Raw genomic sequence first — 113,088 nt, forward strand, 5'->3', positions numbered from 1 at the left:
TAAACAGCAGTAAGAATTAAGGAGGAAAGTACCAAATGTTACAGAAGTCTGACTTTATCCTGTTAAAAACAGTGTAAGAAATATTTCTTACTATTTAATTTTGCTATTTATCATAATGTCTAATCTTTTTAGATACAAAGAAAAATTAATCTGTATTTTGTGTAAATCACTGAATGAATGAGGCTAAAATACTAACCACTAGCTTAAGACAACATTCTTCATTTCAGAAAAACCTTAAAAACATCAAATGTTAGTACTGCAAAGCAAAAAATTAAAATATAATCACATGTAGTACAGAAACATAAATACCTGAGAATAGACATCATATTACTCTAAAATAGTGGCTGACCTATTCTGCATTTTATTTTACTGACATTTGTCACCATAATTTAATTCAACAGAGATTTATTGAGCATCTACCATGGGTTTTCCCTGTGGTCATGTATGGATGTGAGAGTTGGACTCTGAAGAAAGCTGAGCGCAGAACTGATGCTTTTGAACTGTGGTGCTGGAGAAGACTCTTGAGAGTCCCTTGGACTGCAAGGGGATCCAACCAGTCCATTCTAAAGATCAGTCCTGGGTGTTCATTGGAAGGACTGATGCTGAAGCTGAAACTCCAATACTTTGGCCACCTCATGCAGAGTTGACTCATTGGAAAAGACCCTGAGGCTGGGAGGGATTGGGGGCAGGAGGAGAAGGGGATGACCGAGGATGAGATGGCTGGATGGCATCACAGACTCGATGGTCGCGAGTTTGAGTGAACTCTGGGAGTTGGTGATGGACAGGGAGGCCTGGCATGCTGCAGTTCATGGGGTCACAAAGAGTCGGACATGACTGAGCAACTGAACTGAACTGAACTGAACCATGGGCTGGGCATCGTGACAGATGCTGGGCTAAAGAGATGAATTAACAAAGTAAATGGTGCTTCTAAAATCCTCTAGCTTCAGTGTTCTTTCAGTGTTCTTCCACACTCTCCTCTTCCTGTTTAATTCCACCTGAATTTTAACTCAATGAAAATCAATATCATAAAAAGTATTTGATGCAAACAGTAGTAGATAGTACTACTATTAGTACTACCAGTAGTAGATGTGCACTGCGCGTGCTAGGTCGCTTCAGTCATGTCCAATTCTTTGTGACACCATGGGTCATAGCTCACCAGACCCCTCTGTCCATGGGATTCACCAGGCCAGAATACTGGAGTGGGTAGCCATTTCCTTCTCCAGGAGATCGTCCAGTCTGAGGACTCAAACCCCAGGTCTCTTATGTTTCCTGCATTGGCAGCTGGTTCTTTACCACTAGCGCCACCTGGGAAGCAGCAGTAGGTGCAAACAACTCCATATAGCATGAACAGACAACAATATCCCACTGTATAGTACAAGGAACTATATTCAATGACTTGGGATACTATAATGGAGAGATTCCAACACAAAAGATCTAGATTGCTTTATCACCTGTATATTTAACTCTCATGACAACCTCATAAGAACCTGACAAATCAGGAAATAATCCGTAAATGACAGAACAAAATGAAAACCCAAGGTTAGGAGACCGCTTTAGCACTTTGCCTCTCAGATAGAAGTCTGACCAATAAAGCAAGGACCTGATGGAGGTGTACTTCATCATGAGCAGGAAGGAAGCAGTAAAAGAACAACAAAAATATTAGCCATGGCCTCGAGGGTTGCTATGTCAATAGTAATAACACTAACTTATGGTTGAATATGTATATAAAATGCTTGCACAGTACTTCTGCATGTATTTTTGATGGTGAGAAAAATCCTATATATCATCATTCCTACTAGAGAAGTTTAATGGTGTACTAGTACCAGCAGGCCACATTGCTGGTAAATTCTGGAGCCAGAATGCCAGCATTTATTTTTGACATACATTTTAGTGTTCTTTCCTTTTTCCTTTTGGTATTTTTTCTATTAAAATGTGCTGCCTTTCCATACTGGTATATAGAATAAGGGCTATTAAAATTTTTAAATCAATTCAAAATTTTGACACAAGGAATTAAATGGCCCTCATTAGTTAGATCACAAAATTTATAGAATAAAATTCATGATAGAGATACAATAATTATTTTTAAAATCTAATAGAAAAGAAATAGCTCTAAAGTCAGTCAGGCAAAAATATAAAACCCATGTTGGATGTGGACTCATTTCTGCTGATTCACTGTGAAAAAGCAACATAGTCAGGAGGCAGTGGAATTCAGCTTGAGCAACCTTGAAACTCTCCTTAGGAAATCGAGGGTTTAGGGGCACAGGTGGTGCTGCTCCTTCGGCTTCTATTGAAGATCATGATTTAGAAATGAAAACTGAACAGCAGCTACCCAGATGTCATACAAAAGTAAGGTCTGTTAATTCTTATGCCTTACTGTGCCAGTCTAGTTGAGGGCATTTAGATAAGGGAGAAAAAGAGATAATGATGTCATTACAGATTCTCACGTGGAAGAAAGGAGTGACACTCCCTAACAGAGGTGTCAAATCCAGCACAAGGGCAAGAGACAGTGGTGAGGGGGTGTTTCAACAACATGGACATCTGCTAAAGTCAACGCCTTCTTTTAAAAAATACGTCAGAAATTCTCTCTCTTTCTCTCTCTCACACACATTTCTTGCCTTTCCGATAATATCTTCATGCACAAAACTGGAAAAATACGCTTTCAGACTAGTTTGTGATATAGCTATGATAAAAATTTAGGTAGGAAATTCGCTGTTTATTTTGGGATAAAGAATAACAGAAGAAAGAAATCCTGGACATACTAGACATAGCCAAACAGTGAAACTGCAGATTTTAAAATCTATTGAGAAATAAAAGGAGAGAATAATATGATCTCAAAGTTTTAAAACATAAGCATTACAGAAGTGACATAAATTCTTTAAACAGCTCCAGAAAGGCTTAAGCCAAAAACGACCTGAATTTTGGAAAACATGAAAACAACTGAGATCCCTTTACTTAATTCCAGGGAAGCAATAAATAAGGACTGTCTTTTTCCCTGCTGGAGTTGGATAACAGAATGTTAATGGATAACAAAGAAAAGGCCAAAAGATCCATTAAGTGATTTCATTTTTATCCTCTCCAAGAAGTACAATCTTTACAAATGTTACCCCAACTTGCCTGAGATGTTCAGATACCAACCTCAAATTCTAAACAAATTCTGGAGAGCTGAGGAGGCAGCACTAAGTAGTCCTTTCCAATGGAGAGAAAATAACAGACATTTCATTTTACTCATAAATATTTTAGTTTATGTATCTATAAGAAAAATATTGTTTTTATTAAAAATAATCATTATAACTCTTTAAAATTAATCCAGGTACCCTCTCCCCCAAAATTAACAACAATATTTTTAATATTATCAAATGAGTCAATGTTCAAATGTCTCCAACTGCTTCACTGTGTCTTATTTAGAGTTGATTTAACTCAATCAAGAATCAACCCAGGTCCAATGTTGCATCTGTTTGACATTTCTTTAGTCTCTTTAAATCGCATGTTCCTTCTTTTATTCCTGCAATTTTTTTTTTTAAGAAACAAGACTTTCATTCCTACCGAGCTTTCCACATTCTAGATTTTGCTGATTATATCCCCACAGTGTCAGTTAGCATATTATTCTGTCTCCTGGTGTTGCTGTTCAGTCGCTCAGTTGTGTCCAACTCTTTGCGACCCCATGGACTGCAGCAGGCCAGTATTCCCTGTCCTTCACCATCTCCCTGGAGCTTGTTCAGACTCATGTCCATTAAGTCATGATGCATTCCAATCATCTTGTCCTCTGTCATCGCCTTCTCCTCCTGGCTTCAATATTTACCAGCATCAGGGTCTTTTCTAATTAGTTGGCTCTTTGCATCAGGGAGCCAATGAGTTGGAGCTTCAGCTTCAGCATCAGTCCTTCCGATGAACACCCAGGACTGATCTGCTTTAGGAAGGACTGGCTGGATCTCCTTGCAGTCCAAGGGACTGTTAAGAGTCTTCTTCAACACCACAATTCTAAAGCACCGATTCTTTGGCATTCAGCCTTCTTTATGGTCCAACTCTCACACCCGTACAATACTAGTGGAAAAATCATAGCTTTGACTATGCGTAGTTGGATATACAAGTCTGTTCAGATTCAGCTCAATATATTGTCAAGTTGGTGCTGTGTACGTCTACTAAGAAGTATATAATATCTGGTTCTACCTCTCTTGTGAACTTTAGTGCTGCTGGCCTGATTTTTTCATTAAAATATTTTTAGCAGCTTGGGTACTCTAAGGTAACATCTCAGGATTTTTGCAGTGGCAAGGCTAGAAACACTTTAAGAGAAATACAGCATAAGTCCATCTTAATATCTCCATCTAAATTTAGGATAAGATGTTTTTAATACTTTCATATCTCTTCTCTTTTTGCTAAAGATATTGGTTCTTAGGACTTCCCTGGTGGTCCTGCGGTTAAGACACAGTACTTCCAATGCAGGGGCTCAGATTCAATCCCTGATTAGGAAAAGAAGATCCCATAGTGCATTGCAGCCAAAAGAAAATTGGTTCCAGAAGGGGATGACAGAGGATGAAATGGTTGGATGGCATCACCAACTGGATGGACATGAGTTTGAGCAAACTCCGGGAGTTGGTGATGGACAGGGAAGCCTAGTGTGCTGTTGTTCATGGGGTCACAAAGAGTCAGACATGACTGAGCAAATGAACTGAACAACATTAACATAATTACTCATTAATTATTGAAAAATAAAATCAATATTATTGCTAACACTGATTACTAAAAAAATTAACATTTCTTTGCAGTTCATTTTCTCTTTACAGTACATTCACAAGAGTTGTACAGTCAAATTATTATGTTTTGAAGTCACTTTGGATATCTATCCTGTGTGATTAACCTACTAACTCAATTTGTTTCATTTTTCTCCCAATTTTCAGGTATGGCTTTTATTTTGGATTAATTGACTATATAGTTACATAAAACATTTACATGGTTCCAAAGTCAAATCTGAAAACAAAAAAGATATATTCTAAGAAACCCAGCTTCCATTTCTACTTTTCTCCTCCACAGTCAGAGAAGTTCTCAAAAGAGAAAACAGTGTCCCTTAGGGAACATTTGTCAATGTCTGCTTGTCACAACCAACTAGGAGCTGCTGGCCTTAGTAGGAACAGGCCAGGGACGTTGCTAACCATCCTATGATGCACCAGGAAGCCTTAAAACAAAGAATTATTCAGTTCAAAGTTTCAATAGTGTTACTGTTGAGAAATCCTACTCTATATAACACTTTTCCTTTTAGTTTTGGGTTGCTCTTTCACTTTTTTAAAATGAACTTTTTAAAGTACTTCCTTAGGTAAACAATAAGCATAATATAAACAGTTTTCTCCTTTATTTTTTTACTTATTTACCTGGAGCTCATTTCAAACTGGTATATAAATATATTCTTTATTCTACAGGACCATAGTATATTATTATGTGGATGCATAATAGTTTGACTATTTCTCATTCATGGATACTTGACTTGCTTAAATCTTTTTATCCTGAAAATAGTTCTACAAAGAATAGCTCCATGGATCTGTTCTTTTCTACTTTTGAAATATCCATATATTTGAGATGAGTTTCTAGAAGTGGAGCTACTGGGTCAAAGGAAAAATGCAAATACAACTTGGCTATGAATTGCCAATTTCCCTCCATAGAGTTTGTATCTTTCTGCTTTTCTACCAGCCAATAGAGTATATTATTTTTTTATAAAATAAAAAAATTTTTAATTTTTTTATTGAAGGATAATTGCTTTACATAATTTTGTTGTTTTCTGTCAAACCTCAACGTGAATCAGCCATAGGTATACACATATTCCCTCCCTTTTGAAACTCTCTCCTATTTCCCGCCCCATCCCACCCCTCTAGATTGATACAGAGCCCCTGTTTGAGTTTCCTGAGCCATACAGCAAATTCCCGTTGGTTATCTATTTTACATTTGGTCATGTAAGTTTCCATGTTACTCTTTCCATACATCTCACCCTCTCCTCCCCTCTCCCCATGTCCATAAGTCTATTCTCTATGTATGTTTCTCCATTGTTGCCCTGTAAATAAATTCTTCAGTACCATTTTTCTAGATTCCATATATACGCATTAGAATACAATATTTATCTTTCTCTTTCTGACTCACTTCGCTCTGTATAAGTTCCAGGTTCATCCAGCTCATCAGAACTGACTCAAATGCATTCCTTTTTATGGCTGAGTAATATTCCATTGTGTATATATACCACAACTTCTTTATCCATTCATCTGTCGATGGACGTCTAGGTTGCTTCCATGTTCTAGCTATTGTAAATAGTGCTGCAATGAACAATGGGATACATGTGTCTTTTTCAATTTTGGTTTCCTCAGGGTATATGCCTAGAAGTGGGATTGCTGGGTCATATGGTGGTTTTATTCCTAGTTTTTTTTAAGGAATCTCCATACCATCTTCCATAGTGGCTGTATCAATTTACATTCCCAACAACAGTGCAAGAGCGTTCCCTTTTCTCCACACCCACCCCAGCATTTACTGTTTGTAGACTTCTTTGATGATGGCCATTCTGATCAGTGCGAGGTGCTTTCTCATTGTAGTTTTGATTTGCATTTCTCTAACAATGAGTGATGTTGAGCAACTTTTCATGTGTTTATTATAGCTTTTCTGATGGTTGAAAAATTGTGTCAGTGTAATTTTAATGGCTCCCAGGTGGTGCTAGAAAGAGAGTGAAAGTGAAGTTGCTCAGCTGTGTCCTACTCTTTGCAACCCCATGGACCATAGCCTACCAGGCTTCTCCATCCATGGGATTTTCCAAGCCTGAGTACCAAAGTGAGTTGCCATTTCCTTCCCCAGGGATCAAACCTGGGTCTCCTGCATTGCAAGCAGACACTACCCTCTGAGCCACCAGGGAAGCCCACCTGCAAATGCAGGAGATGCAAGACATTTCCCATAACAGGTGATGTTGAATATCTTTTCATTTTATTTAGGACCATTAACATTTTTTTTTTTCTTAGCTAACTTCTGCCAATTTTTCTTAGGGTTACTGGTCTTCTTCTACTGTATGTTTTGAAGCTTTTTTGTATTGGAGAGAGCATCTATTTATCTATAATATAATTCATAAATACTTTTCACAGTTTGTTTTGTATTTCAATTTTATTACAGCTTTTTTCATGCAAAAGTTCTTTTCTATTTTGATGCAGTCAAACTCATCTGTCATTATCATATATCTTCTACCACATTTTTAAAATCTTGGCCAAGAAAGTCTTTCCATTTACAAAATAAAATTATGCCCCCATACTTTCTCTAGTAGTAGCATGGTATCACTGACACACTGGAATTCATCCCAGTGTATGGTTTAAGGGAGGATCAAATTCTGTCATTTTCCATATAGCTATTATGCTAATATCACTTATTAAAATATCCATCTTTTCAGCACTGCTTTAGATATCTTTATCCTATATCAATTTCTGTATGTATTTGGAACTATTTCTGGATTCTTCTATTCTATTAGTCTGTCTAGTTACATTAGTTTCTCTATTACATTAATCTCTCTAATTCACATAGCAATAATATCTGTTCAGTTCAGTTTTGTTGCTCAGTCATGTCAGGCTCTTTGCAACCCCATGGACTGCAGCATGCCAGGCTTCCTGGTCCATCACCAACTTCTGGAGCTTGCTCAAACTCATGTCCATCAAATGGGTGATGCCATCCAATCATCTCATCCTCTGTTGTCCCCTTCTCCTCTTGCCTTCAATCTTTCCCAGCATCAGGGTCTTTTCCAAGGAGACAGTTCTTCACATCAAGTGGCCAAAGTATTGGAGTTTCAGCTTCAGCATCAGTCCTTCCGATGAATATTCAGGACTGATTTCCTTTAGGATGGACTGGTTGGATCACTTTGCAGTCCAAGGGACTCTCAAGAGTCTTTTCCAACACCACAGTTCAAAAGCATCAGTTCTTCAGCACTCAGCTTTTTTTATAGTCCTATTCTCACATCCATACATGACTACTGGAAAAACCATAGCTTTGACTAGACAGACTTTTGATGGGGGCAAAGTAATGTCTCTGCTTTTTAATATGCCGTCTAGGTTGGTCATAGCTTCTCTTCCAAAAAGCAAGCATCTTTTAATTTCATGGCTACAATCACCATCTGCAGTGATTTGGGAGCCTAAAAAAATAGTCTCTCACTGTTTCCACTGTTTCCCCATCTATCTGGTCCCCATGAAGTGATGGGACCAGATGCCATGATCTTAGTTTTCTGAATGTTGAGTTTTAAGCCAACTTTTTCACTCTCCTCTTTCATTTTCATCAAAAGGCCCTTCAGTTCTTCTTCGCTTTCTGCCATAAGGGTGGTGTCATCTGCATATCTGAGGTTATTGATATTTCTCCTGGCAATCTTCATTTCCACTTGTGCTTCCTCCAGCCCAGCATTTCTCATGATGTACATTTCTCTGCATATAAGTTAAATAAGCAGGGTGACAATATACAGCCTTCACATACTCCTTTCCCAATTTGGAACCAGTCTGTTGTTTGACACCCAGTTCTAACTGTTGCTTCTTGACCTGTATACAGATTTCTCAGGTCAGGTGGTCTGCTATTCCCATCTCTTTAAGAATTTTCCACAGTTTGTTGTGATCCACACAGTCAAAGGCTTTGGCATAGTCAATAAAGCAGAAATACATGTATTTCTGGAACTCTCTTGCTTTCTTGATGATCCAACAGGTGTTGGCAATTTGATCTCTGTTTGCTCTGCCTTTTCTAAATCCAGGTTGAACATCTGGAAGTTCACAGTTGAATTCTGGCTTGGAGAATTTTGAGCATTATTTTGCTAGCATGTGAGATGAGTGCAATTCTGTGGTAGTTTGAACATTCTTTGGCATTCTACATTCTGTCATTCTTTGAACATTTTAATAATATCTGTTAGGACTAGCATTCCAGTCATTTCTCTTTCTTAAGGTTTTCCTGGCTATCTTTGCTTGGCAATCATCCAAATAGAAACTTTAATCAACTACTATAGCTCCAGTTTTCATTTGGATAACACTAAATTTAGGTGGTCTGCTATTTCCATATCTTTAAGAATTTTCCACAGTTTGTTGTGATCCACAAAGTCAAAGGCTTTGGCATAGTCAATAAATTAAATTTCTAAATTTAGAAAAAGTTGTCATATATATGATATTTAAGACAAGAATATGGTGTGTCTTTCCATTTGTTCAAATATAATTTTGTGCATTTTGGAGTTGTCTTATAGTTTTCTCACACAAGCTTGAATATTTCTTGCTAAGTTCATGCCTAGATACTCTATTTCAATTCATTCAATTTTTCATCATTAATAGGATTCTCCTTGCCCATTATGTCCTCTAATAGGTTATTATATGTAAATATGAGTAGTATTAATTTTGCCTATTGATTATATAACTTACTAGTTTGCAAAATATCAGATGAATTTGGGTTGGTGTAGCTTTCTCTTGCCTGGAAAATCCCATGGATGAAGGAGCCTGGTAGGCTGCAGTCCATGGGGTTGCTAAGAGTCAGACATGACTGAGCGACTTCACTTTCACTTTTCACTTTCATGCATTGGAGAAGGAAATGGCAACCTACTCCAGTATTCTTGCCTAGAGAATCTCAGGGATGGGGAAGCCTGGTGGGATGCCGTCTATGGGGTCGCACAGAGTCAGACACGACTGAAGTGACTTAGCAGCAGCAGCAGCAGCAGCAGCTTTCTCTTATGATGGTTGGAAGAAGGCCAAAAGAAGACTTGTTTATTATGTTTGAGAATTCCTATTTTCATCTTAAGACTGGGGAAACAGAGTATCATGAATCAAAAGAGTAAAACAAATACCATCAAGAAAGAATTGAAGCCCTATCAGAAGAGGAGATAGTAAATGCATACTTTTTTATTGTTGTTTAGTCACTAAGTCGTGTTTGACTCTTTGCAACCCCATGGACTATAGCCCACCAGGCTCCTCTGTCCATGAGATTTCCTAGGCAGAACAGGAGTGGTTTGCCATTTCTTTTTCCAATAGATCTTCCTGACTAGGCAGACTCTACCAGTGTGCCATTAGGGAAGTTCTCAAAAAGCATACCTAGGGAGCCACTTTTCTGGAGTGATGGGAATGCTTTGCCTTTGTGTTTATGCAAGTGACATGATTCAAGATATTGTCAAGAGTCACAGAATTCTATACTTAGTATGTCTGCATGTCACTGCATATAAATTTTACCTCATAATCTATTAAAAAAGAGAGTCTAGGTTCTTTTCTAATTTTTTATTGTAAATAAACAAACATCCATTGGAAAACATCAAACCAACAAAAACAGACACAAAATTTTTACCTCCTTCATGAGCCTCTTCAAAGGAAATCAGTGATAACATTTTGCTTATTGAGAATAATAGCTAGTTTGCTGATTAATAAGTGTCAACCTGGAGTGTGTTCTCTAGTGATTTGCTATAGAACTCTATTACTGACTCTACCCTGTTCATCATTTTTATTGACAATATGAATAAAGACATAAAAATTATGTGTCTCAAAATTGCATTTGATATGACTGTAAGAGTGACTGTTAATGTAATAGGTGACATAATATGGATTCAAACTAGTCCTCATACATTTAAGTAAGCTAAAAATCAACATGAAAAAATATGAAGGGGAAATATAAAGTTTGAAACATAAGAATAAAACCTTAAGAACTTAGGTACAAGATGAAAATGAGTAATAGTAATTTCCATAAAAATAACCAAAGAAGTTTTAAATGACCAAAAGTATAATATTAATAATAACTCATGATATTTAAAATACATTTTTTTCATTTGTATTGACTGAAGTAACCTCCAGATCAAAGAGGGTCACAGTACTTGATACTCACCGTAACTTGACAATATTGACTGGTTTAATTCCAGGCACCAAACCTCAGGAAGGATACTGACAAATAACAGTGTGTCAAGAGGAAAACAAGGATAATGAGGGGTATGGAAACTACCTTACATAGTTTATGTGAACTAAATAACTAAAAATGATTTATACATGGAAACCATATTAGATATTTCACATGTCTGAAGGACTGACATGTGAAAGAGGACAAATACAGTATGTATCATCACAAAGGAAGAGTAGGATCAATGTATTGAAATTAGTGAAAAGCTGTGTTTATTAGAAATAGCCATATACAACCTTCTACCATACCAACCTTGTTATATATAAAAAAGAATATTTCAAAATATACTTTAATTTTAGGGACAGCGTGTCTTTTATTTAATGTGTCTTCCATGCTTTGTTCATCAAGGTTAAAGATATATTTCATATCTTTACCTTATTGCCAAGTTGTCTATTGTTGCAAATTCTGGTGTATAAACATCTATCCAACAGACTGGCAAAGGTCCACTGTGAGTAAAATTGATAACATAGAAAAACTGTATCTTTCAAATCAGGGCCAGGAGTGGTGGCCAGCCATATAGCATAACTTCCTTTCATACTTTTATCAAAATGAATAAAAAATTTCATAAGAATGATAATTTACCAGGCCTTCAAATTACTAATTCTTCTGTTATGTAAATCTTATTATGAATGAGATGCTGTCAGTAGTGATACCCATCATTGGTTGGCTGTGTCTTCCATTTCCTTTTTCTTCTAGTACATCCAGAGCTAAAATGGCTTGATTGCCCCAAGGCACTAATCAAACTCTTTTTCAATAACAGATGGTTCAACAACTGTTGACATTTGATAAACCCTTTGTTCTTATCCCAGAACATTTTGTTTATTCACATTAAATGCAAAGGGAAGAAATGAAATAAAACACAAGAGAGACCATGAATAAAACTGCTCTTCAGAAAACTTTCTAGCTTAACCTATGAGCCATGAAATTAATGACTGTGCTAAATAAGCTGGAAATTTTACAATTTAAAGAGTCACACAAAGTAGCAATCCCATATATATAAGAAAACACATAAATTATGGATACAAATTGCAATTCATATCAATACCACAAATAGACCTCCTAAAACAGGAGCAAACAGGCCCGCAGGCTAAATCCAGCCTACCATCCATTTTTGTAAGGCCCAGGAAATAAGAATGGTTTTTACATTTTTGAATGGTTAAATTCAAAAAAACAAAAGAAGAATATTTTACAATATGTAAAAATTAAATGAATTTGTTTCATTGTCTCTAAATAAAATTTTATTAGAATACCACCATACCTATTCATTTACAAATTATCTATAGCTGCTTTCAGACTGTAATGGCAGAACTGAGTAATTGTAACAGAGACCACAAGGTCCACAAAGCCTAAGATAATGGCCATGGTCTTTTGGAGAAAAATAAAAGGTAAAGAGTGTTAGAAAAAAATTAATCATTTACATGGATGCTTAATAAACCCTTTTTGAAAGCAGTACTAGTGGTACATAAGTACTGGATCTGCATTCCACTTCTGATTCAAAGGCAAATAATTCAGTCTTAATTTTAGCTGCTCAACTATGAAACAGAAATGAGAATATTGAACTCACCTTTTCCACATTAATAAATTGAAAGAAAAAACTATATGATTATCCCAATAGATGCAGAGAAAGCCTTTGACAAAATTCAATACCCATTTATGATTTAAAAAAAAAAAACTCTCCAGAAAGCACTCATAGAAGGAACATACCTCAACGTAATAAAAGCCATCTATGATAAACCCACAGTAAACATTATCCTCAATGGCAAAAAAACTGAAAGCATTTCCCCTAAAGTCAGTAACAAGACAAGGTTGCCCACTCTCACCATCACTATTCAACATGGTTTTGCAAGTTTTAACCACAGCAATAAGAGAAGAAAAATAAATAAAAGGAATTCAGATTGGAAAAGAAGAAGTAAAACTCTCACTGTTCACAGATTACATGATCTTCTACATAGAAAACCCTAAAGACACCACCAGAAAATTACTAGAGCTAATCAATGAATATAGTAAAGTTGCAGGATATAAAATTAATACACAGAAATCCCTTGCATTCCTATACGCTAACAATGAGAAAACAGAAAGAGAAATTAAGAAAACAATCCCATTCACCAATGCAATGAAAATAATAAAATACTTAAGAATAAGTTTACCTAAAGAAACAAAAGACCTATATATATAGAAAACCATAAAACACTGATGAAAGAAATCAAAGAGGATGCAAATAGATGGAGAAATAGACCATGTTCATGGATCAGAAAAATCAATATAGTAAAAATGAGGGTACTACCCAAAGTAATCTATAGATTCAATACAATCCTTATCAAGCTACCAATGGTATTTTTCACAGAACTAGAACAAATAATTTCACAATTTGTATGGAAATACAGAAAACCCTGAATAGCCAAAGCAATCTTGAGAAAGAAGAATGGAGCAGGAGGAATCAACATGCCTGACTTCAGATTATACTACAAAGCTACAGTCATCAAGACAGTATGGTACTGGCACAAAGACAGAAATATAGATCAATGGAACAAAATAGAAAGCTCAGAGATAAATCCACACACCTATGGACACCTTTTCTTTGACAAAGGAGGCACAAATATACAATGGAGAAAAGACAGTCTCTAACAAGTGGTGCTGGGGAAACTGGTCAACCACTTGTAAAAGAATGAAACTAGAACACTTTCTAATATGATACACAAAAATAAAATCAAAATGGAGTAAAAATTAAGTATGTAATTGAGTATGATATAAATAACATATAAACTGCAAGTGTCAGCTCAATATACAGTCACAAAGTGAACACACTTCTGCAATCTCCACAGACATCAAGAAAAAGAACACTACCAGAACCCTGGAAGTCCCCATCAAGCCCCTTCCAATTATAACACCACTTCCCCAAAAGAAGCAACTATCCTGATTTCTAACACTATTAATTTGTTTTACCTATTTCAGAATTTTATTTATAATAGTGTGTATTCTTCTGTGTCCAGCTGTTTATGTTCAACATCAAATTTATGAGTTTTAAATACTTCACTGTATGTAGTAGTACTTCATTCATTTTCATTCTGTATTTCATTACATGAAAATACCATAATTTATTTATTCATTCTACTTGTGATAAGCATTTGATTGTTTCTACTTTTTTGCCCATTGCAACTACTGCTCCTATGAACATTTTTATATATCTCTTTTGAAGCACATGTATGCATTTCTATGTGCTACATACATAACTTTGTCTTATTTATTTACTTATACCCCAATGTATAAGGTATTAAAGGCCATTTTTAAAATTGCAATAACCACACTGGAAGTTTTATTAATAGGCAGCACCCAAGCTCCACTTATGAAGGAACAATCTTTTGTCAGGAATGAAAGGTGAGACTATGAAGGTATAAGTTGGAGAGGGACATAGAAACCAAGAAATGGCTCTACAATTTTTTAAGACAGAAATTTATGGGCAAAAAAGAATATAACAGAGAGAAGAGTAAAGAGTACAGGGAGAAAGGGATAAGATATGTAAAAACATGGCAGAAGGCTAAAGACAATAGAAATAACTAGCCTATGAGAGAAGTCACAAAAGAACTTTTTAAAAGATAAATTTTAAATATTAAGTTCCATACATCATGTAAACCATTTTCACTTATTCCTACTTAAAAAATTAGTTGCCCACACAAATGCCTTTGATAATAAGTTAGCCCAAAAAATTTTTTTTCATGAACATCAAGGAGAAAGGGAATTATTACACATCTTGAGTAATATAGTGCAGAATAGAGCAGCAAAATTAAGAAATCAGTAGACATGCTGAGTGTCTGAAATGATTAATGTGTTTTGTTTGTTACTGTTTATGGAAGCAAACAAAGATGAATAAGACACAGTCCTACCTTGAAGTCCTGCATAATTGACAATCTTTAAAAATTAAATAAACTATTTTTCCTAAAGCAATGTGGCTTTGTTTAAACAAGGAAAAAAAAAACTCTCTTTTTCTAAGAAAATCACTTATAACTGTGCTACCCGGAGCATGAAGAGTCCATCTTCCACATTTATAGAAACTTATTAAATATTGATTCAGGACTGCTTTAAAAAGATTAGAATAATCATTGTGAAACTGCTAAACACTGAGTAAATCACTTTAACTTTTTTAAATTAAATTTATGTTTAATTGAAGCATAATTGCTTTACAGTATTGTGTTAGTTTCTGCCAAACATCAACATGAATCAACCATAGGTATACAGCCTATGTCTCTTCTTTCTTGAACACACCTCCCACCTCCCTCCCCATCCCACCCTTCTAAGTTGTTACGGAGCTCTGGTTTGAGTTCCCTAAGTCATACAGTACATTCCCATTGGCTATCTATTTTACATATGGTAATGTATATTTCCATGTTACTTTCTCCATACATCCTACCCTCTCCCTCCTCCTCCACTTTAACTTTTAATTTTGAGATAATTGTAGATTCACCTGAAATTGCACACACAAAAAAAAATGTAAAGGGAGTGACCTTCTATTGTACTTTTTATCCAGTTTCTCCCAATGATAACACCTTTCATAACTTATAATAGGGTACCAAAACCAGGAAAATTACATTGGCACAACCTAGAGCTCATTCATATTTCACTAATTTTATATGTATTCATATACATATAGAGTTCCATGAAATTTTATCACATGGGTAGATTTGTGTGATCACCACCATCAAGATGCAGAACTGTTCCATCAGCACAATGCTCCCCTCACTTCTGTATGGCAAACCACTCTACTCTCACTTCCCATTTCTAACACCTTGCAACCACCAGTCTATCTCTGTAATTTTATTCCAGTATAAATGGAATCATGTATGTGCATGCTAAGTTGCTTCAGTCGTATCAGACTGTGCGACCCTATGGACTGTAGCCAGCCAGGCTTCTCTGTCCATGGGATTCTCCAGGCAAGAATACTAGAGAGGGTTGCCATGCCCTCCTCCAGGGGATATTCTCCACCCAGGGATCAAATCCATGTTTCTTATGTTTCCTGCATTGGCAGGTGGGTTCTAGAGCTGGAATCATAAGATATGCAACCTTTTGAGATTGGCATTTTTCACTCAGCATAATTACTGTGAGATCCATCCAAGTGATTGCATGTATCACTGGTTCCTCTTTTACTGCTGAGTGATACTGAATGGCATAAATATATCACAGTTTATTTATTCATTTACCTGTTGAAGGACCTTTGAGATATTCCCAGGTTTTGGCTACTACAAAATAAAGCTGCTAAGAACATTCATGTATAGGAATTTGTGTGAACTTGTTTTCACTCCCTGTGGTAAATGTCCAAAAGTGCAATTGCACTTTTACTCTACCTGGAGACCTCCTCTGAGTTGTCTGGCTACCCAAATGGATCTCAGTGAGAACCCAGAGCCCAGTGCCTTCAAAGGAAATGGGCTCCTAGCAGGCCATGATCTGAGGAGGCAAAAGAGGGGGGAATTTTCTTTGTCTCCATTTTCCCCAGCTTTCATCATCAATCAGGATTTCATCCTGGCAACTTTGTCACTAACATCAATCATACTAAATCAAATGACAAAATCTGATCAAGGGATAAAGATTGGTAAAAACGGTACAGGCTCCTCTGTCCATGGACTTCTCCAGGCAAGAATACTGGAGTGGGTAGCCATTTCTTTCTCCAAGGGATCTTCCTGACCCAGGGACCCAACCTAGGTCTCCTGCGTTGTAAGAAGATTCTTTACTGTCTGAGCACCAGGGAAGCCCAATTTGGCCCAGCTAGAGCCATTTTCATTTTATTTTTACTGCTTCTTCAATTATCAAGCAAAGGAAATCAAGGACATTGATGATGCAAGTGAATGCTTCTCTAATGTTTCTCAGAATAGAGACCAGAGTTTCCCTAAGGCTCCACATGTCCAAGGATCACAGGAATACTGGCTTTCTGGTGTCATTCCCCTTCTAGATAGGAAGCATCAGTCCATCACACTGGCTTTGGGCACCAGAGTGGAAAGAACTGTATTGGGAAGTAATCTTTTCTCTTTGGGGATGTTTCAAGAATGTCTCACCTGTAGTTCCCTTGATACAAGTAATGACACCCCCACCTCCACTCATGAGCTGTTTCCTCATGATTAACTCCAGCCACAGTCACCAATCTCCAGTGGGGTCTCTGGGAGAAATCCCACTCAAGAAGAACCACTGCAGTTTTCTTTCAATGGGTGTACATCTAGTCTATAAGAAATAACACAGGAACTAATGCCCAAGTTTGGGGCTAATAATATCATCTTAATAATTTCATCTTACAAGTTTTCTTCTTCCACGTAAAGTCTTATTTTTATCGATATACTATGTACACAGAATTTACAAATTAAGTAGTGTGAAAAAGCTTAGAACAAAAACAGCAGGGACTTCCTTGGCAGTCCAGTGGTTAAGACTCCAAGCTTCCACAGCAGAAGGCACAGGTTCAATCCCTGGTTGAGGAACAAAGATCTCACATGCCACAAAGTACAGCCAAAGAAAGAAAACAAGCCAGCAGTTTCTACTCTTTATCTACTACCTACAACTATTCCTCTGAGGCAGCTGCTTTCAAATATCTTAGCTAGGTAATGTGGAAACTGAACTCTCTTTCCAAATAGTACATACATAAATTCCTATATAATTGGGTTATTATCAGTGAGTTTATTTGGGTTGTTCTTTTTTAGGCTGAAGAAGCCAAGGTTGGCAGTATAGAAAAGGAGTGAGCTATTTTTTAGGAGTTCCTTGGGATTTGCTTGCACTTTCAGTTAACTCTCCAGTAGTTTCTTACAACATGGCAAGTTACCTCACAAAAGAAAATTCAAATTTCAAAGTTGTCTAGAAGAAATTGAAAAATAAACAATCAAGGGTACTCTAGCAAAGAGCTCAATGTTTTGCTGTAATAAGCATGACTATTAGGTTTTCAAATAAATATTATTATTCTGTGTACTAAGAAAATTCAGGTTGTTCTCATACATACATTTGCAAAAAAGTACTTCAAAAATAAGTTTTTGAAACTCAGACTGAATAGTTTTGCTCTAAGTATTTAGAGAAACATATGAGCAATAAAGCTAAACCAGCATGTTTTACTGGTGAGATCTTACACTTCACCAAATTAAATAGGTGTAGGATATATACATGAATGACAACAGAAGTCAGAGAAGCAAAAAACCACATATATGGAAATCATAATCAAAACAAGCACTCTGAACTGACTGTGCAAATGTAACCTCACTCGTTAATTTGTTCTGCTAATTACATATGCAGTGTCCTTCACGGATTCTGGAATAAAATGATGTGGTTCTCAGTATTACTGACATACACTCATTTCAGCAACTGCATTTCAGAGATGCCTCTAAATATTAAAAATTATGTACTAGGTCCTTTCTAGTTGTAGTATATCAATTAACATTTTCAGAAAGAATGATATGAGAAATTTCAGCTGCTTCTCTCAGTATAGAAATAACTTATTTAGGAACAATAATTTTTATAGGTATTAAAGTATCTGTATTTCATTTCTTATAATATCATGAAAATGCTGAGGATATAACTGTCATCAACTGATACTTCAAAAAGACAGACATCAAGTGTTTAAATAATTTAAAAACTAAGATATAAGGAAAATGAGACTAAGCCCTACTCTCTAAGAGTTTACTGCCTGTTGGGAAGTCACATCAGGCTCTAAGTTATAAGTACTGCCTATGGTACGAGAGTGACACATAGGATTAAAAACCAGAGGCTTCTTAGAAAATGGTGTTTGAACTGACTCTGGGGGGTGGGGGGAAGCAGTCAGCCACAAAAAGGAGGGGAGGCTGAAATATATCAGTGGTATTAGTGATGCACAAGAAGGTAAGGGGTTCAAACAGATATTTAGCAAAGAACTCCATAGGACTTTTTGATTTGTTAGCCATGGGCTCTGAGTAAGAGTAGTAGCTAAAAGTAATTTCCAATTGTTGTCAAACCAAATGGAAATTCAAATAAAGGAGCGTGGTAAGTGCTAAGTTGCTTCAGTCATGTCTGACTCTTTGAAACCCTATGTAATGTGGTCCGCCAGGCTCCTCTGTCCATGGGATTCTTCAGGTACCTGGGAAGCCCAAATAAAGGAGGTAGAGCTAATGTAATGACAAATATGAAACTAGTTTGGGCAATTCTGAGATGACTGTGAAACGTTCATGTAATGTCCAGTAAAGAGTCAGATGTATATTTCTAAAGCTCAGAAAAGATTTTGGTTTAGAGATACAGATGTGGGAGTTATCAACCTACAAATGATAACTACAGCAATGAAAGGTGACAGATTAAAAAGAGCAGAGGACTTTGAATGAAGCCATCAGGAAACATAATGTCCAAGAATACGGCAAAGATCAGGTGCTTACCAAGGACACCAAAGAGCAATGACTAGGAAGAAGGGAATCAGCGAAGGGACGTATATGAGAATCACAGAGGTCAGAGCTATACTGTCCAATACAGAATCCACCTGTCCCATGTGGCTATTGAGGATTTGAAATGTGCCTAGTGCACCTGAGGAATTAAATTTTTAACTTTATTTAAAAACTGATAATTGATTCAGTTTTTGAAAAGTGTTTAAGTATGCGTACGATAACTTCAATATGTGAATCTATTTTTTCAATGATAAATTTTGTAAAATCTCAACAAACAAGTATCTCTGATAAAAATTTGGCATTAGAATTGTGACATAGAGTGAATATAAAATACACTCATTTTGGAGATTTTTGTATGAAGAACAGAATGTAAAAATATTTTATTAAAGCTTCTGTACACTGATGATATGCTTTTTGGTTTTGGGGTTTTTTTTAACAAGGATAGTTGCTAATATTTATTTGAAGTGACTTAAATGCCCATGTTTAAGCCATAAGTAGAACAGTTATTTTTAAAACATTTAGATCACTGAAACTTTAATTCTTTTTCACAATAATTGCATCAGTGTACATGTAGTGATTTGTAACCTACTCTTCTTGAGTGAACCATATGTCATGGTAACCACATGTTGAAACGATAATATCCTGGATATACTTGTTTAACTAAAATGTTATTAAAATTAATTTCACTTGTTTCTCTTTTTTATTTTTTGAGTGGCTAATAGGTATCATGGCTTTTATTTCTATCATATATAGAAAATTTCAAGAAAGAAAGAAGTAATCATGACTATTGGGAGACAATTCTCAAGTTTCTGTAGATCTTGTAAGTAAAGCACTGGGTGCCCTTTATTCCAACATATCTTCCCAAAGATATTTCTATAAAGAACAGTTATGAAAAATGAAGATAATATCTCATTGCAGAGCAAAGAGAAGGCATACTTACTGCCCATTATAAAAGATAAGGATTTCTTAAGCTCAAGGTTCCTCTTTTGTGATTAAATCCACTGTGTGTAGAAGTGTCACTTGACCCTCTTTGCATTGTCTTGTGGGAACTGGGGTTCAGAAAACTAGTACAAAAATGCTGATGCCCTGGATACTGTCATTACAACAATAAGTAATAAATTTTTGCTTTTTATAATAAACTTTTCTCTATCCCTGACCCAGAAGTCTTGGATCTTCTACTAGCATCCATGAAACTGTGCCAAGCTGACTTGTTGGCTTACAAGAAAAGTTACATCTCACACCTTTCATAGTTCTTGACAGTGACTCTGTCAGCTATATTCTGCTGTATAACAAACTGCCCTAAAATTTAGAAGCTTAAAAAAATAACAATTAAAGACAGACATTTATATCAAGGGAATCCAATAGTCCAGAATAGACACAAAGAGATCAAATGACTTTTTTAGAAACGTATGAAGGCAATTCAATGAAGCAAACAGAACCTTTTCAATGAATGGTGCTGGCACAAATGACTATATATATACACCAAAAATGAACAAAATTCCATATATCACATCTTATAGAAAAACTAATCCAAAATAGACCATAGACATAATTTAAAATCTAAACCTACAAAACTCTTAAAGTAAACACAAAGAAAAATTTTGTGAACTAGGTTAGACCAACAGTCCTTAGATATGTCTCAAAGTACAATCCATAAAAGAAAAAAAAATGGCAAACTCAGCTTCATAAAAATTATAAATCTTTGTTGTATGAAGGACATTGTTAATATAACTCATAAAATAGAAGCATGTATATGTAAATAACATCTGGTAAAGGACATATCTAGGATATATAAAGGACTCTTAAGACTCAAAAGTAAGAAAACAGGCAAATTTTTAAAAGTGAGAAAAATATTTGAACAGATATACAATCTACATTTAAAAATGGGCATAGGAACAAAATCAAAACTAAGATGTAAATATTACTAAAAGCAATGAAAGGACATACAATCCTATTTGCAGTCAGGGAATTGCAAATTAAAATAGAAAATATTTTTCCCCATAAAACTACAAAAATAGAAATACTGATAATATCATGTGATGGAGAAGGAATGAAGAAATGAACATTCAGATTTTCTTGGCTGCCATACAAATTATTTAGGAAGAAATTTGGTAATAGTTATTATAACTCAAAACTAAAATATCATTTGGGTTAATATTTTTAATTCTAGTAATCTCTTCTATGAAAACAAAATCATGAAAGTATAAAGAGGTATATAGATGGATATTCTATTATTAGCTATATTGAAAAATGGGCAGCCATCTCAATATCCATAAAAGCATGATTAAATAAATAACAATGTAACCATATAACTGAAAATGAGGAAAAAATACATATTGATTTGTTAGTATAAAAAGCAAATTTCACACCAGTAAGTACAGAGTGATTCCATTCCTGAAAATATAAATGTCACTGCTTCTCTATACAGATTCCTTGCGACTGCTCAAGAAAAGATTGGAAAGAAACTTAATGTAAGTCACTTTCAGTTCGGTTCAGTTCAGTCGCTCAGTTGTGTTCGACTCTTTGCAACCCCATTGACTGCAGCACACCGGGCCTCCCTGTCCATCACCAACTCCCGAAGTTTATTCAGACTCATATCCATTGAGTTGGTGATGCCATCCAACCATCTCATCCTCTTCTCCTCCCCTTCTCCTCCTGCCTTCAATCCTTCCCAGCATCAGGGTCTTTTCAAACGAGTCAGTTCTTCACATCAGGTGGCCAAAGTATTGAAGTTTCAGCTTCAGCATCAGTCCTTCCAATGAATATTCAGGACTGATTTCCTTTAGGATGGACTGGTTGGATCTCCTTGTAGTCCAAGGGACTCTCAAGAGTCTTCTCCAACATCACAGTTCAAAAGCATCAATTCTTCCACGCTTAGCTTTCTTTACAGTCCAACTCTCACATCCATACATGACCACTGGAAAAACCATGGCCTTGACTAGACGGACCTTTGTTGGCAAAGTAATATATCTGCTTTTTAATATGCTGTCTAGGTTGGTCATAACTTTTCTTCCAAGGAGCAAGCGTCTCTTAATTTCATGGCTGCAGTCACCATCTGCAGTGACTTTGGAGCCCCAAAAAATAGTCTGACACTGTTTCCACTGTTTCCCCATCTGTTTGCCATGAAGTGATGGGACCAGATGCCATGATCTTCGTTTTCTGAATGTTGAACTTTAAGCCAATATTTTCATTCTCCTCTTTCACTTTCATCAAAAGGCTCTTTAGTTCTTCTTTGCTTTCTGCCATAAGGGTGGTGTCATCTGCATATCTGAGGTTATTGATATTTCTCCCAGCAATCTTCATTCCAGCTTGTGCTTCATCCAGCCCAGCGTTTCTCATGATGTACTCTGCATAGAAGTTAAATAAGCAGGGTGACAATATACAGCCTTGACGTACTCCTTCCCCAATTTGGAACCAGTCTGTTATTCCGTGTCCAGTTTTAACTGTTACTTCCTCACCTGCATACAAATTTCTCAAGAGTCACTTTAGAGAAGATGAAATTTGATGCGTGGGTGATAAGGAATATTCACTTGACAATCCTAGATAATTTTGTTAGACTAGTAGAATTACAGTGATTCTTCTTTCTATTGTTTTTCAGCATTTTTCTGAAATAGAGAATAATTGCTGAAGCAAATTCCTAGAGGAGACTGAAAGGAAAGAATTGGGGGCATATATGAATAGATCCACCTCAGAAAGAGCAGATGCCCCATTTTCAGGAAGTGCATGAAAGGTGGCAAGAATTGGTGGGGCTGATCAGTTGGAGTGCAGGCTGTACGGGTGGGAGGGCTGGGAGGTGAGATATGATTTACCTAACAGTTACGATTTCTCAGCAATGAGGATGGGACCCAGGACTGGGGAGAGTGGTCAAGGTTTGGAATGGTCGATAAGGTAAACTGGAAGGATGTTCACCAGGACAAGCAAGGAAAGGTGCCCTGTGAAGTTTTTATTATCTAGTCCTAGAAGTAGCAGACTAGGTGTAAGACAGGCTGGGAGGACAGTCTTACTTTTGAGCCAGAAAGAGTTTCAGCAGAAATAAATAAAACCACAACTGTGATTTAAAAGAAGAAAACAAACAAAATCAGTAATTTGAACACCAACATAGAAGTGTATGCAATTAACATGCCTCAGAAATTCACTTTACTTTTAAACTTTGATTTTGGTGGACTGCCATCAGTCTCTGCAGCACTGTGATCACCTTAGATTTTGTCTGTAACCTACATCACTTTTCCACCCCCTCCCACATCCGTACTCTACTTTACACTCATCTATACGAAGGCATTGGCACCCCACTCCAGTACTCTTGCCTGGAAAATCCTATGGATGGAGAAGCCTGGTAGGCTGCAGTCCATGGGGTCGCTAATAGTCGGATACGACTGAACGACTTCACTTTCTCTTTTCACTTTTATGCATTTATCAGAGAAGGAAATGGCAACCCACTCCAGTGTTCTTGCCTGAAGAATCTCAGGGACGGGGGAGCTTGGTGGGCTGCCATCTATGGGGTCGCACAGAGTTGGACACGACTGAAGTGACTTAGCAGCTTAGCAGCAGCATACTCTATTTTTAAAAGTTTCTTTTTTTATGAAGACATTATAGACTTATCAAAGCTGAAAGGAATCTTAGGAATACCAGTTCCCCCATTTTGTGGATGAGAAAATGGTGAGGCACAGAGATAAATGATTTTCTAATGAAGCAATAGTTTATAAATGGTAAAATCAGACTAACCCAGGGGCCACACAAACCCTGTGTAGCCACGATTATATAAAGAAAGGGATACTGTGTCTGCAATCATCACGAACAGTTGTCACAAAATTAAGGCAAGACGCACTGCTGTCAAAATTTAACACTGAATCCACTAAACAAAAATTACTCCTGTTGAAGGTGTGGCATGATACAAATATACTGCAATTGATTTTGAATGAGCTGCCTATAAGAACTGAGTAATTTGAAATGATGTATATTTGTAATATCAGAATCTTCTCCAAATCCTAAAATGTGCACTATTCTCAAGAACTGAAAAGCACCAACCAGGCTATGCCATGCTTTTGGAAGGATTACAGTGCCCTCTGCAGTTTCAGCAGAAATAAATAAAATCACAACTGTGATTTAAAAGAACAAAACAAACAAAATCAGTCATTTGAACACCAACATAGAAGTGCATGCAATTAACATGCCTCAGAAATTCACTTTACTTTTAAACTTTGAATTAAAATACTTACATAAAGATCACTTTTTAAACAAAGTGCACTGCAGCATGTATAGCAGGTATCTATTTGTGTAAAAAGATACACAATATAGAAAAAGACACATGTATGTGTCTAACTGTTGGAGAAGACGATGGCATCCCACTCCAGTACTCTTGCCTGGAAAATCCCATGGACAGAAAAGCCTGGTAGGCTACAGTCCACGGAGTCGGGAAGAGTCGGACACAACTGAGCGACCTCACTTTCACTTATGTGTCTAACTGTAGGTTAATTTGAGTATAATACTCTAAAATATGGCTCAGTTGCCTCCAGAGACACAAACTGGCACCCTAGGGATCATATGTGGAAACATTATTTCCACCGTGGCTCTTCTGGTACTGCTACTGAATCCGAGTTCATTCTGCTCACCAAAAGACAGGCCAAGGTATTGAGGCAAGGAATATGGCTTTATATAGAAACCTGGCTGACAGAGATGATAGCAAACCAATGTCTCAAAATAATCATCTTATTGGGGTCTGGATGTCAGATTCATTTACAGATCAGAGATGGGGGGAGGTCAAGGAAACAAAAAGGTCATTAATGCTGCAAATATGTCCTAGAATGGCAAGCCTCAGAGTTCAGTTCGGTTCAGTTGCTCAGTCATGTCCAACTCTTTATGACCCCATGGAATGCAGCACGCCAGGCCTCCCTGTCCATCACCAGCTCCCAGGGTTTACTCAAATTCATGTCCATTGAGTCAGTGATACCATCCAACCATCTCATCCTCTGTCATCCCCTTCTCCTCCTGCTTTCAATCTTTTCCAGCATCAGGGTCTTTTCAAATGAGTCAGCTCTTCACATCAGGTGGCCAAAGTATTGAAGTTTCAGCTTCAGTATCAGTCCTTCCAATGAATAGTCAGGACTGATTTCCTTTAGGATGGACTGGTTGGATCTCCTTGCTGTCCAAGGGACTCTCAAGAATTTTCTCCAACAGCACAGTTCAAAAGCATCAATACTTCAGCATTCAGTTTTCTTTATAGTCCAACTCTCACATCCATACATGACTACTGGAAAAACCATAGCTTTGACTAGATGAACTTTTGTTGGCAAAGTAATCTCTCTGCCTTTTAATATGCTGTCTAGGTTGGTCATAACTTTCCTTCCAAGGAGTAAGCATCTTTTAATTTCATGGCTTCAGTCACCATTTGCAGTGATTTTGGAGCCCCCCAAAAATAAAATCTGTCACTGTTTCCACTGTTTCCCCATCTATTTGCCATGAAGTGATGGGACCTGATGCCATGATCTTAGTTTTCTGAATGTTAAACTTTAAGCCAACATTTTCACTCTCCTCTTTCACTTTCATCAAGATGCTCTTCAGTTCTTCTTTGCTTTCTGCCATAAGGGTGGTGTCATCTGCATATCTGAGGTTATTGATATTTCTCCCAGCAATCTTCATTCCAGCTTGTCCTTCATCCAGCCCAGCTTTTCTCATGATGTACTCTGCATAGAAGTTAAATAAGCAGGGTGACAATATACAACCTTGACATACTCCCTCCCCAATTTGGAAACAGTCTGTTGTCCCATGTCCAGTTCTAAATGTTGTTTCCTGACCCGCACGCAGATTTCTCAGCAGGCAGGCCATGTGGTCTGGTATTCCCATCTCTTTCAGAATTTTCTGCAGTTTTTTTTGATCCACATAGTCAAAGGCTTTGGCATAGTCAATAAAGCAGAAGTAGATGTTTTCCTGGAACTCTCTTGCTTTTCAATGATCCCACGGATGTTGGCAATTTGATCTCTGGTTCCTCTGCCTTTTCTAAATCCAGCTTGAACATCTGGAATTTCATAGTTCACATACTGTTGAAGGCTGGCTTGGAGAATTTTGAGCATTACTTTGCTCGCGTGTGAGAAGAGTTCAATTGTGCAGTAGTTTGAGCATTCTTTTGCTTGCTTTTCTTTGTAATTAAATGAAAACTGGCATTTTCCAGTCCTGTGGCCACTGCTGAGTTTTCTGAATGTGCTGTCATATTGAGTGCAGCACTTTTACAGCACCATCTTTTAGGATTTGAAATAGCTCAACTGGAATTCCATCACCTCCACTAGCTTTGCTCATAGTAATGCTTCCTAAGGCCCACTTGACTTCACATTCCAAGATGTCTGGCTCCAGGTGAGTGATCACATCATCATGGTTATCTGGGTCATGAAGATCTTTTTTGCATAGCTGTTCTGTGTATTCTTGCCACCTCGTCTTAATATCTTCTGCTTCTGTTAGGTCCATACTATTTCTGTCCTTTATTGTGCCCATCTTTGCATGAAATTTTCCCTTGGTATCTCTGATTTTCTTGAAGAGATCTCTAGTCTTTCCCATTCTGTTGTTTGCCTCTATTTCTTTGCATTGATCGCTGAGGAAGGCTTTCTTATCTCTCCTTGCTATTCTTTGGAACCCTGCATTCAAATTGATATATCTTTCCTTTTCTCCTTTGCTTTTTGCTTTTCTTCTTTCCACAGCTATTTATAAGCCCTCCTCAAACAACCATTTTGCCTTTTTACATTTCTTTTTCTTGGGGACAGTTGATCCCTGCCTCCTGTATAATGTCATGAACCTCCATCCATAATTCTTCAGGCAGTCTGTCTATCAGATCTAATCCCTTGAATGTATTTCTCACTTCCACTGAATAATCGTAAGGGATTTGATTTAGGTCATACCTGAATGGTCTAGTGGTTTTCCCTACTTTCTTCAATTTAAGTTCGAATTTGGCAATAAGGAGTTCATGATCTGAGCCACAGTCAGCTCCCAGTCTTGTTTTTGCTGACTGTATAGAGCTTCTCCATCTTTGACTGCAAAGAATATAATCAATCTGATTTCGGTGTTGACCATCTGGTGATGTCCATGTGTAGAGTCTTCTCTTGTGTTGTTGGAAGAGGGTGTTTGCTATGACCAGTTCTCTTGACAAAACTCTGTTAGCCTTTGCCCTGCTTCATTCTGTACTCCAAGGCCAAATTTGCCTGTTACTCCAGGTATCTCTTGGCTTCCTACTTTTGCATTCCAGTCCCCTATAATGAAAAGGACATCTTTTTGGGTGTTAGTTCTAGAAGGTCTTGTAGGTTTTCACAGAACCATTCAACTTCACCTTCTTCAGTATAATTGGTCACGGCATAGACTTGGATAACTGTGATATTGAATGGTTTGCCTTGGAAATGAACTGAGATAATTCTGTCATTTTTGAGATTGCATCCGAGTACTGCATTTCTGACTCTTTTGTTGACTGTGATGGCGACTCCATTTCTTCTAAGGGATTCTTGCCCACAGTAGTAGATACAACAGTCATCTGAGTTAAATTGGATATGTTTTAATTTCTTCCTTTCTGCCATCTACAGGTGAACATGGTTCTGAACAACTGCACTTTAGTTTAACAGTCAGGCAGAGGAGGAGGATTCTCTGAGGCAGGCCATTAAGCATGTATGTATAACAAAGGCAGCAAAAATCAAGCCAAAGAAAGATTTCCATATGTAAAATTATTAATAGACAGCCAGTGGAAATTCACTGTATGAAGCAGAGAGCTCAAACTCAGTCCTCTGAGACAACCTAGAGGGGTGGAATGGGATAGGGGTAGGGGGTGAGAGGGGGGTCAAGAGGGCCGGGACATATGTATATCTATGGCTGATTCATGTTGATATATGGCAGAAACCAACAATATTGTAAAACAATTTTACTTAGTCTCCAATTAAAAAAATTACTTTCAACATGGAGTCAGAATTGGCTTTTCCCTGCAATAGTACTATTTAAATTTTTTCATCACATGCATGTATTGATCTTTCATGTAACAAAAGAGTCATATGACAAAAGAGTTAATAAAAATTTTTATTGCCCTTAAGAGAAGTGGTATGCATCCAAAGTTTAAGCCTCTCTCTCCAGAAGCTCCTTAATTTCAGACAAGTTCTTTAATTTTTTAAAAACAAAAGAGTTGCATATGCCAAGTCCCTTATCAACAGAGATTTAACTTAATTACCGTTTTAGCTCACCCAGAAATGGAGTTGTAAGCTAGTCAATCAGGAATTGCCTAAATGGCACCAGTTAAGCAATCTGACTGATAGGCCCCAGTCATTCCCTAAAGAAAAGTAACTTTTCAATTACCAGCCCAGTTTTTTGACCTGTATAAGTTCCTCGCCCCTATAAAAGTTCCTTCTGCCTATAAAAGTCTTCCAATTATACTGGTCCTTGGAGCTCCTTTCTATCTAGTAGACTGGCTACTGCCCGATTCAAATCAATTTTGCTCAAATAAAGCCTAACAATTTTTAATATGCCTCTGTTTATCTTTACTTTGTTTATCTTTAACAAATCCCTTTGCCCTCCCTAACCACTTAAATTAAAACATAGCTTCTTTATCTCTGTATTATCTTATCAGATAACACCCAGCATTTTCACAGTTTAGCTGTGAGAAAAGTAGTCTATACCAGCTCACATTTGGTTAATCAAAACAATATTGATTAGCCTATAAAAAAGTAGACTATTTTAGTTATAGCATTTTAATCTACAAATTTCTTAAATTTGGGAGAAAACAGTCAATATTCACTAAGATATTAATAATTATGAAATATTATATATTAAAAGTAGATTTATTTTCTTAGTCCTCCCCTCCAAAGGAAATAAGTGTACCTTTCCAGAAATTATATCAAAACTATTGAGTAATTGAATAGGCAATTTTTAATTGAATGTTTACTAAACTCCAAGCATCTTTCCAGGTGCAGGGTATAAGGAGTAAATAAAAACAAAGTTGCTAACCTCACAGAGTTAACACTTTGGTGGGAGGAAACATAATATAGACAAAAATGAATACATACTAATTATATCTGAAAGTTATGAGAAATATTTTAAAAGAAACAGAATAGACGAGAAAGTTGTTATTTTATACAGAGTTCTGAAAAAGCAAGCACTATTTCTGAAAAACAATTATCTAGACTTCTATTTCTGCTTCCCTGATGCTGGGAAAGATTGAGAACAAGAGAAGGGGATAACAGAGGACGAGATGGTTGGATGGCATCACTGACTCAATGGACAAGAGTTTGAGAAAGCTCTGGGAAATAGTGAAGGACAGGGAAGCCTGGTGTGCTGCAGTCCATGGGGTCGCAGAATCCGACACGACTGAGCGATTAAACAACAAATTTCTGCTAATAAAAGTTTCACCTAACTACCAGTCTTCAGTAACTCTTTTCCCAAGTCAGCCTATTAGGAACTCACAGCCAATAGGAAAAAGGCAGTGTAAGCAAGCGGAAAATGAACAATCTAAAACCCAAGAGTTTTCGAAGGAGCACCAGTCTTGTTTCTGGGCTGGGCAGTAACTTTCAACTCTTGTCATCTGAGGTACTTCGTTTGTTTCAATTTTTTTTTCCTGTTGGTTTTTTTTTTAAAAAAAAAACAACTGTTAATGTAGTTCTTTAACGTTCCTAATTCCCTTTTATTAACAAAGAAAAAAAATTTTCGGCTTTGTGTTTTTCCAGATTTCAAACACTTTAAGGGTGGGGCGAAAGAAGGCGTTTCTATAAGGCTGCCAGCACTTCAACGGCATTTAGCAAATACTAGTTATTTCCGCTATTACCCGGTGAATCGCGGTCTTTGCGGCCCGAAACCTTCCAACCCATTATCCTTGGACTTGCCGCCGGCCTGGCGTCCCCCGCGCCGCGACACAGATGGAACGGACCGTGACGTCACGAGACCGCGACTCAATCAGACGCGGCGTTCGGGAAATTTTAAATTTAAAGGCGGGGTGGCCCGTACGCTCTGAAGCGCCGGCGGTGGAGGTTTCTGACGTATTCCCTGGGGTCCAGCCGGGCAGGATGGCGGAGGAAGGAGCCGTAGCCGTCTGCGTGCGGGTTCGGCCGCTCAATAACAGGTAGGTAGGCCAGACCGAGCCCAGGTCCCCACTGCGGACTCCGGCGCCGGCATGAACCGGAGGAATGAGTCCTCGCTCCTCTTTTGCTCAGCTGCCTAGAAAGTCGGCCACTTACCCGCTTTGTGCCCTGGTTTCCTATCTGTAATGGGACGGGGCAGGATCGAGGATCTAGAGGATCCTTTTCAGCTGTGGAATTCTCTTATATCTGTAACCCAGGCTCACCGACGTTAAAGACCTTACTCCCTGCCCTGCACTGCCATCGCCCCGTCTGCGATCCCCACCGGGAAGGTCGAAATCGGAAAGATCCTACTGCGCTCGTCACAGTGCAGTTAAATTTTACGTTTAACTGACTCCCGCTTCCCCTTACTGTATACTCCTTAAGAGCGAACACGAATCAGTTTTGTTGCATTGTATTCGGTACTTCAATCAATAACTGAATTCCGCATTCAGAATGTTGAATGAACAATATTCATCAATATTTTTTTTTAGTACAGTGTACTGTATTAAAACAGACGCTACCATCGTTGCCCAGTGGATCTCACAACAGAAAATAGATAAATGATATAGAATATTAGGTGGTGATACTGGAGTAGTAAATGCTTTAGAGAAAAAGCAGGAAGGGGAAGCAAGGAAAGTCTGTTTGCTATGCCAGTCTTGGGTCCTAGCCCCAGAATGCTAACACAGTTTTGTCTCTGAGAAACATTTGTTAAATCTTACAAGTGCTTAATAAATGAGAATATCAAGATGAGGAATTTCCTGTTTTTAATAAGCTTATTGATGCATTAGAAGACAGCTGCATAAAGAAATCATTATAATATATCGTGACAGATGTTATGATATACAGTTAAAGAATGTTTGCTAGCTAAGTCATTAGTCCTTTAGTGAGGTGACTGTAGGAGAGGAACAGGGCAGTGTCAGGGAACACCTGAATCATGAATGAAAGAATAGTTAAGGTACTTAGTGGAAACCTCAGTCAGGATATTCCAGGCAGAGAAAGGTTGAATCTAATTTTGGGAGTGAACTTCAGGTAGTTGATTCCTCTGGGAGTTAAGGTGTATACAGTATTTAGAGGAAGATGAGATTGAAGAGAAAAATTATAATGATAGAGGTATCATGTACCAAATTAAAGATTTCAGATGGTTTTTAAATGTTTTAAGAGAGAAAGAGACATATCAACTGCCACTACTCCATAGGAAGGTGGAAGTGAAGAGTTTCACAAGGAAATTCCCATGAACGTGCAGGAGCTCACTGAAGCCCCATTTAAAAGTGTTGCCCCCTCAAAGGTAGATTTTCCACATTTATCTTATTTATGGTGTAAGTCATTACAATCTTTTAAAATATTTATCAGAAGATGAAGTCTTTCTACCGTCTCTCATGTAACACAGCTTCTATGACCAGTTATTCTAAAATGCAGTGTTTTTATTCTTTTAGAGAAGAAGCGCCTGACAAAGATACTCAAGTTTACTGGAAAACTGACAATAATACAGTTTTTCAAGTTGATGGGAGTAAATCCTTCAATTTTGGTAAGTTCATAATAGCATCAAAAGTTAACCTGGTATCCTTTTTCTATTATGAGTACAAAAGCCTTATGAATAACACTGGATTTGTCACTAAAATCAAACCGAGCCTTCAATAAACTGCTTCAATGGAAACTTTGAAAAATTGTTCATCCATCATTTATAAGCTAATAAACTGATGCTTAAATACAGTAGTAGTAAAAAAGAAAAAGGAATTAAAAAATTAAATGCATATACTATTACTGTAGTCACAGTAACTTATGACTGAAACTAACATTCTTCCTCTTACTCATGAGAGTACTTGTGGCCTGAAATTCTGTAAACCCAAAATATTTTGCTTAGTGTCAAGTCATCTTTACGATCTTCCAATTTGTTTCTATTGTTTTGTTTTTTTGTTTTTCAGCTAGTTTCAAAACTCTGTAAAGAATAAATAGTGAAGATATTGCATCTTTGTCTGCTAGAATACAGCAGGAACCTACCTCTGCTCTTGTGGAGCTTATATAATGGAAAGAAAGGCTTTAAACAAGTAATTTCACTTATGCTGACATAAGCTTTTGTGGAAATCTAACTAAACTTGGTGTCTGGAATGGTACCATTTACACCAGGATGAGTAAGAGCTAGCTAGAACAGAGGGACTTCCAGGCTCTGATGATTAACTCATTTGTACATTAATTTAGCATGTATATAGTACTGACAACTATATACCAGTGCCACAGTGCCAGGCACTGTTCTAAGCACTTCCTATATATTCACTCAAGTAATCCTCCTAACAAGCCTGTGTATTTGGTGCCTTCCTGTTTTACTGAGGAACTGAAGCAAAGTGGCCTGGAGTCACATAGCCAGCAAATAAGAGAGAAAGGCTCCAGATCTGTATTTTAGCCATACTGCCATGCTGCCACTTAGCCTCCATAGAGCGACGGTGACGTCCTCTGAACAACCTCAGGAGTAAGCATGGTTAAGTTGTCAAATTAGCGTGAAACTAGAAAGCCACAGAGATGTGTGGAAGAGAAAATGAGTTCTGGTAAAGAAATGTTTAATGGTATTAACATAACTTTTTTTTTCAAACTTTTTATTTTGTGTTGGGATGTAGCCAATTAACAACGTTGTGGTAGTTTCAGGTAAACAGTGAAAGAACTCAGCCATGGATATAGATGTATCCATTGTCCCCCAAATCCCCATTCCGTCCAGTCTGGCACATAACATTGAGCACACTTCCTTGTGCTATACAGTAGGTCCTTGTTGGTTATCCATTTTAAATGTAACAGTGTATACATGACCTTCCCAAAGTCCCTAACTCTCGCTCCCCCCTGACAACCATAAGTTCATTTTCTAAGTCCTTGAGTCTCCGCTAGAGATTAAAAAACCTAAGTACCACAGATTCTCAGTAGCCATATATGCCCATAAAAAATGTGGACTCATCCACCTATCTGAACCACATAACGTTAAGGTTTGAATCATCTGCCATTTCTCCTTGCTCTGAGATAATGACCCTTAAGCAGCCTTCAGATGGCACTTAGGTTTTCCACATTGTTCTGCCAATAGGGCAGATGTGCGGTCGCCGTGCAAGGAGTGTAATCACTGAACTCTTGATTGCAGGTCAGTAATTTTCCCTCCTGATTTACAAATCCATTTCTTGTGAGCTTTTCAAGGTGAGGCCACCACTAAAAGAGTGGTCTATTTTTAATGTGCTAACAAAAGCAGAGAACCACATCCTGGACTTGTGAATTCATCAGTGTAAATAACCACCCTAAACACCAGCCTTCAGCAGCCAGCTCATTGATCATTCCCCATAAGACTTCAGCTTTGGTCAGTTCTTTTCTTCCAGATACCTGCATTTCTTGGTTTCGTTTGAGCTAGACTTTCTTGCTAAGTATGTTGGAAACATTAGAATTTCTCAAAGAATAGTAACAGTCTGCATTTCCTAAGTGTTAACATATGTTCACGGTAATTCTATGAAGAAGATATTATATGTCCATTTTACAGTTTAGGGAACTGAGGCATGGAGACATCAACCACTTGCCCAAATTCACACAGCCTGTAAGTGGCAGAATCAGGATTTGCAGTCTTGATTCCAGACCCCTATATTCAGATCCAGCCACCATGCCCTACTGCCTCTTGAAAGCACATAGGATAATAGACTTGTATTTTTTGTGTGTGAGGACCAACACATTTTGCCTAAAGAGAGTATTTCCATAGGACCAATGAGTTGAAGAAAATATTGTACCTTAAATATTCTATCATACCATATCCTGACAATTTTATTTCTTTGGGCAACTACTAATTCAGAATGAAAATAGAGTCAATTTGTTTGGTTTAACTTAAATATGTTTTGTTTTGTAGATCGTGTCTTTCATAGTAATGAAACTACTAAAAATGTGTATGAAGAAATTGCAGTACCAATCATAGATTCTGCCATTCAAGGCTACAATGGTGTGTATTCACTGCAGAAGCACTGCAGTCTTTGGTGTCTGTTCAGCAGGTACCGACCATTTTCTACACTGTAGATTCACTGTAATCTCCGCATGTATTTGTTTTGTTTTTGCAGGTACTATATTTGCCTACGGGCAGACTGCTTCAGGAAAAACGTATACTATGATGGGTTCACAAGAGTATTTGGGAGTAATACCCAGGGCAATTCATGACATTTTCCAGAAAATTAAGAAGGTAAATAACTTAGCTAAGTTTCTAGTACATGCAGGTAAAAATAGTGATGATAGGATAGCAATCTTACTGTTCTCTTGTAATGATGAAAGGAAGTAGATTTATAGTTATCTCTGAATTATCCAGGGGGAAAGAAGGAAGCCATAGCATAGATTCATTTTCTTTTCCCATGAACTTACCTAAGAAACCTAAATTTTTTTTGTTCTTTCCCTTAAATCATGAAGCAGTACTCCCACCAAACAGTGGGCATTAAGGAACAGGAAAACTTCATCACAGTTGGGTCCTTATTGCCTTTGTTTAGCTACCAGTGATTATTAAGGAGCAGTAAAAAGTAGGCTAGGTTAAAAGACAAGGAGACCAGAAGGCCAGAATAGGCAACCTAATTAGTTAAGAGTTGATTTAAATTACTTTTTCATCATTATTTTAATGATTTTCAATGTCTTGAATATATACAGGTTGAGTTTTATTTTGAGGTTAGAGAGTTGAATGCGGTACTTTCCTGTTACAATTCTATGATACTATTGGTTATTACTGAAACTGTGTATTTTGTTGTTGTTTATTATTGTCAGTATAGAAACACAGGGAGAATTTTTTTTGTTTTTTTTTTGTTTTATAAAGATAATTTCTTGAAAGACAAATACATGACTTCACCTCTATGTAGAATCTAAAAAATAAAAAATGAACAAACAGAAACAGACTCATAGATAACAGAGAACAAACAGGTGATTGTCAGAGGGAACGGAAGTTGGAGGAATGAGAAATAGGGTGAGGGAGATTAAGGAGCACAAACTTTCCGTTAGAAAATCAGTGAGTCACGCAGATGAAATGTGCAGCGTGGGGAATATAGTCAGTAATATTGTAACATCTTTGTATGGTGACACATGGCAATTAGACTTCTGTGATCATTTGGAAATGTATGGAAATAGTGATCCACCATGTTATGTATCAGGAACTAACATAGTGGAATGGGTCAACCACACATCAACTAAAAAATAAATTGAAATTCTATAAATGTGTTTTCTTAAAGAATAATATTTAATATTAGCATGTTAGCACTCGTTATTGGGTTTTCATAACTGGATGATCTCTGAAGTCATCACATTATCTTTTTCTTCTAGTTTCCTGATAGGGAATTTCTCTTACGTGTGTCTTATATGGAGATATACAATGATACCATTACAGACTTACTTTGTGACACTCAAAAAATGAAGCCTTTAATAATTCGGGAAGACTTCAATGTGAGTAACAGAGTTAACAGGGTGGCTCAAAAATTAGATACACTGATTGGGATTATCTTTTCTTGAACATTTGCCTTTAATTTCTGTATACTTTAAAGTAAATCCTGTTACTATGGTTTGTTTTTTATTTTCTTTCTTAGACACTTGCAGAGATTATCTCTTAAGTAATATGTATAGTTTTTAAATATTGACAGTTACAGTATTTTGGTGTAAGTGCTTAAAAAGAGCAAGGTGGAACTATCAGGTTAGAATTTGGTATACTTTGGCATGGGAAATACATTGTAAATATCGGAAGTATACTTATTATTTTCATACAAAATAAAAATCCCCATTTTCTACATAACATCCACAAATGAACTCTGTGATCATTTGTACTTTCTTTTTGAAATGCGAACTTTTAAGTGACTTATATTTCCCTACTTTTACCGTAATTAAACTTGTTTCAGAGAAACGTGTACGTGGCTGACCTCACAGAAGAAGTTGTTTATACATCAGAAATGGCTTTGAAGTGGATCACTAAGGGAGAAAGTAAGACTTCGTACTATATTTCTTAAAACACTTATAGAAACTATTTAGTTGAATGTATTCAGGCTTTAAGTCACACTTTTCACTTTTCATCTAAAATACAAGTTAGTGTTTTTCTTTGGATTTTAATACACACAGCTGAAATGTGACTCTCTTACAGAGAACAGGCATTATGGAATTACAAAAATGAATCAGCGAAGTAGTCGTTCTCATACCATTTTTAGGATGGTAGGTAATTCTCTCTATATTTTCTCTTTCCAATTAAGAATACACTAATGTTTCTATAAGTTGCCTTTTCTTTCTAGATTTTGGAAAGCAGAGAGAAAGGTGAACCTTCTAATTTTGAAGGATCTGTCAAAGTGTCCCATTTGGTGAGTATTGAGGAACTGTGACTAATGTACTATATGAGCCAAAGCAAAATTTAATTTAGCTGCTGAAGATTTGGTTTCATAAGAGCTATTGACTAATTTGGCAAAAGCATCTATAAATTGGTAGTTTAGTCTCACCAATAACATGAAATTTCTAGCAGAAATGCAGGAAGAGGTCAGAGGATCTTACTTTCTGTGATCTTATGCTGCCACTCCCTAAGCTTTAGGTGTAAGAACTGTGGGAGTGAGGCTTTCCCTAACCGGTAATGGAGAACGGGCTAGTTCTATGCACACTTAAGAGTTAATGTAATCTTGGGATTCGATGGGGTTTTGTGTGTTCGTGATTTGGGGATTTTGTTTCTTGGCCTCCACCAGTGCAACTGAGACTTGTGAGATGAATGAAAACCTGGGTGAGATAGTCAGAAACAAATAAATCATATTACTCTCGTTTATATTCAGTACCTGTCTGTTGGTAAGTGAATATAAGCATCATGCAAACGTTCCTTCTTGCTGAACTGCATCATTTTTCTTCTTTTTTTTTTTTTTGTGCTTCCTTTCTATTCCTTCCTTACCATTATTGTTTTGTTCCCTGTCTTCAAGGCCCGAATTCTTTAGTTTGATGTAGGATATGATTTAAGATTACTGCATTTGATATGAAAATTTCAGGGGAAAAAATAATAAATCTATAATATGTTTACTTTCAGATTTTGAAAACTCATTTAAATATCTAATTGCAGTTCACCTTAGTTATTTTACCATATAAGTATAGCATTTATTTTAATAGACTGGTCTTTCAACAACAGACTTAACTTCTGTTTTGTCGTCCAAAGCTGGCCTATGATATATCACTACAATTTTAACTTTTAATATAATTTAGCTTTACTAGTCTTGACATACTCAGTGATCCGTTTGGTGTCTTTTCTCATATTTTTTGATGATCTATCATCTAGGGACCATACATACTATCTAACCCAACACTCCAGATTTGCCACTTACTCTTAAGTATCTTATTGGAAAGAATACTTCCCCAGTCATTTTCTGGCTCTTTAAAGATGATTTTTTGTTTTGCTTTATGTTTTTTTTTAGTGTCTCCTGGCCTTCCTAAATAATAACATCCAAGTGCTCTCAGCCCAGGTCCTTTATTTTGGGGGTTTCTTTCCTCCTACCCTCCTAATCAAAGCACAAGAGTATTCTGTAGCCTTTCTTCCCTTGTTTGCCCTTAGGCATTGTTACCATTTCTGTGGTGATGATGGTCAAATAATTATTGTTTCTGAAGTCTCTGAGTTCTAAATTATGTCTCTCCATAAAGATTGTCCCACTGTTAAATCTCAAGCTTCAGTGGGTCTAAAGCCAAATTAATTTATTACTATCATAGTGAACATTCCTTTTACCAGTAGTACTTACATCTTAATTCGTGCTGCTTTCCTTACCACTTTGCCCTTTTATTATGCGTCTACCTAGGTCATTTGTAGTAGATGCTGTGTAACAGCAATTAGATTTCTTTGAGGATTTTAGTGAAAACAGTACATATCTGAGACAGGACTGTAAAACAAGAGTACATAATTATCTGCCCACTCCCCAAAGAAAGAAGTAATTTAAATCTCCACTTTCTTTTAATACATTAAGAATATTTACTGGGCTCTCAAATTTAAAAAAAAAAAAAGAAGAAGGCATCCCTCTGCCACTTGCTGTCTTCACTACCACCTCCCTAGCCCAAGCCACCATCACCTCTCACTTAGATTCCTGCCCCAGCCTCCTGACTGGGCTCCCACTGCCACTTTTGCCCCTCTCCAGCTCATTTTCCATCTAGGGGGGCCACAGGTGATCCTTCGGAAAGTTAAATCAAGGTATGTCACTCTTCTGCTTAAAGTCCTGTCTCGGCTTCCCATTGCATTTGGAAAATCCAGAGTCCTTATCCTTGTTTACAGAGCCCTGAGTAATCTGACTCCTATCTCCTTCTCTTACACTGTATTATCCCATCTCCACTTCACCAACTCTGCCATGCTGCCTTTTCTATTTTATGAGCATACCAAGCTCATTTCCGTTTTGTGACTGGACATACTCGCTATTCTTTTAATTTGGACTGTGTTTCTCTTGGTCTTGCATGGCTGCCTCCCTCTGTCATTTCAGATCTTAGCTTAATGGGGAAGCCTTCCCCTACCAATCAGAGAACCTCCTGTGTCCCTTCTTCCCTCTTCCAGGACTATTTAAATTATCTGTATTACACTTACCATATTCTGTTTCTCATTTGTTTGTCTTTTTCTGTCTCTTCATCCATTTCCTCCTCTCATACACTCCGTAGACAACATAAGCTCTATGAGGACAGGGACCTTGCTTGTTTAGTTTACTGACGTATCCCTAGCACCTAACATACTACCTGAAGCATGACAGTCACTTTTTTCAGTAATATCTGTGAAATGAAAGAGAGTTTTGTGCTTTTAAAGATGCTGCAGTATAGTAAAAACACATAACTAGCTCTACACAGTAAATGTTGTAAGAATAAGTCATGCCTATAGTGACCTCTGGGTGCACATTTAAAAGAGCAGCTCGTTCAAGGAATGGGAGGAGGAAGGATAAAATCAGCAAAACTACATTGAGCAGGTAACATTTGCCTTGGATCCTGAATAAAGAACTTTAGAAGTAACAGAGAATGGCATAGGGTAGCACTTGGAAGTGTAGAAGTATGTGAGGGATTCAGGGTGTAGTTAGTAGTTCCGCTTGAGTTAGGCGTAAGTAATGAATAGATATAAGGCTGAAGCAGCACAAGTGCCAGATTGCAAAGAATCACCAAGTTCTGAACTTTGTGTAGGAAATAGAAAACCTGTTCTGGTGGCATTATGGAGGATTTGTTACATTACAAAGAAGGAACAAACGTTACGGATTGGTTTGACAAGGGAAAGCCTAAACAGTCGGGTGAGAGATGAGGTTACAGATGGAGTGTTCAAGTAAACTGTGTGTTTAAAATGTCCTTTCAGTAGTTTGGATTTTATCTCAAGTTATGCTTTCTAAAGGTTTATTTCCATCTGTCTTACAGAATTTGGTCGATCTTGCAGGCAGTGAACGGGCTGCCCAAACAGGTGCTGAAGGTAAGGAAAACTCATGAAATACAACGTTGACTTGAGTGTCTTCCAATTCTTTCGCAGAATAAAAGTGCTGCCATGCATTTTAGAAGCTAATAAAGTAATGACAATAATAATACTGTGATAAAAGTCCCCAGTGTAAAAAGTAGCTTCTGTATCTGACCAGTTATCTCATTTGGGATACTATGTGTGTGTTAGTTGCTGAGTCATGTCCAGCTTTTTGCAACCTCAGGGACTCTGGGTCCCCATGTGACCCACTAGACTCCTCTGTTCGTGGAATTCTCCAGGCAGGAATACTGGAGTGGGTTGCTATTTCCTTCTCCAGGAAATCGTCCCTGGGCCAGGGATTGAACCCAGGTCTCTCACCGAAGGCAAATTCTTTACCAGCTGAGCCACCAGGGAAGTCCTTGGGCTACTGGACCATCAATTTTTTAAAAAGCCAAAACTATGCAGGTTCTAGAATTGCATAGCTGAAGAGCTTATGAGAGTACCATGAAAACCATCTAAATTTTCATAATCAGTAAGAAAATTCAGAAAGGTCATGAGGCACACAATTAATATTCAGACATTAATCATTCTTAAAGACAACCAGCTACAATATTCAGTGTAGAGAAACATGCAATATACAATAATAGGTTAGAAGATGTAATACCTCAGAAGAAACTCAGCAAAAATTGCACAGGGCCAGAAAAAGAAAACTTCAAAGCAGACCTAAAGGACGTAACCAAATATTAATACATAAACAAATGGAAACGCACACTTAGATGGAAAGGTGCAAATTCATAAAGATTTCAAGCCTCCCTCTGTGTTAATTTCCTGCAGCCTGACATAAAGTTACCCAGCTGAGCATGGCCCATATCCACCAAATCAGTCCTATGAACAGGAAGTACATACTGTTGTTTCAAGTTGGCTTATTAAATAACAGTATTATAGCAGCAGCTAAATAATGCCCCTGTGAAATAACAGCTCTTCAGAGTTATTTGATGCATTATTTTTTGGGTACATAGTAGATTGGAATCCTACTTAACCCTCAACAGGGTTCTAGGTAAGTAATTTCTGATGCATCCATACAGTGAAATTCTATGTTATGAAAAAGACCAGTGTTTACTAATCTGATGCATATATACTACCAAGTGAAAAAAAGCAAAGGGCAAAATAATATATATAGTATGCTACTATTTGTCTGAAAATTAAAGGGAGAAATGAGTGTATATGAACTTGTATTTCTAAAAATCTCCAGAAGAATAAATAATAAACATCCCTGGTAGAGGGGATAGGAAACCTGTCCTGGTTGGGGCATAAAACTGGAAGAGAGCTTTTTCAGAGTATTTGTTCTTTTTTTAATGTTAGAGTCATGTGTGCCTATTTAGTTTTAAAATTAAAGATATGGGGGTTGTGAGTCCATATAGGAATAAATTTGGTTTCAAGTCTGTGGTAGTCTGTATTTGAAGTTTTAAAAAAACTAGATTCAAATGGAGTAATTAGAGGGGATCTTTTAGGAAACGGACTGTTCCTCCCTCTTGTTCTTTTTTTATTCATCTTTTTTGTTGTGCTGTCTCTCTCAGATGATAACCTTTCTGATTAATCTAATAGGTGGGAGGGTAGGGAGAGACTGCCTCCATCAGTGATATTAAAGTTAGACTCAGATTTAGTCCAAAACAGAGACTTCAACTTTCTAATTTCTACTTTCTCTCATAATTTGCTGATAAATAAGTTCATCATCAAATGCAGGGCTCAATATTAGTATTTATATTTGTGTAATAAATACAGGTTTACGACTCAAGGAAGGCTGTAATATAAATCGAAGTTTATTTATTTTGGGACAAGTGATCAAGAAACTTAGTGATGGACAAGTTGGGTAAGTGTACCCCACTGTACATTTATCTGTTAATTCTTATGTTTAAATTAGGTCGAAAATTTTAATAGTTTTGTGAGTGGTTGCTCAGTCATGTCCAACTCTTTGCAACTCCATGCCCTGTAACCCGCCAGACTCCTCTGACCATGGAAGTTTTCAGGCAAGAACACTGGAATGGTTTGCCATTTCCTACTACAGGGAATCTTCCTGACCCAAGGATTGACCCATGTCTCTTGAGTTTTCTGCATTGGAAAAGGCAGATTCTTTACCACTACGCCATGTGAGCATCCCTTGCTGATGCTTCTACTGCTAAGTTGCTTCAGTCGTGTCCAGCTCTGTGCAACCCCATAGACGGCAGCCCACCAGCCTTCCCCATCCCTGGGATTCTCCAGGCAAGAATACTGGAGTGGGTTGCCATTTCCTTCTCCAGTGCATGAAAGTGACAAGTCAAAGTGAAGTCGCTCAGTCGTGTCAGACTCTTAGCGACCCCATGGACTGCAGCCCACCAGGCTCCTCCATCCATGGGATTTTCCAGGCAAGAGTACTGGATTGGGGTGCCATTGCCTTCTCCAGTCCCTTAGTGACACTCAAAATATATGTACCTATTTCTTTCATATATTCAAAAGCTCTCATGACTCTGTGAGCATTTGCGGCATTTAGTGTCCTACTAAATTTGCTTTCTGTATTTTAAATATTTTTTTTAGTTAATAGTTTCGATCTGCCCCATATAACCTGTAAAGAATTTTATAACTGTATCTGTTTTAAGGTTCTCCATTAAAAACCAATCAATTTTGTTACATAAAAGCTTTCTCTTTTTCTTCCCAAACTCATTTCCTTTAAGTGGTTTCATAAATTATCGAGATAGCAAATTAACACGAATTCTCCAGAATTCCTTGGGAGGAAATGCAAAAACACGTATCATCTGCACAATTACTCCAGTGTCTTTTGATGAAACACTTAGTACTCTCCAGGTGAGTTTGATTTTTATCTCAAATTAATCTGAGGGGATATCATCTTTAAGAAGGAAAAATTACCTACTAAAAATAGGTATAGGTCTTTTAATTGACATAACATAATTGATAAAATAAAATTGATGTGTTTTTCCCAAATCATAAAATCCAAAATCCATTATCCCACCTCCACAATTTCTGCCACATTCAACACTATTTTACTGAAATTGACTTGATTTTTTATTTTTACAAACTCACTTATGAAAGGAAACTTTATATCAGTTCCATAAGTGAAAAACTAGTAGCACTTACAACAAATAGAGGGTGACTCAAAAAACATGTGTATGTGTTTATAACAACAAAAAAAAAAACTTCCAAAACTCCTACTAGCTAATTGTTGCCTATCCTGCACTGAGCCTAGGTCCTCATTTTATGTTTAAAGAAAAAAAGGAGGAGGGTTGGGGTGGGGGAACTAAATTGTCAATAGAATGGCTGTCTCAATGAAGGATTCAGTGTCATATATAATGGACACCTTCATGTACCCACTTAAAGTTACTTCTGATACACTCTAAGAAACATTGGTTTAAGTAGCTACTGAGTAGCTAGGTACTGTCAGAGAAAAAAGATAGAAGATAGAGTTATGGGCCTCACAGAATTTATAGTCTTAGAGGGAAGACAAGACCTGTCTTCCAACGTGATTGCCTTGGATTAATGCTTAGTTCAGTTCAGTCACTCAGTCGTGCCTGACTCTTTGCGACCCCATGAATCGCAGCACGCCAGGCCTCCCTGTCCCATCACCATCTCACAGAGTTCACTCAGACTCACATCCATCAAGTCTGTGATGCCATCCAGCCATCTCATCCTCGGTCGTCCCCTTCTCCTCCTGCCCCCAATCCCTCCCAGCATCAGAGTCTTTCCCAATGAGTCAGCTCTTCACATGAGGTGGCCAAAGTACTGGAGTTTCAGCCTCAGCATCATTCCTTCCAAAGAAATCCCAGGGTTGATCTCCTTCAGAATGGACTGGTTGGATCTCCTTGCAGTCCAAGGGACTCTCAAGAGTCTTCTCCAACACCACAGTTCAAAAGCATCAATTCTTTGGCGCTCAGCCTTCTTCACAGTCCAACTCTCACATCCATACATGACCACAGGAAAAACCATAGCCTTGACTAGACGGACCTTAGTCGACAAAGTAATGTCTCTGCTTTTGAATATACTATCTAGGTTGGTCATAACTTTTCTTCCAAGCAGTAGTGTCTTTTAATTTCATGGCTGCAGTCACCATCTGCAGTGATTTTGGAGCCCCCAAAAATAAAGTCTGACACTGTACTGTTTCCCCATCTATTTCCCATGAAGTGATGGGACTGGATGCCATGATCTTCGTTTTCTGAATGTTGAGCTTTAAGCCAGCTTTTTCACTCTCCTCTTTCACTTTCATCAAGAGGCTTTTTAGTTCCTCTTCACTTTCTGCCATAAGGGTGGTGTCATCTGCATATCTGAGGTTATTGATATTTCTCCCGGCAATCTTGATTCCAGCTTGTTTCTTCCAGTCCAGCGTTTCTCATGATGTACTCTGCGTAGAAGTTAAATAAGCAGGGTGACAATATACAGCCTTGACGTACTCCTTTTCCTATTTGGAACCAGTCTGTTGTTCCCTGTCCAGTTCAATTAATGCTTAAGTGGCAAGTAAGTAGGATAGAGTTCAAAGGAAGGAGAAGGGCTTTTGATGGGAGCACTACTGGCCTTGTTATGGGGACATAGAATGCTCTCTGTATTCAAAAGTATTAAACTACCTGGGAAGAGTACTGATTTTTTTTCTTTTGTTTCTTTTTTCTTTTTTTTTTTTTTTTACAAATCTTAATTACAAGAAAACCAAGTATTATTAATTTGTGTATGTGTTGAGTGCATAACACTTTTGCATTTTTCCCCAGTTTGCCAGCACTGCCAAATATATGAAAAATACTCCTTATGTTAACGAGGTATCAAGTGATGAAGCTCTCCTGAAAAGATACAGGAAAGAAATAATGGATCTTAAAAAGCAATTAGAGGAGGTATGTATGAACCATGTATTTCAGTAAAGAGAAGAGACAGATTTAGAACTGAGATCTGCCTAAATGCCCAGAGAGTCTGAAGCCATCAATAACAGCTCTGCAGCCTAGATTTAAAACAATTTTCAACTAAGAAGAAATCAACTCATGCAAAATTTAGTTTAATTTACTATAAACTAAAAGACTTGGTTTCCTGAAATTATTTTAGGTTTTGTTTTTCATTTTCAAAGGGCAAAATTTGATGTTTTCAAATGGGCCAAGTTGACAGAGATTTTTTTAAAAATTATTACAAATATGTAGGAAATTAGGTTAAAAAAGAGAGAGACCATATATAGTAGTTTAGGTAACTAAACTACTTTCCAGAGTTTCACATTATCTTGAATTTTTCTTCCAAACCCAGGATAGGAATTCAATAAAGTAGATAGGAATAGTAGATAGGAATTCAATAATTTGTTTGTTTTAACTATTATGGCCCTCGATTTTGTGTAAATCTTGCATTCTGGTGATATTTTTAGGAGTGATCTAAAATAACAAATGGTAATCTTATGAAAACATCTCTTCTTTTGCTGTAGGTATTCAAGTCTCTGCTTTTATGATCTCTTTGCCTTCTATTTATATTTTAAGCAGTTAATAGAATTGCCTTAGCTGCATTATAATAATTTTATACAGAGCATATAGAATAATGACATGAGAAGAAATGGATATTTTACTTTTAGTTTGAGAAATTACTGATTATGGTAACTGTACTTAGAGTTCGGCACATAGAGTATATTTTATTTCAATATAATTAAAATTCTCTTAGTTCATATACAAATATCTATTCTATTCTTTTAAGCTACTTTCAAAGTTTTAAAAAATATAGCTATGTATATTATTAACATAATCCATTATTACATTCTATAGGTTTCTTTAGAGACTCGAGCCCAGGCAATGGAAAAAGACCAACTGGCCCAACTCTTGGAAGAAAAAGATCTACTTCAAAAAGTCCAGATTGAGAAAATTCAAAACCTAACACGGATGCTGGTGACATCTTCTTCTCTAGCATCACAGCAGGAATTAAAGGTAAAATTTAAAAGATGACAGCTTAAACTTGGTATACAGAGAATAGAACCGGACATTCCTATTTATTTATTACATAATTATTCATTTATCATCTTTCAGTACTTTATATTCAAGAAACCAAGAACCTGTCGTATATTTGAAGTTCATTAAAATTACCGATCCCTGATGTAGAAGTACTAATTCAAGGATTCAAGCTTACTACCTTAGTTTTCTTCTAGGAGTTTTATGGTTTCAGGTGTTAACATTCAAGTCTTTAATCAGTTTCAATTGACTTTTATATATGAGAAAAGCATCTATTATATACGTGTAAGTATAGTGGTCCAGTGTAAGTGTAAGTAAGATAGTGGTCCAGTTTCATTCTTTTACATATGGCTGTCCAGTTTTCCGAACATCACTTACTGAGCAGACTGTCCTTTCCCTATTTTATCTTCCTGGTTCCTTTGTTGTAAATTAATTGATCATATATGTGAGGGTTTATTTCTGGGCTTCTATTCCATTGTTTTTATGTGTCTGTTTTTGTGGCACTATCATACATATTGTTTTGATTGCTGTAGCATTGTAATGTAGTTTGAAGTCAGGAAGCATGATGCCTCCAGCTTTGCCCTTCTTTCTCAAGATTGTTTTGGCTATTTGGAATCTTTCGTGGTTTACAGTCTACAGTTTAGCCAAGGAATCTGTTTGCAATATGTTTCTTAAGAAATTCTAATATAATTAATTAGCTGATTGGAAACCATGGGTGTCTGAAGTATATTGGAATATTTTCTGTTTAAAGAAACAAGAATGTTAATATCAAGAAATTGATCTAGACTGTAGATCAACATAGTAATCAAAATTCTGACTTCCGATTTGTATGTTTTTTTTGTTTTTACTAGGGTTTTGTTTATCTGACAGCTTTTTTTAATTTAAGAGGATAGCCTTTGGGTTTGAACTCCCTGGGTATGAATCCCGGTTCTGGCAATTCCTAACACTTGACCTTAGACAATTTCTCAAATACACTTTGCTACAGTTTCCTTATCTGTGATATAATAGCTTGGTCCCTACTTCATAGGATTGTTGTGAGAATTAAGTGAAGTAACATACAGTATGTGCATAACACTATACTTTACACTCAGAAATCCTCATTAATTGCATACTGCTAAGATTATTACTGGGCTTTCCTGGTGGCTCAGTAGTAAAGAATCCACCTGCTAACACAGGAGACAGTTTTGATCCCTGTTCTGGGAAGATCCCAAACGCTGCGGAGCAACTAAGCCTGTGCTCCACAGCTATTGAGCTTGTGCTCTAGAGCCCAGGAGCTGCAGCTACTGCAGCCCGCCTCGAGCCCATGCTCCACAACAAGGGAAGTCACTGCAATGAGAAGCCCACTCACTGCAATTCAAGGAAAGCTTGCACAGCAACAAAGACCCTACATGACCTGAAATAAATAGGTTTTTTAAATATATATATATATATTATTAATAAGTATCATGTACAGATCACCACACTAAGTATAGAGACACTCAAGATCTATTTCTTGACGGAGTGATGAGTACAGAATAGCCCGGTGGAAGGTATAGGGAATAGTATTTCAGAAAAACACATAGACAAAAGCTTGAAGTTGTGGGACAACAGTATATTAGACTTTCTGGTGGCATGGGCATTGTAAACCACATTAAGGGATTTGAACTTTGAATTTTGCTAAAAACAAGGAAAAGCCTTGTATAGAACGTAATTGCAATTACATTTTGGAAAGGTGTGATTGATATGTGCATCAGATTGATTTGGCCTCTACAAGGATTGTGGTTCTGAAGATGGAAGAAATTGGATAAACTGGAGAGCTATTTGGGAGGCAGACTCAACTGGACTTTGTGGTTGTTTGAACGCAGAGGCAAGGAAGGAGAGAAAGAGGCATCCTGAATGACTTGGAAGCATTACTAGGCTTTCTGGGCAGTTGGTAGTATGTGTATTCACTGAATGAAGAGTAGTGGAGCTGCTCAATGTTTGATTCAGGACATCTCCATTTTAAGACAGCAGGCAGTTGGAAATGTGAAAGGTCTGAGATGGACATGTTAGTTTGGGTATTAATTACAGCTGATCCAATTTAAAGTCCTGGGAATGGATGAGCTTGCCCTTGGAGCATGTTGAGAATGGAAAGAACAAAGGGTCAAACACAGAACCCCAAGAAACAACAACTTTTAGGCAAAAGCAGAATAAAAGAATCCCTAAAGGAGCCCATGTTGAGCTCTAGAATTGAAAGGAAATCAGGTGAATGAGGTAAGTAGTGTCACGTTCTGCTTACAGATGTTGAAGACAAAGATGCTTCAGATTTAGAAATGAGAAGCTTATTTGCAAAAGCAGTTTGAGTTATGCGTTGGTAATAAAAGCCACCTTGTTGTGGGTAGAGATGCCCAAAGGGATGGGATCTTGAATACAGTTGAAGAGTCTGGCCTTAGAAGGAGAAACATCTATTCATTTCAACAAGGACAGAAGAAGGAGTGCTTTTGTAAGTTTAGGCTTATATTGTCTTTGTGAAGTAGGTTTAATTTTTCTGCTGAGATATCAGGAGATGGTTGGAGACATACGTTCATAGTGTGCTAAGAGTTTGAAATAGTATAGCGCATGGTGTTGAGCTGAAGGTCATTGGAGTAGAATATTTATATACAGCTGGGTTTTGCAGAGCAGACTGTGGAAAGGGCTGGCTGTCTCAAACCTAAAGGCAGTGTATGTAGAGGCATGAAAGCGAGCAGTGTATTCTGGGAACAGCAGTTAATCTTGAGATGCAGTGCAGTAGACAGAAATGATCCTGAAGAGACAAAGAAGTAGATAAATGATGAGGAAGATGATAGTGTGTAAACTGAAAGAAAATGGTAGCTAGAGAGAAGTGAGGAGCCAAGAGTTTGTTTCTTTAAAAAATCAAAAGCAAATAAATAGGCTTGAGCATTTGTAAGGCCAAGAAGAAGGAGCTAGGGAAGGTGACAGATGACCAGATAACTGAGGGAATGGAACTGGGTACCCCAGTACCAAAGTGCTGTTGATAGCTATGGGGTGGCAGCAGCAGCTGTCCCTTGTAACACCAGAGTACTTGAAGAGCTGTACATCAACCAGTTCCTCTCAGTTATGTTCCAGAAAAGCTTATAAGTAAACCTTCAAATAAAACGTATAGTATAAATGATAGTTTCATCAAAGTTTTCAGGGGTTAAACAGTGATCTGAAAAGATTGAGTATGTTTTCTTATCTCAGGATATCCTTAAACTATTAAGATACTGAACTCAACTTAGTAAAAATTCCACCAAGGCAATGGTTTTTTAAAATGGAAACTAGTTCCTTTGTTTTACAGTATATGAGCCCCAATCTATGTGAGGTAATTTTGATTTCTTTCTTTTTAGGCTAAAAAAAAACGAAGAGTTACTTGGTGCGCAGGGAAAATTAACAAAATGAAGGACTCAAACTATGTAAATGAATTTAATATGGCAGTGAATGTAACAACAAGAACACATAAGGCTGCTGTAAGTTTAGGAGAAATTGATGAATGTGAGTACTTTTCCAGTTACTTTCATTTATAAAAGCATCTGTATAAAGAGGGACATCTTTTTAAACTTTATTTTTTAATTGAAGGATAATTGTTTTACAGAATTTTGTTGTTTTCTGTTAAACCTCAACATAATCTGCCATCAGTGTACATATGGCCCCTCCCTAAAGCAGCACTTTATTTATAACTCAGTAATGTGATAAACACATTTAAATGAAATGTATGTATTAATATTTTAAATGTAATTACGATGGAGATAATGAGAAGTGATTTTAAGAAAGTGAACGTTCATGAAGTTTTCTTTTATTTCCACATGTCTTAAGAATGATGACACATTGTAGTTGAAGCACACATTTTGGTTCTAATCATTATCCAGTTAAATTAGTATCCACATAACATCAGCCTTCAACTACTACTCTTGAAAGAATTCCTGTGTTTACGACAGAAATCTGTTTCAGAATTATCCCCAATGTAGTTATAAATATTTTTTAGGGGCATTTTATTTATTTAGTTATTTATTTTTTGCTGTGCTGACTTTTCTTTGTTTTTTTTAATTTATTTATTTTACTTGGAGGTTAATTACTTTACAATATTGTAGTGGTTTTTGCCATACATTGACATGGGTCAGCCATGGGTGTACATGTGTTCCCCATCCTGACCCTCCCTCCCCATCCCATCCCTCAGGGTCATCCCAGTGCACCAGCCCTGAGCACCCTGTTTCATGCATCGAACCTGGATTGGCGATCTATTTCACATATGATAATATACATGTTTCAATGCTATTCTCTCAAATCATCCCACCCTCGCCTTCTCCCACAAAGTCCAAAAGTCTGTTCTTTACATCTGTGTCTCTTGCTGTCTCACATATAGGGTCATTGTTACCATCTTTCTAAATTCTATATATATGCATTAGTATACTGTATTGGTGTTTTTCTTTCTGACTTACTTCACTCTGTATAATAGACTCCAGTTTCATCCACCTCATTAGAACTGATTCAAATGCATTCTTTTTAATGGCCAAGTAATATTCCATTGTGTGTATGTACCACAGCTTTCTTATCCATTCATCTGCTGATGGACATCTAGGTTGCTTCCATGTCCTAGCCATTATGAACAGTGCTGCGATGAACACTAGGGTACACATGTCTCTTTCAGTTCTGGTTTCCTTGGTGTGTATGCCCAGCAGTGGGATTGCTGGGTCATATGGCAGTTCCATTTCCAGTTTTTAAGGAATCTCCACACTGTTCTCCATAGTGGCTGTACTAGTTTGCATTCCCACCAACAGTGTAAGAGGTTTCCCTTTTCTCCACACCCTCTCCAGCATTTATTGCTTGTAGACTTTTGGATCACAGCCATTCTGACCGGCGTGAGATGGTACCTCATTGTGGTTTTGATTTGCATTTCTCTGATAATGAGTGATGTTGAGCATCTTTTCATGTGTTTGTTAGCCATCTGTATGTCTTCTTTGGAGAAATGTCTGTTTAGGTCTTTGGCCCATTTTTTGATTGGACCACACTTATTTTTCTGGAATTGAGCTGCATGAGCTGCTTGTATATTTTTGAGATTAATTCTTTGTCAGTTGCTTCATATGCTATTATTTCTCTTAGGGGCATTTTTAAATCCACTTAGTCAAATCTCAAATTTAGAATTTGTCCTTTTTACCTATACTGTACTAAGGATCTGTGTATTTTATCACTTATTCTAACCACACAATAATTCTAACCACACAATTAATTCACACAATAATGCAAATGATCACATCTGTTTTTAATGTATTCTTGTCATTCATATAGTAAGTACATATTCAGTTCAGTTCAGTCGCTCAGTACATATTAGTTTGAGTTTATTACCTCTGATGAGAATTTTTTTAATCTTTGAGTTTTAAGAAGCTTAATAACATTTATAGATAAATTTCTTTTCTCTCTAATTATAGCTCTCTGTTCAGAGTCTGATATTTTCAGTAACACTCTTGATACATTGACTGAGATAGAATGGAATCCAGCAACAAAGCTACTAAGTCAGGTAATTTAAATGTATTTTACAGAGCATTATGCTTTTACTCTTTTTAAAACTCATTTGTTATTGGAATTTATTGTTGTTGTAACACATTTCTAGCTCTCAATTTCAGTAACACTTTTAGTTTCATTTAGGGCCTCCTGGGTGGCGCTAATGGTAAGGTGAAAGTAAAAGTTGCTCAGCCCCGTCCAGTTCTTTGTGACCCCATGAACTATACAGCCCATGGAATTCTCCAGGTCAGAATACTGGAGTGGGTAGTCTTTCCCTTCTCCAGGGGATCTTCCCAACCCAGGGATCAAACCCAGGTCTCCCACATTGCAGGCGGATTCTTTACCAGCTGAGCCACAAGGGAAGCCCAGTGGTAAAGAATTCACCTACCAATGCAGAATACTTAAGAGATGCAGGTTCCATTCCCTGGGTTGGGAAGATCCCCTGGAGGAGGGCATGGCAACCCACTCCAGTATTCTTGCCTGGAGAATCCCAGGGACAGAGGACCCTGGTGCGCTACGGTCCATAAGGTCACAAAGAGTCAGACGGAAGTGACTTAGCGACAATCCCCTAGGGACAAAAAGGGTTGACTTTTAGTGTCAAAATTCTCAGTCGTATATTAGAAGAATGATACATGTTAGGGAATGGTAAGATTGCCAGATAATACTGAAAATTAAAAGTAAGTGTCTGTTGTCTTATCAAGAGTTTAAGAAATAAGGAATAGTATAATGAATACTATAGTAAGTTAAATTATATACTTACTTTCTAGGCTCTTAATGTTCAAAGAAATATAGTTTTACAAATGTATTTATTAAAGAAAATTTTGTTTTCACTTTGGAGGGAAATTGCATTGATTCTTGAGAATTATCGTTACCATTAGCTGACCATTGCAACTAGTTTTAATTAATTAAGTATTTAGACGAAGTATTTTTGTGTCCCTAAAACATGCTCTAGAAGTTCAGTGTTTTTTGAAAATCCTTGATGTTAGTTTTATTTTTAACTCATGGTTTGACTCTCAAACAGTATAGAAAGCAGAAACAGACCCCTTTTGAATATAGGAAAACCCAGCAGCCACTAGAGTTTTAAAGATCAATAATCTCTGTTTCACTTCTTAAATTCAGAGATACTGAGAAATAAAATAATAGTCAGACAAGAGGACAGTTAAATTATCAGCTTTATGACTAATGAGTTTAAAGACCTGTATTCCATTTTATGAGCCCTACCTCCTACTTTTAACTCGACTTTTCCAGTCAAGAACAGGCAGAGCATTTGTTATATGATCCTTTTTTTTTTCATCCTAACCCTTTCTTCTATTCTGAGTTAGTTTACCAAAAGTGCAGACCCTTTATCTTACTCTGTATCAAGCTGGACTGTTAAAAAGATATTGAAGAAGAAAATGGCCTGAACCACCAAATGATTCAAAGTTAAATTGTTTGATTAAATTTTAGTTAAGAAAACAAAGAATATATGATTAGAATTCTGACTTGAAAATTTGGTTTTGTTTACAATAGGAAAACTTAGAAAGTGAATTGAATTCTCTTCGTGCTAACTATGATAACCTGGTACTAGACTATGAACATTTAAGAAGAGAAAATGAAGAAATGGAATTGAAATTAAAAGAAAAGAATGATTTGGATGAATTTGAAGCTCTAGAAAGAAAAGCAGAGAAAGATCAAGAGGTAAAGAATGTGGAAATGTGAAACCAAACTAAAAACACAAGTTTAAAGGAAGTATTCTCTTAAAAATATTTATTTCTAAACTTGAGATATTGAAGATGTACCTGTTTTCCGCATATATACACAATTTAGAGAATTTAAGAAATAATTTATATTATTTTTTAAATAGTTAAATCATATTTGTTTCTCTTGTGCTTATGCACAAGAAGAAATTAAGAACATCTTTAGGAAGGTTTGGTGAATCTGCCTATTGATGGATTTGTCTTGAAGAAATTATTTCCTGATAATTTGTATATTAAAGTATTTAATTTGTTGAGCATATGAGAAGCGCTGCCTAGACTATAGCCATTTCCTTCTGAGACCAACATGAATTTTAATATCCAGCTGAATGTTTTATATATGGATAGTATCTATTAATGAATTTTGCTTTTTTAGAAAGTATATACCTAAATAACTGTGTGTAGCATTAGGCTACATGTTAAGCTAAATCAGAAGCCATCAGACTTTGGGACTTGGAAACTGTCCAAGATTCAAGAGATTTCTTAGTGTAGAGAGTCTTTAACCTAGAGTTCATAAACATTTTGAAATTATTTTATGGAATTTTGGAGTCCGTATTCAGTTTTCTAGAGTAAGAATCCACAGCTACTGTCAGACCTGGGACATGATCTATTAGTGAAGTGAAAGTTTCTCAGTCTGTCCGCCTCTTTGCAACCCCATGGACTGTATAGTCCATGCAATTCTCCAGGCCAGAATACTGGAGTGGGTAGCCTTTCCCTTCTCCAGTAAATCTTCCTAACCCAGGGATCGAACTCAGGTCTCCCACGTTGCAGGTGGATTCTTTACCAGCTAAGCCACAAGGGAAGCCTGACATGATCCATGAATCCTCTTAAAAATGAGAGTCAGTGTTTTGGTGTAGGCAAAATATGAGTTAATATGTAGCTGCTTCTCCGATTTCTGTGTGGAGAGCCCAGAGGGACACAGTTCTTTTTTCTGTTTCATAGTTTCTTACCTGTTTTTCTTTCTTAAGAAAAAAAGAATTCTGTGCCAAAAGTTCTGCCTGCAAACTGTAGTATATTTACTTCTACATTTCACAGGTATATCCTGAGAGGCAAAACTCTGTAAGTTCTCCACAGAGTTCCATTTAACTTGTTTTAAAATTTGTGAATTCACAAAATGTAAGACATCATGAAAAGAAGAGTGAACTTCAACGTGCAATCTGAGTTTTATTGAGAGGGAAGTTCTAGTATCATATTTAAGAGCATGGTCTCTGGAGCAGACTAGCTGGAATGAAGCTCTAGTTTTGCTATTTATTAGCTCACCACAAATTTGAGCCTGGCATGAATTGTGGGCAAGGCTTTGAGGAAATCATCAGATCTCTCAGGGCTTACTCTTCTGTGTATCTTCCCTCTTGCAGTTAAATTGGGAGCTTTTCAAGTCCCCTTCTAATGCCAAAATCTTACCTAAGTTTTTATATGTATCTTATAAATAATATGGTATAAAATTAATTTTGGGCAATTTTATACCCAAAGTGTAGCAATAATGTCTCTAAGTTTTCTTACATTAAATAAATATATTCCATTAATCATTAAAAGTGAAAAAATTCACTGAATTGAATCACATACAGAAAGATTACAAAAATAACACAGTCTTACATCTTGATTTTTTTTTTCCTTTTTACCATGAAAGGGGTAACTAATCCTATTCTTTACATTTTCACTTGGACACACTTTGAAATTCTAGGTTCTGTGAAGTAACCTAAAAGTTTAAGTAATACAAACTTAATCTGTTCAAAGACAGTTTTACAATATCCATTCCATATTAAACTAAAAATGCAAGTCTGGGTGTAAGCAATGAAGTATGTTCTAAAACCTACATTTTGGGGGATAGTTTAGCCAAAAAGGAGTAAAAGTCAAATTACAGCCTTAGGATATGTGACCATTGTCCTGGCTTTTAAGGGTTTTGTCAAAAATCACTAAAGCTGTGGGTAATTTTCAAGTAAAGATACAGTAATAAAGATATTTAAGTAGTAATTTTAGAGAAAGGAATAAACAAGGTCAAGTATTATCATGATCAGGGAATAAGAGAAATTTCATTTCCCTACCAATTTTAGCTTGATTTAGTTTTATAATTTTCACAACTTAGAGATATTTATGTTTATTAAATGTTTCATTTCACCTGCTAAAAATTATAGCTGAAATATGCAACATTTTTTATGTAGCAGTAGATTAACTTTGACCATATCATGTACATTCTTTACTCTCTGCATTTTAAACAATACATCATTGGAAGAATACACTCATCTCTTTTCAAAAGTTACTTAGTCTTTTTCTGTTTATCTGAACCAGTACTTTAAATGAAGAGCAATTCCAAAAGAGAAGGAATTTTTCCTCCTAAATATTTTAAAACTTAAAGTTAATTATTTACTTCTTCATTTCTGGCAAATGTGGTTTCCTTGCACAAAAGTTAGAGAAGAAAAGGTAAAAGAGCCAGCCAATTTAAATTATAACAATACAGATTAAAACTTTGCTGAACAATGGGCTAGCCACTAATCACACTTCAGGACTGAGCACTTGAAATGGGGCCAGTCTCTACTGACCTAAGTATGAAAAAAAGATGAAAAGTTATGTGAATTTTTTAATACTGATTACATGAAGTCATCTGAGATCTTTCCAGAACAAGAAAAGCCTGGTAGCCTTTAAGATCATGCCCCTGGAGGATATGAATGAGTTCACCACACATATTCTGGAAGTAGTCAATGCACACATGATGCTGAGCAAGTCGAACAGCCAGCCTTCCGCAGGGAGAGCACCTATCAGCAATCCAGGAGTGGGTGAAGCTGGGAACTTCGGTGGGAATAACTTCATACCAGCAAGTGGCCTCACTGTGGCCCAGAAACAGGTGCTGAATTTGATCAAGGCTTGCCCAAGACCTGAAGGATTGAACTTTCAGGATCTCAAGAACCAACTCCAACATGTCCGTAGCCTCAATCAAGCTAGCTGTGGATTTTCTAAGCAACGAGGGACACATCTATTCCACCGTGGATGATGACCATTTTAAATCCACAGACGCAGAATAACTGGATCTGATTGGGTATCCGAGATATTTTCCAGTTGAACCTTTTTTTGCAGCCTCTTGTCTCCAGCTGTGCATATAATTGGCGAGTTGACTTCTAGGAAGTAGATTTCATCTATAAAAGATCTCGACTGACATCCTTTTGAAACTTACTACTACTCTTCTGTGTTTTTGATGGACTTCCCTGGTGGCTCAGACGGTAAAGCGTCTGCCTACAATGTGGGAGACTGGGTTCGATCCCTGGGTCAGGAAGATCCCCTGGAGAAGGAAATGGCAACCCACTCCAATATTTGTGCGGGAAAATCCCATGGACCGAGGAGCCTGGCAGGCCACAGTCCACAGGGTCGCAAAGAGTCAGACACGACTGAGCATGAGCACGGCATGGCTAATTATATTAAAATTAATTCTACCTATTTCTTTTTACTTTTAATAGTGGCTACTAGAAAATTTTTCATTATGAATTTGGCTCATATTATATTTCTACTGAATAATGCTGACCTAAAATAGAAAAATGTCAAACTAGCAGTAGTCTGAAATCTAAAACTAGATAGGACTGAGTTATTATTCTCCAGAAGATTTTATTTAAATGAGATGCTATTTTTGTAAGTCCCTTATATTTGACTAAAAGTTGCTTTTACTCTAATGACTCATCTGATTATGAAGATTAAGGAACTCTAAAGGATAATACGTTTATCTTTGTTAAACTATAGTTTACTTGTTTTGAACACTAAAGTTTCTGGTACTTAAATATTTAATGCTGCAGGTATTTCAATCAAAAAGAAACTTCAATAGAAATCCTCATATCTTTACGTAATCGTTATACTTTTAGACAGTTGAACAATATAAAGCAGTAACACTGTCTTTCCAGTATTTAATGTAGAATAAACCAACAAGGTAATATTTCATGATCCCATACATATCTCTGGAGTTTTGGTGAACAGTAAAATATTATAAAGATACCACTTAAAACTGTCATAATCCAAAACTAAATTTCAAGTCACAACTCATTAAAAGTATGCCAGTATAAAGCTAGGTAGATAATTTATCAAAAGAGAAAAAAACCTTATAAAATAAATACATTCTGCACTTAACCCAAAACAAAAATCTATTAAAAGTATGTTTTTTTAAGAGTTTGATTACCACTATGTCTTCTACAAATGGTGGATGCTGATTTGCTTTTGACGTTATTGTAGCTTTATTAACAGATGACGTAGCTATTTTGGGGTCACGCTATTTGTTTTGTAGGGTGTGGGGATTTTTTTGTTTGGCTGGAGAGTTTGGGGTTTTATTTGTTTATTTTTAAATAATGAGGTGCTTTGTTGCAGTAGCTTGAATAGTCGCTTTCCCAGTCCTTCTTGCTGTGTTGGGTGATTCTAGAGCGGTGAATGAATGCTATCTTTTTTTTTTTTTTTTTTGCTTTATTAACTGTTGGTTTGCTCTGTTGCCTATTCACATGCTCTTACAGATGCAACTAATTCATGAAATTTCCAACTTAAAGAATTTAGTTAAGCATGCAGAAGTATATAATCAAGATCTTGAGGTGAGCATTTATGTTGATATTTCTATTGATAAGGAGCCCAAACTGTAAAACATCTATGTTTTAAATATGATTTCAGAAAATAGAGGGAATTATATTTTTAAAATCTCAACTCATTGAATTTTGCTATCTACTGATTTAAACTATTAAATGTAAGTTCTTTTTAATTCCTTAAGATTGAAACCCATTTAAATTGTTTCATTCTCCTTTAAATGTTTTAGAATGAACTAAATTCAAAAGTAGAGCTGCTTAGAGAAAAGGAAGACCAGATTAAGAAGCTACAGGAATATATAGAGTCTCAGAAGTCAGAAAGTATGAAAATGGACTCATCATACTCATCGGTAAAAGTCAGATTTATTTTGTTGTATCATCATTTTGACATTTGTAGTTATACTGTCATCATCATTGCAAATATTTATACTGAGCCTACGATGTGCTGGTTGTTGTTCTAGTTGTTTTAAGTATAGTATTTAATCCTATGAGAGAGGCACAATTAATATCATTTCCATTTTATGGATAAAAATCAAGAGTTAACAATACTATCCTTCAATCGAATTTAATAAGTTAGTGATGAACTTCCATTCAGTTCAGTTCAGTTCAGTCGCTCAGTCGTGTCTGACTCTTTGCAACCCCATGAATCGCAGCACGCCAGTTCTCCCTGTCCATCACCAACTCCCGGAGTTCACTCAAACTCACATCCATCAAGTCAGTGATGCCATCCAACCATCTCATCCTCTGTCATCCCCTTTCCCTTGTGCCCCCAATCCCTCCCAGCATCAGAGTCTTTTCCAGTGAGTCAACTCTTTGCATGAGGTGGCCAAAGTACTGGAGTTTCAGCTTTAGCATCATTCCTTCCAAAGTACACCCAGGGTTGATCTCCTTTAGAATGGACTGGTTGGATCTCCTTGCAGTCCAAGGGACTCTCAAGAGTCTTCTCCAACACCACAGTTCCAAAGCATCAATTCTTTGGCGCTCAGCTTTCTTCACAGTCCAACTCTCACATCCATACATGACCACTGGAAAAACCATAGCCTTAACTAGATGGACCTTTGTTGGCAAAGTAATGTCTCTGACTTCCATTAAAAATCAGTAATTAAAAATTTTTTTAATTTTTTTCAATTGCTTTATACAAATGCATGGAGAAATATATAATCGGTATCTTCAGGTAAGCAGTTGACATTGATTAGTAATTAGAACTATAAAACATGTAATTGAGCATTATTTCATAAATTACATTAATTCTATTTCATTAATATATATATTAATGTATTCTCATTATAATGAAGTAACTATTTTAACAGTTTAATACTTTTCAGCAGAAACTGTAGCTGTAGGTTATTTTGGTCAGTATAAGATCGTGCTATTAAACAGTAATGAATTTTATGGTGGAATTAGCTTTTTTTTCCTATTTTCTTTCAATTCACTTGATTACTTCAAGAAAGTATCAGTTGAATTTGAGTTTTTAGCTCTCTTTTTTTAAAAGGCAGCAATTTCTAGCCAGAAATTTTAGATTATTAGCTGCTTTTGTTCTTCTTTTGTTTGCATTTGAGGTTTTCAGAGTACTTTTTGTTATCTTCTATTAGTACTCTTTTATTACCTTTTGTTAATGGCAAATGATCTTTTTGAAAGTGTTCTTATTGTTCTAAGGCCTTGGAGAGAAAGACACTTTCAGATCCTGGCGTGTCTATTGATAGAATAAGAATTCCCCACCACCACCACCTTTTTTTTTTTTTTTTCTAAATCTTTTTGGCTGTGCTACGTGGCATGTGGGATCTCAGTTCCCCAACCAAGGATCAGATCCAGGCACCCTGCATTGGAAGCTTGGGGTCCCAACCACTGGACCGCCAGGGATGACTTTGCCCATTTTTTAAATTGTTGTTTATTTCTTTCTCTTTATTCATCCAGTTCATTGATTCATGCATGCACCCATTAATATTTTGCCAAGGACATATGGTTGAATTCATGTATGGCTGAAGTCATGTTAAAATGCCACTTCTTTCTAAAAGTGAGCTAAATTTTTTTTTCATATTTATCAGTCATTTCCTTTTTCTCTTCTGTGAGTTGCCTTTTCATATCCTTTTTCTATTTTTCTACTGAATTATTTGTCTTTTTTTAAATTTGTTATTAAACGTCCTTAATTTTAACTATTAAGTACACACCTGTCATGTTTTGCAGAGAGTAACTTTAAAAAAAAAAAAACAAAGACTTCCCTGGCGCTCCAGTGGTTAAGACTCCACACTTACACTTCAGGGGGCACAGGTTCAGTCCCTGGCAGGGGGACTAAGATCCCACTTGCCCTGCAGCATGACCAAAACAAAACATAAACAAAGAGTAAAGCAGAAAACAAAAATACACAGAAAACTCTAACAGGCTAGGTTTGTTATCCTTTCTAAACAATAGCAGAATTATTATAGTACTTCTACACGATGCATGTATAATTTTGAAACATTATAGCTAGACTTTTTTTTTTTTTTTTTTTTAATTTTTCTCTTTTGGCTCCATTGCATGGCTTGTAGGATCTTAATTCCCTGACCAGGGGTCAAACCCAGCCCCTGGCAGTGAAAGCATTGAATCCTAACCACTGAACCCCTTAAAATTCCCTAAAATATTTTTATTATGAAAAGTGTTATTCATTTTTATCTGTTCTAAAAATACACTAGGTAATTTGCATTATTGTAATCATTTTTCATTTCTTAGGAATAACATACATGTATATATTGGCTTTTCCAAATCTAACAAAATTAGATTTCACTAAATCCTTTTTGTCATGTGTAAAGGAAAACACTGAAGACCTAAAACAAATGAGACAGACTCTGCTTGATGCCGAAACTGTAGCTCTTGATGCTAAGAGAGAATCAGCCTTTCTTAGAAGTGAAAATCTAAAGCTGAAAGAGAAAATGGTGAGTGATTTTTGTAATATTTACAATAACAGTTGAAATTCATTTCACAGTACATTTCTGTGAATTTACAGTGTTTCTCTCAATAGAAAGAACTTGCAAGTACATGCAAGCAGATGGAAAATGATACTCAGTTATATCAAAGTCAGTTGGAGGCGAAAAAGAAAATGCAAGTTGATCTGGAGAAAGAATTACAATCTTCTTTTAATGAAATAACAAAACTCACCTCCCTTATAGATGGCAAAGTTCCAAAAGGTATTTTATCATTTCAGACTTACCTCTTTGTAAATCTGTCTTTATATAGAATAATACCTAAAAGATTTTGCAGCTTTATTCCAGTGATTAAAAATCCATTATTCTCTGGTGTTTTTAATTGCTTAATGTTAAATGTTACTGTCATTTAGTATCAAAATTTATAAATGTTAAATCATTTATATCAGACATTAAATCAGAAGAGTTTAAAAATTATTTCTCAAATAAATTGAACCCAATCTTGGACAAGGTGATTAACTATTGGATTAACTATTTACCTACACTGACTCTTTCTTTAATAAATTTTATACAATCTGATTAAATAATCTAACTACATGCATAGTTTAGATTGACCCAATAATTGTAAGCTGTTTTAAACTTATTAAAAATTTTCTAGATTTTCTGTCTAATATGGAATTGGAAAGAAAAATAACCCATCTACAGAAAGAATTGAATAAAGCAGTCGAAGAAAATGAAACTTTGCGTAATGAAGTTAATTTGCTGTCAGAATTGAAATCTTTACCTTCAGAAGTAGAAATGCTAAGGAAAGAGGTAAACATTTTTCAAGAAAACAACTCATGATATAAAAACCTTTGCAAAGTACCTTAAATATTTTGCCGTAATTTATTATAAAGTGCCAGGCAAGAGACTATAAATGTTTGATTCAGTTTGTTAGCAAAAGAAATACAAGTAAAATTCTAAGAAAAATCATGCAATGCCTGCCTCATCAGAAAGACAGAAAACATTTTAAAATGATAGGTAAGGATTTAAAGACACATCCTGATTGTGTTTCTACTGAGTGCCCTTCTGTGTGCAATTCTTATTAGAACCAGAGATTAGAAAGCAAAGCTTTGAAAGTAAAGTTAAACAGGATAATATGTGTTAAAGAGATATGACAAGAAAAATATTGCCATTCCTCAATCAAACCTTTGTTTAATTTCAGTGTCTTTGATGGGGAGGGAGTAAGGTAAAGAAAGTTTTTTTCCTCAAAACTGGTCAACTAAGTCCTATCTTGCTTTCATAGCTAAATTTTCTTTCTTTTCCATAGATACGGGATAAATCTGAAGAGCTCTATATAGTAACATCAGAAAAAGACAAATTGTCTTCTGAAGTAGTTGATAAGGAAAGTAGAATTCAAGGTTTACTTGAAGAAATTGGGAGCACTAAAAATGACCTACCAGCTCCCCAGTTGAGTTGTGAAAGCACTGATCAAGAATTCCAACATGTTAAAAATCACCATATTGAATTTGAGCAAAAGTATAAGATGGTCCTTGAAGAAAATGCAAAATTGAATCAAGAAATAGGAAATCTCTATAAAGAAGCTGAAGAACTTGGGTTAAATTTAGAGGCTTTGAAGACAGAGGTTAGTGCAGGACATCCTCTAGGGAAATGATCGTTGTTCTGGGGTTTTGCTTCCATATATATGTTGCAGAATGATCTGCTTTTCACATTTATTTTTTCTCATCTTAAAGCTCTCTCACAAAACCCAAGAACTTCAACAAAAAACAACTGAGACTCAAGAAAGATCAAACGAAGTGGAAGAGCTGAAGAAACAATTAGAAAGTAGAGAATCTAGACTGCAAATGGTAGAAAAGGAGAAAACACTGATTACTGAGAAACTTCAGCAAACATTAGTAGAAGTAAAAACCTTAACCCAAGAAAAAGATGATCAAAAACAACTCCAAGAGAGCCTACAAATTGAGAGGGACCAACTCAAAAGTGACATTCAGGATACTATAAATATGGTAAGGTTTTGACTGAACTTTTGAAATCTTAGAGCCTCTTTAAAAACCTTTATTTATTATTTACAATCAAGCAGTAACGGTAAAATTATTTTCATTGTTTCACATTCTGATGAAAATTGTTTTCTATTTCTCTGACAAAGAATATAGACACCCAGGAACAGCTACGAAATGCGCTTGAGTCTTTGAAACAACACCAAGAAACAATTAACGTGCTAAAAATGAAAATTTCTGAGGAAGCTTCCAAGAATTTGCATATAGAAGAAAACTTAGAAGAAACTAGGGATGAGTTTCAGGAAAAGGTAAAGAGTGTTTCTGGTCAGAGTTATCATAAAACCTTGACACTTAAGTATATAACCTTAACCTCAAACACTAAAGTACATAATGGTAATCTCAATCTTTATTATTCACAGTAGTAATAACTCAGAATAATTTACATGCTTAAGCCTAATGTCTTTGAAATAACTTCAAATATAACTGCTTACCATCAATTTGAAAAGGAAAAGACAAAAAGTACTAACTCAGATTTTGAGCTGACCTTTTTTCTGAGACCTGATATAATTTGCACATCTTCAGAACTCACTGAAGTCTAAGAGTGCGAGAAAGATTCTGTGCTTATTATGGCTAAAATATTTGTTTTATGTTAGATTTTGTATACTTTCTGTTTGTTTAGAGTTTGCTATAGAATCAACCTGTATATCATGTTTGCGTCTATTTCTAGGGTTTGGGCCTTAATTTTACTCTTAGGTGCTTAAATCTTACCTTAATTCATTCTGGATAGTAAGATTCATTTTGCCCTGAGACTTTAGGAGAAAAACTGCTTTAAAAAAAATAATACTTAACTGATTATTCAATCAGTTACGAATTTAATTATATGCATTGGGATGCTAATGGTGATTTTTTTTAAAGGGAAGCATATTAGTCTGCTAGGGCTGCCATAACAAAATATCACAGACTGTTTGTAAACTATATGTTTATCTTTGCAGAAATGTCTGTTCAAGTTTTTGCCCATTTTTAAGTTGGTTTTTTATTGTTGTAAGAATTCTGTTTTTTGGATATTAGCCCTTTATCAGTTTTATGATTTCCAAGTATTTTCTCCCATTTCATAGGTTGTCTTTTCACTCTGTTGATTGTGTCCTCTGATGCACAGAAGTTTTAAATTTTTATACAGTTTAAGTTAGCTTCTTTTTTTCCCCTCTGCCCTGACACACAATATTCCAGTGCTGGAAAAGGAGCTTCTCTTCTCTCTCCTATGCTTAAGGCCTTTCACTTTCTCTATTATCTCATGTTCTCAGCTTATCTATAATTTGAATCAACCGTGGGCCAAAGGTTCTTGACCTTGATTTGAAGTTTATAACTTCTGCTTTCGTAAGGGGAAAGTTTTATGAATAGTTTATTTAGAATAAGATATAACAATGTATATCTGCTTTAAAACTAATCCAATCATAGTGCCCCATGAGAAGGAGGCCTGGAGAAGGATATGGCAACCCACTCCAATATTCTGCCTGGAGAATTCCACGGACAGAGAAGCCCATGGTGTCACAAAGAACTGGACACGACAGAATGACTAACATACACACAACGTGAGGAGACAATAAATGAGAAGTGAGGGAAATTATACTCATTGGGACCACCTGGCTTCTGTTCATGCTAGAAGTTTCCATGATGACAAAGGGTCTGATGGAATTTTCAGCACCATTCTGTTTATTAGAGGTCTTGAAGTCTGTGCGGGAAGGCTGAGATTACCTTGGTCCAATGATAACCATATTCATGCTGGAATCATCCATGTAGATAAAAGAGAGGGTCCAGGAATCTCCTAGGACCCCTCTATTCTGGGCACCACAGAGGTCTATTAGGAGGTCTGTCAGAAATCATCTTGGAGTGCCCATTTTCAACCTACTTGATGTCTCTCTCTTTGGAAATGCAGTTTCTCTAGTGTGTCTCAACAGAAATTAAATTTTACTCATAACCACAGTAGCTGAAATATTTCCTAGTCTGAGTTCAGTTTTTAAATGTACCTTGGTTATCATAATAGAATACTTTGTCTCGGTCTTCTTTGTCTTTGTAGATATTCCTTTGTTTAGGAGTAAAGATTCAGGAGTGTGAACTATAGTATCTGACAAACCGGTCCCAAAGGCTATATGTTCCCCACCTTAATTTCTCATATAGTTAGCTCCGTGGTGTGCAACATTGTCAGAAGCTCATGAGTATTGCCAGCACTTAAGAGGCTAACTAAAGAAAGGTTGGTTTGTCCATATCCACTCTAGAGAACAAAGAAACTACTAAAAATATTAATTTGAAGTTTACATAATAGTATGGGAAAATGCATATGATCTACATGAAAAAGAAAAGCTACAATGAATCTGATATATGTAAATTAATGATGATTGCTATGTTTTTTAAAAGTTAATGGAAAACACTGGAATGAAATATTCCAGAATTCTAATAGTGGTTGTGTTGGTGACATTGATGATATTTTTTCTCTGTATTTTTCAGATTTTTTTCTAACATTGATTATAGATCTTTATAAAAACTTTTAAAGACATATGTGACCAGTACGGAGTTGAATATTTATTAGACTAGTATAAAGTTACATAGTAACACCTAATTTCATGGCAACAATTGTGATGTTAGCCTTAGTCTCCTTTTACCAGGGACTTCACATTTTAAGTTACATTTGGTTAAGACTTAATTATGGATAAATGAATTTATAAACATGCTTTTCTTAAGCAGTAATTGAAAATTATATATTAAGAAAAGATGAATTATACTATTATAATGTGAGATATATTTCTACCAAAATTACTTTGCCTTCTACATGTATACTTACAATGGCACATACTTACCATTGTAAGTAAGTATGCACTACCTCTGAAAATGAAAGTTGGGAATATTCTTATTGGGATTAGGGAATGATTTCCAACTTTTAAGGAAAGAAATAAAATGATAGAGCTCAAAGTAGCTTACTTTTTCATAAAATCTGGTTAACACATCATACATAAAATAATTGTTTATATATATAGCTGTTTCAGTTCAGTTCAGTGGCTCAGTCGTGTCCAAGTCCTTGTGACCCCATGAATCGCAGCAGGCCAGGCCTCCCTGTCCATCACCAACTCCTGGAGTTTACTAATTCTCATGTCTGTCAAGTCGGTGATGCCATCCAGCCATGTCATGCCCTGTAGTCCCCTTCTCCTCCTGCCCCCAATCCCTCCCAGCATCAGACTCTTTTCCAGTGAGTCAGCTCTTTGCATGAGGTGGCCAAGTATTGGAGTTTCAGCTTTAGCATTAGTCCTTCCAATGAACACCTTTAGAATGGACTGGTTGGATCTCCTTGCAGTCCAAGGGACTCTCAAGAGTCTTCTCCAACACCATAGTTCAAAAGCATCAATTCTTCAGCACTCAGCTTTCTTCACAGTCCAACTCTCACATCCATACATGACCACTGGAAAAACCATAGCCTTGACTAGACGGACCTGTGTTGGCAAAGTAATGTCTCTGCTTTTGAATATGCTATCTAGGTTGGTCACAACTTTCTTTCCAGGGAGCAAGTGTCTTTTAGTTTCATGGCTGCAATCACCATCTGCAGTGATTTTGGAGCCCAAAAAATAAAGTCTGACACTGTTTCCACTATTTCCCCATCTATTTCCCATGAAGTGATGGGACCAGTTGCCATGATCTTCGTTTTCTGAATGTTGAGCTTTAAGCCAACTTTTTCACTCTCCTCTTTCACTTTCATCAAGAGGCTTTTAGTTCCTCTTCACGTTCTGCCATAAGGGTAGTGTCATCTGCATATCTGAGGTTATTGCTACTTCTTCCGGATATCTTGATTCCAGCTTGTGCTTCTTCCAGCCCAGCGTTTCTCATGATGTACTCTGCATAGAAGTTAAATAAGCAGGGTGACAGTATACAGCCTTGACGTACTCCTTTTCCTATTTGGAACCAGTCTGTTGTTCCATGTCCAGTTCTAACTGTTGCTTCCTGACCTGCATACGGGTTTCTCAAGAGGCAGGTCAGGTGGTCTTGTATTCCCATCTCTTTCAGAATTTTCCACTGTTTATTGTGATCCACACTGTCAAAGGCTTTGGCATAGTCAATAAAGCAGAAATAGATGTTTTTCTGGAACTCTCTTGCTTTTTCAATGATCCAGCGCATGTTGGCAATTTGATCTCTGGTTCCTCTGCCTTTTCTAAAACCAGCTTGAACATCTGAAAGTTCACGGTTCATGTATTGCTGAAGCCTGGCTTGGAGAATTTTGAGCATTACTTTACTAGCATGTGAGATGAGTGCAATTGTGCAGTAGTTTGAGCATTCTTTGGCATTGCCTTTCTTTGGGATTGGAATGAAAACGGACCTTTTCCAGTCCTGTGGCCACTGCTGAGTTTTCCAAATTTGCTGGCATATTGAGTGCAGCACTTTCACAGCATCATCTTTCAGGATTTGAAACAGCTCCACTGGAATTCCGTCACCTCCACTAGCTTTGTTGGTAGTGACGCTTTCTAAGGCCCACTTGACTTCACATTCCAGGATGTCTGGCTCTAGGTGAGTGATCACACCATCATGATTATCTTAGTCATGAAGATCTTTTTTGTACAGTTCTTCTGTGTATTTTTGCCACCTCTTCTTAATATCTTCTACTTCTGTTAGGTCCATACCATTTCTGTCCTTTATCGAGCCCATCTTTGCATGAAATGTTCCCTTGGTATCTCTAATTTTCTTGAAGAGATCTCTAGTCTTTCCCATTCTGTTCTTTTCCTCTATTACTTTGCATTGATAGCTGAGGAAGGCTTTCTTATCTCTCCTTGCTCTTCTTTGGAACTCTGCATTCAGATGCTGATATCTTTCCTTTTCTCCTTTGCTTTTCGCTTCTCTTCTCTTCACAGCTATTTGTAAGTCCTCCCCAGACAGACATTTTGCTTTTTTGCTTTTCTTTTCCATGGGGATGGTCTTGATCCTTGTCTCCTGTACAATGTCAAGAACCTCTGTCCGTAGTTCTTCAGTGCTCTGTCTGTCAGATCTAGGCCCTTAAATCTATTTCTCACTTTCACTATATAATCATAAGGGATTTGATTTAGGTCATACCTGAATGGTCTAGTGGTTTTCCCCACTTTCTTCAATTTAAGTCTGAATTTGGCAATAAGGAGTTAATGATCTGAGCCACAGTCAGCTCCTGGTCTTGTTTTTTGCTGACTGTATAGAGCTTCTCCATCTTGGCTGCAAAAAATACAGTCAGTCTGATTTTGGTGTTGACCATCTGGTGATGTCCATGTGTAGAGTCTTGTGTTGTTGGAAGAGGATGTTTGCTATGACCAGTGCGTTCTCTTGGCAAAACTCTATTAGCCTTTGACCTGCTTCATTCCATATTCCAAGGCCAAATTTGCCTGTTACCCCAGGTGTTTCTTGACTTCCTACTTTTGCATTCCAGTCCCCTATAATGAAAAGGACATCTTTTTTGGGTGTTAGTTCTAAAAGTTCTTGTAGGTCTTCATAGAATCGTTCAACTTCAGCTTCTTCAGCATTACTGGTTGGGGCATAGGCTTGGATAACTGTGATATTGAATGGTTTGTCTTGTGAACTAACAGAGATCATTCTGTTGTTTTTGAGATTGCATCCAAGTGCTGTATTTTGGACTCTTCTGTTGACCATGATGGCTACTCCATTTCTTCTAAGGGATTCCTGCCCACAGTAGTAGATATAATGGTCATCTGAGTTAAGTTCACCCATTCCAGTCCATTTTAGTTCACTGGTTCCTAAAATGTCAACATTCACTCTTGCCATCTCCTGCTTGACCACTTCCAGTTTGCCTTGATTCATGGACCTGACATTCCAGGTTCCTATGCAATATTGCTCTTTACAGCATCAGACCTTGCTTCTACCACCAGTCACATCCACAACTGGATATCGTTTTTGCTTTGGCTCCATCCCTTCATTCTTTCTGGAGTTATTTCCCCACTGATCTCCAGTAGCATGTTGGGCACTTACTGACCTGGGGAGTTCCTCTTTCAGTATCCTACCATTTTGCCTTTTCATACTGTTCATGGGGTTCTCAAGGCAAGAATACCGAAGTGGTTTGCCATTCCCTTCTCCAGTGGACCACATTCTGTCAGCTGTTTAGGTAGTTCTTATTAGTGATCAGGCACAAGAGCACACACTGGAGCCAGAGCATTGGGTTCAAAACCTGGTTATTCATCTCTGAGTGACCTTGGGCAAGTGACCTATCCTCTCTGGGATTATTTCCTCATCTGTCAAATGGAGATAATAATAGTACCTACCTCATAAAGTTATAGTGAAGATTAAGTATATCAATATATGAAAATATTGCATGATATAAAGTAATATGTATTGGCTATTTTATTATTATTATTAAAAGTATTGTTAACTAAGAAATTCTTTACTATATTTATATTTTAGATGGTTGTCATAGATAAAAGCCAAAATTTGGAAACCACAAAAACTCAAGCTCTGATCACAGATGCTGCGGATAATGAGCTAACTGAGCAAGAGAAAAAGATATTTTCTTTAATACAGGAGAAAAATGAACTGCAACAAATGTTAGAGAGTATTACAGCAGAAAAGGAGCAACTGAAGACTGACCTAAGAGAAAACATTGAAATGGTAGGATTAAGCACTGTAAACTTTGCAGTATGTTTTCGTCCTTGTATACTTTAGACTTCTACAATTTTATTGAGGTATATCTTACATGCCGTGTGATAAATGTAACAGATGCAGGTATACAGTCTGATGACTTTTGACAAATATCTCTACTGTGGACTTTCCATTTTCATCAGGTCGTGGAACATCACCCCAGAATGTTCCCTTGAGCCCTGATCTACTCAATCCCGATCTTAACCTCTGCCCCATGTAGTCACTGTCCTTATGGTTTTTACCTTAATCATTTTGTCTCTTCTAGAAATTCATACAAATAGAATCACACGGCATACACTCTTTTGTGTCTTCTTTCTGTGTGTGCATGCTAAGTTGCTTCAGTTGTGTCTGACTCTTTGCAACCTTTGGAGCGTAGCCTACCAGGCTCCTGTGTCTGTGGGATTCTCCAGGCATGAATACTGGAGTGGGTTGCCATGCCCTCCTCCGGGGAAACTTCCCGACCCAGGGATAGAACCCTTGTCTCTTATGTCTCCTGCTTTGGCAGGCAGGCTCTTTGCCACTAGCGCCACCTGGGGAGCCCATGCCTTCTTTCTGCTCTCCTGCTCATTGCTGGGTAGCATTCCATTGTTGGAAAGACTACAGTTTGTTTAGACTTTCTTCTGCTGGTGGAAATCTAGATTCTCTTCACTATTTGGCTGTTTTGAATAATGATGCTGTAAACATTCATAAACAAATATTTTTATGGAGATTTTGTTTTTTATGTCTCTAGGATAAATATCTAAATGGAATAGCTGGATCATAGGGAGATATATATTTAACTTGCTGAAAATTTACTAGGTTGATTCCCAAAGTAGTTGTACAATTTTATATTTCTATCAGCAAATTAAAAGAATTCTGGTGACTCCACATCCTCACCAGCACTTCACAGTATTGTGTTTAATGTTAACCATTCTGTTGGGCGTGTGCCTCATAGTTTTCATTGGCCTTTCCCTAATGACTATAAAGATATTGGACATCTTTTCATGCTTACTATCCAGTGTTCTTGCCTGGAGAATCCCAGGGACGGGGAGCCTGGTGGGCGCCGTCGATGGGGTCGCACAGAGTCAGACATGACTGAAGTCACTTAGCAGCAGCAGCAGCATGAGATTGCTTACTGGCTGTTGTTTATCTTTTTATAAATTATTTGTTGTGTCTGTGATATGTAATATTTTTCAGTCTACAGATCTTTTCCATATTTCCTTAAATTTGTTCCTAAATGTTTCTTTTATATATGCTGTTGCGATTTTTTACTTCATTTTTAATTGTTTATTGTTAATGTTTGTTTGCAAACCTGCTTTAGTATTTTTTTCTAAATTTAGAGATAATATAATGTACCTAGAATGAAATTAATACTTTGAGAAGTTTGCTATGGATCAGAGTAGCACCTGACCTTCTGTGTGGTTTTCTGTGTTTCTTGGGATTGTCTGTTTGGTTAGAATTATTGACTGTAAGTAACAATACAGACAAAAGTCATATTCATTTATCAGTCTCTGGCTTGAGATGTTTTTGTGACTTAAGAATGCTAAGTATTCTTAAGAATACTTAAGGATGTTACTGTTTAAGCTTAATAACTTGGATTAGTCCACCTCCTGCTACCAAACAGTGCTGCCATTTTGACCTTGCTATTAAGCAGTGTAAAATCAAAGCCATTCCAGCATATGAAAAGACCATAACCATATATAGATATATAGATGTGTCTCATATTATCTGTTGTCAACAAAAGCTTAAAAGTGTCTTTTGGCTTAGGAGTAGAAAATGAGCAAATCTCTCATGATAAAATACTAAACCCAGTTCTAATTCTCATGATAGGAATGTAAGGTGAGCAATGAAGAAACAGTATTTAAAAAATCAGATTCTTGCCACTTATGTGATTAAGGCCTCACTTTTTAAATTAATCTTTTCCGATATAGTTTGTCATGATCTCTTCATTTTTTGGCTAAAGTAAATTCTGATTTTTACCTGATTTCTTAAATGTGAGTATTATTTTGATCTCAACTTTTAAAAAAAAATTCTAGAGCATTGAAAACCAGGAAGAATTAAGATTTCTTGGAAATGAACTTAAAAAACAACAGGATATTGTTGCACAAGAAAAGAACCATACCATTAAGAAAGAAGAAGAGCTTTCTAGGACCTGTGAAAAACTATCAGAAGTTCAAGAAAAACTAAAGGAAAAGGTGACTTTTTAAAGTTATCTTCCTGGTCATTTTTCCTGACTAAATTTTTTACTTATATAATAAATTTGATTCCAGTAAACCTAAATTCCAGAAATAACCTCTCAGATGAACAGATCTTAATGGACAATATTTTGGACAGTTTCAACTCCTACTGAGATGTTAACCAATATCCTTTGTGGTGATTATATTATTCTGGAGTCTTTAGATGGGGGAAGGCCTTCATTTTTCTAAACAAGTCGTTTGATATATTCGTTCATCAAGTGCTTATTGAGCACTACCATAGCCAGGCACTCTTCTGGGCTCTTGAGATACATTGGTCAACAAAACAAAGATTCTGCCCTTGTAAAGATGCATTAGTCTTGCTCTGAAATGTGAAATTCATCTCTACAGTCAGCCCTCTGTATCTGCAGGTTCTGCATCCATGGATTCAACTAGCCACAGATCAGAAATATTCAGAGGAAAAATACAGAAAGTTCCAAAAACTGAAACCCCAAATTGCCACACTTGGGCAACTATTTACATAGCATTTATATTGTATTCAGTATCATACGTAATCTAGAGATGAGTTAAAGTATATGAGAGGATGTGTTTATGTTATGTACAAATAGTTGTTATTTTATAAAAGGGACTTGAGCATTCATGGATTTTGGTAACTGCAGAGGTCCTGGAACTACTCTTCCATGGGTAACAAGGGATGACTATATTATCACTTAGATATTTTCAATAAGATGCTATTGTAAAATTTGTAGACAAGCCTAAGACTCTTGTAATAATTATATTCCCCAAGTAATTCTAAAATGCATCCACTGAGATCTTTCTGTATATTCTGGAAGCAGTATCACATTCATTACAGATAATATATAGTCATTTCCATTGCGCTTATATATATTTTTTCCTAATATGGATTCTCTTAATTCTCATCCCTTTTACTATAACCTAATTGAATATGTTAAAACCTAATTTCTATTTCATATTCCTCCTAAAGAAGGGAAATCATTGAGCTTATGTAAAAGTTGATGCTTCATTGTTTGTTTGGGCCACTTCATATGGCCCTCACTAGAAATGGAGGTAAATTATTCAAGTTTTTAAGAGACATGGAATTATAGTTATTTGGCATAGTAATGTCTGCATATTTAATTAATCCCTTCTGTTTTTTAGTTTTTCTCATTTTCACATTCTTCCTTGATTAACCTAGTGGCACTGTATTAGTTTCCTAGGGCTTTTGTATCAAATTACCATAAACGTGATGGCTTAAAACAACAAGAATTTATTCTTTCACAGTTCTGCATCTTAGAAGTTCACAATCACAGTATTGGCGGGACCAGGCTCCCTCCAAAGGCTCTAGGGAAGAATCCTTTAATTCCTCTTCCTGTCCTTGACTCCTAGCTGACATTGGTGTTTCTTGGCTTATAGCTACATCTCTCCAATCTCTGCCTCCATCTTCATAGGACCTTCTCTGTGTCTCTGTGTGTCCTCTTGTCTCTTATAAGAACTACTCACATTGGATTTAGGGCCGACCTTAATCTAGAAGGATTCCTTCTCAGTCCTTAACTAATCACATCTACAGAAACCCTATTTTCAAAGAAGATCAGGTTCTCGGGGTCTGGATAGACTTGAATTTGCTGTGGGACACTATTTGACCCACTAGACATTGTACCTAAAAAGTTATTTTACTTTTAATGCCCCTTGTCTGCTTATTTTGGAGTAGTTGACAAGGCTATGATAATGATTATTTCACTTTGCAAAGTAGATTTTACATAAGAATTTTAAGAGAGTATAGACAAAATAGTAATTATAAAAACTGTATTTCTTAAGAGCCAACAACTGCAAGAAAAACAGCAGCAACTGCTTAGTGTACAAGAAGAGATGAGTGAGATGCAGAAAAAGATGAATGAAATGGAAAGCTTAAAGAATGAACTAAAGAACCAAGAATTAACATTGGAGCGTATAAAAATTGAGAAGATAGAGTTAGCTCAGAAACTTCATGAAAATTGTGAGGAAATGAAATTCATAACCAAAGAAAGAAACGACCTAAAGAAATTACAGGAGTCATTTGAAGTAGAGAGAAATAAGCTTAAAGAACACATAAGACAGATTGAAGCTACAGTAAGTCATGGCCTTTCCTTTCATCTATTAAATGTTTTTTTAAAGACTGAGTCAATTGGGAAGGGGGCGGCAGTGTGGATGATGTTCTCACAATTATTCTTTAAATCTCACTTCCTAATAAAGGGTCTAGAAACAAAAGAAGAACTACAGATGGCCCACATGTACCTAAAAGAACACCAAGAAACTATTGAAGAACTAAGAAGAGACATTTCTGAGAAGACGGCTCAGATAATAAATACTCAGAAGAACTTAGAAAAATCTGGTACTGAACTGCACGAAAAGGTTTGTCCATTCTTCTTTCCATCCTTTCTTCTTTTCCTACTTTCTTTCCCTTTTCTTTCTCCTTTGAAGGAAAGATAGGTAGTGAATGGGTTATAAATAATTCATTTATTGAGTAATATTTATTGAGTTTTTAATGTATTGGGTACAGTCCTGGATTATAGAAATAAAGTGGGAACAAGGTGGACAGATCCTCTGCAGTCACAGAACTTATTTTGTAGTGGAAAGAGATTATCAATAAACAAGCAATCAAATGAACAGGATAATTTACGATAATAACAAATTCTATGGAGAAAATGAAACATAAACTAGACCAACCTATGTTAAAAGCCAGTTGTGTGCTAAGTTTTGAGACTATGGATATGAATAAGACATTGTTCTTTTTCCCCAGTATGAGCATATAAAAAACATTCTCAAGTCCAATTTAATAAATGCAGGAATATGATATGCAAAGTAACACAGTAACACTAGTGATCATGGAAAGAGGGAATCAATCTTTACACAAAAAAAATTTGTGAAGTAGCATTAGAGTTCATCTGAGAATGAGGCCATTCATTTATTGGGATATAATCTGCTCAGTTCTGAATTTTCTCCTGTTGTATTTGAGAACTAATATAGAAATGAATCAGTGAAATGGAACTAGTATAGAAATGAATCCGAACTAGTATAGAAATGAATCCAAAATCACTGCAGATGGTGACTGCAGCCATGAAATTAAAAGATGCTTCCTGCTTGGAAGAAAAGCTATGACCAACCTAGACAGCATAATAAAAAGCAGAGATATTACATTGCCAACAAAGGCCCATCTAGTCAAGGCTATGGTTTTTCCAGTGGTCATGTATAGATATGAGAGTTGAACTATAAAGAAAGCTGAGCACTGAAAAATTGATGCTTTTAAACTGTGGTGTTGGAGAAGACTCTTATGAGTCCCTTGGACTGCAAGGAGATCCAACCAGTCCATCCTAAAGGAAATCAGTCCTGAATATTCACTGGGAGGACTGATGCTGAAGCTGAAACACCAATACTTCGGCCACCTGATGCGAAGAGCTGACTCATTTGAAAAGACCCTGATGCTGGGAACGATTGAAGGCAGGAAAAGAAGGGGACAACAGAGGATGAGATGGTTGGCTAGCATCACCAACCTGATGGACGTGAGTTTGAACAAGCTCCAGCTGTTGGTGTTGGACAGGGAAGCCTGGCATGCTGCAGTCCATGGAATTACAAAGAGTTGGACATGACTCAGCGACTGAACTGAACTGATAAAAATGAAGCATGCAACTGATTGGATTAATAATTTATTGATAAAGTGTACTTTGGATATAAACTGGAGAAAAAGAAAATTATGACAGAATATGACTAGCAGTCATGAATAGCTTGAGTAGGAATCAAGGGAAAGTGAGTAAATAGGAGTTTGTGGTCCGTGGTAGGCCATGAAGGTTTAAAATCACTTCCATTGCTGTGGAGAGTATCCTCATCTTTTCCCTTTAAAAATTATGACAACATTGTCTAGATAGTATCCTTAGTATTATATGACTATCGCAAGATCCCAGTGCTTCATGAGGAGCTACTTCCTAATGTGAAAGAAATCACTGATACTCAGGAAACAGTGGATGAGCCAGAGCTGTTGAAAGCACAATCCAAAGCCAGAGATTCAGCAACACTAGCAAGTATAGAAGTGACAAGTCTCAGGGTGGCTGCAAAACTTCAGGAAAGTCACAGGAGATAAAATCTCTCACTAAGGAAAGAGAGAATCTTAAAATGACAATAGAAGCACTTCAGATTGAACGTGACCAACGGAAGAGATGAGAGAAACTTTGGCTAAAGCATGTCTCATCCTTTCCTCCCATTTAATAAGTGTTTTATAAGTGAGAAAGAGAGCATTCATAGTTATAATATTCCTATCAGTTTTCTTTAAGTATCTCTTAATTACGAAGTGATTGGAAATAGAACAACTAAAAACTGCTCATAAATACTAAGAAACTATGGATAATGAAGGAAAATGTTTCAGGGAAGATACTTGTTTTCTTAAGTATTGAAAATGATTTAGAAAAAGCAATGTTAAATTACAGGAAGGGATAAAGTCCAAAACACTGTTTTCTTCCTGTGTTTAAACTTATTTTTCCAGCATCCCATAAGGCATTACCATTTCCCTCACCGATCCAGTCAGAAATCTGAGAATCAACCCTACTACTATCCCTTCCTCCCCACTCCCTCTATAATCCAAGAATCAAAACCTTGTTGGTTTTAAGGCATGTGCCTATGTGTGAAATCCTCCCACTCTTCTCCGTATTCTGTCATAATTTTCTTCTCCAGTTTACATCCAAAGCACACTTTACCAATACCCTAATCCAAGCCAGGATTCTTCCTCTCTGGCTTTCCTGCAATAGCCTCCTAATTGGTCTCTCCATTCATTTCATACTTCTGTAATTCATTCCCCATTCTGTGCCAAGGTGATGTTTTCGCCTTAAAACTTTTTCATAGCTTATTATTGCTATTAAATGACCCTGGATCCCAGACCTTGCTGGTTTCTACCCCTGTTTCATCTACTCTTCCTCCTGTTCATTGGGCTCAGGCAGCTCTAGTCTATTGCTCTTCCACGTTTCTCAGCTTTCAGATGGTCTGGTCTTCCTTCCTGTAGTATTTCCATACTCCTCTTTGCCTAACAAGTGCTCTCAGCCTTTGTCTCTCAACTGAAGCTTTCCATCCCCCAGGAAGCCCTTCCTAATCACTCAGAATAGATTAGGTTTGCCACTGGTACCCTGAAATAACCCGCCACCTCTGTTTGGTTAAGATTTGATATAATATGTATTTTTCCTTCTAAAATGTATAAGTCTCAAAAAGGCCAATCATGTAAAGTCTCATTTACCATTTCATCTCCAACTTCTAATATTATAGGATACTAACAACACAATGAATACTCAATAAATGTGTTTAATATCTGAATAATGGGAGAGTGGGTGAGAGGAAATATTGTTCTGGAAATGAGCTGTTAAATCCCTGATTTCATTGTTTTAGAAAGCATCCTTGTTTCTTTTCCCAAAAAATGAAATAAAGTATCTCTGGGTATCAACTGTATCATTTTATGATTCTCTTTAGATCCAAACATCTCAAGACAAACAAGAACAGTCCTTCAACATGAAAGAAAAGGACAGTGAGACTAAGAAAATAATGAATGAGATGGAGCAATTGAAGGACCCATTCAAAGACTCAGCACTACTAAAGCTAGAAATGGAAAAGCTCGAATTGTCTGAAAGACTTCAAGAAAGTCATGATGAAGTCAAAGCTGTAGCAAAGGAGAGAGCTAACCTTCAGAGGCTACAAGAACTTCTTCAATCTGAAAAGAACCAACTCCAAGAAAACCTAAGAGAAATGGCAGCTAAAGTAGGTGTCATTCATTTTCGTGTGTGTGTGTGTGTGTGTGTGTTAATATTCTGTAAGCAGATATCTTGGTAAAAACTAAACCTCTGGGGAAAAGGAATTCGTTACCATGTAATGATTATAATGTTTTCAAATTTTCTTGCAATTTCTTTTAATAATAAAGCAACTAGAAACTGAAGAGAAACTTAAAGTTGCTCATTGTCACCTAAAAGAACAAGAGGAAATTATTGGTAAACTAAGAGCGGATCTATCAAAGAGAGAAACTGAAATATCACACATTCAACAGGAACTGGAAACAGCAAATGATAAATTACAGAAAAAGGTAAAATGGGAGTAAAGGAACAGGGGAAGAAAATTTAAGGGAGGTAGCTAACTAGATTACAAAGACTACTGTTTACTTACTAAATTGTTTTAAAAAGCATCCTAAATTTTTTTCCTTAAAAAAAAAGATATATATATATGTATACACACACATATATAAGGACATGTTTTTATGTGTGTTTACATGCAAGTACATTTTTGGCTTTTTCTTTTTTAGACTCAAGAGCTTTATGAGAAACAGTTTATTACTGTCAAGGAAATCAGTGAGACTCAGGAAACAATGAGTGAACTGGAACAGTTAAAGGAACATCTCAAAGCCAAAGGCTCGTCACTACAAAGAAAAGAAAGTGAGAGGCTCACATTGACTGAAAAACTTCAGGCAAGTCAGGAAGAATTAAAAACCATAATTAAGGAAGGAGATGAACTGGAAAGGATACAGGAGGCCCTTCAAAAAGAAACAGACCAACTCAAAGAAAACACTAAAGAAATTGTAGCTGATGTAAGTTACCCTCTTTTGATGTTTTTTGGTTATAAAAGTAGTGTTGAGGTGATAATGATGATGTTCACTATTAAGTTAGATTAATTTTCCTGGAATCATAAAGGAACAGAGGATCAAAGCAGAACTAAAAGCTACTTACATTCTTCTGAAGGAGTACCAAGAAACGATAATGCATGGAATAGTTCAGAGAAGACAGATCAGGGAACAAATATCCAGAGAGTCTTAGGGAATTCAGATACTGACAGGCAAACATAGGTCTCGTGTTGTTTAGAAAATGACATCCGATTATTGTGTTCTGCATATCCCTTAAGGAAGAAAATAATACATACATTAAACTAAAATATAAAGATGATTGGCATAATTATAGAAATAGTTCTTTTTCCTAATATTTTCTGCCTATGTCCTAACTTGCTTTATAATTTTCACAGATTCAAGAACTTCAGGAAAAAGAACATCAACTTCTTGAGATGAAGGATGTCAGTGAGACTTGGGAAAAAATATGTGAAATGGAAAACTTGAAGAAGCAACTTGAGGCCCAAAAGTCAACTCTAGAAAATATAGAATGGGAGAACATCAAGTTAATTCAGAGACTCAATGAAAATATTGCAGAAATAAGATCTGTTACAAAAGAAAGAGATGACCTTAGGAATGTGGAGGAGACTCTCAAAGTAGAGATAGACCAGCTCAAGGAAAACCTAAGAGAAACAACAAATAGAGTGAGTTACCATCTTTTACCCAACTTGTAAATGTGAAATCGTGTCCTAAAAGAACTGTGATTGATAGAGTTGGTGGAGATGTAAAAATGGTCCAACCCTTGGGGAACACTGGAGGGATGGATATATGGTGGTGGTTGTTGAGTCCGACTCCTTGCAACCCCATGGACTGCAACACGCCAGGCTTCCCGGTCCTTCACCATCTCCCGGAGCTTGTTCAAACTCATGTCCATTGAGTTGGTAATGCCATCCTACCATCTGATCCTCTATCATTCCCTTCTCCTGCCATCTGTCTTTCCCAGCATCAGGGTCTTTTCCAGTGAGTTGACTCTTCAAATCACATGGCCAAAGTATTGGAGCTTCAGCTTCAGCATCAGTCCTTTCAGTGAATATTCAGGGTTGATTTCCTTTAGGATTGGCTAGTCTTGATCTCCTTGCTATCTGAGGGACTCTCAAGAGTCTTCTCCAACACCACAGTTCAAAAGCAACATTTCTTCCACGCTCAGCCTTCTTTATGGTCCAACTCTCGTATCCATACACGACTACTGGAAAAAACATAGCTTTGACTATACAGACTGTTGTTTACAGTAACCCCCAAAATCCAGTTATTGCTGTTTATCTGCATATATTAGCATAATTGTGCAAAGATGTTTATGGACAGATACTCATTGCAGCAAGTTGCAATAACAAAGCAACCCCCTCACCAATAGGAAAAATCCTCACTGTCCGTTAGACTGGTTGAACAAAAATACAGCACATTCAGACCATGGAATACCAACCCATAGGTAAAGAATGAGATAGAGCTGATTAAAAAGTTTCCGATGGGAAAAAGGAGTAAGAGTATCTAGAATATATTGACATCCAGAAGTTACTTTTAGAGGATGAGAACTGAGAGGCCCAAGGAGGGAGGAGAATTTTTACTTCTTACCCTATGCCTTTCCTACGTATTGTTGAATTGTATTATTCTGAATGTATTCTTTTTCTTTCTCTAATAATAAAGGACCTGGAAAGACAAGAGGAACTAAGAACTGCCCAGATGAATCTGAAAGAGCACCAAGAAACTATCGATAAACTCAGAGGAATTGTTTCAGGGAAGACAGATGAAATATCAAATATCCAAATGAATTTAGAAAACACAAATATGGCCTTAAAAGCACAGGTATTTCTTATAATATCTAAGTAACTGAGAGTTTGAATCAGGTCTTTTGTGTTATGAAACAGGGTATGAGTTTGCCAAATGCTGAAAATAAGTAGAGATTTTCCTATTCAATTTAGAAACTACTTTTTAACTTTCTCTCTGTATCTGTCTATATCCTAACTTACTGTTTGATTATCTCAAGGTCAATGAACTTCAGGAGAAAGAACATCAACTTCTTAAGGTGCAAAATGATCTCAGGGAAAATATATATCAAACAGAGCAACTGAAGAAGCAATTAGAGACTCAGAATTCAATCCTGGAAAGCACAGAAACAGAGAAGTTAAGGTTGACTCAGAAACTCCTTGAAAACGTTGAAGAAATAAAATCTGTTAGTAAGGAAAGAGATGACCTAAGAAGAATGGAGGGAACCCTCAAAATGGAGCGAGATCAACTCAGGGAAAGCCTCAGAGAAACAAAAGCTAAAGTAAGTTACACTCACTCCTCTTGCCAGCAAGTTAATGTGATGTTTTCCTTACATCAGTGAACCCTTCTTTGAAATGAGTGGTACTTTTGGTGAGAGTTAACAGGATACCACCTTTTAGGCAGGTAATTTGGTATTGTTTGTGAAAATTTTAAATTCTGTAACCAGCAGTTTCTTTATGGGCTTTACCCTACATGTACATTTACTCAATTAAGAAAAAGTAAATATGTGTGTGTGTGTGTGTGTGTGTGTGTGTGTGTGTGTATTCATAACACAAACATACATACCATAAAGTTGTTCATTACAGCAATTTGTGATTTTAAAAAAGATAGGAAATAACCTAAATGTGCATCACAAGGAAACCAGGTAAATATATGCAGTAGGCCCAGGTGTGGAGAAAGAAATGGCAACCCACTCCAGTATTCTTGCCTGAAAAATCCCATGGACAGAGGAGCCTGGTGAGCTACAGTCCATGGGGTACAGAGAGTGGGCCATGACTGAGCACATGTCCGGGTGTCACAGTGGTAAAAGAATCCACCTGCCAGTGCAGGAGACGCTGGAGATGCAGGTTCAATGCCTGAGTTGGGAAGATCCCCTGGAGGAGGAAACAGCAACCCAGTCCAGTATTCTTGCCTGGGAAATCCCATAGAAGACCTGGTGGGCTACAGTCCATGGGATCGCAAAGAGTTGAACACAGCTGAGTGACTGAGTGTGCACGTACAGTATACATGCAACCCCTAAAAAAACGAAATAGATTTGAATGTTCTAATATGAAGGCCCAAAGTAAACCTTAGGGGGAAAAGCAAGCTGTAGAAGAGCACGTGTATAGCATGTTCGCCTCTGAAAAATGTGAGTACATTGTGGGGAGGTGAGGCCAGGGGAAGCGCAAACCTACAGTTTTCTAACAACTTCAAAGATGTGGAGGAGGGAATAAGAAGTTTATCATTTTTACTAAGGAAATACCGTTTTCATTAAAAAGAAAGTAGTTAACACTAAGCTATGTTGTTTTTGCTTTTGTTTTTTCCTGTTAATTAAGGATCTAGAAAGACAAGAAGAACTAAGAATAGCTCACTTACATCTGAAGGAGCACCAGGAAATTATTGATAAACTCAGAGGGATTGTGTCTGAGAAGGCAGAAGAACTATCAAATATGCAAATGGATTTAGAAAATTCAAATGCTAAATTACAAGAAAAGGTATTGAGGGGGGTCATGGGGCTTATATGCTCAAATACCCAATATATTCCTAGAATAAAAATTAATGCCTAAAATCCTTAAGGGATATAAAACACTTCAGCCACATTAGAAAGCAGCTTGGTAGTTTTTACTAACCCTGAACCATATACCTGCTGTGGCCCAGAATTTTCTTTCCTTGGGTATGTACCTAAGGAAAAAGAATGCATTCTTCCACATAAAGACGTACAGGAGTGCTCACAGCAGCTGCAATCATAATTGTGAAGAACTGAAAGCAACCCATATGCCTGGCAACAGGAAGATTGATATTTACATTGTGATGCATAAGTTTAAAAATAGGCAAACGAGCTTATGTTTGCCACAGGGTCAGAGTGAGGGGAAAGGATAGTTAGGGAGTTTGGGATGGACTTGTGCACACTGCTATATTTTAAATGGATAACCAACAAGTTCTTATTGTATAACACAGGGAACTCTGCTCAGTGTTATGTGGCAGCCTAGATGGGAGGGGAGTTTTGGGGAGCATGGATACTCCCCAAAACTCCATACTTATGTGTGGCTGAATCCCTTTGCTGTCTACCTGAAACTGTCAGATCATTGTTAATCAGTTTGACTCCAATATAAAATATTTAAAAGACAACAAATAAAATTTTTTAAAAGCAGACAAACTGATCTGGGATGAAAAAGGTCAAAATAGTGATTTGTTCTAGGAAGAGCACACAGTGCTCTTTAAGTGTTCTATATTTTGATCTGAGTTTTAGTTACATAGCTGTATGCATTTGTTGAGTATAGCTGAGCTGTATACATGTAAGATTATATGTAGTCATGTATATTATATCACAAAAGACACTAAATCCTGTATGAAATTTTACAGCACATTAATGAGTAAAATGGGGTAACTATTGTCTTAATCAGTTTAGAAACTATTCTTAATCCTTCCCTAAAAAAATGATCCAGTTAATCCTACCATGATTATCTTAAGGTCCAAGAACTGAAAGCAAATGAACAGCAACTTTTTAAGTTAAAAGAAGAAATTAGTGAGACTAAGAAAAAAATGTGTGACATTGAGCAACTGAAGAACGAATTTAAGTGCCAGAGTTTAACTATGAACAAAATAGAAATGGAGAACTTAAACTTGGCTCAGAAGCTTCATGAAAACCTTGAAGAAATGAAATCTGTAATGAAAGAAAGAGATAACCTAAGGGGGCTGGAAGAGACCCTCAGACTGGAGAGAGACCTACTCAAGGCGGACCTGCAAGGAAGCACAGCTAGAGTGAGTTGTCCTCCTCCTTCCTGCCAAATAACCGTTTTTATTCTAAGAAGTTTGAAAATAATCGATGCTATTCATGAAAATTTAAATGTTATAACCTTTCAGGGAGACAGTTTGACAATAGCATTTTAAAAATTTATCAACATAGACATTTGGTACAGCAGTTCCACTTGTAGGAATTTATCCTGCCAGTATATTCACATGTATGGGCAGAAATACAACAGCATTCACTGCAGCACCATATGTGATGAACAAAATCAGAACCAATCCAAGTGTCTGTCAATAAGGCACTGGATAGGTGCGGTTAGTCTGTATACTGGAAAACTAAGCATAAGAAGAGGACACTCTTTACATGATACTGATTTAGAAAAATATCCAGATGGTATGAAATGTGGAAAATAAGTGGCAGAGTTGAGCATGGTATAGGACTGGGATGGGTGAGGCTAGCGTCAGGGCCTTAGACTTTATGTCCCTCTGAACTATTCTAATTTAGCAGTGGCGTGTTGGTTATTTCTAACTGTGAATATGTATTTCTTAAGATTTGGTTTAGCTAGTTCATTGTTAAGAAAAGGTAATGTGCCTTTATCTCATATTTCTCAATTTCTTCTGATAACAAAGGAACTGGAGACACAAGAACAACTAAAAATTGCTCATATCCGTTTGAAAGAACACCAAGAGACTATCGATAAATTGAGAGAGAGAGTTTCAGAAAAGACGTCTCAGATTTCACATATGCAAAAGGATTTAAATAAATCAAAAGATGAATTACAGAAAAAGGTATGTGTTGTTTTGTTCTTTGGGGGAACATGTGCATGCTAAGTCACTTAAGTTGTGTCCAGCTTTTTGCGACCCCATGGACTGTAGCCTGTCCACGGGATTCCCAGGCAAGAACACTGGAGTGGGTTGCTATTCCCTTCTCCAGAGGATCTTCCTGATATAGGGATTGAACCCTGCGTCTCTTATGTCTCCTGCGTTGGCAGGCACATTCCTTACCACTAGCACCACCTGGGAAGCCCCTAACTCTGGGGGAATAACTGTCCAAAATTATTTATGAAATGAGAAAGGACATAGATACAGATATGTCAATATAAATATATATGTATGTATACCATAAATAGACACTATTTTACTTTCTTTAAGGAATTCTGTTTGTATTCTAACTTGTTTTATAATTGTGTCAAGATACAAGAACTTAAGAGAAAAGAGCTTCAACTTCTTAAAATGAAAGAAGATGTCAGTAAAACTCATAAAAAAGTGAATGAAATGAAACAGTTGAAGAAGCAGTTTGAGGCCCAGAATTTATCTATGCAAAGTGTGGAAATGGATAATTTGCATTTGACTAAGAAACTTTATGAAAGCCTTGAAGAAATAAGAATTGTAGCTAAAGAAAGAGATGAGCTGAGACAGATAAAAGAGTCTCTCAAAATGGAAAGGGACCAATGCAGAGAAAAATTAAGAGACCTGCTAGCTAGAGTGAGTTCAGAATCATTCCCTATCTAGTAACTATAAGAATCAAGCTTTTTTTGGAAAGAGTGACAATTATTTTGTGGTGTATTTATGTCTACAAACAGTAAAGGATAATGAAGGAAACTTAATTATAGTTTTCACACAAATAGAAAATGCGGTTTTAAAAAGAAGCCAAAATATTATTCAGAAAATACCACTTTTTTTGTTGTTAAGAACTTTTTAAAATAGAAGTATAATAGATATACAATATAATATGTTGTAATATACAGTATAGTGATCCACAGTTTTTAAAGATTATACTCCATTTATAGTTACTGTAAAATATTATCTATTTTCCATACTGCACAGTATTTCTGGGTAGCTAATTTTATACATTATAGTTTGTACTTCTTAATCCCTTAGTCTTGCATTGTCCCTTTCCCCTTCTCTCTCCCCTGTGGTAACCACTAGTTTGCTCTCTGTATTTGTGAGTTTGCTTCTTTTTTGTTAAATTCATTAGTTTGTTATATTTTTTAGATTCCGCATGTAGTGGTATCATACAATATTTGTCTTTATCTGGCTTATTTTACTAAACATAATACCTTCCAAGTCCATCCATGTTTTTTGCAAATGGCAGATTATAGTTCCTTTTTTATGGCTGAGTAATACTCCACTGTGTATGTGTCCCGCATCTTCTTCATCTGTTCATCTGTTGATGCATGTCTGGGTTGCTTTGGCATCTTGGCTATTGTAAAATGAACACTGGGGTACATGCATCTTTTCAAACTACTGTTTTTGTTTTTCAGAAAATACTTTTTAATTCTCTAGTTTTAAAAAAACAAAAAATGTTAAATAAAGCAGACTATTTCTTTCAGTGTAGTTTTTTAAAGGATTTCTAAGCCAAGAAATGACATTATTCTCAGTGGAGAAAGATTTAAAGAATCATAAAAGATTAAATATCTCATTTCTGTGCTTCTGCCCAGTAGAGTTTTAAACATAGGCTCTTGTTAGTGAGTTTTGAAGGAAAAAAGACAAGTATAAATAAGGAAGTTCTTGTGATATGTATTTATAAATATTCACCTATGTTAAAGTACCTAACTGAGTCACTATATAAAATTCAGATGAATAAGAAATCTGTAAAAAATCTTTCTTATTCTCATATTTCATTTTCATGTTCATCATTATCTTCTAGTAAAGAAATAGTGGAAGGTAATATCATTTGTAATCTCTGTAGAAATATCAGACACTTGGAAATCATCTTTAGTGGGCCCTAACTAAATCTATAAAGAGACTAAATTCATTCAATGAATATTTATTGAACAATATTTGATTTTGCACTTTTAATCAGAAATACAAAAAATATACTGGGTATGAATTTTCTGTTCCAAGGTTCTGGAAAGAATATATCAGCAGGACTTAGAACACCATAAGTAATATACTTGGTTTTACTTGCATATCGAGTTGGCAACAGTGATTGTAAGGCAGAAATTTGGAAGAGTAGGAACCAGAAATATATCTAAAATCCAATTTTCAACTAAATAGTAAAGGAATAGATCCTATCTTCCAAAATTATGTGGTTTTGCCACTTTTTCCAATGACTTGAGGTCACTCACTGAAGACTTACTATTATTTATTTTCTGAGCATTTTTAAGACTACTTTAAGTTAGATGTGTTATATTTAATTCTATTATTGAAAAGATATAAAATGTAATCAAAGTATATGATTAGACATATGTGAATATAGTTATAGCTGAAGTCTTACTGATTTCTTTCTATCAAAGCAGGATCAACAGAACCACAAAGAGGTAAAATATGAAAAAAGCTTACTATGTGATGGAAACCAACACCTTATAGGAAGCCTGAGAGAAAAGTGCTTTAGGATAAAAGTAAGTGTTCTCCTGTTAAAGTTACAAATGAAGATTTGTATGCCTCCAGAGGTCTAACGTGGATTGAATAGATAATGCTCAATACTTTTCTAAACTTTATAATCTAGCACTAGTATATATATGTATACATAGATACACGCATACACCACACACACACAAAACAGAGGAGTTTGTGATCATAAGGCTTCACTGGAAAGGTGGTATTTGAGCAAATAGCTGAAGGAGGTAAAGGATCAAGCCACACAGGCCTGTGTCCAGGTAAAGAGCACTATAAGCGGAGGGAACAGCAGGCACAAAGCTTCTGAGACAAGCTTGCTTGGTGGGTTCCAAGGTCTTCAGAAAGGAGGACAGCCAGTTAGAAGAGAAGTGTGGAGTTAATGAGGAAGAGGCAGGCTGTGGGGCTTTAAGCGGACTGCAGGCTTACTCTGATTAAGATGGAGATCTCTTGAGAGAGACATGATCTGACTTAGATTCTAAAGAAATGGCTCTGTTAGGTTGAAAATGAGTGGGAGCAGGAGGACAATTGAAAGACTAATTCCAGTAATCCAGGCAAAGGTGATGGTGGCTCAGCCCAAAGGGGTAGCAGTGGAAGTGGTGAGAAAGTGTTTGGGTTCTGAATATATCCTAAGGGTAACGCCAACAGGATTATCGTCGCCCCTGTTAAAATGCAGTCCCTAAAAACTGTTTGTGTTGCTTATGGCTATGTCACTTAGCACAGTTCCCAACAGAAATCAGCATTGAGAATGCCTTTTTTAAAAGTACAAATGAATGGCATACAGCGCTGCTCCATGCCATAATCTGATTCATTCTAAGACTAAAGGCAGCACCCCCCCTCCAACATCCACAGATTACTGAACATCTATCTAGCTTTTCCTTAAATTATTCAAAAAAGAATTCGTTGTGGTCAACTGCCGCTTCCATAATTTAACACCCTAAACTAAACATGTTATTTATTGCATGATTGTAGCAACTTGAGGTTCCTCTGCCTATATTCTCCAGGGTTCAGCTGCCTGGACTTTCATCATTTGTATTTGTGGGCCCAGACTCACTGTCTTTCATATGCAGGCACTGTACTTACCTCGTGAGATAGGTTTTATTGTTTCATTTATAAACAAACTGAGGCTCAGAGGAAGTTTAGTGGTTGCCCAAGTTCACATAACTAATAAATTAGTAGAATAAGGATTTGAAATCAAGTCTGACAAAGTGTAAAACTTGGGCATAGAAGCATTTTTACAAATATAATTTTTATTTCCTTTAAAGTAATATCTATATATTTTGTAGATTGCATATATTCAGGTATCATTTAATATTTGATCCTCTAGAAGACTCTATGGCAGTTATTGTAATCTCATTTTATAGTGGTGAAAATGGCTCAGTGTTTCCCCAGTTAGCGAGTGGCAGAGCTGGAATCTAAACTCAAACTCTGATAAAAGGTTAGAAAACTTAGACTCTAGGCAAATAATAGAAATGTGTGAAGAAGCTCCACCAATTTGACAAATAATTAGTTTGATTCTTGGTCACGTATCTGCTCATTCATACTGCCCACTGTAAATATAAAACAGCATTCAGACTTGAGCTACAATACATACTGGATTGAATTCACTCAGATTTCCCTTCAGACTTTATATAAACAAATGCTCCTTCAAATCATGGATGTTCAAAAGACCAAAAGAAAATGCATCAAATGATAACAATGATTGTTTCTGATTTTCTTTGTTACATTTGTTTAATTTTTTTTTAATTTCCACAGTAATTTTTATAATCCAAAATCAATAGTTTGCTTTTGATTTTTAAACACAAACATCATAATTTGTTTTCCTCCTACAAGAAGTAGTAAATCTTTTTGTTGCAGCTCTAGGGCTGGGACTATTTCTTGTTAAAATAAATTAGTACATTGAATAAATTCTAATTTTCTTTAGGAGCTTCTTAAGAGATACTCAGCGATGGATAATCACTATGAATGTTTAAATAGATTGTCTCTTGACTTGAAGAAGGAAATTGAAACCCAAAAAGAGCTTTCAATTAGAGTAAAAGCAAACCTCTCACTTCCATATCCACAAACCAAACAAATCCAGAAACTTCTCACTGCAAACCAGAGGTGTTCCATGGAATTTCATAGAGTCGTAATGAAACTTCAGGTACCATCTTTTTAAATAATATCTTTGTAAATATTGCTGTAAATTTCTATTACTAACAACATGTTTAAGTCCTACCTTGAAAGTTGGCCTGTCATGCTGCAGTCCATGGAGTTGCAAAGAGTCAGATACAGCTTAGCAATAAACTTTTACTTTTCCCTTTTTGAGAGTTAGCATAGTCACTATTAAATTGAAGATTGTATGGGTCTAAGAACAGTGTGCAAGACCCTCAGTGCACCTAGGACCTGTTTATTCAACAAAACCTGAGCTTTGCCTGTGGACCTAGACACTGTCCAGATATTTAGGAGACAGATGTGAATAGCATCTCAAGAACCTCATAGTGAGTGAAGCAGACATATAAACAGGTAATAAGCCTTGTTATAGAAGTATATTTAGATTGTATGACATACCAGATAAAAAGTTAGAGAAGATAAGACTGGCTTAAGCGATAAAGCTTGGCATTCATTTTGTAGATGAGGCAGAGCCATTGGATAGTTATTTTAAGGTGTTGGCAATGGCATGATCAGGTTATTATTTTAGATACTTCCCTATAGACAAAGAAGAAATGAGTTTGTGGCCAGAAACAGTTGCACTGGGTCCAGATAAGCTGTAACAATGACACTACTGCTAGGGAAGGATTCTTGGGGTGGAGGGGACACACCTGTGACAGCTTGAGATAGTAGTCCATGTGACTGATGGTCGAGGTAAGGGGGAGGAGTTTAAAATGAGAATCAAGATTCAGGCTTAGCCAGGTTTGTAAACAGTGTTACCATTAACAAATAAAGAGGGGAAAGAGATTAGGTGTTCAGTTTGAGATGTTTTGAGGTAGAAATACCTGTGACAGAATGTTTGAGAAGAGAGACCAAGTAAGCATTCAGTCGAGAGTCTGAGACTTGTCAGGAGAAATGTCAGGACTAAAGACAAAGATTTGGGATTCGTATAGCTGACACATTGCACAACATCTGTGAGTAACATCACCCAGAAAGCATAGCAGAGGAATAAGAGGTTGGAGATACAATAAGCACTTCAGAAGGGATAATTCAAGAGACAGTAGCAGAAAAGAGCAGCTCATGGGTTCAAGGTTAGAAAAAGTCAAAGTGGCGGAAGAGAACCAAGCACAAGTGCTATCACTGAAGTCAGTGAAAGAGTCTGCCAGAGACGAAGTAGTCAAGAGGGCGGATGTGTTAGCCGGCACGAGGACTGAAGAGATCCCCCCAATTTGTTGATAATAGAGCTCACTGGTGATCTCTGTCAGTCTGGTTTTAGTTGAGTGATTAAGGAAGAGGCCGAATTATAAGAGATTAAGGGATGGTGGAAGTTAGGGGAAGTAGGGAACTGGTATCTGGCCTTCCTGTTTGGTAAATTGCCCTGCAGGCCCTGATACTCTTCCACAAACCCTGGCAATCAGATATCCAGAACTTACTAAAGAGATCCACGCAGCATATGGTATTCAAACTATTATCACCTTAAAGCCAGACATCTAAATACACTTGACAAGTAAATCTTGAGACATGTCATACCCATTTTTGTTACCTGGTCAAGGTAGGCAGAAGATGTTGAAAATAATCTCAGGTATCTAGCTGGGAAACCTGGGTGGTTGATGATTTAATTAACCAAAAAGAGGATAATAGACATAGATGGGTTTCTAGGGAAAGGAATCATGTACATTTTAAGCCTATTGAAATTGAGGTGATTGTAGGACATCTGTGAAGTGTATTTCAGGAGGAAGTCAGAAATACAGAACTAGAGAGAGGCCTGAGAGTTATCCTCCCAAGTTGCTGAGAAGAGAAAATTGAGAATAGAGTGGCTCTTTCCTCATTCCTCACTTAACCAGGGAACATAGATAAACAAGAGATGCCATCCTGCCTCCTAGTCTCAGGGGTTTAAAACTTCTTCTAAACATGGTACAAGTTTCATTTCCCAATTTGTTTTATGTTTCTCTGCAAGTATGTGCTAAGCTATGTTGCAAGGACAAAGGAAGAACAACATGAATCCATCAATAAATTTGAAATGGCTTTTATTGATGAAGTGGAAAAGCAAAATGAACTGCTAATGGAACTACAGCACTTTCAACAAGATTATGATGTACCACCTGGAGAATCAAGGGACCTCAAATTGAACCAGAGCATGGATCTACATATCGAAGTATAATTTGTTTAAACTGGGTTTAACTAGATGTCAAGCCTTTTATCAAGTCGAAAAGTACCTTTGCATTTATTTAGAGTTATTTTTACTTACCAAAAAATTAAAACTCAGTTGCAGAATGACAGCTGGTGAGGTGTGAAGGGTGCCAGATAATAGTGTAGCGTCCTTTCAGAACCCCAAAGATACAGAAAATAGATGTAATATCATCAAGTGGGAATTCATGGAACCCCAGAATAAGTTTCCAAATGCCTTCTGAAACTTCCTAGATCTGTGACTGGGAGTCAGAAACATTTTCATTACAACTCCACATGAAGTGTCCTACTCAGCAGTATGAGGCCAGCATCCAATTTCCAATACCATGTGCAGCCTGTTATGTGCCCAGAAAGCAACATCCAGAGACAGTTCATATATTGTGGTAATTAGTCATAGATGTATAGTTTTGAGGGGCTTTAATTTGAGCAGGATTTGTAGACTTGCCTTTGTTACATAGGTTGTACTGCCAAAATTTTATTATCAATAACTAAAGTTTTAAATTAAAATTATATTTACTTTAAAATATTAAGAATAAAGTTCAGTAAGGTGTTTTCCCCTTTTATGATATTTAGATTAAAACTTTTCTAATGTTCAGATGATTCATTGCTTATTTTTCACAGGAAATTCTTAAGGATTTTTCAGAAAGTGATTTCCATAGCATAAAGACTGAATTTCAGCAAGTACTAAGTAATAGAAAAGAAATGACTCGGTTTTTGGAAGAGTGGTTGAATGCTCGTTTTGATATAGAAAAGCTTAAAAATGTCATCCAGGAAGAAAATGATAGTATTTGTCAAGTGAACAACTTGTATCATGAGAAAATAACGGTAAGTAGTCATTTTCTTGCGCCACCTCATTCTTCTTCTTGTTGACTGCTTTAATTTTTCTACCTCATTTGTTTAAAAAAATCTAAGAACAACTTAATTTTAAGTATTTTCTTAAAATTTACTCGTGTGTGCTTTGTGAAAAAAGTTGACTGTAAAACATCTTCTGCCTCTAATGTATTATGCTTCCTTAGGATAATTAAAGATGTATTTATGCTTATAAAGAAGATAAAATCTTGCTGTGCAGCAATCAGTTTTTTACACAAAAAATCCTCTTGCCATTTTCCTCTTTCTATTCTCACTTTGGGCTGCTTCTGTAGGAACTGAGCCTTTTTTCCAAGCAGCCCCCGACAATGTGAGCCCAGAGCCTGTTTCAGGGCTACAGGCAGCAGCTAGAGGAAACCCCTGGACAGCTAGTCAGCTGCTTCATTAGTAAGGCCGCACAGGCTTTTCGTCTCAGCAGTGTCACCCTCGCATGCCCGGATCCTTCAGCTTTGATGTTCACACTGTGGCTTGTGATCATCGTTCCAGACCAGCCCTAGGGAACAGACTCATAAGAACCAACATCGCTTTCACACTGTTTATTGTTTCACCTTTTACTAATCAGAATATTCATTCTACTTGCTGAAGTAATCCCTATCTCGTATACCTAGAAAAATATGCAGTAATGACAGAATGGCTTGTTACTGCATGTAACCAGTGGAGAAGGAAATCGGTGGAAAAGGCAACCCACTCCAGTATTCTTGCCTGGGAAATCCCATGGAGAGAGGAGCGGGTGGGCTACAGGCCGTGGGGTCACAAGAGTCGGACGCAAGTTAGTGACTAAACCACCATAAGTAATTGGAGCAGAGGGACCTGGATTAATATTACAGCATTTAATATTAGTGTTATATCTCTATGTTTGGGTAGTTATTTCCAAACAAAGACTTTAACTTCATCTGGAAACAATACTTTAATCATATTGAAATATAGATAATGTTCCTAAAAAAAATAATTGCCTGTGAATGGATTGTTCATCCTTTTGTTAAATAGTCCAGGCTAGCAAAAGAGTAAATGAGTTGTTTCAAAAAAAAAAAAAACAGTTCACAGTCAATGGAGAAACGCATAGCCAGTGTTTGGATAAGGTAATCTCCACATAATTAAGTGTTGTTCTTGTAATGTTGAAGGCCCAGTTGTGATCAAAAAGCAGGAATTCCTCCAGCAAGTTCCTACTGTTCTGCACAGGGAACTGTACTCAGTATTTTGTAATAACTTGTAAGGGAAAAGGATCTGAAGAAAAAGGAAGATAGGTATGTATGTATAACTGAATCACTTCTCTCTACACCTGAAACTAAGACAGCATTGTAAATCAGTTACACTTCATTGAAAAAAGAATGTGGGACTCTTGCAATGAGGACCAGCATGGATATGTGGCTTCTTCCAGCATCCTGAAAGAAGCAGCTGGTAGTTCTATGTAGTGTGAGGTCCTAGTTGAGAGCCATGGAGCATCCAGGATGCTGGCAAGAACACAGCTAAGTTAGGATCCAAGGATACATTGGCCATAAAGCCACCAAGAAATTTTTAGGTAAGACCAATAAGGCATCCATGATGACAGCAAAAAGTACATCCCTTAGAAGTTAGGAAGTAAAAGGATGATATGAGTAATTTCAGAGCTAGTTAGGCTTTGATGTAAAAAGAAGATATTGGTTGATCATTATTCCCTGCACAGAAATACAGGGTTTTCAGATTAATTACGAAAAGTCAGTGAATGATTTTTCCTATAAGCACTGAGGTTTAGAATGAAAATAGCTTGTTGTTAAGTTTACTGGGTATGTCCTGCTATTAGATGTCAGTTAATGTTTATGTATGATGTGGTATATGTCATAACGTGCATAATAACTTTAACCTGCATAATTCTTCAGTTGGGATCCAATACAGTGAGATTATCATCTTGCAAAGCAGTACAGGTGCTCTTCAGCCCTTACTGTTTTATTCTCATCACCAACATCCAACATCATTTGAAATTTCAGGAACTGATTTGAACCACAAAGAATGTTCACATTCTTTTAAAGTTCTATTCTGGAGTGTGCTGAATAATAGGTGTCAGCCTATGCCTTGTCCTACAACTCTAGTATTTTCATAATGTTTCCCTTTTTTTTTTAATGTAATTTATTTCATTTGAGGGCTATAATGGTGTTTTTATAATCCAATAGGCTATAATGAATGAATTAACAGAGTTTGAAGAAAGAAATGCTACCATAGCCAAAGAATGGGAACAAGATCTGAAATCAGTGAAAGAAAACAATCAAAAACTATTTAAAAACTACCAAACTTTGAAGCTCTCCCTGACCTCCGGTGCTCTTGTTAATCCTACTACACAAGACAGGAATCTTCATGTCACAACGAGAGCTACACAGCAAGTCACAGAGGTGTGTACTTTCTTAAGTTTTTCAGTTTGCAGTGTCATCAAAGTCTTAAAATGCCTTCAACATCTTATATGACATTTATATATAACATGTCTTACATAGCATTTCAGAGCAAAATTACAGTATTGAATGTGTTAGAGAGCATGGGCTATCTTTGCATACGTGTGATGGGCTTGTTTTTTTAAATAAGAGTTCTATTGTGGCTATCATTTAGCTAATTAAACAGCTAGGTGCTATATAAGATCTTCCCTTTGAATTATGAAGCAGAAGTAACTCATAGCTTAATTTGATTACTAGATGCATACACCACTCAAAGTATTATTACTGTACAGTGCAAGCTTCCTAAATCATGTGACTTCCTATTAAACTATAATCTGTGTCTTTATACAAAACTAGTTTGGGGGAAAGAGCAATTTAGGGTTTCTCTAATTATCATCAATGTTTTTCATATTGGTTAATGTTATAATCAAAAATGGAAGAGGCTAAAAATAGATTTTGTAAGCAGATTAACGTGTGCAGAAGAATCAGTATGTTACTTGAATAATTCAATTGCTTTACCCTTACTAGGACTCTGTAAAGCAAACATGGTATTTTATTTTATTATCACACAAAATGACTTAGTGGGGAGCCCAAGAGTAAATTATAATTGATCATTTTTACTGAAATAAACACTCATAATAAAACAACAGCCACTAGTTTAATAAATACCAGCAGAAACCAGAAGGTCACTAGTATAGAGTAGATTGATGTATTGATTACTACAGACCTCAGTCAGCTGGCAGAAATTTAAATCCCATCTAACAAAGCAGTAAGATGAAGAAGCAGTGAGCCAGGACATGCCTTATCAGATAAAAATCATATGCTATTAGTTTGGAAATTATGCCAAATTAGAATAGTTTGATAATGATATAGGAATAGATAAGTAAAATAGTTTGGTAGTGACATAGAAATAAGTAAATAGAGCATTGGAACACAACAAAATTCCTTATATCAGGAAAGTTTGAGAATTTGTATATCATGATGGTTAACAGTCAACTCAGTGAGGAAAAAACGATTTACTTAATATTTGATTCAGAACAACCAGCTTGACACCTGGGGAAAAAATATCTGGATTTCCACCTCACTCAAACAAAAATAAATTCTGGGTAGGCCAAAAAGAAATGTATTTTCTGAGAAAAACTGCATGTATATATATGTGAATAATCTTATAAATATGAACAAATTCAGATATTTAAATTCCAGTATTTTTGGTACCTGGAAAAAAAACTAGAAATCACCTAAATGTTCATTAGTGGATGATTTCTATGAAACAGGATGTATGTATCCATGAAAAAAATATGAGAGATCTACATAGATAGCATCACCGACTCAATGGACATTCAGTTCAGTCATTCAGTCGTGTCCAACTCTTTGCGACCCCATGAATCTCAGCACGCCAGGCCTCCCTTATCACCAACTCCCGGAGTTCACTCAAACTCATGTCCATCGAGTCGGTGATGCCATCCAGCCATCTCATCCTCTGTCATCCCCTTCTCCTGCCCCCAATCCCTCCCAGCATCACAGTCTTTTCCAGTGAGTCAACTCTTCACATGAGGTGGCCAAAGTACTGGAGTTTCAGCTTTAGCATCATTCCTTCCAAAGAAATCCCAGGGTTGATCTCCTTTAGAATGGACTGGTTGGATCTCCTTGCAGTTCAAGGGACTCTCAAGAGTCTTCTCCAACACCACAGTTCTAAAGCATCAATTCTTTGGCACTCAGCTTTCTTCACAGTCCAACTCTCACATCCATACATAACTACTGGAAAAACCATAGCCTTGATTAGACGGACCTTTGTTGGCAAAGTAATATATCTGCTTTTGAATGTGCTGTCTAGGTTGGTCATAACTTTCCTTCCAAGGAGTAAGCGTCTTTTAATTTCATGGCTGCAGTCACCATCTGCAGTGATTTTGGAGCCCCCCAAAATAAAGTCTGACACCGTTTCTACTGCTTCCCCATCTATTTGCCATGAAGTGATGGGACCAGATGCCATGATCTTCGTTTTCTGAATGTTGAGCTTTAAGCCAACTTTTTCACTCTCCTCTTTCACTTTCATCAAGAGGCTTTTTAGCTCCTCTTCACTTTCTGCCATAAGGGTGGTGTCATCTGCATATCTGAGGTTATTGATATTTCTCCCAGCAATCTTGATTCCAGCTTGTGCTTCTTCCAGCCCAGCGTTTCTCATGATGTGCTCTGCATAGAAGTTAAATAAGCAGGGTGACAATATACAGCCTTGACGTACTCCTTTCCCTATTTGGAACCAGTCTGTTGTTCCATGTCCAGTTCTAACTGCTGCCTCCTGACCTGCATACAGATTTCTCAAGAGGCAGGTCAGGTGGTCTGGTATTCAATGGACATTAATCTGAGCAAATTCCTGGAGAAAGGAATGGCAACGCACTCCAGTATTCTTGTCATGGAGTGAATTCCGTGGACAGAGGAATCTGGCTGCCTACACCCGTGGGGTTGCAAAGAATCAACCATGACTTAGGTACTGAACAACAACCATTGGAAAGATCTGGAAAAAATATTGTCAAGTTTTTTTTTGTTTTTTTTTTAAATGCAGGACTATTTGTTTAGTATGTTCCTACTGTGTGTGTGACTGTTTTTATGAATTGAGTATTCATGTATGCTTAGATACACATAGAAAACTTCTGGAAGGATACACCTGGAAGAGTCAAGTTGTTACCTTAGGGTCAGCCGGGGTACTGAGGTGGGGAAAGCTACTCTTTGTCGATTGTTCCATATGCTTTTATTTTTCAAGTTCAAAACTAGATAATAAAAATAAAGGAAAAGATATATTAAAGAGCTAATTATCAACTCTTAAGTTGTGTTCATTTAAAATGTAGGTGCCTATTTAAAATGCTTGGTACCATGCAGACTAGTAAATAAACACTAAACCTTATAATGTAAAGTCTGGGTATTTTTTAACTCAAAAAGCATGAGCTTATAAATTAAAAAAAAAAAAATACATGTGTAAATTGGCATTTGGCTTCTTCTTCTCGTTTATCCTTTGTTAATGTGATCTGTGAAAATGAATACCTGTATATGATTATCTTTGTCTTATATTCTGTGACTGTCTTTATGGCAGACCTTAAACGTGTACTTTTTCTAATAGAAAATTCAAGCGCTGGAAACCTCACTCCGTGAAGCTAAAGAAAGTGCTATGCATAAGGAGGGCAAGATTATGAAGATGCAGAAAGAGCTTGAGATGACTAATGATGTAATAGCAGAACTTCAGCGGCAAGTTAATGAATCAAATGAATGCCTTGAAAAAAGAAAAGAAATGATCCAAGTACTTCAGGTAATTTAGCAATCTCATTTTACAAATATAAGAGTGGGGTTTTGTTTTTTGTTTTCATTTACTGTTGAATTTGGCAGATGATTTGGGACTCAGCTTTTACTTCAACTTTGTATTATCTATGCATATCTGAAGTTCAGGACTCCAAACTTTTGAAAAGCAAGTGACAACTTAGAAATGAAATGTAGGAATATATTTTCATCCAAAATTATTTTTGTCTTCCTAAAAAAATCGTGTTTGAGACATATAAATATTATTCTTTATAGTTTGAAGTATATTTTCTTATTTTTCCTAAAAAGCTTCAGATCCAAATAATACTCTTTATTAGATAAATACATTTTAAAATTCTCTTTTCTTCCACTTAGTCCCTTGTTGTTGAGTCCCACCTGCGAGCCTGTCAGCTGCCTCTGACCTGTTTTTCAAAGAGCAGCAGCGTGAATATATTTGACCCTGAGTGCCGTCGCACCGTCTGTGCCCTCGCTCGTTGTGTCTCTACCATTCCCTTTTGGTTTAGCCCAGCCACTTCCCATTCTTCTTTACTTGAGTCCAGTCCTAACAGGTGTTTGTGTTACCTCTGCTCCAGTGTCTCTTCATTGTAGTTAAAACTGGGAACTAGTCAAGAATGTCTATTCTTTCCATTTTTATTGTTCTAAAAATCCAGGCTCACTCAATGAGACATGAAACAGAGAGGCAAGAGAAAATAATCTTTTTTGTTTTTGTGACAGTATAGCTAAAAACCAAAAAATTTCACTGTGAAGCTTTAGAATTTTGAGACTAATATTTCAAATAATTTAATGACCACATTTTTACTCATTCAACAAATATTTGTGGCTACCTGCTATGTGTTAGTCCTTGTTCTAGATGTCACATGTACAGCAGTGGGGTAAAAAAGTTTCTCCCTTCCTTCAAGGAGTTTACATTATCATTCAGGAAGTGAGAAAATAATGAAATATATGTGTGTGTGTCAAATAGTGAAAAATGCAATGGAAAGCACAAAGACAGACATATAGATCAATGGAACAAAATAGAAAGCCCAGAGATAAATCTATACAATAACAAGTGGTGCTGGGAAACTGGTCAACCACTTGTAAAAGAATGAAACTCAAAATGGATTAAAGATCTAAATGTAAGATCAGAAACTATAAAACTCCTAGAGGAGAACATAGGCAAAACACTCTCAGACATAAATCATAGCAGGATCCTCTATGATCCACCTCCCAGAATGCTGGAAAATAAAACAAATGGGATCTAATTAAAATTAAAGCTTCCTGCACAACAAAGGAAAATATAAGCAAGCAACTTATGCAGCTCAATTCCAGAAAATAAATGACCCAATCAAAAATGGGCCAAAGAACTAAATAGACATTTCTCCAAAGAAGACATACGGATGGCTAACAAACACATGAAAGATGCTCAACATCACTCATTATTAGAGAAAGGAACCCTCCTACACTGTTGGTGGGAATGCAAACTAGTACAGCCACTATGGAAACCAGAATTGAAAGAGACACATGTACCCCAATGTTCATCGCGCCAGGACATGAAACAACCTAGATGTCCATCAGCAGATGAATGGATAAGAAAGGAGTGGTACATATACACAATGGAGTATTACTCAGCCGTTAAAAGAATTCATTTGAATCAGTTCTGATGAGATGGACGTGGGGAGAATGACATTCTAACATGTATACTATCATGTATGGGGCTGGTGCATGGGGATGACCCAGAAAGATGTTATGGGGAGGGAGGTGGGAGGGGGTTCATGTTTGGGAATGCATGTAAGAATTAAAGATTTTAAAATTTAAAAAATAAAAACTAAAAAAAAAAAAATGCAATGGAAAAAAATTAAGCCAGACAAGGTACGGGGATACTGAATAAAGTGGGAGTGTAAGGGAAAGAGATGTGATTCTATAAAGGGTTACTGAAGAGGGCCACACCTTTAGGGTGACGTGAAGTGATGGGGTGAGCAGTGTGGTAGAAGGGCCTTCTAGGCAAAGGAAGTAGCAAACACAAAGGTCTCAACACAGAAACAGAAAGTCTAGACATGTTCAGGAAACCACAAGAAAGCCAGTGTCTCCCAAGCAGATTGAGCAAGAGGATAGAGGTGGGAAAGGAGGTGAAAAATAGCAGAGAGCCAAATCATGAAGGGTCTTGCACGCTCCTCTGGTTTTTGTTCTGAGTGAGATGGGAAATCATCAGAGGATTTTGGCTAAAGGATATCATGGTCTTAGTTAATTTTTAAACAGATGTCCTTTGAAGAGAGAATCCAGGAGAGTGTATTAATGTGACATGCTAGCTGCTATTAAAAAAAGGGAACCAAAAATGCAATGGCTCAAGTAAGATGGAAGGTTATTTCTCTAGCTTATGTGAAAGCCTGAGTTCCAAGTTGGTGGATGGACCATCTTTGACTATAAAATATCCTCAGCAGGGAATCCCCTGGTGGTCCAGTGATTAAGACTCTGTGCTTCCACGGCAAGGGGATGTGAGTTTGATCCCTGATTGGGGAACTAAGATCCCACACGCCATGTAGTGCAGCCAAAAATAAACAAAAAATTTTTAAAAAATCCTCAACAACACTGAGTAATACTTTGTGCCTTAAATTTGACTCCAGTTTGATATTTATATTGTTTTACTGACATCTTTTTCTTTCATTTTCCTGATTAACCTATCTCTCTCCATTTCATTGTTGTCCACCTCTGTTTCATTTGTTTAGGTAGATTGTTTTAAATTGGGAAAAAAAACTTGTTGAAAGAAACAAAAATCATATGTTCTCTAAATACATATTCGCTTCCAATTACTTTACCTCAAATATCTATGTTATTCATTTCAGGGTTAAAATTTGTGCCTCCCCTGCTTTTCATATATTAAAAGATTGCTGTTTCCAAATGTTTCTGCAAGATCAAGGGAGCGCTTCAGAATTTCTCTAAAATCATTGTATTTTTCTGTTCTCTAAAACATTTAGGACAAAGCTGCTTTAGGAGCTAAACCTTATAAAGAAGAAATTGAAGATCTCAAAATGAAGTTGGTGAAAGTGGACCTAGAGAAAATGGAAAATGCGAAGGAGTTTGAAAAGGAGTATGTCTCTGCCTTAACTGAACGTGCTTTTAACAGCTTAAATTTCCTTTAACTATATAAATTTCTTTGCATTAGTTAAGTTTTTAAAATATAAGAAAACATTATTATTTGCTTTTCTAAAAATAAATTCAGCCACTCACGGATTTCAAATTTATTAAATTCTCATTACATACGTAAAGGTTTTAAAATAAGCACAATCCTGGTTGCTAACACTATGTCTTTCGGGAGGGGGGTGCTTTTTGCTCATTTTGTATAAATAGCTTTAAAATACCTTTTTATGCTTGAAAGTGAATGCTAAAAACCCTGTGGTGGGGAGTCCCTGGCAGTCCAGTAGCTAGGACTTGGTGCTTTCACTGCCATAGCCCCAGGTTCAGTCCCGGGCCAGAGAAGTAAGGTTCAGCACACCACAAGATGTGGCCAAAAAAAAGACCTGTGGGTTCCAGTTTGCTAAGGTTTCTGTTGGTTTTTATTTATTTTATTTATTCTTTCTGTCATGTTTTTGTGGAAAAGTTATATTTCCTTTTAAATTATAATACCTAATACCCAAGAGCATATTCTTTTTTCCTGATTTATTTATGTAGTACTGTATACATGGGGCTTCCTTGGTAGCTCAGATGGTAAAAAGAATCTGCCTGCAATGCGGGAGACCTGGGTTCAATCCCTGGGTCAGGAAGATCCCCTAGAGAAGGGAACGGCAACCCACTCCAGTATTCTTGCCTAGAGAATTCCATGAACAGAAGAGCCTAATAGGCTACAGTCAATGGGATTGCAAAGAGTTGAACACAACTGAGTGACTAACGCACACACACTCACACTCACACACACACACACACACACACACCATATACATAATAGCATGCCTAAAGTTCCTTGTGATATAGAATAATGAAAAGACCGTTAGACAGTGTCAGGGGAACTAAATTAGAAATATATTGCCTCTAATGAAATATCACCTTTAACAAGCTGGTTATCCCTCTGGGCTTCACATTCATAATCAATAAAAGGATTGGTTTATATTAAAGGATTTCTTATCCCTCTTGGCTCTTAACGTTTTTTATTCTTCCTATAAATCTTTAATAAATATTTAATGATAATGTGTAATTTTGCCAAATACATAGCACTCCAGATCTTCATTCATTCTAACCAGCCTTCCGGTGATAAAAAGTGAAACATATCTGTTAAGATCTTTCATCATAAAAAGCAATTTTACTTACAGAATAGAATCAGCAGATACTGTCAGCCTCTAAAAAAGGCAGAGTATCTTACAACCTATCACTGCTGATTAATGCTTAAGCAAACAGTTCATTAAATGTCTCTACCAGGGAACAGTGAGCAGAATTTGACCTTTGATTATAATACCTTGGACCAGAGCTGCAGCTAGGGTTTGCTTTCCTGACTTTAGAACAGAAGCTGCTTTTTGCTTTCATGCTCTGGTGATTGTTATACCTTCTTGGTATTTACTTGTTTTATGGTGCCCCCAGGTATAACTTTACTTAATATACCTTTAATAGCTATTGAGCTTCCAGAAATTTAAATAGAATTGATTTCTCAATGTTAAAAAAAAAAAAAATCATTCCTGCAACCAGACAAAATACTTCCAATTTGATGATATAATAGCTGTGAGGTGCGTAATACCAGGAAGGTATCATGAGGGGTTACCTACTGCTACCTATAAACATTATGTTGATATGATGTGTCTTGCTAGAAAATTCTTGACAGCAGTTGTGTTTATTCCTTCATTAAAAATGTGTTTCTGGGTTTTTACGTATTTCTGTTGCTCTTAATAGAATTGCTTCAACAAAAGCCACTGTAGAATATCAAAAAGAAGTTATAAGGCAATTGAAAGAGAATCTTAGAAGAAATCAACAGGCCCAAGATACCTCAAGTAAGTGGAAAATGCTGATACTTCCCGATCTTTCCACACTTAAACATTTTGAAGAGTACATAATGACAATCAAGAATAAACCTAAGTTAATCACTGATTTAGAAAAAACTGTTTTTCAGATGAATTCATTGGGCTTATATTTATCCTGTGATATCTCCTTAGTTTCCTATAATCTTGACAGTTTCTCCATTATAGATTCTTAGAAAATAGGAAGTTTGCTTTTGCATTATCAAATCTTTACATATTTGTGAAGATATCTTCAGTACTATAAAAGAATGACTCAACTATCAGGGTAGAAGTACACTTCCCAATAAAAATACAAGCACATATCTTAGTAGATTATAACCATATGCCCAGTAAAAATATCCATTCACAGTAAAAGATTATCTGACTTATTCTTACTGGCAGGCTGTTTGAAATTTATCATAGGAACAGTCTTCAAGTCCATGAACAAATTTCTGCCTATATGTCTCTCAAACTATACCTTTTTCTATATTTCTATTTCTTGTGTTTCATTTATAAAGAGAAAATGCTGACCAGTACTTAGATCAGCTTTTAGAGTAGGACAAGCATTGAGTTCACAGTCAAGGACAGGTCTCTGAATTGATTGCCCTTATTTAATGCTGTGTGAAACCCTGAGGGCAGCCCTGACTTAGCTTATGCGTGTAATTGTTTTAAGGATGACACTAAAAGTTGTATGTACGAGCACTCTGAAAATTTTGAAAGTCTGGCTTTGGGGTCACACAGAGTCGGACATGACTGAAGTGACTTAGCAGTAGCAGCAGCAGCAACTGTAGGATGATATTTGTGTGTATTACTGTCCACTCATTAAAAAAAATCAGAGTGCACTTCACTGGTGATCTGGTGGCTGAAGAATCCACCTGGCAACACAGGGAACGCAGGTTCAATCCCCGGTCAGGGAACTGAGAGCCCACGTGCGGCAGAACTACTAAGCCCGCGTGCCACGGCTAGAGAGCCCGCGTGCCACAACGAAAGAACCCACATGCCTCCACTAAGACCTGACACACCAAGTAAATGAATCAAGAAAGAATCAGAGATAGGGTTAAGGTGATCACAGCTCCAACCTGAACAACTTCAAGAGAGGAAAACAGACCTGAGAGTTCCTTGTTGTTCCAGGAGGATCATTATAAGTACTCTTGATTTGTGACTTTCATGTCGCTGATTTCAAAATCACTCAAAAGGAAATGGACGTCGAGTATCTTCCCCACACACACCTTCACCCTTCTTTAAGAAATTGCCAGTGACCCAATGGATTATTCTATGTCAGAAAGCACCTCACAGTTGCATGCGGTTTTATCTAAAATGTACAAAGCAGTTCCTTACATTACTTCCACACACACAGTATAGAATCCTTAATAATGCATGCTTTAGTATCAACTCAGGTTTATTTAGTGAACAAGTATGTGCTGAGCACTAGAAGTTCACTGAATGTGGGTGGACCCCACACACGCACACTGTAGGAAGAAGCCTGGCAGGTGATTCCACGGATACTAGAAGACCAACTAGTGAGGGACAGCTCTGTCTGGGGAGAATCCTTACTACTGCAGCCGTGGAAAACCACACTAACAGGGTTATGGTAGTGGGATTGATAGGTAGGAAGAAGCAGGAGGATTCTAGAGCTATTGAAAATTGATGGCCAAATAGGCATGTGAGGTAAGGGAGAAGGGAGTCAGGGTTGACTTCCAGATAGAGGGTGGTCAAGGTATTTTTATTTTTATGACTTATTGCCCTTTGTTATGGTTTTGTGTGTGTGTGTTTTTTTTTAATTTTGAGCTATTGAAATTATCCCCCACCCGTCTGTGCTTTCGCGTCCCACAGTGCTATCAGAACATATTGATACTCAGCCTTCAAATAAACCCTTAACCTGTGGAGGTGGCAGTGGCATTGTACAAAGCACGAAAGCTCTTATCCTGAAAAGTGAATATATACGGCTAGAAAAGGAAGTTTCTAAGTTAAAGCAGCAAAATGAACAGCTCATGAAGCAAAAGAACGAACTGTCAAGGTAAGCGTGCCTTATATGATACAGAAGTTGTGTCTGTTACATGTTGGGGAGAATGGTGTAAACACGTAAGTTTTGTCTTTTTAGTTTTCTTTTGCGGAGTGGGTATTTTTTCCCAACTAAATATTTTTTGCATTTGATAATCCTTCACACAAGATGGAGAAAGTAACTTTTAAAGTTCATATGTCTTTTCTAAAAGGAATAGGAATACAGTACCACCATTCCATATATTTGCCATCAATCAACTGACCTATGTTTAACTAAGCCAAGAACCAGGAAGTAAAAAAAGAGATCTTTGAGGGGGCAGCTCATATATACCACAAGTCCATATACCCAAGTCAGTGAGCCCCCTACTCAAGGAAGAGCACCTTAGGTCCCTTACTGTAGCTGCTTAGTTTTAGTTGTAAACATTTCTAACAAATTTAATTATTTACCTTCTACCCAAGAATAGAATCTTGTAATAACCTCTGCCAGTGGTACAATAGAGGAAAAATAGGCATTAAACTAATAAGTAAAGTCCACAAATAACTAATTCTTTATAGTGAGTGCTGTCAAGCCAACAGCAACATCAAAAAGTAGGACATTATGAAAGAGTATATAACAGAGATCAACTCTTGGTGTGGGGAGGGGTGCTGATCAAGAGATTAATCTTTAAGATTCAGTGTGAAAACTGATAGAAGCTAGGCCAGATGAAAGGAGAGGCAGGTAAGCTCTCTAGGCTGAGGGGATGGCATCTGCACATGGCCCGAGTCCGAAAGAGTCACCTGCTGGTGGAGCCGAAAGACGTCCAGTGTAGCAAGGGCAGAGACGGAGACAGTGAGGCGCAGTGAAATACCAGAGGGAGCTGGCCCGATAGCACAGGCCCCTGGAGGTCACTGGGAGGACGTTTGGAGGGGATCCGAAACGTACTGGAAGGATCGCCTCCGTTGGAGGAGACCCTGACCTTCCGAGGTCAGACAGGATCTCGGTATAGGAGGCCCCAGCTTAGGAATTTGTTTATTGTTGCCCAAGCAAAAGATAGTTTTGGCATGGACTGGAATGGTGCCAGTGCAGATAAAAATAAGGAGATGAATTTGAGAAATAAGTATGAGGAAGAAGGGGCCCTAGGATCGTTGCCCAGGTTTCTCTCTGGAGGAACCAGAGCAATGCTGGTAGCATTTCCTCTATGAAGCCAGAATATAATGAATCCAGAAAAGCACCACAAATTATTTCTCTTAAAATAACAGATACATTAGAGTCATCTATCCCAGAGACTAATTTGTCAAATTATGGCCACCAAATACACTAGATCATATCATCAATTCATTTAAAATCTGATATCATTTCTTTTCAAACCCTCGTGATTATGGAGATTTACTACAATTACTCAGTTTATAATGACCTCATTTCATTTTCTGAACTGTAGAAACAGTCCAAACAGGAATCATTAGGTTGAAACTAAAATGTAAATATAAAATGCTAAATTTTATGTTATGTATATTTTAACACACACCACAATTTTAAAAAAACATTTTAAAAAAATAAAAATAAATAAAACATTTTTTTTTAACTTAAATGTGAATACATTGCAGGAATTGCAGTCTTGTGGTCTCCTTTTTTCTCCTCCTACTCCCCCTTGCCTACCACCACCACATTTAAGCAATTATCATTATCTTTCCAGTGAGGTCAAGACATGGAAGGAGAGAACTCTTAAAAAAGAGGTTCACAAAGAAGTAACTTGTGAGAATTCTCCAAAGTCTCCTAAAGTGACTGGGACACCCTCTAAAAAGAGACACCATATGTCTTCTCAATGCAAGGAACGGAATGTCCAAGATCCTGTGCCAAAGGAGTCGCCGAAATCTTGGTTTTTTGATAACCGATCAAAGTCTTTGCCAGTACCTCCTCCAGTTCGCTATTTTGATAACTCAGGTTTAGGCCTTTGTCCAGGTAGGTAAATATACTGGTTACTCAGAAATGGGGGAATAACAGTCGGAACTTCTCTTTACCACCTGACCCCACAGGGCAAGTATCGACAGGAGAGGATGGAGTTGACCAAGCTCACAGGGCAGAGACTTCATTGCCTTCTGGGGGGACAAAGTTTCTCTGAAGTGCAGTCACTTTTTACCCTGAGTGAAGCCTGTGTCTTAAACTGTCATCTTTTCCCTGGAATGGACAAGCAACACTCCCAAGGCTATAAAGACACTACCCTATACACAAAACTACTTTTACTGAAAAAGACTTTCTTAGGAATTCAGCGGGCCAGTATTTCCAGTAGGATTATATATTCATTTTACACAAGCTGGATCATAGACTTGCATATTTACTCATTCATTCAGTCAACAGAATTCTTTAACATCGACTCTGTGAAACATGTTACACCCTAGTGGTGAAGTAACAAGCAAAACTAGGTGCGGTTCCTGTCCTGGAGCTTACAGTGCACTAGGTATAGACAGCAGTCAGGTAGTCAGAGGGAAAATTCTAGACTGCAGAAGGCTCTGAGGCTTACAGTAGGCTCTTGTTTTAGGAATATTACGGAGGTCTTCCTTGAAGAAGGGGACTGAGATCTGACAGGTTAACGGGAGCTAGCTGAACAGAGAGAGGAGAGCAGCACATTTACAGATAGAACATTGACAGCCCCAGCCAGAGCAGGAGGGACCACGGTCGGGGAAGGGCTGAAGGAGCATGACGTGGCCAGAGCGCAAGGAACGCAGGCTTCTGTGGATGGAGTCAGTGAACCAAAGAAGAGAGGCAAGAGCCAGACCTGCAGGACTCTGTAGCGAGGGTGAAAGAATTTAAACTTGACCCTGAGAGCAGATGGAGGAAGCCTTCAGATATCTAACAAGAGCAGAGGAGGGTGATGGCACGTACATTTTGAACACATTGCCTCAGCTGTAGGGTACCCCACAAATCATGGGAGCAAGAGTTTAACAGGTGCCTGGGCAAGGGGGCAGCGTGAACTTGGGCAGGCACAACAGAGTCGAGGGGACGCGACAGATGGAGAGATCTGGAGGTAGAATCAGCAGGCTCAGTGCCTGATTGGATGGAGTGGGTGTCGGGCATCAGGCCCAGCTCTGCGGAGGCACTGTCCACAGAGGTGGGGAGCGTGCCGGGAGAAGCTCTGTAATCTGGTGTCTTAGCCTCTCTCACCACATGCCCAGGAGGGCATGGCCATAGCCCTTTGTGACAGGGTATCCACCTGTCAGAAATACCCTATTGCATTTGTAGAAACCTAAAACAAAAAAGGCTTCATCAAAAGAGGCAGCTGCCAGATATTTAAAACTCTGAGGAAAGGTCGCCAGGGTGTATGAGAGCTCTGAAAATTGAAAGTTTTAGTCTCTCAGTGGTGTCTGACTCTTTGGGACCCCATGGACTATCTCTCTCCAGGCTCCTCTGTCCATGGAATTCTCCAGAAAAGAATATGGGAACTGTGACAAAGAAGGAATCAGTTCATTCTCATCAACTGCACATCAAAATGGAATTAAGTCAGCACCTTGACAGTGCTCTTAGGGAGATAGTAAAGAACAAAGCAATTTGGGGAAAAAAAAAAACTGAAACTATTCAGCTCTTTGAATAGTATTTAACAAACACTTAAGGACCTTACACTAGTTAACACTTCCATAGAGCTTTTGGTGTATACACACACATACACATACCATTTTAGAAGAGTCTTTGGAAAAACTGATAAGTTTTATAATCACCTTTTGATTTTATCTGACAGTGCCAAAGGCGCAAGCATAATATGAACTAATCCAACTGCAAATAAAAATGCTTAAGTCTTTTTATCAATACATGGATCTTTCTGCTACGATTTTTAAGTGAAATAAAAGGCTGGGGGGATAAATCAGAAATTCATCAATTCAGAATTAAAGGACATAATCCTTGAATTAGTATTAATAAAATATTAATCTAAAAAGTTAATGTCAGTTTTTAATTTTAATTATAAAAGGGGATTTTCATTATCTCAAGATCAGCTATCCTAGATTTATGCATATATAATTTTAAAAGTTATTACTTATAAGTAAATAGATGCAGTTAAAATGCTTTTTTAAAGCTTCAAAGAAAGCTTTCCAACGATGGCTAAGTATTCTCTAAAATACATAGTATTTGTATAGCACACTAGTTTTTTCCCTAAAAATAGGACAAAAGAAAATCAAACTCAGCTAATCTGTTTGATTCACTTTGCTTCTCAGATTGATGGATTCCAACTAAAAATTTATTACTTCTAGGTTTTATGTACAGTATGGTTTTTCTAAGCATTCGTTTTATGAGAAAATGGGGAATAAACGTCTTCATCTCTGATGAAGGGAAGTCTACCTTTTTAACAAGGAAACTAATGACCGGGTTGAAGCGCCATGACTTACTCTTCCCCTGCCTCTACCGTCACAGCTTCCTTTCCACTTCAGTTGTATTTGCGTTTTGTCTCTGTTTTCACTAAGATTACTTTTGTTGTTGATTTTTTTTTTCTTTCCTCCTCAGAAGAACAAACTGCTGAAGTGGAGACCGAGGATCCCCAGCGAGGTCCTTGGCAAATGTCGTCAGGAAAAGAGGTGCCAGAGTGCAAGACTCAGTAGGCTCCGCTCTGCCGCGTTTCTGGCGGCCCAGCCTTCCACGTTTGGAAGTGTCTGTGTTTATTGCTTGATGTGTCTATCCCTGGCAGGCATGTCACAGTCCAGCTTCAGTTCAGTTCCCACTTTGCCACAAGGAGGGGAAGGTGAAGGAATGGGACGCACTCCCATAATCTAGAATGGCAACAGCAGTGTACCTTCTTCTTAAACGTGGTAGTCCTTCAGAAGTTGAAAAGTTTTATTTATTTATATGCTTTATAAAGAATAAAGTTATTGAAGGAAATTTCCAATCTTTCCATGTATACATAAAATGTATATATTTTTATTAATATAAAGTTATCCACATATGACTTAGAGAATTTCTAAGCATAAGTCATAAGTTAATATAAAGTATCATTTGATTAACAAAATTACAGACTCCTCTTTTAGTGCCTTGAACATTCAGTAAATGTTTGATTAGTTGTTCCAGATCATAGCACCGTGTAATTTAACTGATGGCTTCTTGGTGGGATACTCAGGGTATATCTGGCCCTGCTCTCTTCTGCTGTGTTGACTTTCAGAATTTTGCGGTAAAAATACGCCCATGCATTCCGTATCTAGGCTCTTAGGAACAGCAGGTGACACAGCCTCTGCATCCTCTAGTTTTAATCCTCCTTTTGCTGTAACAGCTATGGAATTTGTTTCTCACTTTCCAGTTACAACCCACCCCCCCCCCCCCCCACTCCCTGTGCAGGCACTCTAAACCGGTTTGTTATTAGACTTTGTAGTCGGTTGCACTTCATTAGGAACTGGGAAAAAAAACCACACCAATTTATTGTGCCCTTTAATTTTAGACACGAGGAAACAGCACCAGAGTTTCTATCGAGGTAAAGTTTTCTAAACCTGAGGTGCCCACAGATAGACAAGGCATCTGGACTTCATGTGGTCTGTAAAACCTCTGAAGTTCAATAGTAACTTGTGTGTGTGGATCCATTTTTCTAGGATACTGAGGTCCATACTGTCTCTTGTTATATCCCCAGAGGGGTCTCTGACCTATTAGAGGTTGTTACGAACTACGGTTTTAGAAAGTATCTGATACTTTATATCACATGATTTTGAAAAACCACACAAAACAGCAAGATGCACTTAGAACAGAGTTAACTAATTTCAAGGCATTCTTGGCTCTTTGATAAGAATATTTATTCAGAGAAAGATTAGGAATTGCATCACAGTCACCATTCTAAGGGGCTTCCCTGGTGGATCAGATGGTAAAGCGTCTGCCTGCAATGTGGGAGACCCGGGTTCAATTCCTGGGTTGGGAAGATCCCCTGGAGAAGGAAATGGCAACCCACTCCAGCACTCTTGCCTGGAAAATCCCATGGACGGAGGAGCCTGATAAGCTACAGTCCATGGGGTCGCAAAGAGTCGGACACGACTGAGCAACTTCACTTTCATCATTCTAAAGTCTGTGGATTGGATATTTTCCCTTAACACTGTCATAGGAATTCACTAACGCTAAGGGGAAAGTGTCCTATCCTATAATCCTGTCACCTGGACCTGTTTCTCCTTTCCGCAGTTACCCAAACAAGACGCTGCAACAGCACTGTGGGTTTGATTCTTTACAATGTCCGCTTCCCCCAAAGTGTTGATAGTAGTAGGTAAGTTCACCTGAAAAATAAAACTGCTCTGTGTGCGCTCAGGGCACACAATTGTGTCCAACTCTGTGACCCCATGGCCTGTAGCCCGCCAGGCTCCTCTGTCCATGGGATTTCCCAGGCAAGAATACTGGAGTGAGTCGCCATTCCTTTCTCCAGGGAAACTAAAGGCCATTAAAAATAAAATTAGTCATAGGGTTTCCAGTCTAAAAGAATGTTGCTTAACATTCTGAACTTGGATGTCCAGTTCCTTCCTCAGATTTGGGAAGTTTGGGGGCCAAATCAACTTTTGTCCCCATCTCTCTTCTGGAAGTACCACCATATGTTGGTCCACCAAGTACCTTAGGCTCTCTACACTTTTCTTTTTCCTTTATGCTTCTCTGACTGGATGATTTCAAATGACCAATTTGTTGATTCTTCTGCTTGATCAAGTCTGCTGTTCAACCCCCCTAGTGAATTTTTCAATTTGATTATTATTCAGCACCAGAATTTGTCTGGTTCTTTTTCATAGTTTCTATTTACTTGTTAATATTTTCATGCTGTTGATGCATTATTTTCCCAGATTCATTTAGTTGTCTGCATTGTCTTGTAGATCATTGAGCTTCTGTCATTTTTAATTCTTTGATAGGTGATTCTTAGATGACCATTTTTTTTAGTTTCTGGAGATTTATCTTGTTTCTTTCGATAGACCATGCTTGTGTGCCTTCTGACGTTTTGCTGGGTTTTATGCATTTGAAAAAAAGCAGCCACCTCTTCTGGCCTCATACAGGGAAACACCTTCATCAGTCAGCTTGTTTACAGATTTTGGGGGGGCCTCTGACACCTTTGCGGGGTGTGCCACTTCTCTGGGCTTGCGTATGAGATTTGCCAACTAGAGAGGGCTGCCAAATTCTCTTTCAGGCGCGCATGATGTCTCCCTCTGGTGTCCGTCTGCAGTACTGCAGGCTCTTTGGTGCTGCAGCAGCAAGTCACGCCACGGTCCTTCTTTCTCATCGGCCCCCGGGCATCCAAGTGTATCAGCTTCCCCATCAGCACCCCAAGTCAGGCGAAACACAAACCAGTCTCTTGTGCAGCCATTCAGAAAGCTGGAACACCAGACACTCACTCTTCTCCTCCCTCCCAAGAATGAAGCCTCCAGGGGGCACCTGGGCCTGACTGCAGAGCCACACCAGTCTCTGCAGGTTCTCTGGTGCCAAGCCATGCCAGTTCCATCAACACTCCGAGTCAGGGGAGAGTAACCAGTCACTCGGGCACCCCTCTGAAAGCTGGAACTTCAGGTGAACCTTCCACTCCCCTCTTTCCCCTACTCCCATGATGGGAAACTGAGCCAGAGGCTAAGCTGTGCTAGCCCAGGGAGGGGTGGTTGCAGGTGAAGTGAAACAGCTCTTCTCACCTGCTTCAGTGTGGCCGTTCCCAGCTTTGCCCTGACCTGGGGTACTGCCACCAGGGAAGCCTTCTTAACTGGCTTCTAAAGTTTTCACAAAAGTATTTTGGCCCATATATTGTTGTTAAGTTGGTGTCTGTCAGGGAAAGAGAGCTTCTGTCCCTCCGCCTCTGACATCTCCCTTGGTATGTTGTTTACCTCTAATGATAACAAGTTTCAATATTGTGAGTGACTGCAAAGGAACGATTATGAAAATCAGCAATGGAAACTCGTGAGAATGTTAAACAATATTATGGTCAGACAGTACTAAAATGATCTGAAAAGCAAAATTAGGACCAAAGGTGACAAAATATTCATAGGAAACATGCTCTTGAGCCTCACAATTATCACCGAGACCTTACCATTAATATTCAGCAAATATTAACCATCAGCTACGTGCTCATCATCAGACTAGGCACCAAAATGTACTGCCTTTGTGGAACTCGTCGTATTTGGAAAACAACGCATATAGTTTTAATATGAACTGATCACATGCAAAGGTGAAAAAGCTACAGTCCCTAGCTTTGGAGAAATTTAGTCCACTGACAATACAAATGGCTAAGCAGATATTTGCATTACCATGAGGCAGGTGGTCATAAAGTAACCGCTACTGTTGAAGACCAGGGGATGAAGGAAGGCTCAAGAAAAAGTATCGGAGTTGGCCTTGATTAGAGAACTCTCATGTTCATAAAATGTGTATTCCAAAATCTTGAATTCAAAAGTCAAAGAAGAGGGATTGTTCTTAAAGCAAGGAGCACAGCTGGATAATGGTTGCAGATCATTAGACTCAACATTATAAACTACAGTAGGGCAATGAGGTTCTGTTACCAAAAACTAAGCCAGGGTGTTTGGGGTTTTGGTGCCTTTTTTTTTTTCCTAAGGACAATATTTTCCATCCATTATAATTGAATTTTTAATAATTAATGTTTATTAAGTACAAAAACACTTATTAAGTACTCCAGTACTTTGGCCACCTGATGGGAAGAGCCAACTCATTGGAAAAGACCCTGATGCTGAGAAAGATTGAAGGCAGGAGGAAAGGGGCATGACAGAGAATGAGATGGCTGGACCGCATCACCAAATCAATGGACATGAGTTTGAGCAAACTCCGGGCACTGGTGATGGGCAGGGAAGCCTGGCGTGCTGCCATCAGTGGGGTCACAGGGTCGGACACAACAACTGAACAACAAAGTACAAAAATAGCATTTATACTGATGGCTTCACGCCAAGTCCTTCCTCCTCCTGGCATCCCTGAGGCAAGTGCGAGAAAACTGAGATTTGTAGAGTTAAGTCACTGACCCAGCTAGTGCGGGAAAGATGTGGGACTTACCTTCATCCTTCTGACTTCACAGTCTTTGTTCCGAGCCACTGTGATTACTATAAATACACATTCCCTCCAAGAGCAAAAAGCATTATCTAAAGAAGTTTATTTTCCCACATGAGAAGTTCAGAGAGCTGATTTTCAACAGTTATGGTTACTATAGGACAGCCTGTCACATGGTAATGCTGTCAACTTGAGGCTGTCCTCAAGGATCCAAGGCCCTTCTCTCACTCACCCTGCTGTCTTTAATGTATGCTTCTGACCTCACACCAGATCACAACATGGTTGTCATGTCCCTAGGCATCACACTGCATTCCAGGAGAAAAGAGCAAAAGTCAAAAGCCTTTCAGAGAGGCCTCAGGGTTCTAGCCAAGAAGGAAGACCTCAGAGATTTCAGCTTATATTTATTTCATTGACCAGCTCTAGAAGCAAAGACGGCTGGGAATTTGAGAGTTGTTTTCCAGCTTTTATT

The 113,088-nt window shown here is 37.2% G+C and overlaps 1 protein-coding gene across 9 annotated transcripts; it reads left to right on the forward strand.

Moving 5' to 3' along the window:
• Window positions 1-30,220: 30,220 nt before the first annotated feature.
• CENPE (centromere protein E) lies at window positions 30,221-108,521 on the forward strand. Of its 9 annotated transcripts, XM_012179580.5 has the most exons (49): window positions 30,221-30,330; window positions 31,762-31,853; window positions 34,188-34,277; window positions 34,393-34,511; window positions 35,627-35,746; window positions 36,193-36,274; window positions 36,432-36,499; window positions 36,577-36,642; window positions 39,674-39,725; window positions 41,490-41,577; window positions 42,416-42,545; window positions 44,453-44,572; window positions 45,473-45,631; window positions 48,997-49,141; window positions 51,073-51,161; window positions 52,655-52,822; window positions 57,357-57,431; window positions 57,650-57,769; window positions 60,206-60,328; window positions 60,415-60,580; window positions 60,975-61,129; window positions 61,626-61,940; window positions 62,050-62,322; window positions 62,463-62,621; window positions 68,728-68,931; window positions 70,977-71,135; window positions 72,951-73,241; window positions 73,365-73,523; window positions 76,617-76,901; window positions 77,062-77,220; window positions 77,437-77,718; window positions 78,147-78,434; window positions 79,432-79,590; window positions 79,772-80,053; window positions 81,087-81,245; window positions 82,222-82,512; window positions 83,128-83,286; window positions 83,692-83,982; window positions 85,740-85,841; window positions 87,761-87,979; window positions 89,924-90,121; window positions 90,775-90,978; window positions 93,168-93,383; window positions 96,532-96,717; window positions 99,677-99,789; window positions 101,577-101,674; window positions 103,514-103,697; window positions 105,355-105,620; window positions 108,150-108,521. In XM_012179580.5, exons 1-49 carry the CDS (start codon window positions 30,275-30,277, stop codon window positions 108,242-108,244), a joined length of 8,079 nt encoding a protein of 2,692 aa, XP_012034970.4. In that variant the 5' UTR covers window positions 30,221-30,274; the 3' UTR covers window positions 108,245-108,521. The 9 variants fall into 9 exon arrangements, with proteins under 9 accessions (XP_012034970.4, XP_012034973.4, XP_012034974.4 ...); XM_012179583.5 differs by lacking the exon at window positions 83,692-83,982 and having other exon boundaries at window positions 85,737-85,841; XM_012179584.5 differs by lacking the exon at window positions 83,692-83,982.
• Window positions 108,522-113,088: the final 4,567 nt, after the last annotated feature.

This window comes from Ovis aries, chromosome 6 (assembly GCF_016772045.2).
Source record: "Ovis aries strain OAR_USU_Benz2616 breed Rambouillet chromosome 6, ARS-UI_Ramb_v3.0, whole genome shotgun sequence".
In the NCBI taxonomy this organism is placed as follows: Eukaryota; Metazoa; Chordata; class Mammalia; order Artiodactyla; family Bovidae; genus Ovis; species Ovis aries.

Bases quoted from the DNA above. Each gene is read 5' to 3' on its own strand.
- CENPE (XM_012179580.5), top strand. From the start codon at position 30,275: ATGGCGGAGGAAGGAGCCGTAGCCGTCTGCGTGCGGGTTCGGCCGCTC. The intron at 36,275-36,431 runs GTAAGACTTCGT...ACTCTCTTACAG, and splicing joins GTGGATCACTAAGGGAGAAA to AGAACAGGCATTATGGAATT. The intron at 36,643-39,673 runs GTGAGTATTGAG...TCTGTCTTACAG, and splicing joins CTGTCAAAGTGTCCCATTTG to AATTTGGTCGATCTTGCAGG.